Source organism: Marmota flaviventris, chromosome 9, assembly GCF_047511675.1.
Source record: "Marmota flaviventris isolate mMarFla1 chromosome 9, mMarFla1.hap1, whole genome shotgun sequence".
Lineage (NCBI taxonomy): Eukaryota > Metazoa > Chordata > Mammalia > Rodentia > Sciuridae > Marmota > Marmota flaviventris.
The window spans coordinates 21,325,778-21,466,462 of NC_092506.1; the positions used below are offsets into that span (position 1 = coordinate 21,325,778).

The window sequence follows — 140,685 nt, forward strand, 5'->3', positions numbered from 1 at the left end:
TAAGTCTGACCCAAATCTCAGAAACTCCACAGAATCCATATCAGTAAATCTGATGAAATTTAAAAGAATCTGCATGGAAATAAATGCTATCACCAGAGTCCAAAGACCAATGAAAGACCCAAGCACGCATTTGAAGTTCATTCACAGGCAAAGGCTAAATTCCTTAATATATAAAGAGCTCCCTCACATCAATAAGAAAAAAAAAAAAACAATAAGAAAGGAAGAAAAAGGTCAGGAATGGACAGTTTTTGGAAAGAAACAATTGGGTCTTATTTCTTTCCTGTAATGGGGGAAATGCAATTAAAATAGGTAGAGATACAATTTCTATCCATTAGATTGAGCAAGTTTAAAAAAAAAAAAGTGATAATAACCTGAGTTGAAACTGTGGAGGTCCAGGTCCTCTCCTACTGTCCTGTTACCGCCTGGGTGGAGGACAGTTTGACATTATCTGTTGAAATCATACCTACCCAAATCGTTGAGATCCAGTTGCTTATCATTTATCTTACGGGTAACATGGTGACTCACTGCAGCACTGCTTGTGACAGCTAGACAGGACACAATAGGAGGGCCCAGGAATGAGGAGCTGGCACCTAAGTGGTGTCCCAGGCAGTGGAATACTACGCAGCCAGCAAAGAGAAGGAAGCAGCTGTCCCTGTCCTCGGGGAGATGGCCAAGATGGGCTGCTGGGGGGTGGCCTGGGCAGAGACACGGTGCACTTTGACGGGCAGACGATCCCTGGATGAGAAAGGAATCACTGGAGTCTGGGACAACGGCAAATAGGTGGCTGGGAGAAGGGAGAGCGGGACTTGCGTTTCCCTGTATAGCCCTTTTAAGCCTTTTACGATTCCCCCGGATAAATCCGTCTCTTAGTCGTAGGAGTCAGGGCTGAAGGGTGGCTCAGGGGCAGAGCAGGTGCTGATTCCTAGCACCAGAGGGGGAAACAAAATGCAGTTTGCAGACCAACCCAGCCAGACACCAGACGAGGCCATGGTCAGAGGTCCAGGAGAAGGTAGGGCCGAGGTGGCCTCGAGGCCCAATGGTAGGAAGGGGCCCTGTCCAGCACGCCTCTGGATGGCTGTGAGGCTCAGCCCTTTGGGACCCTCCTGGGCGAGGTGTGTCCATGTGCATCTCATTTCATGCTTGGGCAGCTCTGAGAGGAAGGTGCTGGTCTCACTTTACAGAGGAGAAAACTGAGGCTCAGGAGCAGGACCCAGGTGTCCCATCGTCACCCCTAGTGTCCTAGGGCTGTGGTGGGTCGGAGTTCTGGGTGTGGCCTGTGGTGTCCACTGGGCAGTCCTGCTCATGGGCAGTGGAGCAGGGTCCCCGGGGACATCCTGTGGGCTGGCCTGACTGTCGGGGTGGACACACTTGTGAACTCTGAGAGGAACTGGATTCCGTCTGGAATGTGAAAGAACTCACCCTTCCTGACGCCCGGGGAGGGCTGAGCGAGTCCCTCTAGGGTTGTGGCAAAGCCAAAGGGTGACCTCAATCAGGACAAGGACAGCGACTTAACTGGAGGGGCCCCTGGGGGCTTGTAAGTCTCAGACATCTCCCAGGGGCCACCCCCAGGGACTTCAATCCTGAACCTGGTACACAGGAGCCTCCCTGGGGAGGCCCAGCCTCCTAAGGGGATTGGCAGCCTCCTTGCCTCAGGAGGGGAGGGATTAGCCCACAGGGAGCAGGTCTGCAGATGCACCTCACCCAGGGGTGGCCAGGGGGAGCCGCAGGGGGCCCAGGCCCCAGAGCTCGGCTTGTAGATGGAGCAGGAGGGACCCAGCCGGAGACCTGGTGTGGGCGGCTTGGCTCTGCCTGGTGGTCACACCTGGCCGGAGCCCGTGTCTCTGGTCTCCATTTTCCTTCATGTCCAGTCCTGCCATTTGGGGCAGATGGCCTCCGAAGACCCCTTAAGTCCTGTGAGTAGAGGTTATGGGTTTTGTCCTGGGCTGTGGGGTCTCTCAACATCCCACCAGACCCCGAGGGCCTCTTCTGTTTTCCCCACAAAAAACCGAGGCTTGGAGAGACCAAGAGACCTGCCCAACCAGGGGACACGGGCTCCACGTGGGACCAGTGACCCCAGCATTTTCTTTGCCTCCTGCCGCCGCCACCTCTTCCTCCTTTATGTTTTGGTGGAGACAGAGAGGGGCCATTGCCTCCCTAATGGGGACAGGTGGCTCCCTCCTTCAGACGGTCAACGGGGGATCTTGAGCTCTGTGACGTGTGCGAGCACACCGCTGCCCTCCGTCCCCCTTTAGTCGAGGGCTCCATCAGTCGCAGGAAGCACTCGACTCTTGGTTATGAAGGTGGCTTTGCCGAGGGCTGGTGGTACCCTGGGCACGTGTAGGACACCTGGGCCCAGCAGGGACGTTCAGCAGGAGACGGGCCTTGAGTGCGTTTGCAATGTACGATATTCTGACTGTCCATGGGTGCGGGGTGACCCCCCTGAGCTGGGGAGCTTCTGCACGTGCCCCCCACTGTACAGTTAGACTTGCGGGGCTTGGGGGGGCTGGCCCCTCCACCCCGGACCCCAGGCCCATCCTTCTCCCCCTGGAGATGTCGTGGAGGCCTCGGGTCAGGCCAGCTCTAGGGTTTTGGGTGAAAGGTTCTGGTTTCTGTCTGAGAAGTCCCTCCTCGGGTCACACCAGGCCCCTTTCACACTGTGACCTCAGCTGCCACCCTCTTCCCTTGCCGGCCACGTTCAGGACAACCAGCAGCTCCCAGCGGGCAGGGAGGGGAGGGTGAGGCGGGCAGATGGGGCAGGTCACCTGTCCTGGTCCCTGGCTGAGGAGCCACCTGCGTCGTCTGGGGCCTCACAGAGGGAGGTCAAGGTCGGGCCGGCAGAGTGACCTCAGGTAGGTCCCTTGACGTCTCTGAGCTTGTCCCTGATGGAGTCAGGGACTCGGAGCGGGCCTGCAGGAGAATAAGTGACCTGGTGAACACTAACGCTCCTGTGGTTAAGCGTGTGCGCTTCACGGGCCCAAATGGCGGGTTTGAATCCCAGCCCTCTCGGGTGACCTTGGCCAAGGGCCCTCTCTGTGCCCGGTGCTCTTCCTGGGCTGTGAGCACCCAGAGCTCACGGCCTGGTGGCCCAGACACGTGTGGCTCCTGAGGCAGCCGCTGCAGCGGGATCAGTGGGCTGCTGGGGTCTGGGCGAGGCCTGGTGACCTTGGCTGGGCTCCCTCGCGGCTTGCTTCTTTCTCATTGGCGGGAGTATGTCCCCAGGCTGAGCCCAAGCCACCGTGGGAGGGCTGCGTAAACAGATTGGGGACATTCAGGCAACCATCTGTCACAACCTCTCCGGGCCTCGGTTTCCTCATCTGTGAGCTGAGCATCGTCTCCTTGTTGGGGGTTGAAATGAAAGGAGCCGAGGTCGGGGAGATGCGCTGGGCTCAGGGCCAGGTAAGCAAGCGTCCCTCAGCCTGCGCTGCTGCGTCACTGCGGTCACCAGCGGGGGACAGAGGTGACTTAAAATCCAATCCCGTGCCACAGGCTCCGGGGTCATGAGCAGCTGTGCCCTGGGAGACGGTGCGCTCAGGGAAGTGGGTGGTGCCCGGGGGAGCGGGTCGGGCAGAGGAGCCCACGGTCTCCCCTGAGTCTCTGTGTCAGGGGAGGAGGCCTTTGTAGTCCCCGGTGGAGATCTGGGCGCTGCACTGGGGCCAGGTCCGCTGGGATGGCTGTCCCCCCACTTCCCTTTCTCTTCCTCTTGCTCTGTGGACATTTCTTGATCAGGGCATGTGCCCACCTGTGCAGTGTGGTCCTGGAGGGACCCTGAGCCCATCTCCCTACCAGGACTCACTTGGGTCATTAGGGAACCCCGCGCCAATAGGCCACATTTGCAGGGTGGCCTTCACACCCTGTGAGCCCAGTCCTGGGCACGCGATCTGGATGTCACCGTGCTGTCACCCACAGCCCACAGAGTCCCTGGACAGTGGCAATGACCCTGGACATAATTGAAGGGCTGCAAACTGTCCCTGGGGAGGGGACTTACTTCACTAGACTTTTTAAACTCTCGACGTCAGGCCTTTGTAGACCCCAGCCGGGTGACCTCGGGACTCCTTTGTAGACCCCAGCCGGGTGACCTCGGGACTGGCCTCCCCACCTCTTGTCCCCAGCCCCAGGGGTCCTTCCTGAGCTCCCCCTGAGCGTGGTGGGAAGGCGGGTGTCGTGTTGCCCTTCTCATCTGCATGCCTCCCTGGTCTGGCACCACCTGGCCCGTCTTGGACGGCAGGGCGCTGACATCAGGACGGTCCTGCCCTCGGGGATTTATGGTCCAAGGGAGACAGAGATTAATTGGTCATAAGAATACGTGTAGAACTACACGGCCGCTGGTTTTCTTTTTGAAATATTCACCTCCCTCCCTTCCTGGCGTGTCCTCTTCCTCTGTGTGGCAGTGGGACCTGGAACATCTGCTGCGCAGGGGTGGGGACTGTCCCTGGGGCGGGAGGCAGCTGTCTCCTCCGTCTCTGGGCCTCAGGACTGGAAGCTGGGCGTGTGGGGGGGGGGGATGGAAAGGTCTAGAGGCTCCAGGGTGCCCCGAGGCGGAACCAAATGAAGTTTGGGGGCCAGCAGGCGGGTGGAGGGCGGGTGTTGCCACCCTTCCCAGGAGCCCTCTCTGCTCCCCACCCCAGGTTTGAGGACCTGGGTCAGGTAGTGCCGGGGAGGGGGAAGGTCCGGCGTCCCTGGACCAGGGGCCTGTGGGCCACAGGGGAGCTTCCCGGGGAGCTGGAGTGCGGGGCCCGGGCTGGTTCTCCTCCCCGGCTGAGGACTGCGGGGACAGGGGTAGCCAGTCCCCCCAGTGCCTCCACTGCTGGGCCTGTCCCTGAACACCCCTGGGCGCGCCCTTGTGCTTTGGGGAGGAAGCTGTTTCTTTCTTTCTTTTTTTTTGGACACAGCTGATCAGTCCCTCTGGGTATTAGGTCAGCAGCCTCCGCCATGTTTCTCTGGTGACCTGATGTGGCATGGTGGCCGCTGCCCCTTCTCCTCCCTGGCCGTGCTCACCCTGTGAAGGAGGGCCCTTGGCAGGGGACCAGGGCATCATGTATGAGGAGAGGGAATGAGGAACTGTGAGCTCTACTCCCACCCATGGGGTCTCCCCTGTCCCCTGAGCCTCTGCAGGGCCGGGCCACCTTCTGGGGAACTGTCCTCCAGATGAGAGGGCAGCACAGCAGGAAAGGGGGGTGTGGATAAGCCTGGAAGGGCCCTGTGCCCCCAGACAAGGGCCGCGCTCTCTGCACCTGGCTCCTCATTGATAAAACAGGGACAAGAAGCTGAAGAATCCAGAGGACCAAGTCTGATTGGGCACTTACTGTGTTCCGAGCCAGCTGTGGGGACAAGAGGTGGCTCAGGAGATCTGGCTCACATGCCTGGGACAGGGCGTTACTGTTATCCCCGTGATACAGAAGAGGAGCCAGAGGCACAGGGAGCTCAAGAAGCTGCCGAAGGCCACGTGGCTAGTGTCCAGCAGAGCTGGGATTCCAAAGCAAGTGGCCCTAGAACACAGGACAACTGTTAAAAAGTGGCATTACAGAAAAGGTGTCTGTGGCATGGGAGCATGCTCCCAGGCTCAAGTTCAGAAGAAAGTCAGCTACACGTAGGGTGCACCGCCTGGTCTCCAGTTAGTCAGAAAGAAAAAAAAAGGTGCCTACACAGATCATGACTTATTTCGGCTCTGCTTGTCCTTCCTGGGCAGGCTCCAGGTCCCTAGACACAGGTGGCTCTTGTACCCAGCTCACTCCCACATTCTGCCTCCAGGCAGGAAAGGGGCACCTCAGCCAGGCCCCGGCTTCTGTCCCTGGGGGCTTCAGCAGCAGGACGGCGGCCTTCAGGGAGGCCGGGAGGTCACTCGAGCAGTAGGTGGAAGGAGGGTCGTGTCCACTGCCCCCAGGGGCTCTGACCCTCAGCCAGTCCAGGAATGTCTCCCAGATGGGGACAGAGCCCCTGTCCCCGCCTGCTCACCCGCTGTGCGCCAGGATAGAGCAGGAGGAGAACCACAGGGAAGGACCCTGGGGACTGGACCCTCAGGGCCCCTGCCAGGCGGGCCCACCTACCCACTCGTTCATCCATTCACCAAAGATCCACTGAGCACCTCCCGAGTGCCTGGCTCTGTCCTAGGGCTGAGAAGACAGCCATCCAGGGGAGAGCAGCAATGCTGTCCTTATGGAGCGGCCGTTCCCAAGACATCGGTAATGACCAACGGAATGAGTATACAGCCTGATGTCAAGTGGGTAGAAGGTAAAGCAGGAAACTGCAGCAGGCAAGGTGGCCGTCTGGAATGGGATCTTTAGGGAGGATCTCGCTGGGGAGGTACTGAGCCCCAAGAAGGTGCCAACCATGCAGATACCAAGGGAGGTCCAGGTTGAGAGAATGGCGAGTGCAAAGGCCCTGGGGCAGGACTGCGAGGGTTCTTGGAGGCCTAACAAGAAGAGGCAGTGAGACTGGGAAGATGTGGCGGAGGGTGAGATTGGAAGGGGGCTGGCCTCTGGGCGGGGACATTCCCCTGTGTGGGAAGAGCAGAGACTGCTTCTTCTGCAGAGTGGCGTGGGAGCCTCCTGTGGACTTTCAGCAGAGGAGTGACAAGCCCTGGCATGATCCCAGCTGGGGCTGGCTGGGCAGGGCAGGGAGAAGGCTGCCGCGTGGATCCAGGGGAACAATGGCCGGCCTCGAGGGTGGGTGGGGTGATCGGGTTCAGGGGGCCAGTGGCTCAGTGGTGGAGCGCTGCCTGCAGAGGGAGCCCTGGGTTCCACCCTCGGCACCACAGAAACAAACACACAAACACAATGAAGTATTTGTTTGGGGTTCTGGGTGCTTCCTGAGTTAGAGCTGAGCACCGTGGACTGTGCCCCTCCCCACGGCCTTGCCTTCTGGGCTCCCACCCTGAGGTGGCCTCTGTCTGTGTTTCCACGGGCAGGGAGGCCTTCGGTGACATCGGGACACCGCAGAGGGGCTGAGCAGGGGCCGGGGGACAGGGCTCCTGAGCCTGGTGCCTGCTACTCTTCCCCTTCAGCTGCCCCACAGCCTCCTCCCGGCGGGAGAAGGGGGCAGGAGGCAGGGCCAGGAGGCTGTGGGCTCACTGAGCGCTTATTACAACTCAGGGTCACCACGGACAAGCACACAGCCCCCGGCCCGGGGAGCGTCCATCTGCTGGGGAAGAGATGCTAAGAAGGGACGGGGGAGCCATGGCTGGTCAGTGGGTGTTGAGGGCCACGGGGAAGAACAGGGCTGGGAAGGGGAGACTGTGGGTCCCTGCCCGTAAACTGGATCCCTTTATCCTCCGCTTTCCTTGTCATGGCTACTGAAATGTTTGTGCACTCGCATCCTTCGGCTCTGAATTCTCAGATTATACTCACCGTGGCCTCTCCGCCCCCCTCCAGGGCCACCCCCCTCCAGGACTGCCCTCCTCCAGGACCGCCCCCCTCCAGGGCCGCCCCCCTCCAGGACCGCCCTCCTCCTGGCCCACCCTCCCTCCAGGACCCCCCCCCCCCTCCAGGCCCACCCTCCCTGCAAAGGCGTGGCCTTTTGTAAGTGCTGCCTGCTAGGTCATCCTGGAGCTTTTCTAGAACATAGTAGCTGCTCAGCGCGCAGCTCTTGAATGAGGACACATGGGGAAGAGGGGAGGGGGGGGGGCGCCTCCCGGCAGGGGGTCTCCTACCCCAACACCAGCAGCCCCAGTCGGTCAGGGGGCAAGGGAGGGTCTTTTCACCCTCCACCCAGTGACCCAGGTGGGGCTCTCGCCGTGCAGCCGACCAGGTGCGTCCCCAGCTGGAGTGTTGTGGTTGGGATCTGGATTGTCCCCAGGGTCCAGGCTTGGGGCATGTTCCCCGTAAGCAGTGCTCAGAGGTGGGCGTTGGGAGGTCACTCGATAGGGAGGGCCCCGACCTCCTTGGTGGATCGATAAGTGGGGGGCCTTCCTGGGAGGTGAAGCCTGGGGGCGGACCTGGCCGGAGGCAGTAGGTCGGGGGAGAGCATTCCGGTCCCTGCCCACCCACGGCTCCCCAGCTGCGTGACTGACCTTCCCGCTGCCTGGCTGGGGTCGGGAGGGAGGCCCTGCGGTTCATCTCGCTGCTCATCAGGTTGAAGCTCGGCCTGGGGCTCGTGCTGACAGGTCCACAGCGAGACCTGGCTGCTTCCCGGCCTCCCTCCTGAGCCTCCTCGAGCCTGTGGAGAGGCTGGGAACGGGGCCCCGCTGGGACACTGGAAGCGAGTGGGGCTGGCAGGGCTCTCTGGGTTGGGCGTCACCTGGAGGATCCGGTGGCTCAGGGGTCTGTGCCTGGGCTAAGGAGGGGTCAGTGGAAGTCGGCAGGTGGGCGGGGCCTGGTGCTGCTCGGGGCCTGGACTGGATCCCAGCCTCCAGGCCTGGACACTTCCTGTGACTGTGTCCCGGGGCCTTCCAAGGGTTTCCCCCAAACAGAAAGAGGTGTCCTGGGATGAACTGTAAAGTTAAAGCAACTCAAATCCTTACCTGCCGTGGGACTTCCCGGCCTCTGTACGGCACTCCCAGAAGAGCCAGGCCGTGTTTCCCAAGCGATCGTCGGTGGTACCACGCTTCCATGGAGGGTCTTAAAGGATTGGGGTTCCTTGGAACACCCTCTGGGAAATACTGCTCGGGGTCAGTGACTGCCCACGGGGCTCCCTTCCCCTCCTGCCCCCCATCTTCTTTCTCTGCTGGTCCAGCTCGGGTAATGGTGACACCCCAGGAACTCACAGACGGACACTGGACTTTCTGTCATGGACCTCGGGGATCACTGCAAAGTCCAGCCTCACCTGCCCTTGGGGCTCCAGCCAGTGAGGCTCCCGGCGCCAGGACTTCCCTGCCAGCCAGGCCCCATCACTGCAGCCGAGGGCTCGTCTGCCTCAGAACCTTGGCTTGGCTTGGCTTGGCTTGGGCCACCTCCTCCTGGTAGCCTTCCCTGATTATCCCAGCTTTGCTCCGAAGCTCTGGTAGTGTAGCCAAAAGGGACAGATGGCGGGGAGCCCGAGGTGTGATTTATAATGACCGTGGAACTTGGGTTGTCCTGGAGACTCCAACAGTGGGCACACGAGAGGACAACGTTCATCCAGAACTCGGGAAGAGTAGCCGCAAGGCCTCTGGTTTCCTCCAAAGAATCCCAGTCGCATCTGTATGGCCTGCACCCTCAGGACGCCCGGGTCAGGTCCGCCGTTGGCTGGTTCACGTCTTCCCTGTAATGTCTTATTGCAGAAAGTTTCAAACACACTCAAGAGCCGAGCAGACGTCACGAGGTGGCTCTCGGTCACACCGGCTTCATCAAGAGTCCACCTCGCCCCGTTTCTGTGTCCGCCCGCCCACTCCCAGCGACTTCTGGAGGCGAACCAAAGATGTCAAACATCTTAGACAGCTTTTTCATTGCTGTGAACAAAAGACCTGACAGAGGAACAACCAGAGGAGGGAAAGTTTATTTTGGATCAGGGTTTCGGAGGTTCCGGCCATGGCGGAGGCACAGCAGAGGACAGCTGCTCAGAACCCCACCACGGGAAGCAGAGAGCGAGCCCTGCCCACCAGGATCAAAACCCAATCCCCAAGGCACACCCCAGGGACCCACTTCCTCCAGCCACACCCCACCTGCCTAACGTCACCACCAGTTAATCCATCTCAGTGGATTAATTCACTGCAGGTGACACTGCTCATTATCCGATTGAGTCACCTCTAAATGTCCTTGCATTATCTCACACATGAGCTTCTGGGGGACCCCACACATCCAGACCCTAACACCACACATCCTATCCGTATTCGAGTCAGTACAGCTTTCCCCTGTGCCCTCACATGACCACCATATCATGGTCACCCTATAATGCACATCCGGGGACTGCAGCCATTTCCGCCTGCTTCACGCAGGTTTTATGCACTTTTCAGTCCACTCGAATCAAGAGCCAGGTGAGGGTGGCCGGTGGGTCTCGGTCTCGTCCAGTCTCTGCTCTCCATTTCTCTCTCTTAAGTGTCTTCTTAGCTGCAGACAGTGGTGCTTGGCTGTGTTCCCCACGGGGTGGGGATTTACGAATTGCCTGTCCTTGGAACTCTCCATCCACCGCTCCGTCCTCCGTGATTCTTGTAAGTTGACAATTCATTTCTGAGGCTCGATCAGATTCAATTTTGGCCTTTTTAGGAAGACAAGCTCCCGGGGCTGCGTGTTTCCATCAGGAGGCACGGATCGCCTGCCATCTCCGGGCTGGGGACGTTCTTTGTGGCTGTGCGGCACCTCCACCCACTGCCCACGGGGGCTGCCGAATGGCGCAGCTCTGATTTTATCTTCCCATCCTCGATCATCAGCAGGAATGCTTCTAAAGAGAGAAATGTCCCCTCGTCCACACTTGGAGTACCCAGTGGTACAGTTTGTGTAGGAAAGTCGGGATGAATGCTTGATTCTTCCCTTTTATTTACCAACTAATTACCTTTTAATTGAGTGGCACCAACAGTCTACACTTGCAGATCACTCAAAGATCACCCACATTTGATCAGCTCCATCTCATTTAATTATCACAGGAACCCTGAGCGGTAGACAGGACAGATGGTGTTATTGTTTCCTCTTTCATTTATTCTTTTGCAGATGAGAGAACTGAGACTCAGAGAAGGTAAGCGACTTGCCCAAGCTTAGAGAGCTACTAGAAAAATCGGTGCCAACTTTCAAGGAGTCCAAACTGGGTGCCAGACGCTGTTCTCTAAAAATGAATGAACTCACTTAAATGACTATAAGTGATAGGAGGGACAGTCATGGTCTTTCTGTCTTTTTAAATATTTTTAGTGTAGATGGCCACAATATCTCTATTTTGTTAGTTTTTTTATGTGGTGCTGGCAATTGAACCCGGTGCCTCATGCACACTAGGCAAGTGCTCTACCCCTGAACCCCAGCCCAGGGTTCCCATTTCACAGTCAGGGAATCCTGAGGCCCAGAGGGGTTTGCTAGCCTGTTTGAGGTCACGTGATGCTCATGACCACTTCAGGTTAAGTGTCCCTTATCTGAAATGCTTGTGAGAGGGAATATTATGGATTTCAGGGTTGGGAATATTTGCCTGTTATGTAATGAGATATCTCGGGGATGAGAACTTCGTCTAAACATGGAATTCATTTACGTTTTCTATACACCTTACACACGTAGCCAGAGGTAATTTTATACAATCTTTTAGATTATTTGGCACATGAAACTTGTTTCATGTCAGTGCTCAGAAAGTTTTGGATTTGGGAGCATTTTGGAATAGGGATTTTGGGATTAGGGATGTTCATCCTGTGTCTGTTGAGCACTAACTGCATGTGCCTTGCTGAGGGCTTAAAAGGATGCCACATAGCATCAGGCTGTTAGCTGTGTGGTGGGAACTTCCCGTACATCCGGCATATTGACTTGTCATACCAGACCCCTTGTTACAGATGAGGAAACTGAGGTTCAGAGTGTGGGTGGTGTTCCCAAGGTTGCCGGCTTATGTGGGACCTCACTGGATTCCAAACCAGTTCTGATTTGCATGTCACACTGTCTTTTTCCTGCCACTGGGCCAGGACTGGAGCCTTGCCGACCAGCCTGTGTCTGCAGCTGCCTCTCAATCCCATCCCCCACCTGCAGCCACCACAGCCTGTGACCTGGAAGAGAAACCTCTCCCCATGGCTGAGTAGCAGCTCCCCTGCCCATCTACTTGCTATTATCATCTCTGGCTGCTGCATTTGCTGTTAATTGACAAGGAGCGAGGGGGGTGACATATAAAGGGAAGAAATCTCATTATCTGGCAAAAGGATTAGTGGTTTTAGTGACTCCGCAGCATCTCAGTGGTAGCTGGCTCGGCCTCTAATTGCTGTTCCCCACCACTTTTCTTCCAGAACCGGAATATTAAGCTCATTCAGCTGCACAATGGATGGAAAGGATCTGGGACCTCTTGGCCTAGCAGGGAGGGGAGGGCGGGCCTCTGCAGGCTGGGAGCTGCACAGGGAGGGCCCTGCCTGCGCCCAGAGGTCCACCTTCGTCGGGGGCCACCCTCGGTGCCCATCAGACAGCACCACATGGCCCTAGATCATGATGACCTATAAAATGCTTGTGGTCCTGGGGGTGGGTGCCTTGGCCGCAGCTGATAGGGACACAGAGAGGGAGTCCAGGAAGGGAGGCTCCCCCTGATGAGATGTCGAGGCCAGCTCCTGCATAGAGAGAGGGACCTTTCAGAGAGACAGGCGAGAGAGACAGGGGAGAAGACGGGAGCAGGAAAACAAGAATCCAATTAAACCCTCAATTCGAGCAGAGTAAATGAATTTGACTTTAGGTGATCAAGAGGGAGAAAACTTCTAATTAGACACACGGCAGTCCTGGGGCTGAGCACGCTCGTGCCGCCCTCGTGCCCGCCCCCGTCACTCTTTAGATAAACGTGAAGGATTAGAAGGAGACGTGATTACAAGCCGTCAATCCCCGGCCGCCGGCGCTGACGGGGTTTGACGGCTCCCGCCCACCGCACAGGAGCCCCGCCCCTCCAGGCTTCTGGGCCCTGATTGGCTCTCGCCGCCAGCCCATCCCCTGGGAGCAGGAGGAGGCTCCGCCCCGGCCGGGTGCGCTCTTCTTCAAAGGCCAAGGGAGGGCGGGGGAGCGGGGCTTCTCTGACCTAGAAAAACTGGCCGGAGGTTGCAAACTGCAGGCTCCCGGGCAAAGCCTGTCTCCGGAGAAGATAAGACGTGTTTGAATGCATTTGTGCCGCTGCGGAGTCTGCATATTTCGCATACATAGTGGGATTTTCTGGTTTCATTTGAAAATCAAAGATCTGGCAGTGCGGGGTCTGGACTCCCGCACAGTGGCGCCTTCCTCGGGCCTTCCGTTTAGACAGGTGCAGGTCCCTTGGACTCCCTGCCCCGGCTTCTGAGCTGATGAGTCCCCCCACAGCCCCTCTCTGGCGGATGAGGAGAACACACTTGCTCCGATGGGCTGTGCGCTCCCCCAGAGCAGGTGTGATGGCCCTGACTCCCTCCAAGTGCCCAGCACAGGGAGCTGCCCAAGGACACACACAAACTGAAGGGAACCGAGCCCTGCTGGGGCAGAGCCGCCAGGGCGTACTGGGGTGAGTGACGGAGGCCTTCTGTACACTTCTTTTGTCCCATTCTCCACCTTTCCCAGGTCCCAGCTTCTCCTGCTGGACATAATCAGCTCGTCCATGGCCAGGGAATTCCCCCTGCAGCCGGTGGAGAGGCCAACACTTCCAACAGAGGGATGTGCTTGCGGTGGAATCTCAAGTGTGTGACAGCAGACGGGTCTGTGGGAAGATCGTTTTTTGGAAATGAGGTCTACCGAAGGACCCACACGCTATTCAGTGACTCAGACAGCCCATGATTTGTGCTAATGTCAATCTGCTTTCCTCATTTGGCTCTGACTGTCACTTGACCTATCTGAGCTTCATTGTCCTTGTATGAAAAATGGTGACAATGAGACCTTCTGCACATTTCTTATAAAATTAAACATACACTTTCCACACAACCCAGCTATTCCACCCCCAGACAGCTGTCCCAGGGAAATGAACACATCCACTCCCACAAAAACTCGCTCACGAATGTTCATGGACACATGACTCATCAGAGCTCCAAAGTGAAAGCAGCATGAATGCATATGAACCAGTTAATGCACAAACAATTATGGTATATCCATTCAGTGGAATACTATTCAGCCATTAACAAGAGACAACTATGGCTACATACTTGAACATGGATGGACCTGAAAACATGCTGCGTGGAAGAAGCTAGACACAGGAGACCACGGACTGCATGACAGTCCTTGGAATGTCCAGAAAGGTGAGTGTGTGCAGAAAGTAGAGAAGCAGCCCCTGGGTCAGGGAGGGGCAGGACAGGGACTGATGTGAAGGGCACCAAGGGAGGGCTCTTACGAGGCTGAGGAAAATGTCCTGAGCCTGGTGACAATGTCGGCTCCATGGGCGAGTTGACTAGGATCACTGCCTGGGGAACTTCAAGTGGTAGATTCTAGGAAATGTAAAACATTCCATCATAAAACTGTGTAAAGTCCCCTTCCGCCCAGGGCGAAGAGGAGACTGGAAAGAGGGGACACATGCATGGCCACCTCAGTGCGGGGGACCCCGGGCCTTCCTAGGTGTGGGTGCTGTGTTCTCACTCCTTCCCAGCCGTCTGTGGCTCAGCGGTTTCAATACCTGGAACACAGCAGCGTCACCTCTGGGTTCTGTCTGAGGACTCGGGCCTCCTGGCTCCAGCCGCCGCCTGGTCTGTCTGTCTGTCCTCCTGGAAGACCCGGCCCTGCCTCTCCCTGTCACCTCCTCTCCCCTGGCTCTCCCAGCATTTTCCAGACTCTGTGGACCTCCCCGCCCGGCCTCCTCTTTCCCTCGGGGATCTGCGTTCTCCTTGGGGACACAAACGCTCCCCGAGGGAAACCCCGAAGCCATCGGCCACAGGGTCCTAGGCAGCTCCCTGCCCTCTGTCCTTCGTTCCCTTCTGTGCCACCTTAAAAGCCCTGTCTGCTAGGTCCTGGGACCGTCCGTGTCCCCCCCTCTGCTTGGTGACGCCATCCGGGGAGCCAGACGGAGGCAGAGTCCTGGCCCTGTCCCTGCTCACCGGCCAGGGCAGCTGCCCACCCTGGCGTCCGCGGCCTCCTGTGTGGTGGGTAGGTAGGTAGCCACCGGAGCTGTCCAGTGTCTGTGGCTCGTGAGGGTGTGACGTCCCTGAGTGCAGGAGTCATGGACACCCCATCCTGTCCCTCCAGAGCAGAAGTCACCTTCTCGAGGCCTCAGGGGGAGCCCGGCACCAGGGCGCGTCCGAGGGCTGGTGGGTGACCGAGTGGAGAGGGCAGGACTGACCTGGCCTAGTGCCTGGGACCTGTTTGGGGAAGCCCCCCCTCGCCCCTGCCCGTTCCTGCCACAGGCCACTCCTGGCCGCCCCAGGTGTGAGATGTTGGGGGTGGGTCCTCGCGTGGGGACTGGCGGATGTCATTGGGATTTCCTGGGGTCCTACTGTGTGCAGGGCCATGTTCCGGTGCTGGGGTCACAGCAGAGAGCAGGTCCAACGTCCCAGCCGTCCGGGGGGTCTCCCAGCTTGGGAGAAGAACGACAGACAACAGCAGAAATAATAACTCTGTGAGGGACCCCCGGCTGCACCTGGCAGTGGTCAGGGTCGGAGAGAAAGCCCGGCAGGAGGAGGGCATGGGGCCTCCCGGGCTGGCCCCGAGGGGTGCTTGAAGGAGACATGCTGGGGACAGAGCTCCAGGCAGAGGGGACAGGAGCAGAGCGCCTCAGGAGGAGCCTTGCCTGGCATTCCCAAGTGGGGAGGGGTCAGGTGGGTGACAGAGACGAGGTCAGAGGTCGTGGTTGGGATTTAAGCCTGGGTCCTGGGTGAAGGACGGGCCAGGGGGGTGAGGGACTTGGACTTACAGGGAACAGCAGGAGACACGGTGGCACACTTGCCTGACAAGCCGGGTGCTTGTCCTGCTCTCCGCTGTGTCCCTGGCTCAGTCCATCTTCCCAACGCACGGTTTTAAAGGGGGATAGTAATAGACTCAGAAAAGCAGTCTGCCACGTTCCCACAGCCTGTAAGACAGGGAGCTGGGGTCTGAGCCCACAAGCCACCCAGCCCTGTCACCCACGTGCTAACCACCTGCTGGCCCTGCCTCATGGGTCGGGAAGGCAGGACTGTGTGTTCAGACAGACTTGAGTGCAAAGCTTTTCTCCATTGGATCGCTCTGTGGCCTCAGGGAGGTTACTTAACCTCTCTGTGTCCCAGTGGTCTCACCTTAGAGGTCATCAAGATGAGACGAGGTCATGCAGGTAAAATTAAAGGGAGGGTTCAGCACACGGCACTTCTCCCTGTGAGCTGTGGTCAGGCCACTCAGCTGCGCCCCCCTTCCTTCTACAGGGATGAGGTGAACTTCAGAGATGGTGTCTTCCCACGGACTTGGCCCCCTCTTCTCCTGGGCCTCAGTTGCCCTCTGGAGAGAGGATGAGCCATGTGGTGCTGGCCTGCTTGGCTTCCAGGCCTCCAGTGTGACGCTGCCTGGTGGCCTTCGCTGCCCCCCCACTCCCCACCCTCCAGCTCTCCCCGGGCCCGACCCGGAGAAGAACCAGGCAAGGGATAAGGACCCGCCCAGACCCCGCCCTCACCAGGGCCTGCAGCGGGGAAGGCCGACCGAGATGTTGAAACCCTGGGCACGTGGCGTCCCCGTGGTGAGAGCCACCTGCGCGGTCATCAGTCCTGCTGCCCGGGCCTGCCCGAGGCCTCAGGGTCACGAAGCAGATGGCTTCTTTCAGAGTCTAATTATCCGTCCGCCCAGAGCCCGGCAGGCGCCGGCCACAGTGAGCAGCAGGCCCGGAGGACGGTCAGGGAGGGGTCTCCCCCCAGGCAGAGCGCGGTGGGGACAGGCCGCCGCGCCCTCTGGACACTCCCGTTCCCTGAGTTCAGGCAAACCCGGCATCAAAGCCTTCCCCGTCCCATGTGGCCCCGAGGCCAGCCTAGGTGCCCGGCCGGAGCAAGCTTCTTGGCTCCCCAGAGGGTCCCAGCGCCCTCCGCTGTGCGCGCCTCTGCGTGGGGACGCGGGAGAGTGCCTGTCCCCTCTGTCTCACAAGAAAAGGAGCAAGTCCCTGCTCGGGGACAGCCTTTGTGTCCCAGCTGAAGCAGGGCATTTCCAGTCCCCCCAGGGCAGCGGCCAGTGCTTCCCCCGGTGGCTCCCGATGGCCCTGTGTTGGTCGACCGGTTTGATCCTCGACAGCCTCGGACGCCAAGGGCTCAGCCTGTGGCACAGAGGATACCGCGTCTTGGGCGCTGAGGGCCTGAGCCCGGGTCCCCGTGGCTGCGGCCAAGAATCACTTTCTGCCATTTACACACGCACCGTCCACGTCACCTACAAAGGATCTTCCCATCCCGCCTCCCGCCTCCCGGGGACCCTCACAAGACCCCAGAGGGCGGCTGTCACTATTCCTGACCTGCAGGTGTGGAGACCCCGGCTTGAAAGCCGAGCGGCACTTCCAAGGCTCCTGGGTTCCGTTAAGTGCAACAAGCATTTATTGAACACCTACTGTGTACAGGCCCCATGCTGGGACTCAGGGGACAACGGGGAACCGGAAGTGGCTCCCCCACTTGAGGAGCTCATTCTGAGCTACTGCAGAGCCGCCCTGAGGACGGGGTCCGAGGGCAGGGCCTGGGGATGGACGGTGGAGGGCTTCCTGGAAGAGGCCCTGAGCTGGGCCTTGAAGGATGCGTGGGCGTGACGGGACAGTGGAGGGGACACACGTGTGATGAGACAAGCCTGGGAGGGGCGCAGGGCACAGGCGAGGGCCGCCCATGGGGAGCGTGGTGACGGGTGGGCCCTGGAGGACAGGAAGCAGAGCTCGGGGTCTGGCCTCCTTTACTTTGACTATTGGACTCTGGAAACCACCCGAATGTCCCCATGTCTCAGGTTCCCATCTGCAAGCAGGGGCGACGTCCGTGCCCGTGGGCGGAGCCTGGCGCGCGGTGAGCGCTCCCCATGCTCAAGGGCCAACCATCCAGGTGTCACGTGACTGAGAAGCCTTAGACGGGGTCCCCCAGCACAGCCCAAGACGCGCTTGTGCGGGAGTCCGGGTGGGAAGTGGCCCCTGGACACTCCCAGTCAGGACAGGGGGCGTGAGATGGGGGAGGCGTGGGGGAGGGAGGTCCAGCCCAGAGACCCCCCATGGAGCTGGTCCCCGACGTCCTGACCAGGTGGAGCGTGTATCCCCGGCCCCAGCCCCGTGGATCCAGGGGTTCCCACTGGAACGAACTGCCTTGGACTTGCAGGTGACCATGAGCTCCAGCTCCCCCAGGCGTCTCTGGGAGGAGCACCGGGAGGTCTCGGGCAGAAGCAGGAAGCACCCGCTGCAGCCGGAGGAGAGCGTCGGGGGGGCATCAGCAGGAAGTGCTCAGAGCCTGCAGGGACCTGGCTGAGGGACCCGCGGCCAAGAGGACTTTAGTCATGCCCAGGAAGTGACCAGGACAGGGCAGGGGTGGAGCTCGTCTTGGGCTGTGCTTGGGGGAACCTAGTCTAAGGCCTCTCAGTCTCGTAACCTGGACAGTTGGCCCCTGGGCAGGAGGAAGACTGCGTGTATCCAGGTGGCATCTGAACGGCGGCAGGGGGTCAGCCCGGAGGGCCGAGGGCTGGACTTACCGTGCGGTTTGGTTCCTGAGTGGAGGAGAGGGACTTGTCTCCCTGGTCACTCAGGAGTCTCCCAGAGGGCGTGACAGTGCTCATTTGCTTCCGGAAGCTCTTGGAAATTAGCAGCTCCTCCATTATCAGGCTTGACCTGAGAATTCGCAGTTTATAGACATCAGCGATCAACTCCCGTTTCTCTGTTCCTTCCTGGTCTCTGAACTTGTAGAAAACCATCTACAATCTAGAGATTTCAATTTTCAGCAGAATTATAAAAAGGACCGTGGAATGGTGGCTAGGCAGGAGGTCGGGGGGCAGAAGGGAGGACATGCTCCCCCCTGGGGAGGAGGACGAGAGCCCGTACATTGGTGTCTGGCCAGGAGCTGGTCACCTGCAGTGGAGTGAGAGGGCACCTCTGCTCCCACTCAGAACAGGAGGTGGGCGCTGTGAGGGGCACTCAGAGAGGTCAGCAGAGTGGGAGGCGTGGGGCCGGGCCACGGTGCCTTCCTCCCTCATGCCGTGCCCACGGCTGGGCAAGGGCAGGCACAGAAAGGACAGCCCAGGGCCGCAAACCGCGGGAGAAGCGTCTTCAGGTCTGCGCGGTGATGGGTGGACCTCACAAATCCTTGCCGATCCACTCAGGGTCAGAACCGGGGGTCGGTGACTGTGAGCATATGGAAATAACCCAGGTTTGAGGCTCGCCTCAAGCATGTGCGAGCGCAAGACCCGTCACCCGGCCACTCCAAACCTTGGTGTCCTCATCTGCAAAGTAAGAACACCATCATAGGCACTTCACGGAGCTGTGGGAGGTTTGAGGGTGAATTTTATTTTAACTTGGCTAGGCCGTGGGACCCCGGAACTTGGCTAAATACAAATCTGGATGTTGCTGTGGAGGTGTATTAGTCAACTTCTCTTCACTACAACATAACGCCTGAGAGAATTAACTTATAAAGAGAAAAAGGTTCATTTTGACTCATAGCTTTGGAGGTTCCAGCCAGTAATTGACAGACCCCATTGTTTTGGGCCTGGGGTGAGGGAGCATGTCATGATAGGTATATGGACCCAATGACCTAAGGGCCTTGCATTAGGCTCCACCTCTTAAAGTGTCCTCCACCTCCAAATAGCACCAATTCAGGAGACCCAGCCTTTACACCTGGGCCTTTGGGAAGACATTGGAGGCCCAAACCACAGCAGAAGGTGAAGTTGACACTGTAAGCTTTGAATGAGGCTGATTTCCTCCAGTTGGTGGGTGAGCTGCATCTAATCACCTGAAGGTTTTAATAGAAAAAGTACCGATCTTCCTCAAGGAAGAGGGATTTGGCCAGCAGACCTGGCTGCAATGTCAATGCTGCCCGGGTCTCAGCCTGGGCGATAGATTTGGACTTGTGTGATTCCTTAAATCTCCCCGACACCACGTATGCACCTCCCACTGGTTCTGGAGAACCCTGATTAATACAGAATTAGATAATAAAATATATAACAGCAAATGACAGTCACAAAAGAGTTCATGAGCTCCTCCACTTACAAGGGGTAGGGTGACATCCAAAAACCCACAGGAAGTTGAAAGTATCATTGTCACACCCCAGCCCTGCAGAGCGTTGATTCTTTCCCTTCAGGGTCCTGTGGTCCACTGGGAGCCTCAGCTCACAGCTGATGCCCAACAGCGACAGAGAGCAGTGTCCTGCCTGTCATCCACCTGGGAAAAATAACCATTCAAGCTTCCAGGCACATTTTCTACTGAGGGGGGTATGGCTTTTATATCATAGCAGAGTAAAAAAAAAAAAAAAATCACCAGCTGACCCGTTGTAAGCCGGGGACGCCCTGACGCACTGTGCGATGCCATCGATGTGACTCTGGAACAGCGGGAACTGGAGCAGCCCAGCGTGGAGTTGGGAGGGTGGGTGCAAATGGGCTCCGGGAACCTCGGGACGACAGAATGAGATAGGGGTTGGTCGAGTGTGTGGATCCCAGTGTCCCCCTGGAAACGGGTGCCATCCATCCTGCCTGGGGGCGCCCCGTGCAGCTCCGGTGCTGTCAGTCAGGTTGATGGGTGGACCTGGGCGGGACTCTCTGGAAACTTCCTTGGGACCCCTCAATGAAAATGGAGAGCAGGAGGGCACGCTGTCCTTCTCCTGTCTGAGGGGACCCACTCTGTCCCTTGAGAGTGGCCCCTGGTCCCCTCTCCTGTCCTTTCTAAGAAGCTCCTGCCCGTTACTCCGAGGGACAGGCGTTAGGTGGTGGGGCGCGGAGGATGGCCTTGGGCCTCTTCCTCACAGCGGCACAGAATCGCACTCAGACGCTGTGGTTTTCGCAGCTGCAGCTGCAAGACTCTTGGGGGAACGAGAGGAGCGGATCTTCCTGACCCTGGGGCCGGCGAGGCCTTGGTAGGTACCAAACCAAGAGCACAAATGGCAGACGCAAAAATAGACCCGTTGGAGTCATTAAAACCCAACTTCAAAGGACACCATCAAAGCAAGGCGGGGACAGCCCCCAGGAGGAGAAAAGCATCTGCGCGTCCGTGTCCTCTGATAAGTGGCTTGTCCCTGGCACATCTGAAGAGCATCACGATTCAAATGAAAAGACACATTAAAAAACGGGCCAAGATCTCAGACGTTTTTCCAAATCAGATACAGAAATGGCCGATGAGCCCGTGAGGGACGCTCGGCCTCCTCTTCCGTGGAGGAGACACCAGTCAGAGCCATAACGGGTCCCACCGCACCCCACGGGAAGGAGAGTGACCACAAAGACTGATGGTGACGAGTGTCGGGGACCTTCAGGGTAGCCGCAGCCCTCGGTGTGGTGGGAGTGGGAGGTGGTGCAGGGCTTGGACCCAGCCTGGCCGTCCCCAGAGGGTCACTTGGAGTCATCAGGTGACCAGGCAGCTCCACCCCTAGGCACCCCACCCCGGAGACCCTATTCCCCAGAGGCCGATCACGGACCAGCTCCGAGGACGAAGAGCCCAGTAACCAGGACAGAGCCACAAAAGAGACAAAGTGCTGCTGCTGCTGCATGGTGACCTGGTGACGATGCTGAACCAGAGAAGCCAGACAGAAAGGTCCCATGTTGGGAGATTCAGAGCAGCCAGATCTGTGGAGGCAGAGGCTGGGGGTGTGGCTTGGAGGACCTGGGGGAGTGACAGAGAGGGAGGGTGGGAGGGAGAGAGAAAGAGGAGGAGGAGGAGGAGGAGGAGGGGAGAGGAGGAAGAGGGGCCTTCTAAAAGACTTCCTAAACTTTGAGGCATCAAAAAAAAAGAGACTCCAGGAAAGGGAGGAGGAGACTGTGGGGGGTGCAGGGTAGAGGCCGGTGGAGGCCAGGTGGAGGCCGAGGCGGGTGCAGACCCGGGTGCGGATCTGGCTTGGCCTTTTACTAGCTGCCGGACCTCGAATCATTCTGGTCGCAGTTCAGAGATGCAAATCATAAAAATAGGCGAATCACAGGTTTCTGTGTTTTGTTGGTGAGAATAAAAATGTCCCGTGTGTGGTTCCTCGAACGGCGCCTGCCGTCTGTCCACACTGGATGCCCCTTGACTGTTATTTCCCTCTGGACAGGCTGCCTGCCACTTGCAAGCAGGGGCTGAGCCCTACTCCACTCTGGGTCCTGGCACCTGGCACAGAGGCTGGCCTCCGTCCCAGATCCACCGAGGGCAAGTCCTCCCAGCAGGGCCAGGCGGAGGGTGCGTGGGGCCGCGGGGTGTGCGGCTGTGCCGGGCCCTGTGTGTAGACGGACTCCCGTGTCCCTCTCCTGCCTGTGACCAGGCCTCCGCTGGTCCCCAGATGTGCTCTAAAGAACCTCTGTCCTTCCTTCCGCTTGTCTCCTGGGCTGCAGGCTGGTCGCCATGGCAACCAGTGGTTTCAACAGGACGGAGCACAGGGAGGCTCCATGGACAGGAACTGGCCATCACACTGTGCGCATGAGATAGAGTGTCCGGGAGGCGGGGGGCATCGAGGCTTCGCTTCCACTTATTAGGGGAAAAAATAACGAACCCTCCATAAAGCCCAGTTAGAAAGGGGGTTTGATAGGATATTCCCATAATTCTCCCTTTTTTCCTTCCTTCCTTCCTTCCTTCCCCCTCTCTCTCTCTCTCTCTCTCTCTCTTTCTAATGGCCTTTCTCCCTCTCCCCCGGGAGGTGCCGCTCAGGTCTGCAGCCTGCTGTTGAAGGTCTTTCCTGAACGTCCCTCATTCCAGCACCGTCCTGCTCCGTCCCTGGGGAATCGCCGGGCACCCCGGGGTCGCGTGTCCAGCCAGCCCTGCTCTGCTTCCCCATGTCAGGCCCTGATGGTGCTGGGGGGCAGCGGGCAGTGATCCCTCCTCTTCCCCGGGAGCCGTGGACCTGTGTTGATGACCGGACTCTTGGATTAATTTGGTTTTTTATTGACGATTTCTAGGATGGTGGGGATTTGCTGTCCAGCCAACAGTGAGTAAGAGCCCAGAATGACTCTCAGGCTCAAAGAACAAAAATAACATTTAAAAATTGACAAAACAGATGAAACACCTTAATTCAAATGCTGGACAACAGGCCCTGCAGGGCGACCTTGGGGGAGAGGGAACGGAGTGAGGGGGGACTGTCCTGGTAGACACCTGTGGGCACCTCCAGCCAGCAGGCAGGACAGGAAACTGCCAGCCCACAGTCCACGGGCCCCAGGGGACAGAGACGGGGCTGGTGGAAGGCAGCTGGAGCAGGCAGGACCCAGGCACAGAGAAAGATGGAAGGACGGATAGATAGATGGACACACGGACTGATCAATCAGCCTGCTGCAGAAGTGTGCTCACCAGCGTTTGGCTGAATACTTGTTTAAAAATGTGTGGGTGGCCAGGAACCGGGCAGCACGTGCCTGTCTCCCAGCAGCTTGGGAGGCTGAGGCAGGAGGATGGCAGGTTCAAAGCCAGCCTCAGCAACTTAGCCAGACGCCATCTCAAAGTAAAAATCATAAAAAAATGGGCTGGGAATGACGTGGATCAGTGAACACCCTGTGTTCAGTCCTTGGTATGAAAGAGAAAGTATGGGGTGAACCTCAGGAGGCTGAACTAAGTACCCACCACCAGGGACCAGGAGGTTGAGCAAGTCCTGGAGGGCCATCCAGAGGATAGACCTCAAAAAACACGGGGCAGCAGCTAGGGTCCTTGGAAGTCCTTGTAATGGAACTAATCTAGCCTTAGTCTAAAGACTGCGTTGGGTCCAGCCCAACAAAATTGAAAACACAGATTCAGAGTCAAACTGATCTCAACCTTAGGCCTGAACAATGAATATAAAGTTGAGTTTTCAACATCCAACATGATCCATGGCCCAAGAGAAAAATCAATCAATTGAAACAAACCCCAGAATACCCACATGAAACTTTCAAAGATGAAAAAATACAGTACATGAAAGAATGTTCTGTGACCTGCGGAACAATGTCAAGTGGTCCGACTTTTGTGTTATTAGAAGGATGGAAAAATCAAAAGCAAAGAGCAAGTTGGTGGACTTTGCTCCAAACATATTGTAATTACATTAAATGTAAATGAACTAAATATACCAATTGAGGGAAGAGATGGTTATTTGGCTAAAAGGTCACGACTCAGGCATATGCGATCTAAGAAACTCACTTTTAACATAAAGACTTATATTAAAATTTAAGTAATGGAAAAATATACTAAAAAAAAACCCCACTTATCAAGAGAAAGCTGCAGTGGATTTATGAATATTGGACAAAGCTGACTTCAGGACAAGGAACAGTTACAGACAGTTCATCAAGGGGCCTGTGTGTGCATGTGATAAGAACGTCTCCAAATATACGAAGCAACACCGTATAGAATTGAAAGGAGAAACAATAAAATCTACACGGGTAATTGCCAATGCTCCTTCCTCAGTAATCAATTGATAGAACAAATAAACAGAAAATAAGCAAGTAAACAGAATGTAGAAGAGCAGGACAACACCCTTGACCAACCTGGAATCCTCTCCCCAGAAACACCAGAGCACTCTCCCTTCCGGTGGCACCTGGAAGGTTCCCCAGGACTGGCCACGTCCTGGTGCATAAAACAGGTTTCAGTGAAATTGAAGAGTAATTGAGTCACACAAAGCTTTCTCCCTGACTATGGCTGCAGCCGATTTTAATTAGCAATCAACAACAGAAAGAAAGAAGAAAATTCCCCCGGTATCTAGAAATGTAAAAGGCAGGCGTCTAGACACTTCGTGGATCCAAGAAGCCATCACGAGCAAAGTTTAGAAGTGTTGAAAACTAAGTCGATCTTTGTTGAATTCAGCTACAGCGGGGCTTAGAGTAGAACTTATCACCATCAATGCTTCTACTTCAAGACAAGAAGGGTCTTGATTTTAAAAATCTTTGCTTCTGCGGCTGAGGGTATAGCCCCTGACAGAGTGCATATTTACTATGCGAGAGGCTCCTGAAAAATGAATCCAAGCTTCCGATGGAAAAAGTCAGAGAAAGAAAGCTAAAGTCAAGTAGAAAAATGCTAGGAAATGATGAGAAGAAGAGCATAACTCAATAAAATTCACGAAAACCAGAGAGGAAGTCATTGAAACTGGAAGATCACTAAAACTGATACCAGGTCAATTTTTAAAAAATGACTGAATATACCAGTGTCAGGAATGAAAACAGGGGCATTCCTACAGATCACACAGGCATTTAAAGAGGTATTTTAACAGGATATTTTTACTGATTTATTTTTTTAATTTGTTCTAGTTAGTTGAACGTGACAGTAGACTGCACTTTGACCCATCACACATAAATGCAGTCTACTTTCTCATTCTTCTGGTTGCACATGTCGTAGATTCACACCGGTTGTGTAATCATATATGCACTTAGGGTGATAACATCCGATTCATTCTACCGTCCCTCCTACCCACAGCCCCTCCCCTCCCTTCACCCCCCAATGTCTAATCCAGTGGACTCTATTCTGCCCTGGCCCTCCACCACCTCTTTTGTGAATCAGCGTCTGCATATCAGAGAAAACATTTGGCCTTTGCTTCTTTGGGGTTGGCTGACTTCATTTAGCCCGATATTCTCTAGCTCCATCCATTTACTGGCAAATGCCATGATCACAGTACTCCATTGTGTGTAGGGACCAGGAGGCAAGACTTCCCACAGATTCCATGAAACCAATCTTACCCTGATACCAAAACCAGATGCCAACATCACAAAAAAGAAAACAACAGACTGACAACATCTCTCAAAATCAGATGCAAAAATAGTTCTATCATACTGAAGCCAGCGCTCTATTAAAAAGTTAACACGGCGTGCTCGAGTGTGATTACCCCAGGAAACCACCCAAGGATCCTTCAGCGGGCAAATGGTCAAGCAAACTGTGATCCGTCTCTACCATGGGATACTATGCAGCCATAAAAAGGGATAAACCATTGATATATGCGGCAATCTAGGTGTGAAAAAAGAAAATATTGACCATACCTGGTGTTGGTGAGGATGTGGAAGAATGAAAACAGTCACCCACTGCTGTAGCAGAGTGGCCCAGCCACCTTAGAACAGCCTGGCATTAAAATAAAGAAAGAAAGAAAGAAAGTGCCTCAGGATGACCCAGGTCTCCCTCCAAGGTGCTCAAGGGGAATGAGGACGCATGTTACCTAGAAACAGCTGTATGCAGATGTGAGCAGCAGCTTTACTTATATCACCCTTGAACCGGGAATGACCCAAATCTGTCAATAGGAGAATGGATAAAAGAAATAGTTGTGTGTGCATAAAGTGGGAAGTCACTCAGTGTAAAAAGGGTGCAGCGGCTCACGCCTGTCCTCCCTGCTACTGAGGAGGCTGAGGCAGGAGGATCGCAGGTTCAAGTTCAAGGCCAGCCGCAGCAGCTTGCAAGACCCTGTCTCAAAAAAAAAAAAAAAAAAGAAAAAGGAGGGAGGGAGGGGCGGATCTCCAGAGTGCATAGCTGTGTGCTTCCATTTATGTGATACTCAGAAAAGCAGGATCAGAGGGACGATGGGCAGGGGGCAGGGGTCGGAGTGCAGACAGGGCGTGGGCTGGCAAGGGGCTGGGCGGGACATTGGAGGTGAGGGGGACTTCTGGGTCTAACAGTGACAGTCATAGATAGGGGACTGTCACCATCCTGAAGACCCACTGATTGGCATTTAAAATGGGGAGGGTCTCTTGCTCCCTGTCCCCGGGTGGGCCAGGCTGACCCTGAGTCTCAGAGGAGGTGAAAGTGGCTGGGGGGGATGGGGTCAGGGACGCCCAGGTGCCAGCGGGTGGGAAGGGTGACACCTGAGCCTGTTGGTGAGCTGGGGGTAGGGCTGGGGACAGGCAGGTGCCGCGGTGGGGTCCAGAGCACCCGCTGCTTAGCACTTGTGGTCAGTCATGACGACTAGACAAAGGCCCTCCCCTGGGCTGACCCATTATGGTGACAGCAGAGGGGCCAGAATGCACGGTAACCTCCCTGCCAAATGTCCCCAGGCAGTGACGCTCTGAGGCAGGCTGGGGCCTGGAGCCTTCCCTGGCAGGCGTCACTCAGGGGTGACAGAGTCTCCCAGTGGTCCCTCCCTGTCTGTGTCCACCTGCCCACTGCTGTCCACCCCGGGGTGTGGCTGGCCGAGCCCCGTATTTGCTCGCTGTCACCCCCGTCCCCAGGGTCCCCCTGGCGTGCACAGGGCACAGGAGACGATCTCTGCAGATGGCATCGTGTGAACTCACAGGGTCCTTGCCTCTTGTAGGCTCAGTGTCCCCAGCTCGCTCCGTCCTGGCCACGCAGACCTGCGCCTTCCCCGGTGGACAGCCGAACGTCCTCTGATTGCGTCCACCACAGCCCTGTCCGCCGTGTCCCCACCGTCCCCACCGTCGCACAGACCTGCGGCTTCTCTTCAAGGTCCCCTCAGGGCAGACGCTGGGTTTTGGAAACTCGGGGTGTAGAGCCCCCAGTTCCCTTCCAAGAGAGGCTATTTATTCTTGGAAGAAGTGCCCGGGGCCTGGGCTTGTCATCACATGACAATGTCCCAGTGTCCCTTTCTCCCCTTCTTCAGACCCACCCACGATGACACTGGCCCTGCTCCTGGAGCTGGGTCCTGGGGCTTCGCTGTGGCCCTGCCACCTGCTCCACGTCCCGGGGTTTGGGAGGGATGGAAAGCCCGTCTCTCGGGTCCCCACTCTGCTGGAGGTAGCGGGGAGGGGGTCACCGGCCCTCGGGCCCCAGGCAGATGCTCACGGGAGCCCTGTCAACTGGCTTCTCAGAATCAGGCGACAGACAGCCCCTTGCTCCATGTGACAGTACCTAGGGAGAGGGCACTCTCCTCGAGGGCAGCCGGGCCAGATCTTGGTGGTGATCTGGAGACCAGGTCCAGGTGCATGGTCTCCAGGAGTGGGGTCCCCCAGGGCTGTCCCCTGGGAACTCGCCCACCAGCTCAACAGGGGCTGGCAGAGGGCAGGTCGTGGCCGGGCAGTGTCCGAGAGGTCGGGGGACAGGACAGAGGAAATCCCCGTGGGCTTGGAGCCTCCGAGGCAGCAGAGAGAAGCTCTGACAGCACCTGCCCGTGGGCAGTAAGAGCCACAGGAAAAACAGACCCGTTAGCAGGTGGTCAGAGCCGTCTCCAGCTGACGGCGGAGCAGGCTCCGAATTCACGGAGGAATGAACCAGGCCCGTGTCTGAGGGACAGTGCTGGGGTATGTGACGAGTGTCAGGAAGGCCCGGGTGGCCTGGATGGAGGGGCTACCTGCTGCCCGATCCGTCGCCAGTTCCTCTTGCAGTGAACTTTCAGTCTCTCCTGAGAGAGTAGACACAGTACGTCCTTGTCCTGTCCACCAGGGACCTGGCCACGGGCCTTGCTTTGGTCAAGCGGATGCCCATGGACACCGTGCAACAGTGCTGTAAATGAACGTGTGAAGTCCGGCGTGGCCTTTTGGGTATCTGTCATCTTCCACGAGGACCCTGCCTTGGCCATCGGTGGTGCCAGAAGGAGAAACATGAAGAAGGTCTAAGACCAGCCGTTGGTGTGACCCATTGCCACCCCAGCCAACTGCCCCTGACAAGAGACAGCCACTGAGGTTCGGGGTTGTTTGTTATTGCAGCAAAAAGGAACTCATACACTGGCTGTTGAGTTTAAAATAAAATCCAAACTCCGTCACATGGATTGTGAGACCCTCTCTGGTGTGGCTTTGTCCTGCCCGCCTGTCCTCCTTGATTTCATCTGGGCCACTCTGAGTCCCTTGCTCAACACATTTCAGTGATCATGTTATTGATTAGTGGACGCTAAACCTACCTCACATTCCTGCAATAAACCTGAACTCAGAGCAGAGTCAGATCTAAGGTCCTGCAGGTCCCCTGCCACTTCTGACCTCAGCTCCTGCCACTTGCCCCCTGCCCCTGCTCACTGCTCCAGCCACCTGGCCTCCTGCTGTCCCCAAGCTCCCTGCCTCTGAGCCACCGCACATGCCCTTCCCTGCCTGGATCACCTTTCCCCCACGCCCTCGGTGCCAGCTCCCTCAGTTCCTTTGCTCTGAAGCCACCTTCCTGGTGCCGCTTTCCCGCCAACCCTGGCTAGAATTCCCAGCCCCCCGACTCCTGGTCATTTCTGGCTCTCTCTCCTGCTTCTTCTTCAAACTTAAGCCACCATCTAACTACTGCACACTCTATTATCTGCAGAAACCCCAGGAGGGCAGGATCTGGACTGATTTTGGCTGCAGGGTCTCCGTTTTCTACAACAGTGCCTGGCTCACAGGCCACATTTTTTTTGGATAGTGGGGATTGAACCCAGGGGCACCTAACAACTCAACGACATCCTCAGCCCTTTTTATTTTTTTATTTAGAGACAGGGCCTCACTAAGTTGCTGAGGCTGGCCTTGAAGTTGCAATCCTCCCCTCTCGGCCTCCTGAGCTGCGGGGATTTCAGAAGTGCGCCACCCCGCCCAGCTGAAAGACACTCTCCACAAACACCAGCAGAAAGATGAACGCTTCCCGCCCTCCACAGCAAGAGCTCCGTCTGGTAAGCCGGTGCTGAGGAGCCACTGTGCTCCTAGGGTGCTGGGATCACGTGAATGAGCCAGGCCCTGCCTCTGCCTTCCAGCACATCGGGGGAGAATCAGGCACAGAAGCAGGTTGAGTCAGGGGGTCAGATAGGGTTTCTTTTCATTATTTGGGACCCTCATATTCCATAAAATCACAGAGGACCATCGTCACTCCCTGGGAAAACACAGGTCAGGCTCCCACATCTAGGGTCACAGTATTTTTGTCAACCAATCGATTCATAATCTTGTTCCATGTGTGTGCCCCTTGAAAGATATCTATGTATTCAAAGACATAGACAGACAGACAGATCTGTTTTGAATCACTATCATTGACCTCAAAGCCAGTTGCACTATATTATCCTTCATGTTACATGAAGCCTACCTACCGGACACTTATTTTCTCCATAGGGTGCCTCGCAGCCTTTTCGTGCTTAGAGACACCAGCACTGTAACTGAAAGCTTTGGAAAACCTGCCCCCCCAAAATGCACAAAGAGTGACAATCATGGCACCAAATAGACCACAGAAGGACACTGGTTTGTGGTCTGAGGACCCCAATTGTAAGGCAGAGCGTCTCCTGGTTGGTCCTGGACAGAGAACATTCTAGCAAGGTGACTCAAGGTTTTGTGCACGTCCGTGAACAAGCAGACTATGGACTTGGGGTTGGAAATATTTTTTTAGTGAAGAGCTGCGTTTGCAAATACGGAACCTGCAATACTGAGGGCCGGCTCACTTACAGACCACCTCTGGCTACCCGGGTGCCCTCTCAGACCAGGGTGAGCGCTGGCAGAGGGGCAGCCCGGGTGGCGCAGGGCTGCTGTGGGGACTCTCATCCCAGAAGGAGCCAGGGTGGGACCCCCGGCCGCCAGGGAGCCCCGGCCGCCCCATCCCTGCCCCCGTCTTGGACCCACGGGCTGGCGGTCTGCTCACCGCGGCTGGTTGGGATGACTTGGGCGTGCTGATCCTGGTCTCCGAAAGCCCATTTTTATTCTGAATCTTCCACTCACCCCCCAGCCCCCTGCCGCCTGCGCCTACGGGGTGAGCGGCAGCCAGGGGAGATCCCGGGACAAACAAGAGGCCGACTCCGGGCCAAGCAGCTGGTGTCAGTGTCCTGACAGCTCCAGCTGCTTGTCCTGTCCGCTCTCGACAACAACAGCACGTCCCCGTCCCCGTCCCCGTCCTCAGACAGCGCGGGGCTTCGCAGAGTCCCAGGCTGAGTCTGCACCTGAAATCGCCTCTGCAGAGGAGCCCAGCGGTTTCCAGAGCCACCTGCCCGGGAAGGACCTGGGGGGGAGCTGGGGCGGGAACCTCAGCGGGACCCACCTGGGTGACAGCCCTGCGTCATCGGGAACCAGGGGAAGACAGACGGGAGGAGGGAGGCTGCGTGGCAAGGTTGGATGCTTTCGCCCTTCCGTCTGCAGAACGACCTGCCACTTGTGATGCTCAGAGGGCACAGAGTTCCGTCCTCCCTCTTCCTCATTCCCGGGGCCTGTATGATTGACACATCCTGCATCCAGGCTGCCAGTCAAGCGACACTCACTGAGCATCTCCTATGTGCCTAGCCCTACCGGACCGTCACTCAGGCAGGAAGCTTGCTCAGGGTTGCATGGTGAGTTGGGAGGAAGACTGGCATTGGATCCGGGGACCCTGCCCTGTGCAGCTCTGTCTCTCTAGTTCCCATCAGGCCTGCTGGTGATGTACTTGACTTCACCCAATCGCCAGCTCTGGAAGCTGTGACGTGGGTGCAAAGGTCCTGGGGAATGTTCTTTGGGGCCAGGCCAGAGGGGAGAAGCCCCTGTGCTTGGGCACATCATGGCCACCCTGTTTCCCAGGCCGAGGACAACATGTGGGGCAGCCCCGGGGTGGGGCCCAGCCTGCCCAGCCTCCTCCTTCAGCGACGAGAGTGGACGGCCCTGGTCGGAGGTCCTGGCTGAGTAGCCCTGATGGGCTTGTGCGTCCCGGCACTGAAGGGACTCTTGACAAAGGACAGTCCCAGTGTGGAGCCGAGGAGCCCTAGAGGTTCTGCTAGAGCCGGAACCTCCCCTTCTTGTTCTGTCGAGGAGGAGCCTGAGGTCTAGGTGCCACTAGGTTCTGCCACTGACCTGGGACTCCGAGGCTCTCTGTCCTCACCTCTCAGTCCACCCCACCATATTGCAAAGGAGGGTGAAAATGGGGTCCCCAGCACCCCTCCCTGTGCCCTTGGCTGTCGGGCCTGCATCTTACCTACCTTTTCATCCGTCCCCAGCTCCCGGCTCAGGCCCTCACTTCACAAGCCCCGGAGGGAGGTGTGTTTGATGATCGACTCAGAGAACTCTCCGCAGTTCCAGGAGACACCCGTCAGAGGCCACAGGCCCCAGAGACGCACCAGACCTTCTCCTAAACGAGAAGCAACAGGCGGGAGCAGGAGGTGGGGGAGGGACACTCAGGACGCAGGGTCGTCAGCGGCTCTGATGTTCCACATGTGTTTTCCGGCCAGCAGGGGCGCCCGGCAAACCCTGGACACCAGCTCTCTCTAAATGAGTCTTTAATAATTCAGTTTTACAAATCGAGTCTAATTAAATTGAACCCGTTGAAAACGCGGCGCTGTTGGGCTGAGCCATGAAACTGGGATCAAGAGCCGCGCCAAGAGGCGCTCAGGTGGTCTTCCACTGTGCAAGGAGGCGGGTGGGACCTCCAAACTGCCGCTGCGCTGGTCCCCGCTGTGCGGAGGCTCTGTAGGGGGTTCTATTGTCCCTGCATTTCAATGGAAGGAGCAGAGGGCCCAGTGACTAGCTCCATGTGACAGCCAGAAGTGACCATGACCTCAGGTCTCTGCTCTTGACCCCTCCCCAGGGCTGGGAAGACCTGCCCCCCAGTCCCTCCTCCGCCTCGGCCTCCTGTCCTCCTCGGCCTCCTGTCCTCCCTGGCCTCCCGGCCTCCTCCCTGCCTCCTGCTGCTCGGCTGTCTACGAGGCCCTTGAGAACCTGGACGGGCCGCTGTCTGTGTCTGGGCCCGTTCCCTGGGTGTCCAGGGGCAGCAGGCTGGGGTGACCTCAGGGAGGATCCAGGCTGCCGCAGGGAGACACCGTCCTGAACACGGGTCCCACACCAGTGGGCTCTGATGGGCTCTGAACCTGGGTGAGCCGGGCCACCTGAACAGTGATTTTTTTTTTTTTTTATAGCTTTGAGCCGACATTTAAAAGTCAGATGATTTCTTATGGAAAAGAAAATTGGATTCTGAGCTTCTTTAAAACGCCAGAAGAATTAGCTGCTCAACACGCACGCGCGGGTGCACACACTCACACACACACACACACACACACACACGCTCGTGAACACGGACACTGTCCCTCGTCACAGCCCCCCTTGGACAAGACCAGTTTGCCGAGGATCCCTGACCCCCGCCTGGTCCCGGTGTCCCCATGGCCCTGATCTGCGCCTCCTGCTTGTTCTCCAGCCCCCTGACCTCCACCCACACCTGGGCCTCCACCCGTACCTGGGCCTCCGCCCACACCTGGGCCTCCACCCGCACCTGGGCCTCCACCCCTCAGGCTGTGTCCGTGCCCAGCGGCTGCAGTGCCTTAAGCCCCGGTGGCCTCTGCCTCGTGGTGTCCACTGGGCCCTGTGCGTGAGGGTCCCAGACTGAGAGTCCTCGGAGGCGGAGGGGGAGAGACAGGGGCACAGCCTGGGCAGGGAGGGTTGAGTCGCTTGGCCTGGTGGCCAGAACAGGAGCCGGTGTGGACAGGACAAGGCCACCCTCTGCACAGGAGCAGGCTCTGGACACTGGTCACAGGGCGCCCGGGGCATGGCAGCCAGGTGGGCAGGCGCTTAGGGCCCCTTTCCCCGGGTCCTCAGAAGCTCAGCCCATGCCCACCTCCCTCGTCCCCCACTGTCCTCTAACGGGAGGCCCAGAAAGCAGCTGCTCCCCCAGCACCCCGACCAGACCCCTGAACCTCTGCGCACAGCGCTGGCCCCTGGCCTTTGCACGTGCTGTCCTTTGCCCCCGGGGAAGGCCTTCTGCACCCCCTTTCCTCTAGAACTCCGTGGGCTTTCAGGGGCACGGCAGGCCTTACTTCTTGGGGGACTGGGTTTCTCTGACCCCCAGCTGGCCGGGGGCTCCAGAGGGGGAGGAGCCTCTGCTCCGACCTCCCGCCCTGTGCTCGTCCTGCTGCCCTTGACCCTGGCCTGTGCGTGCGCACTGTGTGGGGTCAGAGCAGCCCTGGAAGGAGGAAGGAAGGAGGGGGCAGGAGGGAGGGAGGGTGATTTCACTTACCATCCGCTTGATCCACTGGCCTCTCCCACCCGCTGACCTCTGCCCAGGCTGCCCCCTGGCCTGCTGGCCTCAGCCCCCGGCCTCCCAGGGTTCCTCCTACCTGCCACACCCCGCCCTGCCCCAGGGCTGTTGCACTCCCTCCTCCTCTGCCTGCAGGGCCTCCCTCCACTCTCCTCCTTCTTGTCAATCAGGTCAAGGTCAGAGTCACAGCTCCAGGACCTCAGGGTGGGGACTCGTCCCCTTCACCCCCTCCTGGCAGCGAGAGCGGAGTCTCAGGTTCTTCTCTCCCCTGCGTTCCACCTCGGGGGACAGTGGCCTCCCCTGTCTTGCTTACAGCATCCCCAGCAGCCGGCACAGGCGCAGCACACAGTAGGTGCTCAATGGATATTTAAGTGAGAGTGAAGGTGGAGGGGCGAAGTGCCACCAGGAGGGACACTGCAGAAGGGACCAAGCTCCTGTCCCACCAGGATGCAGTGTGGAGGGGGGCCAAGGCCAGGAGAGGAAGGGACAGTCGTGGTTCACCCTGAGGGCACCAGCCGGGCTCGCCACTGGCCACTGCTCTCCAGCTAGAGCCTGAGTCTGGACCCGGGAACCAGGTGACCGCTGAGGACGGGCACCCCGCACGTCAGGTACAGGGGAAGGGCGGCCGCGGGAAGGAGCCCCTGACACGGGGGCAGCGAGGTCAGCGCGGGAGGAGGGGGATGGGTGACCTGGGGCGGGGCCGGAGCTGACCGAGGAGGGACTTGGGGTCCACAGCCGCAGGCCACGCCAGGAGCCTCCCGCCGCCTGATAAAGGTGCGACTGTGACCGGATCATAAGTGAGAGTCAGCGCAGGAGAGCAGCACGAGGATCAGTACCGTGCGATTCGAGGGGAAAATCATATAAATTCAATTTAAGGATTAAGCGTCTCACTTCCTGGAGAAGCCCCGCTCCTGGGGTTAGGGGGCGCCCTGCCCTGGGCAGGACGGTCCTCGGAGGGAGTGGCCATGCCTGCCTCCCCACCCCTGCCGCAGAGGGGCCACCCTCCAGGCACCCCCTGCTGCTGAGTCACCCAAACCCTGGGTTTCCGAGGCCCTTGGGGACTCAGCATGCCACCAGACAGCCCTCGGGGCAGGCGGGTTGTGTGCAGGCTGGAAGGGGACTTGGAAGGGACCTGGGAGATCCTCATGTGTACCTCCCCCCAGATGTGACATGATAGGACAGACCCAAGGCCACTCAGAGATGTCAGGGCTAGAACCAGACCCCATGATCTCTCGACACCTGGGGTTCAATCCGCAGTGACAGTGCCAATCCTTCAGGCCGAAGAGCCAAGTTGCAGCTGCCCAGGACTTGGGTGGGAACTTTCTGGAACGAGGTTGGCTCAGTTGGTAGAGTATCATCCAGAGCTCGTCTTATCACTACTCGGCAAAGACCTACCAGGGATCAAGCCAAAGCCAGGAAGTTAGGAGATGGAGGGAGACCAACTCCTTATGGTATCCTTTGAGCACCTGGATCCAACCATGCCTGAATGCAGTGAACACCGATGGTCGGTCAGATAAATCAAAACTTTTCAAGATCAAGACCATTTGAACTGGGTTTCTCTTGTTTGAAACTATGACAGACCTGACATGGTCCAAGCCTCTTAGAATGAGTTGCTGTGTTCTGCAGGGCGGCACAGCAGACGGGTGCTTCCCTCCCGGCTCTGGATGACACACGTCCACAGTTCAGCCAGTCGTGGGGCCCTGCCACCCTCCTCCACCCCCCATGCTTCCACGGATCCTTTGTCAGGAAGCATCTTCCTCTTTATCTGCCTAGAAATCGGGCTCCAGTGTCCTGCTGAAGTCACTTACTGCTTCCCTCAGACTTCTCCGGGCTGACGGCTCCCTCCTGGCGGCCTGTCCCACAGGGTGCCCTCCTCCTCCTGCGCCCCCCCAGGTTCACCGGGATTGTTATCTGTCTGTCGGCCCAGGGGGAGAGGAACCCCATCTCGGCTCTGGTCCCTAGGACAGGAACAGACGGAGCGGAGCATGGGACCGAGAAGCACAGACAGACGCGGCCGGCTGCTACCTCTCAAAGCCAGCGGTGGGTCCCCGCCGTCACCTGGCTCCAGTCACCTGCACAGCAGACGGGAGGAGCCTGTTTGGACGCCCTCTGACGTCCTCATCGGGCCGGCTGGAGAACCTCACCAGGTCCAAGCCTGGTTCTGCTGCCCGTGTCCCTGTGGGGAGGACCTCAGCCTCTCGGGACCCGTCTCGGTTTTTGGGTTGGACGTGATGACGCGGTGTCGGAAAGCCCCGGAGCCGTCCTGGCCCACGGTGGGCACCAGCCAGCGCCAGGGGGATCGTCCACGGCAGGAGGAGCCGGCCACGTCAGCGCCCACCTTGACGAGGGCCTCATTGTCCCTGGCTTCACATTAAAGGGACTTTATGTGCCACCGACCGCGTCACCCTGCTGAATGGACTCAGAAGCCCTCTCGAGCGCTCGCCGCCGTCCGGGCCCAGGGAGGCCAGGTAAAGGTGATGGACAGCGATGTCTGTGGTCATTTTAGAAACGCTGGGCGTCGGTCTTCGGTGAGGAACGTCATTAGATGGTCTCTACGGGAGACTTGGATCAGACTGAGATCATCTTGACTAATCAGTGCATTTATAAGCCCCCCCCCCGGGCTGGGTGAGAAAGTGGTCCAGAACTGGGGGGCACCTTGCAAAGCCCAGCGCCCGTGTCTTGCTCCCTTCCTAGCAGCTGGTCACCAGATATGAGGGAGGTGAGACGGGGGACAGTCACAGATGCCCCTGGTGCCAGGCGTGCATTTTAGGGCATTGTATTACTGAACCTCACAGCGTCTCCAGGAAGGTTCTGTTAGACTCATTTCACAGATGAGAAAAGAAGGCCCAGAGAGGGGAGCTGCCCCACTGGGGTCACACAGCACCGCCCCGTGGAGTAGAAGCCAGGACTGTCTGGCCTGTGCTCTGCCATATGACATCCACGGTGTCCGGGGGTACCTTGGCTCCTTTGTCTCTGACCCGGCCAAGGGCTGCCGGGCAGACTCCGCCTCTGTCCTGTGCTGCCACAGCCTTGGTGGGAAATCCCGGCAAAGGTGCTGTCTTGGGTGACCACATGCCCGTGTCCACTTCGTGAGGCTCTGAAGCTGCTGGGTGCTGGGTCTTTCCGGGGACAGCAAGTGAGCTGCAGCAGGAGAAGGGCCCAGCCCCGGGGAAGGACAACTGTAACCCCTGCTGGGATTTGCTGAAAGGTGCCCTGGAAGCTGGTTGTGTCCTGACCACTGAGACCGGCTGCCGACCTCTCCCTGCCTCTGGGCCCAGGACCCAATGACAACAGGAGACCAAGGATCCGCGTCACAGCTGACGGGGCCTCACAACCAGGGGTCTTCAGGGCCAGGTGCAGGCTTCTCTCCCTGCGTGGGACACCCTGGGACTAGGGACGTCTCTCGCCTTAGGCACGTTCATACTTTGCTGGCCACAGAGGCAGATCCTGCGTCACCACAGCCTCCGTCATAGGGCTCACGGGGACCAGGTGCAAACCATCATGGCCACCCATCAGCACCGGGAGGAGCTGGTCCCCCCAAACCTCCTGTGGCCCCTGGTGACGGAGCGACACTGTACCCAGCACATCTCCTGCCTGGACCTGGAGTTGGCACGTACGGGGCATCGGCAGACGGCTCCCCACACCGTCCCCCTCTGCCCCACAAGACCCTTGTATAATCATCGTCATCGTCATCATTGTTCTTAGTTGGACAGGAATTAAAACAGGCCCCGGCCGCGCTGTGCAGTGGCCGTAGGGGCTGGCCAGGTCCACCCAGGCAGCGGGAGCCCCGATAGCCCAGCACACAGAGCTCTGGGCTCCGTGCGTCACCCCACAGTCCCGTTGCTCCTCACCTGTGGCAACCTGCGCTTCCTGACACCTCCGTGGCATGATGGGGACCCACGACCCTCTGGGGTTAATCCCCTCCCTCTCCCCCTGGCCAGTCCTTCCCAGGCTGACCCCGGGTGGAACTCCCTGTCCCAGTGCCGTGGCGGTGTCCGTATCCCAGTGCTGAGAGCTCCTGCCGTGCCAGGTCCTGCTCTGAGCCTGGGGTCACAGCACCCAGAGGACATGACTAAGCATAATTATCTGTCACCTTCCAGTGAAATCTGCCCCGTGGGCCATCTGTCCTGCTCAGGATGTTTAAGTTAGAGGCCGGCCTCCGCATTTCAGGACTCAAACCCTCCTGAGGACCGGCCAAACTCCCGCCCTCAGGCTCCAAGATTGGACGGATTCCGACTGTCCCGAGAGGGTCCCCACAGGGGACACCTCTGCACCGGGGCATCCACAGGCCCTGATTCCCCTCCTGGGCTCCCGGTGCTTGGCCACTCCTGGGTGGGAGGGCCCCGGGGGGTCAACCCAGGAGACGGTGCTCTGCCTTCAGACCTCCGAGGGCTGTTGCTCAGCCACGTCCGTCCCCCACCAGGCCCCCCTCAGGTAGCCCAGCAGGACTGCGGCGTAAACAGGCCACCGGGCAGGGAGGGGCCACCGGGCAGGGAGGGGCCACCGGGCAGGGAGGGGCCCTGGCCCAGCCCCGTTGTGCTGAGTCATGGAAAATGCTGAGGTGGCCCAGCTCTGGGGGGCCTTGCTGAGCAGGAGGTGGACCCCGGCCTCTGTGGTTGGCTGAGCTGTGGCAGGTCACCTGTGTGGGTGGCACACACCGGCTCTCTTGCCCAGCACTGACCAGAGGCCATGGGACTTGCCCCAGGCCCTGAGCAAGCACTTTTCAAGCACCTACTGTGCGCCCAGACCTTCTCCCGAGTGGCCAGCTCCTTCAGGAGAGCCAGGCACTGGGGCCACCCGAGGGGAAGTGACGTCCCCGAGGTTCCTGGGCTGGTCGGTGCTGAGTTGCACCTAGGTCTGTCCCTGGTGTGAGCTCCCTGTGCTTCAGACCCCTCAGGACTGGACGGGTCATGGGATCAAGGCCTGCTGGCCCGGAATCCGGAGCACACTGCCCGTCCAGGGCACCCCGGGCCCCGTCCCTGGAGAGGGTCCGGGCAGTTGTGATGCCCAAGGCCTGTTCACAGGGCCCCTCCCTGAGCAAGGGCGTCGGGCCGGCTGGGCTCCCTGCTCCCAGGTCACAGGTCCGCTGACCGAGGAGAGAGGCTTGTCCTGCACCTGACCATGACCCCCGGCCCCAGGACCCCTCAGTGCCCAGCCGTGCACCTGCTGTGTGCCCAGGCCCTCTGCACCGTGTTCAGGGAGGGGTTAAGGGGCAGGTCCTCCGTCTCTCTCTCTGCACCTGGGTCTTCTGAAATGGCCACATCCAAGGCCAGACATCAGGGCAGGAAGAGCCCGCAGAGGTCCCCCGAGCACCTGGTGCCACAGACGAGGGGCAGAGGGCCAGCGGGCCAGGATCACAGCCAGCAGGGGAAGGGCAGGCAGTGGACACCACAGCGTCCTGGACACTGCTCCCCAAGGTCGCCCGGGCAGGGACAGAGGAGCTGGGCAGGAGAAGCAGGAGGAGACGGGCTCTGGCTTCCCCCCCACCCCCCGCCTTCCCCTCTCGGTCCTGCAGGACCCCTGCCATCCCAGGAGGGCCCCCGGGCAGCCAGCAGGCTCTGAAAACATCCAGGCCTCCCAACCCGAAGGGCAGATGGACGGGAAGATAAATTCCTGATCAGTGTTTTAATTTTAAGGGTCTTTAGAGAGGACTAAGGCTCGGGAGGCTGGAGAGGAGCGGCCCTTATTGAAACCATCAATCCTCCGCGGGCCGCCGGCAGGGCCTCCTGAGGGAGGAGGGTGGGGTGCAGGAGCGGACAGGCCAAGGGCGTCGACAGTCCCACCTCCTTCCCCAGGGTGGCCCCCTGGGCGTGACCACCTGGCAGTGTCCTGTTCCTGTTAGGTGGGGCCGCGGGATGGGACTCCTGCGCCTGGTAATGGGGGGCTGGGGAGGGGGTGGAGGCTGGGGGAGTCCGCCCTCTCTGCACACTGATCAGTGCAGTGCTTGGGTGGCGTGAATGCCCCTCAGCCTTGGTCAATGGGAGAGGCACAGGGGCCTGGAGGCTCAGCTCAGGGACCCTTGTCGCTGCCCCATGCCTCGGCTGCCCCCTCTGCTGAATGGAGAAAAGGCTGTCACCCACCAGGGGCAGCGGACGCCAGACGGGGTGCTGTGTGCGCAGTGCTCAGACGCGCCCACCCTCAGCAGGTGCCGCTGAAGCACTCTGTCCGACTGCTGCCCGGAGCACAGTGGTCCCCACCGCGGCTTCTGGAGTGTCACCCGCCCCTCCTCACAGCGTGGTCGATAGCACCAGACGGCCCCCGGCGACGTTCACAATCTGGATGTCATCCCGTGCCAGCGCCTCTGGGGCCATCGACAGGTCAGCGGGACACCCACACCCTCTCCACCAGCGGGTCCCGGTGCCCAAACGTCGTTCCTTTGTTTTGGTGACAAGAACAATCGAGGTGAGGTGCGTCCGTGTCACCATGCTTTCCGGGAGCAGCCGTCTGGGGACTTCGGCCGGGAGCCTGGAGGTGCGCCTCTGGCCTCTGCCCCGTGAAGCCCAGACTCTGCCCCCCCAGACCTGCCCGTCCCCCCGCTCCTGGGGACGCCACCTGCCTCCGCTTCTCCAGGTGGACTGTCCTGTCACTTGGCTGTGCCTGGCCTACTTCTCTGGGCACCGGGTCCTCCGGGGCTGTCCCTGCTGTCCACTCTGCGGGGTTTCCTCCTGTGGAGGACGGGTGCTGTCCGTCGTGACTTCTCACCACAGTTTCTGATCCGCTCCCCTGGGGGACATTCCGGGGACGTGGCGGGGTCGCGGGGATGGTGGGAACGCGACTGTCCCACGGAGCACGACTCTGGTCCCAGCAGTGAGACCCCGGCCGGACGGTGGTTCTGCCTGGACATTGTGAGAACCTCCACGCGGTCCCCGCGGTGGCCGCCACCCGCTTCACAGACGGACGTCCTGGGCCCAGAGGCCTGGAAGGGCTGGAGCCCAGCTCTGCAGCCGAGGCCCCTCCAATGTCCTTGGGCTGCCTCAGTGGCAGTGAGGCTTGTCACTCCAGGGCTGGGTCCAGCCAGCGGCCATGCCAGGTGGACGAGAGAGGGTGCTGGGACGGCTGGGTTCCACCGACTGGCCTCGGGCAGCGCAGCAGGCAGGAAGGGGGTCTTGGGGGGAGCCAGCGCCCCAGGCCAGGGGCAGTGAATGTGTCTGGGACACCTGGTGACATCTGCCTGGGTCCTCCTTCTCCTCCCTGGCTTCCTGCCCACTTCCTTCAGGAGACCCAGGGCTCCAACTCCCAGGAGCAGGCCGGGCCAGGACAGCCGGGTGGCCCTCGTGGTGGTGGGGGTGGCCCTCGTGGTAGTGAGGGGAGCCTGGGGACTTCCTGCACCCCGGGCCCACTGTGGAGGCCGTGGCTGCTCCTACTGATGAGGCCCCACAGCAGGGGCCTCGGTGACAGGTTCAAGGTGGAGGTGGCTGTGGGACATCTCAGGACAACGAGGCACCGGTGGTCTTGTGGGGTCAGGCCGAGCAGAGTCCCCACGTCCAGTGTGGCCACAGGAAGCCTGTAGTGCTGCCGCGTCCTGCAGGGCTGTTTGTTTAGGGCGATGAGAGAAGAGACAAACAGACTCAAATGTAGAGAAGAAGCCGGGGCCTGGTGACCTCTGGGGGAAGACGGACCCTGACCCTGGGCAGGCCTGGCAGCTGTCCTGTAGGTGTTAACATCAGAGGGACCCGTTGTGAGGTCACCTTAAAACAGAGGCAGGTCAAGGCCCGAGCAGCCCAGTCGGTTACCAGCCTGCACCCGTGACCCCCACCCCAGGGTGGCCCTGGACCCTGAGGTCCTGAACTGATGGATTCCGTGGTTGGAACTCCCCCGGGAACAGGGCGTCACCATAGCAACTGGGCCATCTCTGATCAGTGCCTTCGCCCGGCAACTTCCCAAGAGAGCACGGCCCCGTCTCCGGGGGCCCGAGGAGCAGGATTCATGTCACCAAGACCATCCCGGGGCCACAGGCACTGGACTCTGTCACCCAGAGTGGGTCACCCAGCCCTCCAGCTGCCCCCTAAAGCCAGTGTCATTGCCACATTTGCAAAATAGGAGACCAAGACTCAGCCCACGAGTGACCTGCCCGAGGTCACACAGCTCACAGAAGGCCCGGGGGAGGGGGCTGACCTGTGTCCACCTGCCAGTGGACAGGGCTCCACAGGGGGGGACGGCAGGGTGCAGGTGGTCACTGGGGACTCCCGCAGGAGCAGTGGAACAGAGCCAGGGTCAGGGAGAAGGAGCAAGGGGGCAGGCTCCGTGGACAGCGCCCTCCTCTCCACACCAACGGCAGCCTGAGGTGGCGGCAGAACCTTCTGGAATAACACAGGAGAAGCCTGGAGAGGAGACCCAGATGGATGATGAGTCGAGCATGAATTCTACCCCTGCCAGCTATTCTGGCCAGAAAGGTAGTCGTCCTGTGGGTGGCCCTGGGCCCACGAACTCCATGACCAGTGGCCAGTGTCACAGCAAGGAGGGGAGAGGATTGGCCAGTGGACAAGACGGACCTGGGTCTCCTCCCGAGTCCTTAGCTTGCTGTGTGAGCTCAGGTGCGCAGCTCAACCTCTCTGTGCCTGTTATGGCTTGGAGGAGAGTCCCCCAAACTCCTGGGTTAATGCAGGAATGTTCGGAGGTGAAGTGACGACACTGTCACAGCTGTCACCTCATCAGTCCATCCTGGTCTGAAGGGACCTGGGTGGGGACTGTAGGCAGGTGGGGTGTGGCTAGAGGGGTGGCTCCCTGGGGACATGCCCTGTGCCCCCGCCTGCCCTCTTTGCTTCCTGACCTGTCCCTCTGCCACCACCCGCCGCTCCCCTGTCCCCAAGCAGTGGACTTGCCCACGTGGACTGACCCTGGAGGCCGCGAGCCCAGGGGACTTTCCATCTCCGCCCACCTTCCCGGGTGAGGTGCTCACAGGGGCACGAGGTCAGCTGTCACCGCGCCTGTCTCCTCCTCTGTCAAGTGCGGGGACACTGCGGCCCGACAGAGTGCCGGCCGGGGGTCAGTCAGCGTGGCCTGGTGACGGGCCTGCAGGGGAACGTCCCCCCCGTGGCTGAGCTGACCCCCTGTGAGCCCGCCCTGCGCCTTTCCTGGGCTGGGGGAGGGGGAGGCGAGCCAGGCCCCGCGGCCGTGACGGGGACCTCAGATGGGGCCAGCCTCCCGGGAGGCACTCGGGGCCCACGCAGTCCCTGCTGCGTTCCTGGCCCGCGGCCACCCACCCACTCTCCTCCTGGCCCCGTGACAGCTCCCTGGGGCTCCGAGAGGGGGCGGTTGTTCCTCTTCTCCCCCAAATACTTTCAGTGGAGCTGAAAGAAGATCCCAGGGTCCTGGCTCCCAGGGAGCAGCCTGGGGGGGGGGGGGGGCATGGGCTCCGTTCCCTTTCCCCCTCTTTAATTTTAACTCTCCATTTCCCAAGGCCCACGACATGACAGAAACTGTGCCCGGCCACCACCACATGGTCTCATTTAGTCTCCGCAGCAGCTCTCGGGGGGGCTCCTCCCTCACTTCACAACTGAGGAAACAGAGAGGTCGAGCCCTTGCCCTAACCCACACAGCGGCTCAGAGACGGCGCCGGGACCCACGACGTTGCACTTCTCTTCCCACCGGCCGCGACGCTGCAGTGCGGTGCCCACAGCCAGCTCTGCCCCCTCTTTGAGCCTCAGTCTCCTCAACGGGAACCCGGGAATACGGTGTGGATTCACTCACTGCTGCACACCCCTGCTCGGGTGCGTTTCTGTGAGTGAAGGGGAGTTGCTTCCAGCCCCCGACTGGCACAGGCCACAGGGCCACACGGGTGACGGCATCAGGCCCCCTGTGTCTTCCCTGAGGACTCAGCCATGCCTCGGGGGTCTCTGGTGGAGGAGGAGGTGGCGTTTATGTGAAGAACAGGAATGAGGTTTTATGGGCTCCACGAAGCAAACAGTGTCTTATCAACTCCCACAGCAGCCAGAGCTAGAGCCGGGCTGGTCCCTGAGACAGACCCGGGCTGGTCCCTGAGATAGACCTGGACTGGTCCCTGAGACAGACCCGGGCTGGTCCCTGAGATAGATCTGGACTGGTCCCTGAGACAGAGACGGGCTGGTCCCTGAGATAGACCTGGGCTGGTCCCTGAGATAGACCTGGACTGGTCCCTGAGATAGACCTGGGCTGGTCCCTGAGATAGACCCGGACTGGTCCCTGAGATAGACCTGGGCTGGTCCCTGAGACAGAGACGGACTGGTCCCTGAGATAGACCCAGACTGGTCCCTGAGACAGAGACGGGCTGGTCCCTGAGATAGACCTGGACTGGTCCCTGAGATAGATAGACCCAGGCTGGTCCCTGAGATAGACCTGGACTGGTCCCTGAGACAGAGCCAGGCTGGTCCCTGAGATAGACCTGGACTGGTCCCTGAGATAGACCCGGGCTGGTCCCTGAGATAGACCTGGACTGTCCCTGAGATAGACCCGGGCTGGTCTCACCACCTCAGATTCACAGAGGAACAGAGAGGTTAAGAAACTTGCCCAGGATCAAACAGGATCGGACCCCGGCTGCCGGGCCCTGGTCGTGGACTTGGCCATCGATGAGCTTCACCCGGCCGCCTCTCGCTGCCGTCCCCCCTCCTGGTCATGAGAACTGAAAAAGGAGCCTCTTTCTTTATGGGCTTGAGGCCAGCGATCACCCCAACTACTCACCGTGTAATTAACGATCATCATCTTACCTCCCGGAACGAGCCGAGGTCCGGCCTTCTCCTGGGAGACGAGGCCACGCAGCGGAACCCACGGCACCGAGCTCCGCCGACCGTTAGGGGAGGGAGATGACCGGGGCTGGAACTCTGGCCCCGTTCCCTGGAGTCCCACACTACTCCTCCTTGTTTGTTTTATAAGCAGCTAAATCAGAGTCTCTGGAGACAGAGGACCAGTCTGCCCTGATCTGTGGTCACATCAACCCCAGCCAAGACCCTCCAGGGAGTGACCCTGTCCTGGGAGGAGCCTCACGTGTGACAGCCAAGAACTCCAGACTTACCCAAGGATCAGGGCCTCAAGGGTCATCTCGTGAGGTACCTCTCTCTTTAAAGAGGAAAGAATCCAGGCCCAGAGAAGGAAAGCAACTTATGAAAGGCCACACAGCAAATGGACGTGCTCCCCGGTCACTCCTTATGACCTTAAGGTTGACCAGACACCTCGCCTTTGGCCAGGCAGCCCCAGGACTGTAGACCCCCCAGGGCAGCTGTCTGTGTGTCTTCTCTGCTGATCCCTAGGCCCAGCCAGAGCCTGGAGGATAGTAGGTGCTCACTAAAGCTCTTTGGAGTGACAGAGGAAGAATGATCCGTTGGGCGGTGACAGGTGGACACACAGGCTCCTGAAGGTCCTTCCTGGGGGGGACACACTCTAGGCTTGAGCCTCGGGGACGCGTGTGCGGGGGGAGGCTGGGGCAGGGCAGGGAGGGTTCCAGGCCCTGGCAGGGCCCCCACCTGCCGCAGCTCCACCTGCCCTCCCCGGGGCCACTCGTGCCTGACCTCTCAGACCCAGGCCTGTGGGCCCCCCTGAGTGACAGCTCAGAGCCCTTGGGGCACAGGGTGAGGCCAGTCCTCTCTTCCGACTCCTCCCCTCCCAAGGAGGACCCTGGAAAGCCAGCAGTCCCCAGGGCAGACAGGACCTCGGCTCTGAGCAGCTGCCCAGGGTTTGGAGACCTGGAGCACTCAAAGCCACCCGTTGTCTGTCATGGCGGCAGCTGTCCTGAGGGGGAGCCGTCTCTGCCAAGGCCGTTGTTGTCTGTGGATCTCACTTAGACTCCCACAGCAGACAGGGGTGGTGAGGCCCGTGGCCCAGACGAGGGGACGGAGGCCCAGAGACATGCAGCACCCTGTCCAAGGCCACACAGCAAGGGGCAGAGTCGGGAGCTGACCATGGTTCCCTGACTCCTGAGCCTGTGCTCTGGTGGCCCAGGGGACACTGATGCCTGTGCTTCTCCACCTGTCGCCCTGGACCCTGACTGCCACTAGGGAGGTGTCAGACTTGTCCCCAAGACCCAGGATGGCCCAGCCACACCCAGCCAAACCCTTCCTCATCTGTATCCAGGTTGGCCCAGGGGCACTGTCCGGGTCCTGCAGATTCCCAGGGTGAGGCTCAGCTCCTCAGCAGGGTCCTTGGAGTGGGGACGCCCTGGGGCCTCCGCCACACCCGTCCTGCTCGCGTTCTGGTGCTCACGGGTCTTGCTGCTCTGCCATCGCCGCGGTGTGTCTCGCTGTGGCACCCTGGGGAGGCTCTTCGGGAGGCTCTGCAGCCTCCATGGAGGCGGCAAGCTTCCTCGCAGGGCTGCAGGGAGCACTGGTAGGTGTGGTTCCCGCCCCACCTCACGATCTCGTCATCACGAGTGACAGCGGGCAGAGCATCTTCTCCATCCACCTTCCCTCACGGGGCCCCGGGGGAGGAACACGGGCAGCCTGGTCTCCAAACCCGAGCTCCCGGCCTCTTCCCTGGCCCAGCTTCTGAGCCTGTGTAGCAGTCAGCTACTGTTGTGACAATGCCGCAAAACAAAGCAGCCCAAGACCCCGTGGCTTCCAGCACAAGCGCTCCTTCTCACGTCCCTGGGCCTGCCGTGGGCCGAGTTTCTGGTTGACAGTGGGCTCTGCTGGGCAGCTGCGGCTCAGGGAAGCCTCTCCCTGGTGATCGCCAGAGGGCAGGGGAGCGGGCTTCACCCTCTGCTCTGCCAGGTCCACAGCAGCCCTTCCCCCAAGTGATGCGCTCGGCCAGGCCCCGCGTCAATGGTGCAGGGGGCTGTGGCCGGTCCTCAGGGGAAGAGGCTTTGCTGAGCTGTTGACCCGTCACCCACCGTGGGGGACCCTGACTTGAATTTAAAACAGGGCGAGGCCCATTGGGGCGCTTATGGCCGGGACCCTCTCTGCCTCCCTGGGTAGAGCAGAGGGGGCCTGGGCTGGGGAAGGGTGACATCATGTGACCTCGGGCGAGCCTCTGTGCTTAGAAGGGCTGCTCAGGGCCAGGTCACCCGTGGAACATCTGCAGGTGACAGATCATGAAGGAAGCTCTGCCGGTTCAGGGGACCCACGCTGAGGTCACTCAGGCCGCAGGACGTGCCGTGGATGGTGGTGAAGGTCCCCTGTGGCGTCCCTGGGCCTTCCCGAGGTGGAGCGTCCTGCCCTGGGGTCGCATGGCCGGTCCTCAATGCCTGGGTCTCTATCCAGATGCCACCTTCTCAGAAGGATGTCCCCGGCCACTCCCTCTAGCAGAGTCCAGCCCCTGCCGTCCACCCAGACGCTCCCGTCTCTGGATTTTCTTTCCAGCACAGAATGTCCCAGAATGAAAGTCCTGCGTGTGCGAAATGCCCGCCGGTTCCTTGTCTGCCGCGCACCCTGAGGACAGGGCTCCTGTCCCTCCCATCCACTGCTGTGTCCCCGAGGGCTTTGCACTAGCTTGGTCTGGAGTGGACGCTCCTGCATCCAGCATTTGTCCAGAACGTCCCAGTGGCCAGGCCGGGGCTGGCCGCTGCCTTTGGGAGCTGGGGTCCATCTGGGGAGTGTGGAGGTGGGTCAAGCTCAGGCACCCCGGCTGTCCCTAGAGAGGGGACCCCCAGAACCAGCCCAGGAGCCCAGCAGCTGCCCGAGGAGGGGCTCTTCCACCCAGGGCTCAACCAGTCACAGGGCTGTGGCCCGAGAATGGTCCCCGTGGCTGGTCCGAGCAGGAGCAGGGCAGGAGGCTGGCGGGCGGTCAGTCCTCGAGGCTGGCCCTGCTGGACCCTGGTGGTGGGCACTCAGAGATGCAGGGCCTGCCGGGCGCAGGGGCCTGGGTAGTTTTCCTCGGAGCCAGAGTCCGCTTGGCTGCTGTCCTGTGTGTGGGACTCTGTGTGTCACCGGTCCCTGGCTGCCACTCATCAGCCCCGGCCCCCACCATCTTTGTCACCCCCAGCTCTGGGCTGAGTCACTCGAGGGGCTGCTGCTGTTCTGCTGTCCCCGAGGCTGAGTCACACCTGTCCGTGGACCTCAACTCCCACACTCCCAGCCCAGCACCCAAGCAGGGGACAATGGCCGGTGGAGTCCCCCTGCAGCCGTGGGAGGGTCGCTGTGCGGGGCCCAGGACCTTGGCTCCCTGGGGACCTGACGCGAGCCCCGTCTCCTGAGAGGCTGTGTGGGGCCGGGCGAGGAGCACGGGCGGGGTGGCCAGGCTGGAGGGCCCAGTCCACGTCCCCCGGGGCCTGGCCTGGGTCTCTGAGCAGAGAGGAGCCGCCCTGCCCCGGCCTGGGGGGACGGCAGGGCCCAGGAAGCCCGGCGCCCGAGGACGATGCCTGAGGCTGGAGGTGGCCCTGGGTGGGACTGAGCTGGCCTGGCCTCCTGCAGCCTGGCCCTGGAGGGAAGGGTCAGGGGCTCTCGGGCGGGGTCCCCTGTGGTGGGACACTGAGTGGTTTTCTGATTCATTCACCGTGTCCTCGTCCAACCAGAGCTTTGGGGGGCTCTGAGGGCCTGACGTGTCCCACGGCAGGGACCCAGGGAGTTTAGATCTCTGCAGAGGTGGCCAACGGGTGGACAAGGACATAAATAGAACGTCAGGGGTGGCCGACCCCGGGCAGCAAATGGAGGAGGCACAGGGGGTCGGGGTGCCGCGGGGAGGTGGGGTGCGGGTCAGGGAGGCCGCAGAAGCTTCTCCACGTGGTCAGCGGAGGCCTGAGCACACGGGGCTGGACCGTGGGGAGGCCGCTGGGGTCCCGTCCAGCTCTCCCGTCCCCTGGGCCCTGCGTCTGGCCGCCGGGCGCCGCTGTTTTCGAGGACTTTGCTCAGGCCCCTGGAGCGCCCTGGACCTGCAGCTGGGTTGCCGGGACTCAGCCTCCACCAGCGCCCACTCCTGCTGCCTCCTTCTGAGCCCCGAGGGAGCGAGCTCCGGTTCCCACTGCGGCGTCTCCCTTGGGGTCAATTCTTTGGGGGCTGCCTCACCTCCCCTCTTTCGCGTCCCGACCGCCTTCCTGGTGTCCCTGGAAGTCACCTCCCAAGGACGCTTCTGCCCTCGACTCCCCTCCTGCGACTGGAGCCTGGGGAAAGCGGAACAAGAGGCCCGGCCTCAGCGACTCGGCCTCCAAGGACTTCCTGTGGTGCCTCAGTTTCCTCCCCCATGAAATGGGCTCAAGCCATCGACTCCCTGTCAACGGTGGGTGGAGGGCCTCACCCACAGCCTGGACCGGCCTCAGCGCGTCTGCCAGGGCCTCGGGGACAGAGGAGGCAGAGGGAGGGAGAGTGGGGGGGGCGGGGACAGATGCAGGTGAATTGTCAGCGGAGCCGGGGACACGGCCAAGCTGAGACTGCAGAGGGTGTCGCTCGCGCAGCCAGGAGGAGGAGGGTGCCAGACAGAGGTGCCGTCACCCGGCAGGCAGCAGGGACAGCCGGTGCGCGCAGGGGCCAAGGTGGCAGCCGTGTCATGGGGAGCTGTGGAGGGAAGTGGGTCGGGGTGAAGGTGGCCGCGTGGACACTGGGGGGCAGGGCCCTCGGGGAGGAGGAGCCGGGGGACCCCAGAGAACCAGCGACGCGCCCCGCTCACCCTGACCAGCCGAGCTCCCCGGGCAGGAAGGGCCAGCGGTCCTGGAGCGTCCCCGGCCCCTCCCCTCCGTCCAGGGGGCCCAGGTGACCCTCGATCCTCACCTGGTTTGGCTCGGTTGGGGCCCAGGGGGACCTGGGCAGCCTGTGTCCCGAGAGCCCCGTGCCAGGCTGTGCCAGGGGCTCGGCTGGCAGGACGAGAAGAGGAGGGAGAGAAAGTGCCCCCAAGAAGCCTTCAGGCCAGGGCCCCTGCCAGAGGACGCTGCCCGGTCCTGGGAGGCAGAGTGTGTGTCGGCCTCTGCCTCCTGGCCACGCAGACCCCACCCTGTCAGACCTTGTGGGGGAGGCCGTCACCAGGCCCAGGGTCACCCCAGCCCTCCTGAAGGGACAGCCGGCCCTCCCTTGCAAGGCCAGGAAGATGTCCTGACTTGAGCTCAGCTGGTCCCACAGTCGGCAGAGGAGGCTGCTGGGAGCCACGGAAGACCCTGGGCTGGGCATAAGGAGCCCTGGATTCTCAGACCTGTTGCTCCTTGAAGCCACACTGATGGAGCACCTCTGAGCATCCGTGCTTGCTGTTCCCTCAGGCTAGAGTGCTTGTCCTCCAGTCATCTGCAGACTCACTTCTGCACACCTCGGTTCCCTGCTCAAGTGTCCCTTTGTCAGAGAGGCCGTCCTCGACCTGGACCACCCATCTAAAGTCAGCCTCCTCAGCTCTGCCCCATCGCCCGTGAGCTCCCCCTTGCTCCCATGACCACCTGCTGTTTGAGACACACGTGTTGAGCTTCTTTCTCTCTCTGCCGTCATAGAGTGCAAGCTCCCCGTGGACAGAGGGGTTCCGGGGTGGTGGGCGAGGGGCGAGGGCAGTCAGGGGCAGCCTGGTGGGGGACGGCTGGACCCTGGTCAGGAGACTGAGGTCTAAGGTGCCAGTGACTGGCCGAGTGGTCAGAGTCCGGGAAGGCCTGGCTCGGCAGACGCAGTGGTGTGGAGCCGCCTCCAGTTTCTGAGAACTGCCCAGCTGTGTGGCCACCTTGAGAGAGCCACACCACCTCTGTGGGACTCAGAGAGTTTGATTTGACGTTTCAAATGAAGGTTTTACCTAATTGAAGAAAATAAATGCCTGGAGTAGTGGGTAGGAAGGGCTCTGAGGTAGACCCGGGCTCCGCGGAACAGCCGTGATTGATTAGTGATGTCTGCCACGGGCGCTGGAGAGGAGCCGTCTCATCCCTGGGACACATTTCATGACTCAGTGACCCTGCAGAGCCCGGGTCAAGAGTGTGTGGTGTGTTGAGGGTTGAAGAGATAAAAAAAAAAAAAGTAGGTAAAGAAAACTTGGGCTGCAGCCGGGCACAGTGGCACACGCCTGTCATCCCAATGGCTCCGGAGGCTGAGGCAGGAGGATCACGAGTTCAAAGGCAGCCTCAGCAACAGTGGGGCGCTAAGCCACTCAGTGAGACTCTAAATAAACAAAACACAAAATAGGGCTGGGATGCGGCTCAGTGGTCGGGTGCCCCTGAGTTCAATCCCTGGAACCAAAACAAAAGTCCAAAATCCCTGGGTGGGGCCCGCGGGGAGCCTCAAGATGGCTGCGGCTCTGTGGCCGTGAAAAGCGCACTCTGGGGGAGCCGTTGGTTTCTGCACCCTGAGTGGCTCAGCATGGCGGGCTGTGAAGTGCATTTGGGTGGCTAGACCCACATTTTAGGAACCCACGGAGCGCAGCAGGATAGGACGGAGTGTTGGAGTCGGGGCACATGGCAGAGCCGAGCGCCGTGGCTCGGCTCCAGTGACGTCCGCATCGGGAGGAGGTTGGGGACGTGCAGACAGGGTTCAGAAGCCCTGCAGGAGCTGGGTGACCAGTGTGACCCTGTGGGACCGCCCAGGCCACTCCCCGGGAGTGACTCCATCCACCTCCTTTCACTCTCTGGCTGATCCTAAAGTCTGTCCCAGGTGGGGCCTGTTCCCCTGCCCTTGGGTGTGGCTGGCACGTAGTGGCTTCTGATGAATAGAATGTGGCAGAAGCCACAGCATGTCCCTCCTGGGACAGCCTCCTTCTGGCTCTCCTTGGTCACTCACACTGGAAGGAGGCCTGAGCGGGAGATGCGGAGGCCACGTCAGCCATCTTGGGAACAGCTCCTCCTGCTCCTGGCCGACTTTCAGAGGACGGCTGTCCCCGTGAGCATCTCACATGCACCTTCACGAGACCCCGTCCAGAACTTCCCGAGGAGCCACCCCCAGCTCCTCACCCACAGAAGCTGTGAGATAGGAAAGACTGATTTTTTAAGCCACTAAATTTGGGGGCGATTTGTTACACAGCAATCGGTAGCTGATACACTCTCAGAATGTCCCTTCCCATGGAAATATCTGATGGTTCCTTCACACAGAAGGGACTTCCGAGATCCTGTGGGTTTCCAAGGATCCTGGGGAATGAGGGAATTTCAGGGGACTGCAGAGGGGTGGAACTACCTTTGTTTTCCTCACAGGAGGGTGAGGGTGAAGAGGGGGTGCAGAATGATCTAGAATAACCCCATCTGGAGAGTGAAGGTGGGGCCCCAGCTCACCCAGGCCAGGCTCCCTGTAACTGACCCCTCCCCTGACAGACTGGCTGGGTCCGCAGGTCTGAGGTGCAGGGCAGGCTCGTGGCCGTTCGAATGTCCTGCCCCCGGGGACCCGTGTGGGAGGCGGTGGATCAGAAGAGGGACTTCCAGCGAGAACCTTTGCCCAGCCCCAGCCCCAGCCCCAGCCCCAGCCTGTCCAGTGGCCTCAACTGGAGACTTGGATGGAGACACTGAAGCCGTGTCCTCAGCCCCGAAAGCACAGTTCCTTGTTCCAGACCCTTCCCAGTGGAATCACTGGGCCACTATCAGCCCAGGAGGACTCCCCGGTGACCGATGTCCAGTCAGGCGCTGTCCAATAGGGAAACCAACGACTCCAGCAGCAAGCCCGGTGCCGAGGTGGCATGGCAGGGTCCCTCCCGAAATGACCCGGTCGTTTTACTTGACCTCTGAGGCCAACGTTAGCCCGAGCAGCGGGACGTGAGGTGGCTGCTGAAACAGGGACCCGGCGTGGGCTCCCCCTCAACAGAGGCCGCGGTGGTGGGGGGCTGTTCCCGGGCTGTGACCCTGGTGGGTCGTTTTCTAGTTGGCATTAGGGCATTGCAGAACGCGTCCTGCCTGTCATTGAGGGGTACAGAGCAGGATGCCACACTGTCTCATCGGGGTCCCAGGGCCTGAGTTCCACCGTCCAGGCTTCCCCTGGGTGTCGTGGTCATTGCGATGGTTCAGAAATCCCATTTACCATGAAGCATCCTTGGGAACATGATATCCTAAAAATAAGACCCTCCTTATGGTGTGACAGTCATCAGCCCCCTCACTCCAAACCCCAAGGGATGGGCCTGGTCCAGCCAGGGCAGGAGGAGCCCCCACGCCGGGTCCGGAGGACTGGGAGGGAGGCGGCCCTGCGAGGAAGGAGCGCCCGGTCCCTCTTCCAGGCCAGGGGCTGAGGCGGAGCAAGGCTAACAGAGGGACACCTGGGCACGCACCCACCAGGGCTTGCACAGAGCCCTCCAGACCCACTGGGCCAGCCTCGGGGACAAGCCCACCTCTGGCCTCTGGCCTTCCAACAAGAGAGAAGAAATAAAGTGCATGGAGGAGGGGGGAGGGGAGGAGGGAGGAGGGGGAGGGGGAGAGAGGAGGGAGGAGGAGGAGGGAGGAGGGAGAAGGGGAGAGAGGAGGGAGGAGGAAGGAGGGGGAAGGGAGAGAGGAGGGAGGAGGGTGAGGAGGAGAGAGGAGGGAGGGGGGAGAAAGGAGGGAGGAGGGGGAGGAGGAGAGAGGAGGTAGGGGGAGGAGGGGGAGGGAGGAGGGGGAAGGGGAGAGAGGAGGGGGAGGAGGGAGGAGGGGAGGGAGGAGGTGGGAGGAGGAGGAGGAGGGAGGAGAGTCCTCCCCAGGCCTGGCAGCTCCGAGCACCTTCTGCAGATGACAGATGCTGATGGTTTTAGACAATGAAACAGATCCTCAGAGCTGCAGAGGCCTGGAGGCCCCTGTCCGTGTTTGCACAGGAGATCACGTCAGGTAAGAGGGCTGCAAACCTCCCCTCCATTCCTTAGCAAACAGAGCTTATTGCCTCCCACCCCCAAAAAGAAAAAAAAAAGCCAATATCCCAATTTTGAAAATGAAACCGCTCTTAATCAGAGCTGGGCCAGCCCTGGTGGAAGGAGGTCTGTACATAGAGGGTGCTGTGGGGGAGCACACCTGTCACCTCTGCTGTGAGTCACAGGGTGGTGGCACTAACGGAGCTAATCCCACTCAGCAGGACAGCGGCTCGCTCCTAGTGCGGCTCAGATCTCCCACCACACAGAAGGCAAGTGGCTGGAAGTGGACAGAGGCCCCGATGGCTGGGTCATCAGCAGCACTTGGGGGAGTTGCTCAAATATGGATTCCAAGCTCCTCCTAGTGGGAAAAGAGCCTCCAAAGAAAAGGGCAGGGGAATCAGGATCTTTAAGGTCCCCAGGCAGGTGTGGGAAACGGGTGCTTGATATGAAGGAGGCGCAGGAGGAGTCAGAAGCTATCTGGTTCTGGGAGGCGGTGGAGGAGCGGAAGGGATAAGGCTGCAGAACCCGTAAATGAGCAAATAACCTTGAGATAGGAAGGGAGAGTAGACAGTGGAAAGCCAGATCTTGACACAGGGAGAAACGCATCGACCCATTAAAAGAGGCAGCGACTCCGCCTGCTGGGTGGCACTTGTCTGTAATCCCAGCAGTTTGGGAGGCTGAGGCAGGAGGATGGCGATTTTCAAAGTCAGCCTCAGCAATGAAGCGAGGCCCCAAGCAACTGAGCAAGACCCTATCTCAAAAAAGGGGGGGCAAGGGAGGGGGCTGGGGATGTGGCTCTGTGGTTAAGCACCCCTGGGTTCAATCACCAGTACCTCCAAAAACCAGAGAATGAGAATAGCTGGGCCACGTGAATGGAGACGCTTAGAAGGAAAGCAAATGTAAAAACAAAAGCAAAGAAAGAAGCAGGCAGGCAAGGAGGTGGCCGGTGCTGTTGGTATACAGTGAGATGGAAAACTAAAATCACCCAACAGGACAAAGGGGAATTGGGTGCTGGGGTAGGACATATTTTACAGAGAAGATAAACTCAAAACATGTATGCAACAAACAACATCGCAACTAAATACGAGGGGCAAAATGTTTTAAAGATGAAGGAGGATTGTCAAAAAACACAAGGTGAGTAGCAGATTTTAACACGAGCTTTTCAGAATATCTAGCTAGGGGACCACAAAGAAGCTAAGACCGTGCCGTCCGCGGGCCACAGGTGGCTATTGAATGTGTGAAAAGAATCAAGTCGAACTGTGATGCGCTACAAAAGTAACATAGAAATGTCTGATTCCAAAGAGTGCACAAGATGTAGAAGGCAAAATACCTCGCTATTAATTTTATATTGATTATTTGCTGAAATGGTAATATTCTAGATATAGTGGGCTAAATAAAATAAAACAGATCAAACTGATTTCACACTTTTTTGTTTTTACTTTTTCTTTGATTTTAAACTCTGGGACTTGTACCCAGGGCCTCATACATTATGTAGGCCACTGCTGAGCTCATGGTACTTTTCTAATATGATCAACAGAATATGTCAAAGCGGACGTGTGATGGGCGTTTTCCTGTTGTGCTGGTGCAGCGGAACCCGATGACATCAGCGGGAAGCTATTCTTGGAGGTCCCATTATTTCCTAGGCCCTGTTCTTAAGTCACCAAATCTCTTCCTTGTTCCACCTGCGTCCTTACTACGGTCACCCCTCACTAGAGCTTGACAAGTGGGAATTCCCATGCGTCACACCAAGGAGCAGTTATGGACCGCAACCCACTTTGTGACCACGCGCTGGAGGAATCTGTGCCTTAGATTCGTTATTTATAAAATAATGAAACTCCAGAGGCTGAGGCAGGAGGATCTCAAGTTCTGGGCCAACCTCGGCAACTTAGTGAGACCCTATTTCCAAAGAAAAGAATAGAAAGGACTGGGGGGTAGCTCAGTAGTACAGCCCCTCTCGAGTCACTCTCCAGGACTGTAAAATAAATACACTTAAAAAATAGAATAAAAATAGTCCTACAGGAGTCAATGAGATGGCACACACATGTTCTAAAAGGTCAACCCAGGCTTTATGGACCTGCCCCTGGTAGGAGAGTCACATGGGACCCACCTTCTTACCCACAATCCCTAGGGCAGCAGTCACGTGAGGACCTCAGTCCCCACCTTCTGTGGTGGGGTGGGATGGCAGGGGACTGAGATCCAGAGGCGGGCGTTGAGAAGGGTCAATCCCGTCTCTTGAAAGGCCCCGTATCGCCATGAGGACAGTCCCCTCCCTCAAAATAATGCAGATAATGTCTGCCTGAGACTCCACAGGTTTCTGATCCCCATCTCTCCATCATTCTCTTTTCTTTTGGGGGGTCATAAACAGCACTTTGTGGGGCTACTCCTCCTCTGCCAGTCCCCAGGTCTAGCCCTGGGTCGCCCATTGGGAGACTCACCCCAGGCCTGTGCCAGAGGAGGCACCTGGGTCTGGTGCCTGGCAACCAGGGGCAGCCCCTCTGGACCTGGGGACCAGGTCCTGGCGCAGGCCACGCAGGGGCCGTGGGCGTTGGCCCAGGAGGGGACCATGACCCTTTCTGTGTGACTGGGGGCTGCTGGTGGGGGGACACCCAGGCTCCTGCTCTGCAGGAGCAGGACGCCACCGCACCCAGGGGAGGCCCGGGTGGCCAACGCCCGAGGCACCCAGGCTTCCCGCCGCCGTTTCCTGCCCGTCCTGCTCCGCCCTCCCAGCAACAGGTCCCTCTCCTGGGCGCTCGGCTGGTTGCCAGGTGTTTCTTTTCTTGGACTCTGGAGCTGGGTGGCCTGGTCCAAGCCCAGCTTGTCCACCTCCCAACAAGCCACTCAGCTGCCCTGAGCCTCAGGATTCCCCTGCTGAACTAGGACAGTGGCGCTCATTCTGGGGGTGGCCGCGAGGGTCAAAGGTACATTATGAGAACGCGGCCACCGCGCGGCAGGAGCCCGCACGTAGGGACACCCGAGTCCTCGAAATAACAGACAGAAGTGTCTGGCGTGTGTTCAGGGCCCAGTGGGTGTCCTTTGAGAGAGGCTCCATTCCCCAGAGGCCCTGTCCCCAATGGGAGGATTCTGCATGAACAGAAATCAAAGTCTGTCACACAGAAGCAGCAAACAGCGGTGGCCAGCCCGGCAGCCGGCGCTCTCTGGGGCGCGATGCCCCAGTTTATTTTGGCAGAGCCTTCTGCCAACGGTGACGGAAGGGGACAGGAGAGAGGCAGCTCAAGCCAAGGTGGGAAGGCTGTCTGATTCCAGCTTCCAGAGGAGACCCCAGCTGTCCCCGTGATGGAGGCGCCACCAGCCCCCAGATTCTGGCCCAGCGCTGGCAAGCCTGGCCTCCACCCGAGGACGTTTCCAGAATCCCTGCAGCAGGAGGAGGGCAGACCACTGCCCAGGTCCCATCCAGAGATGCGCCCCAAGGGGCAACTGCTTCATAACCATTGTGACAGGCCCTCCCACAACCTAGGGACTTAAAGTGGCAGCCTCTATGTACTTATCCCCGATTCTGCCAGCTGGGCCCGGTGCCCTGGGGTGGCTTGTTTCTGCTTCTCGGGAGGCATCTTGTGGGCTGCGCCCAGCGGGCAGTTGGGCGGGGACTGGAAGACCCAAGGTTGACTCAGGTCCGCATCAGGACGCCTCGGCTGAGCCGGGGACAGACGGCATCTCCTCAAGGAGGGACAGTCATTCACACGGTCAAGGGCTTGACCCAGGGCAGTGATTCACCAAGGGCGGTGAGGACGGCAGCCCAGCGGGCAGCCTGGGCATCCTCTCGGCTCCACATTCACGGCCTTGGTTCCTGGCTCCAATATCCTCCCGCCCCCAGAACGCCCTTCTGCACTCCCGCTTCTCCTCGGAACACTCAGACCTGTGTGTCCTCTGGGTCTTAGGTGGGGTCTCCCCTGGCAGGGTTCAGTGTGGACAAGAGCCAGACCCTGTGGCCCTCTCTCCCAGCTGTGTGACCTTGGGCGGGTCTCTCAGCGCATCTGAGCCTCATTTCCTCTTCTGTTGATGTGGCTGCCGTAACCACCGGCCCGGGATGGCAGCTGGGAAGGGGCAGAGAGCTGGAGCCCAAAGTGCCCGCTGCAGAACCTGCCCTCTCCATCCTGTGATGCCCCCCCGCCCGGGTCTCTAAAATCTCCCCCCACCCTCCCCCCAACTGATCACTCCCTCCTTTGGCCTCCCACGGCCTTGGCCGTGCCTCGGTTGTGCCTGGGTCACTCTGACGTGGGCTTTTCACGGGCACGTCTGTCTGCACACGCGGGGTTCTGCATCGCGAGCTGGGTCCCACGCCCCCTTTACCTTTGGTGCCCAGCGCGCCCCGGGGATGGGCGCAAGGTGTGCGCATGCGCGGACGGGGGCGCAGGAGTTGGGCTTTCCCAACTCGGGGGCACCTTCACCTCCATCTTCCACCGCCTTCCCTCTGCACCTGGTGAGGACAGGAAGGGAAACAGGCTTCTGTCCCGGTGCGGTGGCCAGGGCCACAGAGGCTGGCTGCCTGGGGTCACACGCCCCGCAGCGCTGCAGCCTGGCGACCCCGGGTCTGGGGTCTGCGGGGGCTGAGGGGAGGCGCCCCCTTGCTCCAGGCTGCGAAATGCTCCTGGCGGCGGGCCCGGGGCACCGCGTGGGCTCCGGTGTCGATGTCCCCCGCAGCTCGCTGGCCCTGCCAACCCGGGCCAGTCCCCTTGCCTCGGAGACTCCGTGTGGGTCAACTCCTTGTCACTGTGACCAGAACACCCGGCAGACACAACTGAAGAGGGGGAAGTTTACTTGTCTCAGGGTTTCAGAGGTTTCAGTCTGTGGTTGGTTGTCTCCATCATCCCTAGGCCCGTGGGAGGCAGAGTGTCCTGGAGGGGACAGGTGAGGGACAGAGCTGTCACCTCACCAACTCCAGGAAGCAGAGAGAGAGGAAGGGCTAGGAGGAAAGAGACCCTTGAGGTTGCATCCCCAAGGACCACACCGTCCAGCGGGGCCCACCCTGAAGTCCCCGTCACATCCCCACAGTGCCAGCATCAGGCCTTGATGAGGCAGAGTCCCCAGGACCCAGTCACATCCCAAAGCCCCGCCTCAGGATATTGCTGCATTGGGGACGAGGCCTTCAACACATCAGACCTCAGGGACACTGACGCTTTGAAAGGCCATTGCAAGGGTTAAATGAGATGACACAGGTGGCTGTGACAGGCATGTGTCCCAGGTCCTTCCCTGTCCCAGGTCTGGGCCATTTCTCTGGAAGTTATTCCATAAAGTGTCCAGTGCTGACTGAACTGGTCAAGCTCTGCTCCAGACCTTTTGGGAAGTGTATCGTGGCTTGGTGAGTAAAGAAGTGTGAGAACAGGGCGTCTGCAGGGTCACTCACGGGGCCTTGGACACTGAGCCCAGTACCGGAGCCGAGAGGTGAGCGCGTCATACAAGCCGGGGACCGTTCTAAGCCTTTTTGTCTTCAGGACCACGCTGGGCAATGGAGACTATTATGTTTTCTCAGTTTTACAGAGATAGGAAGTGAGGCCAGAGAGGTGAGCGACGTTCAGGAGCCCGTCCAGCTGGTGGGGGCAGAGCTATTTGAACTCAGGAGGTCCCGCTCCAGGCCTGAGCTCCGAACCCAGGGAAATGCGGGAGGCCCCGCAGCCTAGGAGCCCGGCTCTTTCAGTGGTGGGATGAACGGCATTTGCACCGCAGATGTCTGAGTACAGGACACCCAGTGCCCAGTGCCCTAGAGCCCGGGCCGGGGCACTCGCCTCTCTTTGAACTGTTGCAAAGGTCTTTTGGGGTTTTTTTTCTTATTTATTTTTATGTGGTGCCGAGGATGGAACCCAGGGTCTCGCAGGTGCGAGGCGAGCGCTCTACCCCTGAGCCACAACCCCAGCCCCGTGTTGCCAAGGTCTTATGAGAGCAGGACCGTTGTTATTTCCATAGAAGGAAAGGGCCCTTTTAAGGTGACACAGAGCACAACCAAGGGTGGACCTGAGATTGGAACATGGGCGGAACCCGCCCTTAGCCACCACCATCCTGTCTGTGCCATGTCAAGGGCGGGTACGAGGCTCAGATATTTGAAACTGACCATGCTGAGCGCCACGTGTCCATCACCCCAGCCGGCCCCTGGGGGCTCCACGGCACCCTCCAGTGTGGCTGCTCTGACCCCGAAGCCTCTTCCAGAAGCCACTCAAGGGCTGGGGTCCTGCTCAAACCCCTGCAGCGCCTCCTGCTCTCAGCACCAAACCCTGGGGTCTCCCTGGGCAGGGACTTCGCCTGGGTGCAGGGCTCCAGCAGGCCCTCGGCACTGAGTTCAAGGGCTGGAAGGGAGACAGCGCATCACCGTGTCACTGCTCTTATCTGAATTGAGCCTTCCTTTGCTTTTGTTGCTTGTCACCAGTAGAAACAACGGATAAATGCCACCTCATTAGGTAGCCGCAGACACCTTGGAATACCACGGTCACACCACTTCAGATTACAGTGCTTCTTAGACCGCCTGCTCATCCTTATTATTTAACGCTTTAATAAGGAAGCACACATATTGCTAAATTATAAATCTGTTTTTAATATTTTGATACTATTTTAATATAATTAGTACACTCTGCAATCCCATGCATTTTTATTGTATGCATTAAAAAACTGTATTCCCAGAAGGGATCTGGGAGCAGGGAAAGACTGCCAAAGGATCCTTCGCTCATGAAATATTCACAGCAATATTTTGAGATAGGAGGCTGAGATCGTCTATTACAATTTCTATCTGATGGAAGAAAAATTCTGGTACAGAAAGGTCAAGGAAACTGCCCAAGGTCACACAGCGAATAAGAAAGAACAAGGATCTGCACCCGAGAATCCAGAAGCAGGCTGTCCCCTTGGCCAGGGAACTGGGCCGGGCCTCCCGGGCCCCCCCAAGGATTCCAGCCGGTCCTTTCCTCCTCTTGGAACGTGATTGCTGCTTCAGCTCTCGGCCTCCCCCAGTGCCTGGAGCCCCAGGACTGGCTTTTATTTATCTCTGACTCCCTCCAGCCCAGAAAAGTTTCCAAATAAAAGTTTTGAATGAACGTGTCTGTGATCCGCAAACACCTCTCACACTGTGAGTGCCAACCCCTTTCCTTTCTGGAATTTCACTGCCTTAAAGAAAAAAAAGCCTCGAGCCAAATAATTCGTCCCCGTTTTATAACGGCGTCAATATGGGGCCTGCAGTTTTACAGCACCTTGGGGGTTGTCGGGAACTTTTACGTCCCTTTGACTCAAACTTTAAGCGTGAATTTGTCGGGGTGGGTAGGGGCTCTGTTTCCGTTGCTTAGAGAAGTGAAGGGCCACCGCAGACCCTAGGGTCCAGGCTGCAGAGCCCAGCAGGAAAGGGCACAGGCTCTGGGGACCAGCCGTGGCCCAGGGACCTCGTCTGTGAAATGGGGACAATAACAGCTGCTTGACGGAATTGCTACTGGGAAGGAATGAATGACGCGGAGTCTAGAACTGGCCACGGATCTCCCCAGGTCCCCCAGTAGCAGAGCAGGGTGTCACCGGGTGGGCCTCACAGGTACGTGGGGTGTCACAGTGGAGACGGCCTCTGCGGTGGCCTTGAATTCAGGTTCCAACTCAGCCACGGGCCTGGGACATCCCCCGCCTGTCTTGAGATCCTAGGTTTTGTTGTGGTGTGAACTGATTCGTGGAGTCAATAGGAGTGTACGCTGCAGGTCACAGAGGAGTGGACACTGTAGATTTAGCTCTGAGGTTTTGACGTGCGATAAGACAGTTATAAAGCGAGGACTGTCGTAGACGGGCCTCAGACTCCCTGTTGCTGCCGTCTATAAAAACCTGTTCCAAGAGCTGTTTCTGAGAAACTGAAATAAAAGCTGTTTTGGGGTCAAAATTCTCCTTCTGGACTTTGCGCCCCACAACTGAACCCCACTCGGGATGCAGCGGGGTCACGGTGAGCTGCATCCTGGGTTTGAGAGCCCTCGTGGGTCTGCACGACTTTGAAGTGGATTCTCGCTGCCCAAGTTCAGATGCGACGTCTGGCTCCTGGTTGACCTGGACGGTGGTCAGCTGAGCGCAGCGCTGCCTGCCCTGCTCTACGTCCGGATCTGCCTGCTAACTGGAAGCCCCAGTCCTGCCCCAGGCTTGCAGGCTCCGCTTGCTATTGTTTTAATTTCTGTGCTGGGCGACCTTGCATGACGGCAAGCAAGCCACGGAGTGGTGGTTTTCCTCTATGAAATCTCAAAAAATGGACCAGGAAGCTGCTGTCCTCCCCCAGAGCTGCAGTCTTGACGGGTGGGTGGGTGACAGCCCCTGGCCAGGTAAATACAGCTCCCATTGACTTGATTTCGGCTCCCTGCCACAGCTTCCTGATCTGGGAAAATAAGGTGGATCCGCACACGCAGGCTCGGGGTCCCTTTTTTGCATGAAAGTTTGGGCAGAATTGACCTGAGATACCCGTGGGAAGGGCCGGAGAAGCCGGAGCCGGGCCCGGAGGGCGAGGGCCCTGCAGACAGACCCAGGCAGCGGGCGGCCTGAAGCCCCCTCTCCTGCCCCCTGGCTCCCACTCCCAGCCCAGAGGCCCTCTGCCCACCTCTCCCGGCCCCAGACCCCTCCTTTCTCTTGGGTTGTTGAGTCTCTGGTGGTCACTGGTTTTCTAGATCCCAAGGTCATGGTCGACCTGGTGCCCGCGCTGCCCCGGGGCCTGGGCCTCCTCCTGCCAACGGCTCACCTGGGCCGAGCGGAGCTCAGGGCTGCCGGGAAGCCCCCCCCTCCCCGCAGACACCTCCGAGGGCCCCACAAAAATGGCCTCGTGCCCACCCTGTGCCACCCGGACAGGGGCCAGGGGGACTGGGGGGCGGTCAGCCAGCCCATCACCAGGGCAGGGCACCTCGCCGCAGACCTTCTCCCCAGTGACCTCCTTCTTGTAAAATGGCCTCCTATTATTGCTGGAAAAGGGTTTTTAAAGTGGTTAACACGGGATTTAATGAATACAGGGTAATAATGTCCCTTGTATCAAATTAACGTTCCAGGGCTGAACATGAAACGAGCGTTATGAGTATCCAGCGATATGGGTTACTGTTATGGGGCTGCCGGTCGCCGCATGCACTAGGGAATGAAAGGAACAGCTCTGCATCTGAGTCCGCAAACGTCACTTCCAGAATGAGGGTCTGGAGCACCCGAGCACCCTCTGACTGAGGAAGACCCTTCGACACTGAGACATCTCCTCCGGATGAGGCCGGGGTCATAACACAGACATCTGTGTTTTGTGGGAGCAGCAGGAAGATAGGAAGTGTATGCATCTGGGTTCCAGTGGCTCTGCCCGTGGGCTGTGTGACCTCAGGGAAGTCACTTCACCTCTCTGAGCTCTAATCCTCCACACTGTTAGTGGGGATAGAGGACAGTTGTGATGATAAATTGAAATGACGGGTGCGAAAGCACTTTTTAGACTCTAATGGGCTGTTGAGTCCTGAGGGTTGAAGACAAGTAAAAGGTCATTTTGCTGATTTCTTAGGCACTGACGGAGAGCCTGGTGTTGTCTCACTAGTCCTACCTTCACTCCATGCTGTGAGAATGATTAACTCCGTCTCACAGACTAGGAAACTGAGGCTTTAGATGGCACCTTTTTCATACTGGGGATTGAATCCAGGGCACTTAACCACTGAGCTACATCCCAGCCCTATTTTATTAGAGACAGGGTCTCACTGAGTTGCTTAAGATCTCTCTAAATTGCTGAGGCTGGCTTTGAACTCTCGATCCTCCTGCCTCAGCCTCCAGAGCCGCTGAGATCACAGGCCTGCACCACTGCGCCGGGTGGTACATAGTTTCTTAAGGCCACAGGATCACGAGGTGGCAGGGACCTACCCCCAGCCCTTCCTGGTGGAAGACCTTTTTATTCTTATGCCGTATTTGCTTCTAAAATATGCCTGACGCGGCGCTTCCAAACTGTGCCTGAGCACCCCCAGGGACAGGGGGCTCATTACCACCCCGTCCTTCTCCCCACCGCGAGTGCCCTCCCCGGACACATAAAGCATCATGATGGTGATATTATCATCGGCAAAATGGAGTAATTGGAGTGGATAATCTCTTAAGGTCTATTCCAGAAACATCTCTGTAAGAGTGAGAGCATTTGCAGCCCCACGCAGCCTGGCTGCAGAAGAGGAGTTTACAGTCTCCAGCAGGAGATGCGAGCGTGGGGAAGGGGCAGTCCACCCGCTTTGGCTGATCCTTGCAAAAAAAGAAACCTTTTTTTTTTTTTCCCCTGGAGAGGAGGCATCTATTCCTGCAGACCCAAGCTGTGGTCTTGAAATATCTCCCAGAGGAAAGATGACGGAGGAATCACAAGCCTAAGGTGCAGGCCACAGAAAGGGGCTTCCATAAAGAGCCTTCTGAGCCACGGACAGGCTCCGGGGGTTGGCGGGGGCCGCGGGGACACCGCCAATTAGAGCTCCGTGGGAAACCCGATCAAAATCAGAGCCCGAGATCGGCCATTAACCTGTCTTCTAGCAGAAATCGCGGCCCTTAATGCTCGATGTGATTTAATATTTTAAAATTATGGTTGCAGCGCGCAAGGCCCCTGTGGGACCATATAACACGGCAGTAAAGAGCTCCCGGGGCTCTGGCCGGCGTGCATGAGAGGGACCAGGTGACACGTAGGTGACACGGAGCCACTGAAAGCTGGGCTGGCAGACACACAGTAGGGCTGTTTTCCAGGGGCCCCTCCTCGGGTGGCAGGAATCCTGTCATCTGTGCTTGGCGGGCTCTGGTGGGACACCACTGAGAGCCCAGGTTCCCTCATTGCCCGCTGACGGTGGTGGCCCTGGGTGCATGCGAGGCCCTGGGGGTGGCCAGCCTCCCCGGGGAGGGACGGAGCTGAGGTGTCCCCCGGAGCTCTCCAGGACCTTGGGGCTCGCCACTGAGCGCCCCCTCGAGCCCCACCACTCGGCCCCCCCTGCTGGGGGACAGGGGGACAGCGGACACAGGGACATCCCTCATTTGTTCTGCCGCTGGCTGGGGCTCTACCCTCCCGTTTCCTCTCTGCATCGCCTTCTAGAATTCCTATCTGAATCCCCCACGGCACTGATTTTCCCCCTGGCCATTTACCTCCTTGAGTTCTGGGCCTTTCTCGGCAGTGACCGTGACAGACCCACACTGTCATTGCCACCCCATTCAGAGTGCCCTGAGCGTGATACCTGGGACTTTTCATCATCCAGAGGACAGTGGGAGGCCCCAGAAAGAGCTTAGCGTAGTCCCCTTATCATCCCCACCTTAAAGAGGAACGTGAGGTACACCGAGGTCAACTCCACTGCTCAAGGTCAAATAGTCCTTGTCAGAGGCGGCACCTGAGGCCAGAAGCCGGCTCAGAGTCTGGGCCTTAAGCACTAATACCTTTTCTGTTGCTATAACAGAATGACTGAGACTGGGAAGTTTATAAAGAATAGAAGTTGATTTGACTCTTGGTTCTGCAGGCCGGGAAGCCCAAGAGCGTGGAGGGAACGAGTGCGCTGGCTCTTCTCAGAAGGCCATTGCTGCCATCACGGGGACCCACCCTCACGACCTCATCTAATCTTTTTTTTTTTTTCTTTTGTGGTGCTGGGGAGGGAACCCAGGGCCTTGTGCAGGCGAGGCAGGTGCTGGGCCCACTGAGCGATGTCCCCGCCCGTGACCCGTCTCATCTCCATCAGCCCCTAAGGGTCCGCCTTTCAATACAGCTAACAGGAATCTGAGGCTTGAGCTTCTAATACGTGAACCTTGGGTCCCACTCACATTGCAGAGTGGTGCTGGGAGCCCCCTGTAGAGTGGGAGCCCCCTGCAGAGGGGAGCAAACAGGAGGGGGGCACAGGAGCAAGGAGACCGAGAGACCGAGTCCCCAGGAGTCCCAGCAGCAGAGGGGACCCTGTCACCAGATTCACGGCCTCAAGGGAGCCCAAGAGCACTGGGCCTCCCTCCCCGGAGTCCACGTGGGCCACCGGGACTGTCCCGCCTCCCCCAGTGCCCCCCATGGGCGATCCCCACATCCGGCAGTTTGTCTCGGGCCATGGCGACCTCCAGCCAGGCAGGAGCCTGGACACGGAGGGTGACGAAGGTGGTGTCGTCCGGGGGAGCCCCGCCACCCCACCAAGGCCAGCTCTGGGGGCAACAGCTGGAGGCCCCCGGGCAGCCAGCACCGTGGACCTAAGTGTGTCACGCGTGGCCGGCATGTGGCCCCCAGGCCGGCCTCCCTCTGGCCACCCCGGTGTGTCCTCCTGGTTCCTGGGCAGTGCAGTACCCAGCCAGCCCAGCAGGACGCCCCTTCCTATGTCCCCTCACTGAGATGGCCACACAGGTGGCCTCCCGAGGTACAGCGACCCCTCTGCAGGCCACCTCTGCACACCGAGGGCCCTTTGCCCCTTCACTGCCATCTGTCCCAGGAAGCCTGGGGCCGTGGGAGCCCCTGGGGGAGTGGCCCTGGGGAGCAGCACCTGTGACTCCCGCTCTGAGCCCAGCAGCCCCGCCCGACGGGGCTCCAAGCCACGGCTCCGGGGGCCAGAGCTGTCTCTGCAGAAATCAGCTTCACAAACAAAACCAGAGCAGAGCGGTCTGAAAAGTCCCAGAACCAAGTGTTCAGAACAGCGGAGCAGGGGCCGGCCACCGGCTGGGAGCGAGGGGACGCTTGTTTTTCTTGTTTCCAGGCAAAACAGAAGCCATTGGATTCCCTGGGCTCAGCCTCCGAGCAGTGAGAAGAGGGTCTGCCTCTGCCACCTGTCACCTTAGGGGTCCAAAGGACACAGCCTGCAACCGGGTGCTGCTCTGCCACCCCAGGGACAGTCCTTGGGAGCTGGCTTCACATTCTCGATCTCCTTCTGCTTCATGACACGGAGGATCACAGGACTTTTCCTCTCCTTCCTAAGGGATGACTCAATGGAGCTCAGGGAGGTGGGGTCTTGATCCTGTTCACCCAGTTAGCGAGTGCTGGGCTGGGGTTTGAACGCACGCCTCACCACCAACTAGCAACTTCCCAGTTGTGTCCTGGGGTTCCTGGAGGTGCCGTGGGGTGGAGTCACGGAAGAAGAGTCAGTGGGTCACAGATGCCCTCTGCTTTCTCTCCTCTTGCTGGCCACAGTGACGGTGCACCCAGGGCACAACTGCCTGCTCTCTAAAAGCCTCTTTAGAAAGCGGGGAGCCCGGGATGGCGGAGTGGGAGGTTTTTACACATGGGCTAATTTTTGTTCCCGTTACACATTAGAGATAATCGTCCTTTTTAGCTATGACTTAGGCTGCCACGTAAGATCTCATTTGAAGAAAGGAATAAACAGCTTAAAAATAATTGGAAACCAAGCGCTGAGCCCAGTCCAGGCCGAGGCTCTGCCTCCTGGCTGGGACGAGGTGGGTCTGCTCTGCCCTGGTGCACTGTCTGCGAGGGGCTACGGTGAGACGGTGCCAGGCGTCTGCGGATGGGGCACGGCGCCCCCCCTGCTGAATTCAAACTCGAAAGCTGTTGGTATTCACAAAGAATGAGCCATAGTCCCTCTGTCATTGGCAGGACTCAAGAGGTGGCCACCTGCCAGGAGAGAGCTGAGGGAGGACTTTTGGGTCCTTGTGAAGTTTGGTGCCGGTCTCAGGGGTGGGACCTTACAGGCAGGTCAGCTCTTGACCCCGGGCCAGTGAGTCCGACCTCCGGGATGGGCTGGGGGGCAGGACTGGCCCAGCCAGGCCCTCGCCTTTGAGCCCTGACCGGCAGGCACCGGGCCCAGGAGGATCAGGTGGGGCTCCCTGGGCATCTTGGGTCAGCCTGGCTGGGCAGCTTCAGGAAGAGGCAGGAGTTGGGGCAGGCTCTGAGGTCACCCAGACATCTGCAGAAACCAAAACAGCAATTTCCTCTCGGTGGCTGCACATGGTGTTCTCGGAGGAACACGCGGTCCCCAGGTGCGTGTGGGCGGCCCCCGTTGGGCCCAGTCCTTTCTTCGGCTGCCCGGTCTGCTCAGAGTCAGAGAGAACCTGCCCAAGAGCGGGCAGTTCACCCAGCAGTGGGTGGGGCCAGGGCCACAGAGACCTGGAAGATGCCCTCAGTGCCCCGGAGGAGCCAGAGTACCGGGGGCTCTGGGAGCAGAACGTTTGCAACTCCCTGGGTTGACCAGGCGCCGAGCCCTCTGCACACGTTACTTGGCGGAATCATCATTACGGTCCACTGTAAAGTGAATCTCGAGCCCAGCTCCGTGGAGCAGAAGACGAGACTGAAGTTCAGAGAGGTTAAGCCAAGCAGTAAATAGCAGAAGAGTCTCGAACCCAATGGCATGGCCAGGCCTTCAACTCTGACCAGGCCCCACGGTCCAGACCCAGCAGGTTGGAGTCAGCGGAGCCCCGGCCCAGCAAGCCACCGTCCCGCCTCAGCTTCCCCATACCTCACACTCTTGGGGGACAATATCATATCTCAAGAAGCAATGATGAGTTATTTGTGGGGTAGCAAAAAAATAAAATAAAAATCTACTCTTTCTATAGATGCATACAGATGGCGGTACATAATGGATACGTGGTAGATCTGTGGCGCTGCTCTGATGGGGATCAAGTTAGAACGTGCGGGCTGCGCCTTGGGTCCCTGGCCATGACCCTTCTCCCCTCTGTTGCCTGCTAGAGCCAGTTGGTCCCACGGGGAGGTCTGGCCACCAGCCCGTCTGCCTGCCCCAGCTCCGCCCCAGGCCCCAGTGACTCCCACGTCTGTCCCCACAGATGCCCAAGCGCATCCCCCGTGCCTCCTGGAGGCTGGCGCCCGCCGTTGCCCCCTGGGACCTGTTAGGGTTACACAGGTGCAGGCTCCGCTGGGCTCCAGTGAAACACTTCAGGTGGCTGTCGCCGGTTCTCCCAGCACAGGGAAAAGGTGATTGTCAATTAACGCGCCCGGCCGCTGAGGCGGGAGGGAAATCCATGCCGTGGAGCAAGACGGAGCCTTCTCCTGCCAGTCGGGGCCCAGAGCCGGAGCCTGGACGTGGAGTAATTGGCTTTTCCCTGGTGACCCGTCCCGCGGACTCTGCGACTCTCCAATGAACCTGGGACGGGCACACAGTTCTCTGGGTCCCCCGCGCCCGGGCAGCGTTTGTTCAAGCAGAACTGTGGACGCGGGGAAGCGCAGGAATGCCCGGTGCCCGGGGTCTTTAGGGAACCCTGGACTTGACCTGCGCCCTCACGGAGCTGCTCTGAGTCCAGTTCAGATGCCTGTCAACGTCCCTGTGTGGCCAGCCCTGGACTGGACCTGTCCCCTTCCCTGCGGGGGGACTCAGAGGGAGCTGCCTGTGGCTTCTGGGGCTAACCTGAACAGGCCAGCAGAGCGGGGACCCCTCTTTCTCTGTCCCCCTCAGGCTGGGGAAGAGCGGGCCGGAGCCTCGCTGGGAGCTCTGCTGTCTGGGACGTGGCCTCGGCAGCCCCAGGTCCCCAGGATTCCTCCTGGGCGTCCCCTGACGATGTTGAGCGCCCTCCCTCTGCGCTCACCCACAGCACCCTGGTCTCTTCCTCCTGAGCACCTTCACCCTGGGCTACGCCCCGTGGGTCATTTCAAAGGGCGGGCGTTGGACGTCATGCTCAGGCAAGGGTCATCGGCAGCGTCACTGGAGTGGGAGGTGCTGGGGACATGGTGGTGGGTGAACTATGGGAGGCAGAGCAACAAGGGGGGTCAGCGGGGGTGATGGTGGGTGGCCGGTGGGGTGGTCAGGATGGGGTGTGGGGGTGGGGCCAGCAGGAGGGTGGTGACAGGGTGGTGGGGGGCAGGGAGGGATTTGGAAGCCACCGGGCGGGTGCAGTGGCTGGGGTGGGCTGTGGGGGCAGACGTCTTGGGTGGATCCTGCCCACGTATTCCCTCTGGACCTCGGTTTTTCTCTAAATAGAAATGGTGATGGAACTTTCTCCTTATGCTTATCACGAGGACGAGTTATGAGACACTTCAAGCAGTGACTCAGGTATTCAGCCCAGAGAACTGAGTAAACCTCGTCACGACTACTGCGACTTTCAATGGATGGAGAGTGAAGGGAGGGGTGAAGGAGGGATGGGTGTGGGGGGTTAGGTGGATGGACAGATGGATGGACAGCAGGACGGGTCAGAAGGTGAGCCAGCGCACACCTAGGCGGCTGGCTGGTGTGGGGGGGGTGCAGAGGGAAGGTGGGGGACAGACGGACCTTCTGCGCCCAGTGTGGTGGGTAAAGAGCTCACCCCGCCCGGCCTCCCCCCGCCCACACACGGAGGCTTCACGGTTCCCAGGGGCAGGTCCTATCAGACCCCCACAAACGCTCAGACCTGCAGCTGGCCTGTTCACAAATCCAAGCCGTCAGTCCCTCTGTGAGGGTCCTCCTGGAACCAGCTGGTCACTGAGACCTGCTCGCCTCCAGAGCCGAGGCGGGGCCTCCTTTTGAGGCCTGTGGCCTTCCCAGCCTCATCTGAGACTTCTGGGAGGTCAGGTCTGGACTTGGGCTTTCAGTATTCTGTGAGAGGGGGAGGGGGAGGGGGAGGGGAGGGGGGAGGGAGAGGGGGAGGAGGGAGAGAGGAAGGAGGAGGGGGGAAGGGAGAGGGGGAGGAGGGAGAGAGGGGGAGGAGAGAGAGGGGAAGGGGGAGGGGAGGGGGAGGGGGAAGGGGGAGGGGAGGGGGAGTGGGAGGGAAGAGGGAGGGAGCAGGCCTCCGTTTTTCTCTATGGCTGCCTGTTGCTCTGGGCTCTGTCTGCCTGGTCCTCTCAGAACTGGGGGGGAGGGGGGACAAGCACCTACTATGAGCCAGACGCTGGCCCCAGCTATCATATTCAATCCTCACTGCCACCCCAGAAGGCAGAGACGGCCACCCCTGGTCCACACAGGAGGGAGTGGCCAGCCAGCCCGAGAGCAGGTGGAGGGCAGCTCTGGACCCTGGTCTCCTGCCCTGTGGCAATCCCAGCCTTCCTGGGGCCTCAGAAGAAGGTCCCTTCCAGTTCCAGGGTGCAGCCACCCTGCTGCTGGGAGACAGAAGCCACAACCGTATCACAGCTCAGACGGGAGAGGTCCTCTGGGGATGAATTCTAGTTCTTATTGATCTTATGTTACAGCAGCTTGGCTGGAACCATGCTCTGTTTACGTTTTGAAGAGGCCAAGCCACCCCTCCAGCCCTAGCCACTGTGGGGGACGACCATGGACAGGGCCCCCCTCCGTTGCTCACGATGCTGCAGCCCCTGTGCTCCTGGCCAGCGGGAGCTGTCCTGCACCCTGCCGCTGGTCACAGGGGCAATGAGCCCTCCTCTGCCCTCCTCACAGGTCCTTGGCTAATGCTGAAGTCACTTCTGGTTGACACTCATTCTTGGGTTTGGGGGGTTTTCTTTGGGGGGTGGATCTTACGTGGGATTTCTGAGGACCAAAAACCTACCAGAATCACAGATGAACCCTGAGCTGAGGAATGCCAGGCCCCGTGCCAGCCAGGCATCTCTGATGTCCCTCGCAGGTGTCTAATGTCCCTCTTCGTCAGACGGAGTCTCCTCCTTGAGCCAGAGTAGAGGATTCTTCAGGTGCAGCTGCCCCCCAATATCCAGGGGGAATGGTCCCAGGCCCCCTGCTGATATCGAACTCCACAGATGCTCAAGCCCCTTATACAAGATGTCGTGGCATTTGCATGCAACCTAAGAGCTTCCTCCCAATGCTTTAAATCATCTCTGCATCACTTACCTACCTAGTGCTCTGGGAAAGCTGTGGAAATGGTTGTTACGCGGTGTCGCTGCTTAGGGAGTAATGAGAAGAAAAAGATGTACACGTTCACGCAGACATTATTTTTTTTCAAATATTTCCAGTCCACAGTTGGTTGAATCTGCGGGTGCAAAACCCCTGGATGTGAGGAGGAGCCGTAACGAACAGGTTTCTCAAAGTCGCAGAGTGGAATCTGATGTTCAGAGCCCACCTCACTGGACCTTAAAAATAGACACAATACAAGCTACGGGCATTACAAAACCATCTCACTTAGGAAGTTGAACAGGAAAATCCTAAGTAAATATTAGCTAATGGAACTCAGAAATACCTTCTTAAAAAGACATCTCCATCAGGTAGTGTTTATCCAGGAATTCAGGGTTAGTTCAATATCAGAAAAAATGTATTAACTCATTGTAATAAAGAAAGAAAGGAGAAGGAGTCAGAGGGTTGGGTGGTCTCAGAAGACGCCGAAAACACACTTAACAGGATTCAAAGTGTCTTTGTGATTCATATGAACAGAATCTCTTTGCAAAGGAGGAAACAGGAGAACTTTCCTAATGTGATGAAACATCTATCGCTAAAATCAAAGCCGACATCATATTCAATGAAGGAGCTTTAGACATAGTTCCCATGACATCGGCGACAAGATCAAGCTGACTTCTGTCACTGATTTTGCTCAGCATCGAACTTGAGATCCCAATCAACAAGAAAAAGGGAGGGAAAATAAGTAAATGCCTCAAGAATTGGAAAGAAACAAATTGGTTTTCATTTGCATTTTTATATAGAAAACCCAAGATTCTAGTCTCCTGGAGAGAATGGGTTCTCCCCAGGTTGCCCAGGACAGGGTCCAGCTGGAAACACGGGCTATGTTCCTGTCCCTAGCCATGGCTGATCCAGAACCGCGAGTCAGGATGCTGTTCAAGGCAGCAAGACAGCCCGAGGGGTGCCAGGAACCAGCCTCGCAAGGGATGAGCCTGATGTTCACGGAGAAGTCGACCCAGCACCACGGAAGGAAATAACAGGAGGCACTGGCCAGTCCCGGGGGCTGTGGGAGAGGAGCGGGAGGCGAGCGGCAGGGAGGGGGTTCCCTAAGGCCCCGCCCGGTGGGCTTTGCTCGGGTCCCATCACAGTCCACGCCAAAAGCAGAAAATGACTTGGATCCTGGATTCTGAGCACTTAGGGGAAATTCCCGTCTGCTATCAGGCTGTGCTTTTATGGCCACGTATGACACGTGTAGCGTGGAGGCACGTGCTGTTGTGTCCCCAACCTTTCTCCCACCTAAGGACGGAGCAGGCTGTTGTCCATATCATTAGATGGTGTTTGATTTAAAAAAAAAAAATCGTAAGGAACAGTTCTCCGACAGACAGGTCTGGGCAGACCCCCTGGTTTGGAGACGAGGGGGACACTGTGGGGGAGGAGTGCCAACCAGGGCCTTCTCAAGGCCACCCTGGGTACAGACACCGCCCCTTCCCACTTACAAATGAGGGAGTGGGGGAGGGGGACGTGGACAGTGGGGGTGGGCGTCTTCCCCGGGCTCCCCAGGGTGTGCGGCATGGTGCTCCGTGGGAGGACACTGTGTCAGTTGCTCACGGCCTTGAGCTGATGCCCGCTCTGCCTGGCACCGTGGGGGCACTTGGCATGTGGCTGTGGATGACAACAGGCCCTGTCTTAATCTCCAAGGGATGATCCAATTAGTTACCACAGATTTGGCAGCTTCAGATATGGGAATGCATTGCCCTGCGGACCTGGAGGCCAGCAGTCTGGAATCAAGGTGTCCACTGGACCGGCTCCCTCCCCGAGGGGCAGCGCCTGCCTCTCCTCTTCCTGCTCCTGGCTCCGGCCGGCCTTGGCAGCAGCAGCCTACTGCCCACCTCTGGGACCCCTTCAGTGCCCTCCTCCCTGAGTTTCTGTCTCAGTCCTTCTCCTCTCTCCCGGAAGGTTCTAGGTGTTGGAATGGGGACCCTCCTCAGGATCGACCCACTGGACACTCTGACCAAGTACCCTGTGAAGGCCGTGTTTCCAAGTTAGGCCAACCCAGGTCCCGGGGACTGGGGTCTGGGGGGTCTGGGGACAGGTGCGACCCACGCCCAGCCCCCATTCTGGTGGGAGAAGATGAACAACTGTTTAGCGTGGGGACCATGGTGACCAGGGCCAGGCGACAGGAGCCGGCGGGGCAAGGAGAGGGGACCTCGGTGGGCTTGGGGCTCTCCATGCGAAGCTCAGGGACAGCTGCCCTGGGAAGGTCACCGTCCAGAAAGACGGGAAGTGTCCCGGCCTCAGGGCTCACAGGGCAGAGGTCTGAGGGGGAGCGTGGGGGGGGAGCTGGAGTGTGGGCAAGAGGGGGGGCCTCGTGGGCCCGCGGCTGGACATGACGGAGCCAGGGATGTTCTGAGCAGAGGAGTGGACAGGATCGGAATGTCAGCTGTCCCCTGGAGACCAGCAGGAGGAGAAGGAACCGTCCAGGGGGAGGCACCCTCCAGGGCTGGGGGCAGCCGTGGAAAGGGGGGCGTTTCGCAGAAGTTCAAGGTGGGGTCACCGGGATTTCCTGATGGATGTGGACGCCTGGAGAAGAGAGGAGCCCTCGGAACAGCACGTCCTCTTGGTCTCAGCAGCTGAAGGGTGGAGTCGCCATTAACTGAGCTGCACCAGGCCGGGTGGGGCGGGGCGGGGCGATGGGGAAGGTCAGGAGTGGAGTTGGGGCGTGGGGGATTGGAGACGTGGGTGGAGGGGCGAGGACGTGGGTGGAGGGGAGAGGACGTGGGTGGAGGGGGAGGACGGGGGTGGAGGGGAGAGGACGGGGGTGGAGGGGGAGGACGGGGGTGGAGGGGAGAGGACGGGGGTGGAGGGGCGAGGACGTGGGTGGAGGGGCGAGGACGTGGGTGGAGGGGCGAGGACGTGGGTGGAGGGGCGAGGACGTGGGTGGAGGGGAGAGGACGTGGGTGGAGGGGCGAGGACGTGGGTGGAGGGGCGAGGACGTGGGTGGAGGGGCGAGGACGTGGGTGGAGGGGAGAGGACGGGGGTGGAGGGGCGAGGACGTGGGTGGAGGGGCGAGGACGTGGGTGGAGGGGAGAGGACGTGGGTGGAGGGGAGAGGACGGGGGTGGAGGGGCGAGGACGTGGGTGGAGGGGCGAGGACGGGGGTGGAGGGGCGAGGACGGGGGTGGAGGGGCGAGGACGTGGGTGGAGGGGCGAGGACGGGGGTGGAGGGGCGAGGACGGGGGTGGAGGGGGAGGACGGGGGTGGAGGGGAGAGGACGGGGGTGGAGGGGCGAGGACGTGGGTGGAGGGGCGAGGACGGGGGTGGAGGGGAGAGGACGGGGGTGGAGGGGGAGGACGGGGGTGGAGGGGAGAGGACGGGGGTGGAGGGGCGAGGACGTGGGTGGCTGCACATTCGAGTCTGTCGTGGGGGTGAGGTTGAGAGCTGTCAGCATAGAGAGGATATTTCGGAGCCCAGAGCGGGGTGAGTGTAGACAGAGGCCCAAGGACTGGGAGATCAGAGAGGGCTGAGAGATCACAGGAGGCTGGAGAGCGCCCAGCGAGGGGGAGAACACCCGGAGGGGCGCCATCTCGGAACCAAAGGAAGAGGGTGGGGTGATGGTATGCCAAGGCTGCCGCTGGTCCAGCACGCGGAGCCCTAGGGACTGAGCCTGGGTGTCCTAGAGGCCTTTGGTTCAGGTCAGCTTCAATGGGCTGGGGACGGAAGCTGGTCAGAGCTGGGAGGTGTCCCCAGAGTCAGCCCCAGGACTCCCCTTGGAGGTGAGTTCAGAGGAAGGGGGGAGTCCTGGGGTTGGCAGTGGAGTCAGCTTTCCAGAAAGGGGGAAAGAGCGGCATGTTTGCGTGCTGACGGGCACGTGGCTACGGAGAGGGGGGAACTGGCCGTACGGGGTCAAGCAGGTCTCCAGACACGGTGCTCAGGGAGCTGGCACCGATGGGACCAGGGCTCCGAGGAAGGCCAGGACGTGGGAACAGGGCAGGGCTCGGGGTCACGGGAGTCAGCAGCTTGCGGATATCTCTGCCAATTGCCAAAGGAAGGCCCTTGGCTGGGGGAGGCGGAGGAAGAAGAGCTGGAGGTCTAAGGTGCAGGAGAGAGGTCGGGTGAATGTGCAGGGCCCAGGAGAGCTGTCCAGGGCCCAGTGGATGAGCTGAGGCTGGAGGTCCAGGGGGCTCGGAGCTTTCTCTGTTCCTCTCACTGTGCTGTCCAGCCCCCAGCACAGAGCCCGGCGTTGGATTCACTGTTGTTGACGTCGGAGCTCACGAATGAGCATGTGCCCAGCAGCGGCAGGGCTGGTGCCTCGGTCCGAGGTGGTTCCCTTTGGGCCTCCTCCTGACAGACCAGGGGACCCAGGCAGCGGTGAGGACTCCGGGGTGTTCCCCCCTCTGTTCTCTGCTCTGGAAAGCAAGCCTGGGCGCCTGGCGTCCTCAGTCAGCTCTTGTCCGCTGGGCTCCCCACCCCACCAGGAGAAGGCTGGTGCTGTGGTCACCCACGGGATGTGGGCAAGCACGGGGCCCAGCCTCCAGCAACCTTCCTGCCATTGCCCCTGGGCACATCTTGGGTGGATCCAGCCCACGTATTCCCTGGCTGGACCATGGGCAAGGCCATCCCCTCTGGACTTCAGTTTTTCTCTAAATAGAAATAGTAATGGAACTGTGCTGGGCGTGCCCAGGGGCAATGGCAAGATGGGCCACAAGCCCTCCCCACCCAGTCTGGCTGACCATGGTGTTGAGGATGAGGCCCTGCCCTGGACCCCCATCCTTCCCACTCCTCTAGCCCTCTGCCCATCCCTGAAAAATCCCATCCCCTGGCCTCTGAGTCGGCCAGTCCCACCTGGGACCCTGCTTCCTTCGAGTCTGTTCAGTGGTCCCCATTGTGTCCACTCAGGGAGACCAGGACTCCAGGAGGGGTCTGGGAGTGGGGCTGTGGCCTCTGTTGTTTATAGAGTTCCTTGGCATTTTAAAAATGTAGCAAGGCTGAGAATCATTTTGTTCTCCATGAGACACGCGGATCCCTCCTTTCTCACAAGGAGGAACAAGACAAACTGAGAAGTATCATTTATTGAGCAGCTACTATGCCCTAGGGCCCCGAGTCCCCCTGACCTGCACGGCAGTCCCTGGAGTCGGTGTCCTATTCCCATTTCACAGATGGGGAGGCCAGCGGGAGCAGTGGGGTACCTCTGCCCACTCCCTAGGGAGAGGCTAGGGAGGAGCTTGACACGGGGGGGGGGGGGGGGGCTTCCTCCAGGGGCTGTTCCATTTCTCTTCCATGGAGTACAGAGCGATGCTAATCCGCAGCAGGAAGTGCCACGGACCTCATCCCAGGAGGTCAAAGAAAAGGTGCAGCCAGTCCATCCCCCCTGGAAGGTGGTAGTGGGGAGGGGGCATTGAAATGGCAATTTAGGAGCCGCCCATCCAAAGGCCTCTGAGGAGCAAGTCATGTGATCAGATCAGGAAGAATCAAATCCACACCAGAGAAGGGAGACGAGGAGGCGGGGAGAACCCCTGGGGGGCCTGCACCAGACCCAGGAGGGAGGACGGGCTCCCGGGCAGGACACAGCCGTGGACAGGCCAGTCACAGGCATTCCATGCCACCCTGCACCAGCCACCTGTCGGCAGGGGAGCCGGCCCTTCCCTGGGCAGCTGGAAGCCCTCCTGGGACATCTCGGGGGACATCTCCTTCCCCCTCCATCGCATCACAGTCGAGTCCCTCTCGGGCTTCCCAGAGGCTGCGTGTGCTGACAGAGGAGAGAGGACAGGCCAGAGCCTTCTCTTCTAATCTGAGCCAGACGAGGAGACGCAGCGAACCTGGCAGAAGCCGCGGAGCCCGCTAATAGCCTCTGCGAGAAGAGGAGGACGATAGGAAGAGACAGGACCAGGGGGACAGAAAGAGGCCCCCGACCGCCAGCCCCGGCGGGTGGCTCAGAGGACGGATCCGTGTCAGCAGAGGCAGCCCCGGGGACAGGCTGACGCTGCTCATCTGTCTAGAAGCTTCTCAGCCTGGAGCCAGGAGAGATGAGACCAGGGGACTGAGACCCGGCCCCAGCGTCCCTGGGCCGGTCTCCAGGATGGCTTCGCTGTGGAGCCCCAGGGACCCAGAGAGGAATCCCTGGCGTTTCCTGCACGGGAGCTCCAGGCACGGGGGTGGAAGTGACCTAGAAACACTGGGGGGGGGGGGGGACAGGGGACAACCCACGCAGGCCGGCCGCTCCCCCTGGAGGCCTGGAGTGACCCTGCGCGGTTCAGATCTGATTCCTGCAGTTCCAGGGCCCTGGGGCCCTTGGCTTATGGCGGGGGCGGGGTGGGGATCTTTTATGAGATCAGACTATTTTCCTTTTTCCTTTAATCAAAACCAGCGCTGGGCTCTGACTGCAGCTCAGGACAGCCTTCCTGGTTCCCGAGGCCGGGGTGGCAGCGGAGGCCGGAGCTGGGCTCCCAGGGGAAATCGAAGCCAGAGACAGAGGGGCGGGGCGGGGAGGGGAGGGGAGGGGAGCCAGGAATAAATGTGCAGTCGGTGCGCGCCAGGCCTCCTCAGGGGGAGCCCCTGCCAGGCAGCCGGCCCTGGGCCCAGGGTCTCGCTCCCCTGTCAACCCACCCCTCCCCACCATGAGGCTGCGCCCCGCTTTCCTGAGAAGCCTCCTCCGCCTCCTCGGAGGCCCCTGAATCTTAAGCAGATGCCCTGTCATGCTGAGCGAGAGGCTGTCACCTCCCCAGGGAGGGCGCCATCGCTCAGAGCCCATCTGGTGGCTCTAGGTGGCTGATCAGCAGGGGCCAGGGAGGCAGGAGCCTCGGTGGGGAGGGAGGCCCGGGGGAGGCCCATCTCCCCGTCTCCAGCTCATTTTCCCTCCCTGCACGCAAGTTCTTTGTCCCCCTTGTCCCTCTTTCTCTGTTGGGATCTCTTTTTACCTCTTAAGAAAAACAGCCAAACTCGTTAAGCCAGAGATCAGACCCCCCAGGCCGCTCCACACCTGGCCTCTTGCTCAGACACGTGGTCCCCACGGAGAAGAAGGGCAGGGAGGAGGCCGCGTGGGTGACGCAGTCGATGGCACTGTCATTCCTGGGCCCAGGTGACGGCATTGGTGGGTGATGAGGACAGGAGGGGGCCCTGAGGACGGCCAGACACTCCCTGCAGCGAAGCCACACCCCATGGAGGCCGGGAGCCCGACAGCCCAGCCCACCTCCCCGGGCTTTGCAAGCAGTGAGGTGAAGGGTGGTGGGGCAGAGGACAAGGACCGCTGAACGGGGCCTCAGGAACGTCACTTCATTCGTCCTCCTAAGAGCCCTGCCAGGGCGCGGTGGGTCCACGGGGAGGAGCGGCCTCCCTGGCCTTCCCGCGGCTCAGGGGCTGGGCCTGCAGGGGTCCGGGGGAGGGGGTGGCACCTGTGCTGTCCCTCAGAGGCGGGCTGGGAAGTAGCCGCTGCCGCAGGTCCATTTTGAGAGGGAGGAAAGGGAAGGGGAGGAGGGTGAGGGGACAGAGACACGGAGTGAGAGGACAAGGGACAAGAACAGTGGCACCCACTCCCTCCTGCCTCCTCCCGGAAAGCTGGTCGCGGGCAGTGGGGAAGGACGGGGGAACATGGACGTTCACGGAGCCCGCTGTGAGCGGTGCTGGGCGTGCTCATGGATGAGCCCCTGTCCACCAGGACCACAGCCCTGTGCCCGTTTTACAGACCAGTAAACCGAGGCCGGATGCACAGCAGGGGCTCAGGCCCTCAGAGGGGGTGAGCGGCCGCCAGGGCTCTCGCACAGCTCCCTCGTCGGGTATTCTCCACGGACCCCAGTCCTGGCTCTCTGTCCTCTGTCTGTCTGTCAGTCTCTCCCACAAGCATGGGAGGGGCCCCCTGGTCCCACCGACAGCCCCAAGGCTGGTTGGGAGACTGGAGGCTGAATGTGGCCCTCTGGGCAGAGCCATGGTGGGGGTCCTGGCTGCCCACGCCACCTTCTTTCCGGCACCCTACGCAGCCCGACAGCGGACCCCTCCTCTGTGTGCCCCCTGCCTTGGGCCCCTGTTCTGGGAAGCAGGGGAGGGCTGTGGGGGACAGGCCCCGGAGTCCACCCAAGAGTCCCCGGAGGCCTCTCCACCCTGTGCTAGGAGGGCTTTGGGGCCATACTTGTGGGGCTTCTGCTGAGTCACTGGTCAGACCCTGAGAGGGAAAGGGGGTCCCTGGGAGGGGGGAGCAAGGTGCCAGGAGGAGGGGCGCCCCGTCCATCACCAGGACCCGAGAAGCGACACCCACAAAGGACTCTGAGAGGCCACATGTCACTCACAGCAGCCCTGCCTCGTGGCCCCACTAGGAGGGACACGTGCACCCAGCCCTGCAGAGGTCACGAGAATGGGACGTGGGTCAGGGCTCCTGACCTGACCCGAGTGCTTCCAACCCGTGACTCAAGTGCCACTGCCACCATTCCTCCCCTCTACAGAGGCTTTGAAGTGACTGATGAGCTGCATGTCACCAGCACCTCCAGCCGTGCCTTCCTGGGGCGGTGGGGATGCCGACCTCACACAAAGGTCAAACCAAGGTGCCACCAGGCAGGCCAGCAGCCTGGGTTTATTTACCCGTGACACTGGTGGAACTTCCTTTGATGCATCTTTCAAAATCGGACATTTTGGTGCCAACCAGAAGGTCCGAGTGTCCTGGTGCCCGTTCCCACCAGGCTACCTGGGCTGGGGGTGCACGGGCACCTTCCAGACTGGGCAGGGCTCTCCCAGCTGCCCATTAACTCTGCCCTGCCCACTTCTCTCCCTCCCACTGCCCACCTGGCCCTGCCACGCTGGGGGTTCGGGCCTGGTCTGGAACCTGCCGGTGGCCCTGTGTCAGGCTCTCTCTGGGTCTTAACAAGTCCCCGGAAACTTCCCAGGTCTGAAGAGGACAGAGCAAGCCTGCGACAAGCGACAAGCCTGGCCGCGCACCAGGCTCTGTGATCCTTGCCCGCCTGCCGATGACAGGTGACGTCCTTCTCCAGGGACTCAGGTTGGACATGCAGAGTGGTCAGGGTGGCAGCCTCGGGGAGGCTCTGGGCCTGTCCATCATGCTCAGCGAGTCAGGCCAGGCCACTGTGGGCGCAGGGGCCACCTTTGGCAGTGGTTGCCGTGGGAACCAGAGCAGGGATGCGGCGAGGGGGGCGGAGCCTCCTTTCCCAGAGGTTCTAGACTGTGGGAACCTGGGTGAGCCAGGACCCGCGAGGGAGACAGGGAGATGAGGGGCAGGATGGATCCCTCACTGCCCAAACCCGATGCTTGGGGCGGGGAGATAGGAAGCCCCGAGTGCCCCCCGTCCTGGCTGGCTCTCCATTCAGGGTCGGGGAGAGCCCAGTCGAATGCCGAGGGCCGGGGACGCCAGCTCAGATGGGACCAGGAAGGCTGCACGGGGGTGGGAGTGGGGGGGGGTGGGAGTGGGGGCTTTTGAGTCGGGCTTAAAAGGCTTCCCAGGGAGGCATGGCCAGAGGGGGTGGCCTGTCCACAGGCACGGGCTGGGGGAGGGAAGCAGGCCTGGGGTCCATCTGGCTACAGGAGCATTTTCAAAGTGGCCACCTTGCAGGACAGTCACCAGGGCCCCTATTTTCTTCTGTGGTCACACAAGCACGGGAAAGACTGGGGTGAATAAGGGTTGAGAGGTTTCCCCGCAGGGGGCCGAGCCTTGGCTAACACTAATGTGAATTCCAAGCAGAGTTTCCCACCTTTACTTACCCACGGGCCCTTCCTGTGCTGGGTTTGATCTGCAGCTGGGGGGGGGGCTTTGGCCTGGGGGAGGGGACAGCGCAGGTAGTGGACCAAGCCTGGGGAGGAGGCGAGGCCGGGTGGGGCAGGACTCCAGAGGCAGTGGCAGCGGCGGTACTTTGCAGGTGGCGGGAACTTGGAGGGCTTCTAGGCAGAAGGTGACGTGGTCAGGTTTGCCTTCTGGAAAGATCGGGGGCTGTGGGGGGGGGGGCTGGAGGGAAGAGCCTGAGGGTGGGACGGGGAGGAAGGTGGGGCCAGGAGGAGGAAGTGGCCAGGTGTGGGGAGCTGGGCGGGGAGAAGGGGGACAGCAGGGCCCTGCTGGCCTTCCCCATGGAGCACGGCGGTCAGTGATGGGGGGCTTCTGGGTCTGAAGAGGCTTCCCAGCCATGAAGGAGCCTGTCCCTCGGGGACAGTGACAGCCCTGTTCTCTGCAGGAGCAGAAGGCCAGCAAGGTGGCTGCCTAGTTCTGTGCACCTGACCCCTTAGACCGTGTCCAGTGGGGATGGAGATGAGCTGGGAGGGACCAGAAGCCGAGGCCTGGCCTAGGGGACCCAGTGAAGGTCACGTCCTGACACTCAGGCTGGCACTTTCCTGAGGAGCGAGGGTTCTGGAGCTACGCAGAGCGGGGCAAAGCCTGGCCTTGTGTCTAGCTGTGTGGCCTGGGTCACGTCCTCAGGTCCCTTTCTAACACGGGGACGATAACGGAATCCTGCTCTGGGAGAGGTAGATAAGGGCGGTCACCCGTGAGTCCGCTGCGTAGTGCTCGACGCAGCAAGTGCTCAATAAATATTAGCTATCGTTAATTTTAATATTAATGAAATTTTATAGTATGTGCAATAAAAGTCTAGTAAAAGTTGGATTTAGAGTATGGATTCTTTGCATGCGGTTTTATTAATTTTAGGTACATAGAGTGACCCCTATTGGGCGACTCTAATATTGGCAGTTGTCTTGGGGAGGCCTGTGATGATCCCTGGGTGACGGGGCTGTGTCATTAGTGGCTCGTCTCCGTGTCTCCACAGGAGCTTCTTGAGTGCCCTAAAAGAGCCTCCCCTGCTCCCGAGTTCTCGTGAGACACTCGAATGTGGACCTCGATCTTCATTCGCTGACCAGGGCTCTTTATTGAGATGCAGGGCCAGGGTCCAGGTCTGGATCAAATTGTCACCATCTAGGAACAAAGGACAGGAGAGGGCTGGGGGGAGGCGGGACCACCAAGAGCACGGGTCGGAGAAAGGGAGACTGATGTTCGGGGGAGCCCAAGATCCTCTCCCTCATAGCTGGTCACAAGGAACAGAGCTCGTGGCTCAGGCCCCGGGAGATGTGAGTCTGGGGGGGCCTGGAGTCAGCCCCTGCCCGGCATCCCCCCACCCTGTGCTTCCTGACGGTCACTGGGCAGCTGTGCCTTGCTAGACGGCATTTCCCAGCCTCCTGTGCATCAGGTCAGGCTCGGGAAAATGGGATGTGCACAGTGGTGGGGTGTGCCCCACCGAGCCAGAGGCTGGGGAGGACCGCTGCTTCTCCTGCAGCCTAAAGCTAGGATGTGGCTGAGACCCAGCTGGACCATGGGGACCCTGACACCCCACTAGAGGGTGGTGAAGGAACCCAAGTCTCCAAACGACTGTGGAAAGAGCTACCCACCGAAAGCTATTATTAAGAGAGAGAGAGAATTTTTTATTTAAGACACTGGGTTTGGGGAAGAGGGTCTTTTGTTATAGCAGCTGAACCTGCCCTGACTAACGCAAAGGATTTCCACTACATGTGACCGGAGACATTGAAGAGGAGGAAGGGGAGTCACTTGGAATCTGGGGTGTCGGCTTCCCCTTCGTGAAATGAGGTAACACAGAGAGTTATCGGTTTGCCCCTGTCTTTCCATTGAACTTCCGCCACATGCTCAGTACCAGGAGAAAGGCAGGGATGTAAACAGAAGATGACGAGAATGCTCACCCGGCCTACCCGTCATGGCGGGCTTCCCGTGTCCCGTGTCACAGGTCTCCGTGTCCCTGGCCCACCGTGACTGAAGCTCAAGTGTCTGGACCTGGCCTGGAGGCCTCCCCTTCTCCCCTGGGGAAGAGGCCCTCGTTCTCCTGGACTTTCTCAGAGGCAGAGCTCATCCTTCCTCCTGGGCCCCGTTACCAGGAGCAGGAAGGAGCCGACGTCTTTGTTTCTGTTGGACACTCAGTGGATCCTGGGAAACTGCCCAGCACTGACCACAAGGCCCCACAACCAACAGGGACTCCAAAATGCTGACTCGTTCATTAAACAGCAGTCGGGCCCATTAGAAGGACAAGCGACAAAGGAGCAGGAAGTCGCGCATTGTTGCCCTCGGGCAGATGACCGTCCAGTGGGTAAAGTGGACATCGAGCAAACCCGCGAGGAAATGTAGGATCCTACAGAGTGATGAGGGATGCGAAGGAACAGATTGGGCAGGGTCACGGAGCGCCACGCTCCGACCGCTTTAAGAGGGGAGGCCGGGGCGGGCCTCTCTGGGGAAGGCCAGGGCTTCCGGGGGAGCCCTGGGGCGGGGCAGGCCCCGGGGCAGCGGCCCAGTGTGTGCCAGCACTTGGTGACAGGAGGACCCTGGTGGATGGTTAGGGTGTCAGGGGGACGGAGTGACGGAGCTGGGCTGGGCCGTGGGGAGGACTTGGGGTCTCGTCTCTGAGCAGCAGGCAGCCGTGGAAGGCTTTCGAAGGAGTCGTGATCTGTCTGTTTCCATCCCAGGACAGGAGGCTGCTGCAGCGGGCCCAGCGAGGGTGGAGACTTAGGCCCAGGAGGAGGCCGTGGGAGGAGAGAGGGTCCCAGCCACGTGATGTGGAAACAGAAGGGACATAGTGGATGTGGGAGCCAAGAGAGGAGGAAGAGTCAAAATGGACTCCTGGAGGTTTCTGGAAGAGGGGAGGAAGGAGGAGGAGGGAAGGAGGAGGAGAGAAGGAGGCCAAAAGTCCCTCAGGAAACCACTGGGACTGCATCAGGAGGGCTGCATGCTGGGCTGGGGTTGCCCGTCGATGACAAGTGCCCTCAGCAGCAGGCAGAGGGGGAGGGGATCTGCTGCACACTGTGCCTGTGAAGAAGGGAAGCAACCTACGTGCCCATCAGTAGGGGATGGAGGAACGAATGGGGGCCTCGGTCACAGACCAGCAGCTTCTGGACAGAAGGACAAAGGCGGTCTCTACGGATGAGTAAGAAACCGTCTCTAGGAGAAAAGTCGAGGCGTGGAGGGGCCGTCCTGTGCACGCGGACAGAGATGACAAATCCAGCCTCTGAGTATTTCTTTCTGGAATATAAATAGACTCTCCGGAGGAACATGCAAGAAATGGGTGGCTGGCTGCCTTCGAGAGGGAGGAGCTGGCTGGGGGCGTCTCACTCTGTTGACTTGGCATCTTTTGGATTTTCAACCCGAGGACGCAGCCACCATTACACCACAAATGGTCACCATCAACTATGAATTTAAGATAAAGGATACGCGGCAGCCTAAAGGACAGAATATGCACAGAACTGAAGAACAGTCGTGGGGTGGCTTCCTCCTGCCCCATGTGCCCCACCCCCAGCCCCGGTCCTGGGGACCTCCAGCCCTTTCCCTCCCGTTCCTAGGCCCAGGTGCAAAGCCGGGCTCCACTGCCAGGCGTAGGTCTCCGGTCTGGGTTGTTGCTATTAAAATCACTTTTTAAAAAAATCTCCTAAGATACAGAACAGACCTGGTCAGTTCCACAGAAGGGAACAGCCTCCATCAGCCGACACCCAGGTCGGAGTCCCAGGCCAGAAGAGTTTCCACGCCCAAGAGTAGCACCTGTCACTCATCATGGCCTGGTGCTCTTGGGGCGGAGCCTGGGGAGGACTCAGTCTCTGGGCGGGAGAGGGAGAGCCAGGAGGAAGTTCTGCACATGGGAGGCCCAGGGTGTGGCCCAGCCTCGGTGAGACGTAAGGTGGCAGAGAGAGACCCGCAGAGACTGCACCTCCCTCAAGGAGCTGGATCCCTAGAGAGAACATTCCAGCAGGACAGAGGGCAGCTTATGGAGGAACAGGGATTTGAACCACTGATAGCCCACCTTTCTTGTCATAGTGACAGCTGACACTGAGTGCTCGCTCCCAGCGGGCCCTGGTCTCAGCATGATTCATAAATTCATTGAATGCACGTTTGTCTGACAAGTACTGTTGCTATCCCCATTTTATAGATAAGGAAATAAGCACAGAGAAGTTCAGTAACTTTCTCAAAGTCACACAGCCCGTGAGTGGCAGAATCAAGGTTCAAACCCAGGAAGTCTGATCCCCAAAACCCACTTTCCCTCTTCATTTTCCTGGGAACGCTGGGTAGCTCCCCACAGAAGGTGAAGCCTGTAAGGTGTGCTCAGAGGGCCCAGATCAACCCAGGAAGCTAGAGTGCACAGATCAAACATGGGGTGGAGGGTGAAGGACCAGCAGGGCTTTATGTGGCCGGTTTCCAGACCTGCCAGGGGCTTTCTGCATCACCACCACAGGTCGCCCTGCGATGGCCCCTCTGTGAACCCCTGGGCGGGTCCCCGTTACTCCTGCTACCTGTGTTATGCTCGAATTCGGGACCCCCAAAAGACGACCAGAGACCCAAGATCGATGTAAGCAGCAAAGAGGTGTTTATTGTGAGCTAGCTCGGTCCTCCACGTGCACACACAGCAACGGGTGATGCTGAGAGGCCCTGAGCCAGGGTTTGCAGCAGTTTTATACACTCTTTGGGGAAGGCAGGGACTTCACATATGTCACAGCATCTCTTAGCAAATCATCACACACCGCGGGAAAATCAAATAACAACTCTAAAACCTGATTAGCACATTCACTGGCGGGAACAAGTTGGGGAGGGGTGATTGGTCAGTACAAAAGGGGTATTCATTTGAACTGATTGGTTTAAGCCAAGAGGGGTGTACGTGCTGAACTACATGGTTTCCCAACACGTTATCAACCACCATGAACTCCTGGGAGGGTCATCTGGCATCCCAGCTATTTCCCTGTCTCATGCTGATTGACAGGGGGCTGCTATGGGTCCCCACCTAGCCTGACTGAGTCAGGGACACCTGGCGCAGCAGATCTCTCCTGTTATTTGTAGATAAACCACTTAGCAGGGTGGGAATGTGCCTAGGGGTGCTCTGTGGGTCTTTCTGAGGACAAAGGTCATGTCCCTTCCTTGGACAGGCTTTGCTCTGAGGTAGAGGCTGGTTTTTCACCTGCATCCTCAAGTGTCCTCAGGCACATGGGACATCAGCTCAGGGTGGACAAAAGTTCTGGTGGCAGCCGGGAGGTAGGGCAGGTAACGGGCTTTCTGTGCCTGTGGCTAATGACAAAAGGGAGTGCTTACGGGACGGGCGGCCCCGTGAGAATCAGGGACCCGGAAAGTCTGGCTCCTCCCTGGTCCCGCGGGCACCTGTGCTGGTTGTAGCAGGTCGCGTCATTTCCTGTTGTGGCAGGTACCAGAGGGTGGCCCCTCAAGGCTCTGCACACAGGTGGATGTGAAGAGATGTGGATCATAAACCAGAAAACCGACGGCTCCCCTCTCCTCTGGAGAGGGGGAGATGGGCCGCTCTGGAGAGGGTCCTAGGCTACAACCGTCCGACTTACTGACCACCAGGGCTTGTCCCAGGCACATGGTGCCATCCCCAGGCACTTCTCCTGGCCAAGGTCCTTCCCGGGCCTCCACCTCCTTCAGAGGTCGATGCTCGGAGGCCTTGATCCTTAGGTCAGCAGAGAAGATGGATTTCCTCTCGCTCAGGACTCGGTGACTGAGACCAACCTGGCCGGGAGCAGCCACAGGCCCACGCGGGTCGCCCCTGGGCTGCTGGGACAGAGCGGGGGATCTGCACCTGGAGTCTCCTGGCGCTGAGCACAGAGCTCTGACAACCCCCGTCACTTCCTGGGCAGAACGCGGCTAGAGGCGTCTCACACCGTAGGTCTCTGACCCCAGCCTGGACACCGAGCTCCTGATCTAGGATTACCTGGGGGATAGGAGCCATTGGTTCTAAGGAGGGAACTCTGGGCTCCGGGGTGGGGACTGGTCACCCAAAGGACTCAGCCGGGGTCAGAAGCCAGAACCTTCCGTCTGCATTCTCCAGGCGTGGGAGGGGCTGGGCATGGCTGGGTGGTCCATCAGGCCCAGGGGAGGGGGCTTCCACTCAGGTCCCGGCCTGCAGGTGGAGAACTTCCCGACTGTGGCACAGGGACCAGCGCCTGGGGACAGGCAAAGGCCCTGGAAGCCGCCTGCCCCCTCCCGCCTCGCCCTGGGCACGGCCTCCGTCTCTGCACCTTCCCACCTTTGCTCTGTAGTCAGTGAACCTAGGTGAAGGGCTCCCCTGAGCTCCCGAGAGGAACTGAGCCCAGGGGACCCCCAGGGTACAGCCGGGCAGACGCCGAGGTCACACCCTGGGGCTTAGCACTGTCCTCGCAGTCGGGGGTCTGCGGGGTCCGCCCCCGTCTCTAGGTAGATGGTGGCAGAAGTGAACCAAATTCAGGACACACAGTTGGCGCCCACAGAACGCGACACTGGAGAGGAGAAAGCCCACGCGTTTTGGAGCCCAGAGGCGCAGTGCGCCATGCTGAGTGCGTTTGGTTTCTCATGACTCTGACTGTGAAGGGGCCACAAGGCCCCGAGTGGCACGCTGCAGAGACGTGAGGTGCCAATGAAGTGCGAATCCCTCCAGGTGCTGTCCACGGTGAAGCCAGGGGTGTGGAAGGAAACCGCGGCACAGCCCAAGGACGGTGGCGGGACCCTCGGTGTCTGGACGGCAGCGGGGACCAGGGTGGACAGGGCACCTGCCCCGTCTCAGCCGGCAGCCCCCTCAGCAGACCCTGGAGAGTCCCAAGTTCTGAAAGCAGATGGACATCTTGACTCTGAACGTGACGTTCTCCATTGCGGGTCGGAGCTGTTGGAATCCCGGTGAGCTCAGCCGAGGGGGGCTCCTGTCGCTGGCGTCCTGCGTCAGAACCCCCCATGCACATGCAATCGGACGTCCACGGAGGCTCTGGGCCCGTCCTGGGTCCCGACGCCTTCAAACTCGGGTGAACACAAGCCCCAGGGAAAGGCCTGGGGGCCTGGGTGAGAGGACACGTGCAGCTCTCAGAACTGCCAACGATTTTGAGAATACGTTTTTAAAAAATCAATAAATTTTTTAAAAACACAAATCCGCAGAAAAGCGGGTGATTCTACAGAAAAGCCTCCCCAGTGGCCAGTGAGCACGGAAGGGCCCAGTTTGCTCATTGGGGAACGCAGGGAAACCTCATGATACCAACCCACCCACACCCAGGCTGGCGGGCACCGACGCAGGCAGCGGTGCCCACCCTGCTGAGGGGTTGCACAGGACCCCGGCCTCCAAGCACAGCTCGTGGGAATGAAAGTTCTGGAAAGTGGCTTGATGGCTATCGGCAGTCTGGCTGTTTAAACCTTGGGGGAGTCATGATCCGGCTGCGGTGTGCTGACGTTTATTGGTTCAGTTTGCTGGTAAACCAAGTGGGCACACATCCCATGACCTGGTGTCCCCACCCCCAGGCGGCTTCCCGGAGAATCCTTGCTCGTGTCTAAGGGGACGTCCATAGGACATCAGAAGGACACCTGGAAACAGCCCATGCGCCCAGCCAGAGCTGAGTCACGTAGCGGAAGAGTCTACAGTCCAGAAAAGGGAAGAGCCCCTAGGTTGTCATGGCAACAGGGATGGATCTGCAAAACAATAATAGAATGTGGCCCCTGAGAAGCAATGTTCCTAGAACAGAGCCACTGAGGGTTCGAAGACAGGCACAGCTAACAATGTATTGGTCTGGCATAGGTCAGAGGCGGGGAAGCTAAAGACAACAACCAGTTTTAATAAAAATCAGGATGACATTACCGGTGGGGAGGGGCGAGGAGGGAGACACGGTGGGGGAGGCCCAGGGGAGGCTTCTAACATCGAGGACGTTCCGCTTCTCCGTCCAGGTGGGGCGTGCACGGGCGTTGGTTACCGTGCCCTCTACAGAGTCCGCAGACACTGCCGCCGCCTCTTTATAGATATTTCACAATAAAATAAATAATAAAAAGATCGCTCTTCCTTCCTTTCATCATTAAAAAAAATTCTATGGACTCTCCATCTAGAACAGATAAAAACGCAGAGGGCTTAGAGCTCCTCCAGGGAGAGCGTGGGCCACGTCACCAGAGGAGTCCTCGACGCGTCTCTGTGGAAATGGGCCCAGCTGGCCCGGTGGCTGAGCCCCGAGGAGGGCGCTGGGACAGTCGGGATCTGAGACACCCCCCGGCCCCCGTGCGAAGAGGTGGTCTGAGGCAGGTGAGGGGTCACGAGGGCTCCGACCTCCCTGATGGAGAATCCGCGGCTGGAGTCGCGGCTTAGCGGGCAGGTGGGGGGGGGGGGCCGGTGGGGACTTCAGGAGGTGGGGCCCATCACGCTTAGACATTAGAGGTCCCCAGAGCTCGTGTGGGGGACAGTGCAAGAACATTCAGAGGGGAAGTGAGAGGCTTGACCCACACAGTGAATTAATCCCCGTGGGATTAACTGGGGGTCACTGAGGCCGCTGGGGTGCGGCTGGAGGGGGTGGGCACTGGGGACGTCCCTTTGGGGCACAGCCTTTGTCTTTGTGGAGCAGAACCCTCTCTCTGAAGCCCGATGGCGTCCTGAGCTGCTGCCCCCCCCACGCCTCGGCCACCCTGTCCTGCCTCCCTCCAGCCCTGAGGATGGACCCGGCTGTCCACGGACTGAGACCTCGGAAACCCTGAGCGGAAACAGCCTCCTCCCCTTGGGTGGATATCCTCAGGCATTTTGTCACAGAGACAGAAAACTGAGTGACAGTGGCCACCTTTACCCCACCAGAGCAGCGCTGGGGCCCAGAAAGCAATATGGAGCCGGGTGGTCAGTTCCTGAGGATGCAGGGTACGACGGTCCCCTACCAGGAGGGGTCCACAGTGGCACGAACCCCGCGGCCGACCTCAGCACCCCTGCCCCCCCCAGGCGAGAGCTTGGCCGGCTCCTCCTGCGGCCAGGCCCTCTGATCCTTCAGGAAGAGGGACCACGGGGACTCAGAAGGGAGGTGACTGCCGTGTCACAACAGCAATCCGGCTTCTAAGCCTTGGGCGACCGTGACCTGGCCCTGGTGCAGTAACTCTGGTGGTTTAAGGATGCCCCGGGAGCCCCCGTCCCTTCTGCACGGCCACCAGGGTGACTGGGGCTCCCGACACCCGAACAGCAATGTTGCTCCCTGCGGCCCAAGTCCCCAGAGGTTAAGTCAAGGGACAGCAAATGGAAGGGAATCCAGAAAGAAAAGAGACGAGGAGACCTCAGTGTCCCCCTCGGCCATCAGCGCCCCCCTCGGCCATCAGCGCCCCCCTCGGCCATCAGCGCCACCCTCGGCCATCAGCGCCACCCTCGGCCATCAGCGCCACCCTCGGCCATCAGCGCCCCCCTCGGCCATCAGCGCTCCCCTCGGCCATCAGCGCCACCCTCGGCCATCAGTGCCCCCCTCGGCCATCAGTGCCACCGTAGCAAGCCGCGGGGCAGGGGCACGTTTTCCAGAGGAAAATGGCCACTGGCTACAGTAAGGGTCCGAGTTTTACAGGGTTCGAGGGGCTGAGTCCCGGCAGGAACTGTGCTGGTCACAGCCGCTGGGCATCGGGGGACGGCCGTGGATAAGGGAAATTGCTTCGAGTCAGAGCCCAGCAGTCCCCTCTCTCCCCGGGGGGTGTGGTCTTCCATGTCCTGCAAAGGGAGTGGGCAGAGATCATGGGGGCCACTCTGGGCACGGCCAGCTCGGCTAGAGGTGGGGCAGGCACGAGTCCCTTCTGGGCTCTCCCCACTTCCCCTCCCTGCCTTCGCTCCGGCCGAGGCCTGGGCTTCTATTTTATTCCTCTGAAATGACGGGACTTACCACAGACACCTCCCCACACGGGGCAGGAGGGCGAGGAGGGAAGCCCCCTGGGGCCCACAGCCTTCACCGGGAAGCGAGGTGGTTCTGACGGGAGAGTGGCCTCTCGAGGCGCTGGCTGCTGGGGGAGGTCAGAAGAGCCGGGCGCCGTGGCCCACGCCTGTAATCCCAGGGCTCGGGAGGGAGGCTGAGGCAGGAGGATCGTGGGCTCAAAGCCAGCCTCAGTGACAGGGAGGCCCTAAGGCGCTCAGTGAGGCCCTGTCTCTCAATAAAATACACAATAGGGCTGGGGTGTGGCTCAGGTCGAGGGCCCCTGAGTTCAGTCCCCAGTACCAATAAAATAAAAGAAGGAGGACAGGGAGGAAGGACAGAGAGCAGAGAGGAGGAGGGAAAGAAGACGGGGGGGGGCGAGGGGAGGAAGACGGGGACAGAGAGACGGGCTTACCCAGGGGACGGGGCGTCAGGCCCCGCAGGTCCTGGTGCTCTACAGACCTGGACCAGCTGGGGTCTCACCCAGAGCTGTGGCCTCTCCTCCGTCGGGTCGGGTCCAGGAGCCGGCCATCAGCCACCTGAGGCCTCTGACCCGCGCCAGCTGCCTGGGGGCTGGGCTGCCTCTCCTGCCTCACACTCGAGGCCCCTTCAGGTGGCCCTGCCCACACAGGCCTCAAGGGTGCTGGGACAGCGGTCACCGGCTCTGGGGCACCGAGATTCCCCGCATCCCGCCCAGACCTGGGGGAACATGGACACTCCTCGGCACCTGATGGATCTCCCCGCTGCTTCGGTTTCTTAAAAGAGAGACACTGGGGTCCGGCAGTGGTGGGCAGGCCCTCCGGGAAGCGGCTGCCCACTGCGACCTGGTTCTCCCTAAGCTGAGCTCAGAGCCAGGGGCAGCCATTGTCCCCACATCCACAGCCAAACCCTGTGGGTCCCTTCCCTGGAGTGTGGGATCCAGCCCCTTCCCCGCAGTCCCCAGCGCCCTTTCTGCCTCCTGCCCTCTCCGACTCTGTGCTGGGAGGGAACTTTCTGGAACACCTGTCTTCCACCCCAAGCTCCCTGAGCCTGTGGGGTGAAGTGCGAGATCCTTGGCCTCGGACCTTCCCGCCGGCCTCTGCTGGCCTCCCTGAGCCCCCCAGTGCTCCCTCCTCCCCGCCTCTCGGCCCCTTCACTCGGTCGTCCCCGTCCCCCCGCCGGCCCCAGCCCCACACCCCAGCTCTTTTTGCTGCCTCACACCCTTCAGAGAATGGACCTTGGTGATAAATCAGAAATAACTCACGGTTCTCCTTACCTGGTGGCATGATCATGCTGTGCCTTCCCCCGTCCATCCCCTGAGTGTCTGAAGGGCAGGGCTGGATCCCCAGGTCTAGGACAACTGTCAACATACCCTCCATGAGGATGCACCATCTCCAGCCACATGAACGATGAGCTTTGAACTCGGGGCTGCTGTGTGGCCTTGACAAGTGCCTGAGCCTCTCTGTGCTCATCTCCCTGCCTTACGCCTGGGCAGTAAGACCTACCACCTGCTCCTAAACATTTAGCTCTCCCTGTCCGCCCCTTGCTCCGAGCCCGGTTCCTCTCCCAGTGCCCAAGCACTTTATGTGTTACGTGTGTCCAGAGTCCCCGTGGGTCTCCCTGAGCCCTCTGCAGTTGATTTACGTACACGGAGTGCGGAGCCAGTCGGATCAGGCTGCAGAGCCTGGGAGACCCCGGTGCTGGGCCCTGGCAGTCCCCTCATCCACCAGGCATGCCAGCTCCCGAGCAAGCTGTGCTGGCGTGGACTCCGGGTCCTGGGACATCCTGGCCAGGGACCCTGTGCCCTCTGGAAGCCCAGCTGGGGGTCCTGGCTGGCCCCCACCCCTTCACATACACACCTGCCTGTCCCTGATGCCGCCCACCTGCCTCATCTCCCCACCAACGGCCGCCCCGGGGCGGAAGTCTTCAGCAGGGAGGCTCTGGGAAGCTTCCAGAAGCCCTGGCCTCCCTGTCCACTCCTATAGCCAGCTTCCCCCCTGCCGCCCCCTGGGCAGATCCAGGGAGCCCGGAGCCTGCCCCTGACAGTGACTGACTCAGGACTTATGGTGATGATCTCTCCTTCCTCTCCCTCCCTCCCTCTCTCTCTCCCCTGACTTCACAGGGGACATGCTATCCAGAGGAGCCGCGGCAAGGAAACGTAATAGCAGGAAACAAGACGCTGCTGATGGCTCTGGAGTCCGGGAGCCTCAGCCACCAGCCTCGGGATGCGGCCTCTCAGGAGCTGGCGCAGCCCAGGGAGGTGACCCGAAGCTGGGCCTCCCTTTAAGACCCTCCGTGTCTCCTGGAGAAGGCCCTTGGGCTGAAAGGCAGATTTGGGCCCTCCTGCCTCCCACCTCTGGCCCTGCCTGGCTCACACCCTCAGTGACATTGGCCGCAGCCCTGCCAGGCCCCTGGGCCTTGGGCACCTGGCGGCAGCAGCCCGAGCCTCCAGGCCTGTCTCTTCCCTCCTGGCACTGGATGGACGACCCGCTGCCAGGAGCTGCGCCCACTTTGACTCGGGGGGGGGGGGCTGGGGTGACGGCAGCCCGAGGGGCGGAGCAGGCCCCTGGGCGCAGGGTTTGCTGGGGGACCCTGGGGGAGCCCTGCCCCTGCAGACTTCTCCTCCAAGTCAGGGAGTCGCTGGGGCTTGTCAGCCAGCAGGTCAAACGGCATCTCAGCCGCGTCCTCTTCTCAGAAGGAAAGCAGGCTTCTGTGGGGCCTGTCACCTAGATGTCACTCAGAAAGGTTTTTTTAAGTGAATGAATTCTACAAAGCAACACCCTTGACCTAAGGCTCAGGGGCAGAAGGAGCTCAGGGCGACACTGAGACCCCAGCTCCGGTGAGCCTGTCCAGGGCCCCTCTGTCCCCAGGTCATCCCCCAACACAGTGGGCTCTTCCTCTCTCCTGGCACGTTCCTGGGCTGACTGCGGAGACCTCAGGTCACCCCACGGGGGTAAGAGGCCCGATTCCTCAGTCCCTCGCCCCAGGAGAAAGGCCTGGCCCTCGGGCCTGGGTCCCAGGCCAGGGCTGCTGTGTGACGTGCTCAGTTCTCAGACTCTGGCTGCTCCGAACCCCGTCTAGATGGGCCTCCCCAAGCTCTGGCCACCGCGGGAAGCAGAAAAGCAAACAGGCTGATTCCCCAAACCAAATATTTTGCCTTTGATGGGGGGCAGGTCAGGATGGATAAACAGACGAGCGTCTGCGGCCAAGGAGGCCGCCGGGGGAGGGCTGGGTTTGCACTGGACAGTATTCAGCCCACTCCCTAGCCCAGCGCGCCAAGAGGAGAGCCTGGCACCCAACCCGGCCCCAGCCCCCTGTCTTCCCCGCCCCACCCCCACCACACTGAGGTCCCTTCCCACCTCCCTCCCAAGCCCCAGGCCTGGCCCCCTGGCTCCCTGCACCGTGTTGGGAATCAGTCTCAATCTCTCCACCGAAACCCGCCTCTCTCTGGGCTCAGGATTAGGCCTTTGGGGCCACCCCAGGCTCCCCCACCCTCATCCCCTGGCCTGTGGGTTCCGTCTCTTGCCCCCCATCCCCCTCCCTCACCCCATCCCGGCCTCTCCCAGCCTGCAGGATCCCTCTCCTGGGAACTTCCTGTCCTGGATCCCCGGGGTCACCTCCCTCCCTGGCTCTCTCCACCATGAGGGTGAAGGTCACCTTCTGAGGCTTCCCTACTCTGGGAGAACGAGGGTGAGGAGGCTGCTGGACGGTACCCAGAGGAGAGGCCGAGGCCAGAAGAGGGGCTTGATCTCCACCCAGGGTGGGGTGGGGACAGATGGAAGCCACAGGCAAACACTCAGGGGCTGCCCGGCCCGTGCCCACCCAGCCCCAGGCGCTCGGGGGATTCAGGGCCAGCTCCCCCACCCAGAGCCCAACAGCTCTGCCTCCGCATCTGTTTGTTCCCAGGAAGAGGAGAGTGGTCTGAAATCTGGGGGCATTTGTAGAGGCCAGGCCAGGGAGGACGGGGAGGTTCAGAGAGGAGGCCAAACTCGAAGCCTCAAACCCTAGGTGGCAGAGCAGGGCTTGGGCCCCTGTCTCTCTCTCTCCTCCATGTCACCATGTGGGAGGCACCGACCTAACTGCCGCCTTGGCTTCTCCGGCTCCCAAGTCAGGGACCTTCTCAAGGCAGCTGTGGGATCCAAGGAGAGGGTGGGTGTGTCGTCAAGGTCAAGAGCACAAAAGCAAGATGGTCAGTGAGGGCCTGGGACCTTCACCCCGTCTGTGGTCACAGAACCCTTCCCTGACGCTGCGCTGCCTGCTCCCAGCCCCTGGTCATGGCTGTCCCCGTCCCTGCCATAGGAGGAACACGGGAGAGTCCTAGGAATTGAGATTCCTGCCTCAGAGCCTTGATGGTCCAGGAAAGAGACAGTTCAGAGGTGGAGACCAAAACCCCGGCTTTAAAGTGAAGGCGGTTCCGGGGCCATCAGCGCGGGTGGGCAGGGTGACGCAGGCCCTGGCAGCGACAGCACCTCGGGCTCAGCCCTGGGTCTCCCTGTCTGAGGTACATTCTCGGGACAAAAGCAGAGGATCCGTGGGGCGTGGACGTGCCGGTGCCAGCCGTCTGCCCAGGTGTGCGGCTGGTCCAGGGTGGGAGGTAGAGTCGGACCCAGGGTGGGAGGTCCCACGGCCAAGGGCATGGGGAGGTGCGGAGACGCGGGCCCGTCATCACCGTCCAGTGGCCGTGGCTCCGTCTAACACCGCTATGTCCGCTGGTTCTAGGATGGGGGGGAACCCGTCTGGCCACATTTGTTCCACAAACACGTCATCAGTGCCACTGGGGCACCCAAACAGCGCAGTGAGCCACAGGATGGCTGAGGGCCACAGGAGGCCAGGGAGCCCAGGGAGCCCAAGACCCCAGGGGGTCTGCTGGGGAGCCGGAGTGCCCTGTGGAGAACCCCTTGGGCAGCCCTGAGCCATTCCAAGGCCCCGCCCATTCCCTCTGCCAAGTAATTCCCCCCACACCCGGGGAGGGGGACAGCACAAGGGGCATTTCCTCCCTTGGACACATTAGGACCCTGAGGCCCAGAGAGACCCACCAACTTGCCTGAGGTCGCACAGCAAGTGCACAGCAGAGCCCCACAGAATCTCACTAAACCTGGGTCTGCCGAACCCACGTGGCTCTTTCCAGAACAGCAGCCTCCTGAGGAGCCTCATTCCTAACACCCTCCTGAGCCCCTCAGCCGCCCCACTCTCCTGCCTCCCGCCACCTCCCTGACCTTGCCCCAGGCCGCTCCAGCTCCCCCTCAGGAGCCAGCCAGCGAGGGGGCCTCCCCTGAAATGGTTAAAGCTCCCAGAGTCCCTTATAAATACTTCATGTGACGGGTCTGCCCAGATAACCCCAGACGGACAATGCTGACCTTATTGCACCTGCAGGTTTAACTGGTCCGAGCAGCCGGGCCTGTACTTGGTGCCAGGAAGTCGGTGTGACCCTGTCACATGGGGGACACCACCCACCCACACTTGCCGCGTGCCCAGAGGCCAGCCTGGCCCGAGTGCTGTGCTGGGCCCGGTGTGATGGAGGCCACCTCCCTGACGGGCTCTGCACCTGCCCACAGACCGACTGCTGCTTATGAGCCCAGACTGAGCGCCGGCCGAGGTCTGGACGTCCTCTGCACCATGACCCCCAGCTGGCTTGGCTTGGTGGTGACGGTGGATGCTCTCAGATCAGTGACTTCACATGCATCAAACATGCACTGCTGCAAAGCAAGCCAGGCAATTTAAAAAAAAAAAAAAAATCAGCTACAAACTTCAAATCAGGCGGTTGCAGTTGAGGTCCTTCTTTATTAATGCATTAAATTACAGGATCTGACATCCGGGCTCATGACCACTGCGATCTCAAAGTAGCTATAAGCAGAAAGGCTACTCTAAGGTCTCCGCCACAACTGTGGTGTGACATGAAGATGCCCCTGACTTCCACTGCGACCACGTCACAGGGGCTGCTGATCTAACTGGTTCGTGGCTCACATTCACTTGAAGGAAGTGCTGAATTTCAGTGAGAGATGAGTGGACGCAAAGTTGTCTTTGTCTCCCACCAAGTTTGTCACAGATGCCCCTGGTTGGGGCCCAGCCTAACAGCCCTGGGGCTACTGAGTGGCCTCGACCTCTTTTGGCCTCAGATTCTTTATCTGCAAAAATGGGTTTGGGGCTTAAAAACCTGTGTGTGGCTGGAGTGCGCCCTTGGAAAGTGCCACTTCCTGGCCTCGGTTGGTTCATGGGCTGGAGACTGGGGCGCCTTCCTCGCAGGCTGTTGGGATGAGACGGCGGGAGAAATGGCCGGCAGAGGAGCCAAGCAGGGGCGCTCCAGGTGCCCTGGCCCTCTGCACCCCCAGGGACCACCTGGAGGCCCGCATCCACCAGGGACCGCCCCACGTGGCAGGCCGATGTGACCCCGTCTCCTCTTGCCAGCCAGGCCCAACACCTGTCACCCTGTGTCCCTCGCCTGTGCTCTGTGGCCTCCCACCGCTCCTGCACTCTGGGGTGCGTCCAGCTCCAGACCCGGGACTGAGACCTTTTCCAATCAGCATCGCGTTTGGGAGTGGCACCTGGAGGACTGCAGGTCAATTTCCCCCGAGGTCACACAGGGCGTGCAGCGGTCCCTCCCCTCCCCCACACTCCCGTGTCCTACGAGGGGCCTCCAGGGGGCCTCCGGGGAGCTCAGAGGTCCCCACCCACCCAGCGCTGCGGGGTTGGGGGAGGGGCTCAGGCTGTCCTCAGAGGTGCCAGCCTCGGTAGGGGGCAGGAGCGGGCAGAGGCTGGCCGTGGCCCTGCTGGTCCTCTCGGGGCCCATCAGGCACAGGCGTCTGTCGCTCTGGAGCCGCAGGACAGGTTGCGGGGCCACCTTTCCCTGGCCTCCCCCGCCCAGGCCCACCTTGTCGCCAGTGGCAGCTGCAGGAGGAGTCCCAGCTGGTGGCCACCGCTCTGCCTGCCCCTGCTCACGGGTGTCCCCTGGAGGCAGCGACTCTCACCTCAACCCTCAGAGGGACCTACTTCTCTGGCCCTTGCTGGGAGCCCGGGAATCAGCACCCTGTTTTGGAGGCTGCGGAGCCCATGAGGAGCCAGAGGGAGCCGAGAGGGAGCCGGGTGTGGGGAGGAGGGAGAGGAGGAGTCAGTGTCCCCTGGATGCCCACTGGGCCCTGCTGGTGGGACAGAGCCTCATACTTGTCACTGTGACTCTCGGAAGTGGGAGCATGGGTACTGTTTGAGCCTCATTCTACCAGCAGGAAACTGAGGCTCAGAGAAGTTAAGCCCTTTGCTTAAAGCAACGGAGCCAGGAAGTGGCAGCAACCAGAATTGAAATCCAGGTCTCCTAACCTCGAGGCCTTCCTGAGCCACAGAATTCCCCGTGGACCAGATCCTCGAAAACCTGTGCACCAGTGCCTGAGACTTGTCTTTGTGCCAGGCACATTGCCAGACCCCTCAGCACCCTATTTCCTTATGCCCCTGCTTGCTGTATAGAGGTGGAAACTGAGGCTCAGAGAGGTTGCCTCTAGGTCCAGTGTCACACAGCTCATCCTTCTTCAAAGACAATGATCTCAGTGCAACTCAACAAATACTAATTGGGCAGGTGCTGGGTGCTCTGGGGCTGTCACTGTGAACAGGACCAACAAGACGCCCACACAGAGCAGGCTTTCCAGGTGGGGAAACAAGACAAAGCAATGGATGAAACGTCATCACCCAGCACAGCAAAAGGTGGCGATCACCAGGGAAAGGCCAGCAGGGCTGAGCCGGCGGGAGGGGGCGCAGGGTGGACAGGGCAGGCCTCGGGGTTCAGGCGACATTTAGCCAGGATTCAGAGGAGGCGCGAGCGGGAGCCAGGTGGAGAGCCGTACCCGGCACATGGTGTCGTCTCCCATGGTGCACGAGCCGGTGACAGGACCCACCTGGAAGGTGGCAAGGGATACTGTCCAGGAGCCACAGGGACCGTTCGGTGTCTGCCATCAAATGTGCAGGGCTCCTAGGAACCTTGCTTCTGTTCCTTGGAGAACGTCGGGTACTGGGTGACTGTGGCCTTGAATTCAGGGCCTCCGGCGAGCCTGGTGCGGGGCCTGGTATGGGCACTCGCCGTCCACTCCTGCCCCAAGAGGCTCACGTCTCCTCCCCGAGACCTCCAGTTTTTCCATAAACAGGAAGCTGCCGACCACAGAGATGGCCGGCCAGACAGTGTGGGGGTTGTGGCTTTGTGGTTGGGAGCTCATGGAGGGGCTGGGCCTCTGGTTCCCAAAGGAAAACCGGGGACTCTGCTGCCGTCCAGCCTGTTCCGGGCATTTCAGCACAGGCTGGACGCTGCCGCTGGGCGCCGGATCCTTGAGGTTGCTGTCGGGTGAGCCGGGGGCGGCAGCGGGACAGGCTCTGCGGCCTCGGATGGATGCCCAGGAAATCCCGACGGTGCTGCAGAAGTGGACTCTCTCCTATAACTAGACCCATCTTTATTTTAAAAGGTTCTGATTTCCCGCTGGTCTGCACAGAGTTTGTTGTTATTATTATTATTATTTCCTTACGTGCAGCTCCAGCAGGACAAACCCACGTTGGGACATGAAGGGGATGTGGTGGTGGCGGCGGGTGGCCGTCCTTCCACACCCACCAAATGCAGGAGCGAGACGGGTGGCCCTGGGGTCTGGCCGTGCTCGAGGTCGGGGAGGGACGGGGAGGAGAGGAGGGCTTCCGAGCGCTGGTCACGGGGAGCGTGGGGCGCTCTGCCGCTGCCTTCCTCCTCGCTGGGCTCACACCCGCTGCCCTCCGTGGCTGCGCGTCAGAATGTTGCCGTCAGCCTGTGGTGGAAAGGCCACCTCTTCCAAGAGGCCACAGGGAGTCCCCTGCTGGTGACAGCCCATGCCCCCACCTCTAGGCTGTCACGAGTGACCCCCGGCACTGCAGGCCCAATGGTCCTCCAGAAAGACAGGTTGACGCCCTGACCCACACCTGGGGAGGGGCGCTTGCTTGGAAGTTGGTCCTTGATTAGGAGGGGTCCTGACCCCGCGAGACAGGGACGGGAGGAGGCCACGGGACGCCAGAGGCAGAGACCGACGGGCAGCTGTAAGCTGGGCAAGGCCAGGATGGCAGCCTCACCGGGGCCGAGGGCATGGACGGTTCTGCTCCGGTCCCCAGGAGACAATGTCCGTACTCACATCCCAGCTCACGGAGCAGCCCCAGGGAACTGGCTCTGGCTCCAGGCCTCCCTCCCTCCGGAAGGAGGCTCATAGCTGACGGCTCGGCACAGAGTAGGTGCTCAGTGAACTTCCTTGCCGAGCGAGTGGTTGGAGGAGGGTCCAGGCCTGCCCAGGAGGATCAGCCGCTGGTCTCTGCCTCCCCAGATGGCCTGTGGGGGCCGAGGCCCCGTGCTCGAGCCTCTCCATGTGGCCTCCAACCTGCCTCTGCCCCGGCCTCCCTGCCTCCACTCTTGGCTCCTGGCCACTCCTCCCTGAGTCCTAGGTCCTTCCAAACCAGTGGGTCTGTGGGCTCATTGTGCCTGCGGTGCCTTGGCCAGCACTGCCCCACCCCTCGTCCCCAGGCCGACCCCACCGTCCTCCAAGCCCGAGCGCCAGTGCTCCCTTCCCAGTCGCTCCCTGGAGGCCACCCACCTGTCACTCCAGGGTCATTTCCCCTGCTCTGACGCCCCTGGAACTTTCTGTGTGGACACCCCAGCACCCTGTCCACCTGTCCCACAGCCCTCCTGGCCATCAGCTCTGCAGCGAAAGGCCCTCAGTTGTCTTCTGTGTGTCCTGGTGCCTGTGGACGGAGGGGGACCTGTGCATAGAGGAGGGACCTGTGGACGGAGGGGGACCTGTGGACGGGGGGGGGACCTGTGGATGGAGGGGGACCTGTGGGTGTCTGAGGGGGGTGAGTGGTGAGTGGCTGCTGGTGATGCTGGGCTGTGTGGCTTGGGGCAGGGGAGTGCCCGCCTTGGCCTAGGGAGCTGTGAGATGCTTTCCACGGGCCGAGCCCTGTCCAGGGCCTGCAGGCCCACTGACCCGGAGGCTTACGGGAAGTCCAGGCAGGAAGAGCTGAAGGGACATTGAGGGAAGGGCTGGTCGGCCCTTCTCAGATCAGAGACAGGGGACACATGATTCGAGAAAGGTGGAGGCCGGTCCCACCACACGACCCTCACGGGGCACCTCCCAAAGCCCCAGGGTTTGGCCAGTGCCCGGGCGGCTTCTCAACCCAGTTCTTCAGCATTAGGGGCTCGGCTTGGGGGACCTGGTGGAGGAGGAGGGAGGAGAGTCCCAAGCTGCTCAGCAGGGCTGGAGGCCAGGCCTCGGGGCTCCTGCAGGCCCAGGGCTGGTGTAAGTCTCCGCAGGGGCCCTGGGAGGTGGCTGTATTTGCAGACGAGGAATGGAGGCTCCGTGGCCCCAAGCCCCACAGTGGCGCTGGGATCCGAACCCAAGTCCGCCTTGCCCAAGGCTGTGGGCTTCCCGCGGCCTCACGGTTGCTCCTCCCGGTAAAAGCCCTGGATTCCAGGTCAGGGGTCAGCCTCAGAGGTGGCCAGTTCAAAGAGCAGCAAACCCTGGCCTCTCGGGTGCCTGGAGAAGACCCCATAGTTTGTGGGGTAGAAAGCTCTGGAGGCCCCAGGCCCTTGAAGAAGCCCCTCCTCCACATGGAGAAGTTAAAGCCGAGAGAGGGGACAAAGATCCAAGCCAGGAGCTCCAAGGTAGGGTGCAGGGTTTGCATCCATAGTGGGATGAGGTTAACACAGGAGGCAGCCTCCTTTGGTCACATTAATAGGGGTGGAATGTCCAGAAAGAGGGAGGTGATTCCTCTCCTAGGGCTTGCAGAGGCCAAGCAAAAGTCTGAGCTGGGTCCACTGCTGGGCTCTCACACTACAGAGACATGGCCCCGTGAGGGAGCTGGGGATTTTCAGCCCAGAGAAGACATAGCAGGAAATGAAACGGTCATCTGTCCCTTGGGGGCTCTCCAGTGAATGACAATTAGACAGAGTCCTTCTGGTTTAAGAGCTGGAACAAGGACCAGCAGCCAGAAGGCAGTAAGGCTGGCCTTGCACCCTCGGAGACACTAGGGGCTGCCTCGGAGGGAAGGTCCCCTGACCCGGGGCCTGGGGGCCTGCATTTAAGATGGCTCTGTGGCAGTCAGGCTTGAAAGTCACTGTCCACAAGCCCAGTGGACAGCGCCACCCTCAGCCCTCAAGCCTCAGCCCCAGGCCCCGCCCTGCACTGCACAGGCCAAGAGGCCTGGGCTGGTTGAGGTGGACATTATGTCTGGGGCTGGTCCCTCTCCATCCTGACCCCCCGAGGGAGTGAGAGGAAGCTCTTGATCCTGGGAGGCCCCGGAGCCACGCCCTGAGGCAAGGGTGTTCAGCCCTGTGTTTCCAGTGACACTACGATGGCCCGTGTTGTGGTCAGCTTGGCCAGCCGTGGGGTCCAGACACGCAGCCAGACATGGCCCTGGACATTCCTTGATGGTGTTTTCACGTGAGATTAACATTCGAATCCGCAAACGCGGCGGCGTGCTCCTTCCAATGTGCTGACGGCCTCCAGAGGACACAAGTGCACCCCCACCCCCCACCAGGAGGGAGCTCTGCAGACTTGGACTTGGACTTGAACTTGGGTTCTTCCCGGGCCTTGTGTGCCAGCCCACCCTGCACGTGTTGGACTTGCCAGTCTTCGTGATTGTGTGAGTCAATTCCTTAAAATAAATTCTGGCCAGATACACCCCATCGGCTCCGTCCCCCGAGAGCCAGGACCAGCCATCGGGGAGGGAGACCAAGAAAGATCCGACTCTCACGGAGGCCGCTCTGCGCACCCAGGACAGCCGCAGCCGAGGTCCCACCACGGGAAGCCCGTCCTGCCAACACCCGCTCCTCCTGCTGAGAAGGCTCCCTGGACCCCGGCGCCCAGGCCCGGGGCTCCGCTGGCTGGAGGATCTGCAAAGGGGATCACAGGAGGAGAGAGGGGGGAGGAGGCGGGAAAGAGAGGAGGGAGGGAGGCTTCTGGTGACCAGGTCAGCCAGGGCCTTGCCAGCTCCGGGGGCCTCCACATGTCCTACTGAACGTGGCCCAGGACGGAAGTGGGTACTGTGACCAGCTCCGCTTTGCAAACGGGGACCAAGGTGCAGGTCATGTGACCTGTCCAGGTAGAAAGTGGCAGCACTGAAACCCACACCCGACCTACCCGGCTGCCCACTCCCGGCTGTCCCCGGACCCACCTCAGGGATCCTCCTTTACCAGGGGCTCCCTGATGGCCCTCCCGGGAGGCACAGCGCGTCCACCCGGCTCAGACGTGCCCAGTACGGGGCCCGCAGCTGGAGACTCTTTCCAAGTGCCTCTGGCACTTGGTGGTGAGGGCAGGGCAGGGGAGAAGGGTGGGCCTAAGTTACGTGGGTGTGGGCTTGGGGACAGGCCCGAGGAAGGTCCCTGGGAAGGGCTGGCCTGGCGAGCCACGAGGTGCCAGGAGTGTCCCCCCGGTGTCCCCAGGCCCTCACGCCAGCGTTCCCTAAACCAAACCTGCTGACTTCCCACCTGGGACCTGATGGGACACGGCTGCCCGTGACACTCGGTTCTGAGAGTCACCCTCTCCTCCCTGTCCCCAGCCGTCCCCTCACAGCCAAGCCCTGCCAGCTCTGCCTCCTAACAGACCTCGGGTCCTCTGCTGCTTGTCCCTGCACTGCCGGCCCCTGGCCCCGGCCGCGGCCCCCACCTGGGCCAAGCTGCCCTCTCCCCTGCCTGCTTCCCTCTGCCTCTCAGCCTTGGGGCGCCACCGGGTCCTGCCTCCCTCCCCAGAACCTTGCTGTGGTCCCCGTTGCCCGTGGACGCAGCCCAGCGCACAGCAGCTCTCGCTGGGGCCCCACCTCCCGACAGCTCCCTGCGACCCCCTCTGCCCCGTCCTCAGGCTCCTGGGCTTCCGCAGGCCACTCCCCTCGCCTCCCTGGCTCTGTGCCGCTGTCCTGCCATCCTGAACGGCCCCCCCATGCCCTCCGGTGACACTTCCGTCCTTGAGAAGCAAGCCAGGCCTCAACACCCTGGGAAGTCCCCTGGCTCTGCGCCCGCCCCGCCTGCGGTCAGGTGCCTGGTCTCTCCGACGTCCCTCCCTCCTCGGAGTCTCTGTGCGCTGCCTCGTCTGATTCTGCCACACTGTGAGCCCTGTGCGTAGGGCAGGGACGAGTCTGTCCTCTCCATGACCATCTGTGGGCCTGCTGCATACGAGGGTAGAGAGCGAGATGGAGTGAAGGTGGCCTCCGTCCAGGAAGGAGGTGCTGAGAAGGAGGGGGGAGGTGTCCCAGTCTGTGGGCAGTGGGGGTCTGAGAGGCGCCCTGCAGGACAGCTCGGGCTTCAGTAAGCAGGGACAGAGGACCAGAGTCACCAGGCACTCGCCGAGTGTTTGTGTGAGAGCAACGTGGGCACCGGCCTCACAGGCCGGGGCTCGGCGGGACCAGCCCTGGCACCCAGTCCACAGGGCCTCTGCCCTGCCCCTCCAGCCGGAAGAGCGTCCAGACTCCAGGGTGAGGGCCTCACCTCCAGGCCCTGGAAGAACACCCATCCGCATTCCCCACGGCCCGGCTCCCTCCCCCACCCTACAGTGGCCCTCCCCACAGTGGCCCTCCCCACTGCCCTCCCCACAGTGGCCCTCCCCACAGTGGCCCTCCCCACTGCCCTCCCTGACTTTACCCTCCGCTGACCCGAGGCCTACACCTGTCAGGAAGGGAACCAGAGTCCCTGGGTGCAGGGGCTCAGGGAGGCCCAGGGCCAGCCTCTCCTGCGGGTCCCGAGACCCTGTGCGCTGTGGGGCCAGGCGGAGACGGGAGAAGACCAGTTTCTGTGCTAAGAAAAGTCTGTGGCTGTGTTGCCGGTCTCTATAGTAACCAGGAGCTCCAACGACTGTCTCCAGAAACCCACAAACAAGAAGGCAGATTTTCTCCCAAATTGGTCAGTCTGTGCAGGAAGCCGCCCGTGGGCTGCAGGTTCTGCCACGCACGTGTGCGATTAGAAGCCAGGCAGTGTGTCCTTCCCTGGCTGGGCCAGGAGCTGGGCTGAGTGCGAAGGCTCCCCAGAGCCCGTGAGTGCCCCCGGGCCTGTGAGCTGCGGGGAGGCAGTTCAGTCTGGCTCTGGGTTAAGGAAGAAGGAAAAAAAATTACAAAACAGAAGAAAGTGACTCGAGGCAGGACTTTGAGCTGGATACACTTTGGGGATCAGAAAGGACACCAGGCCACTTCTAGAAGCCACTTGTGGGGAGAGTAAGGGGAGATAAAGAGGGAAGGGGAAAGAGAGGGAGGGAGGTTTGGGCATCTGTCTGCTAAACACCGAGTTTTGCTGAAATTGAGAGGCCAAAGGGCACTGTGGTTTAGGCTGCAGATCACCTGCTAGCCGACCCCGGCTGGCCAGGGCCAGTCACTGAGCTCAGAGTCCAGCACCATCCCCTTCGGTGCTGGTGTTGGGTCTTGCTGAGCCTCTGGGTCTCTGTGAGATGGAGTGAGGAGATTAAATGAACGGATACCTGTGAAGAGCTCAGGACCCAACCTTGCCCGTGGCCAGTGGTAAACACTGCGTATTCTCTCCCAGTCACCTTGAGGTGTGTGCATCCTCCTCCTTCAATTTTAGGTAAGGAAACAGGAAAAAGGAGAGTGGAGTCCCTGGCCCAGGTCACATGGCTGGTAAGAGGCAGGACGGGACTCAATTCCTTGTGGGGCAGGTCCCCCCTCCCTTGACATCTGGGGGAACCGCCTGCTGTGCCCCTGCCGAGGGGAGGTGGCAGGACCCCTCCCAACTCCTGGGGTCTCAGTCCTCTAGTGGATGCCCCCCCACCAACACACATCCCTGCATGGCAGGGTTCACGCAGCAGAGACCTCCCTCTCTCCTTCTCATAGATGTAGGAGTCCCAGGAGTCCCAGACCTGGGGACCATGACCCCATCCTGAGGTCCTTCCTCCATGGCTCCTTCTCATGTGGTCAGCGGAGGGCTGGGAGGGAGCAGAGGTGGGTTCTGGCCCCAGCTCTGCCACTCACCAGCTGAGCAGCCTGGCACAGTGACTCTGCCGCCCTCGACAGTGAGGGGGTGGAGCCCGGCAGCCCGAGTTCACACCACGAGGACCCTATTAAGGATCCCTATTAAGATGGCAAGGCAAGCATCTCCTCCTGTGGCCGCAGTGAGAGTGACGCCCCACCTTCCCGGTGCCCAGTGGATGCACATCGTTAGGACGTGCATCAAGTCGAGGTGCCACTTCCGCCTGGGGGGGTGAAAGATGACCCCAGGTGGTTCCCAAGCCACTCCCCCGTGTCCCCTTCCTGGACAGCCCTGTTCCATCCGGTTCCTTCTCTGCAAGCAATCTATCAGCCATCCAAGGACCAAACAGCTCCATGTGCGGCCTCCCCCTCTGCAGCTGGAGGAACCAAAGCCCCTTCCCCTCCCCCAGGAAGCTCAGCACCCACTGCCTTCCGGGCAGAGGTGGCGGAAGCGTGGGTTTGGAGTCCGGCCGCCTGGGCCCCCAGCTTGGCGCTCTGCTCCTTATTGGTCATGGACCTGGCTTCCTCTCTCTGGCCTTCAACTTTACATTTACAAAATGGGGATGTCATTTCCTCTAAGAATTCCATAAGGATTCAGTGAGCAGAGCTTTCCGACCCACTTTCCTGGGTGCCCCGAAGGGCTGCAGGGAGGGGCAGACTCCGAGATGGGGAGGGCCCTAGTCACCCCAAGAGCGATATCCCTGGTGCCTGTTTTATGTGGCCACGTGCAGCCTGTGACTGTGGGTGTGGGAGGGGGTCTCACGGCTGGACCTACACAACTCGCTGCTCCCTGGTTCTTCATTAAGTGGCTCAGCTAAAAAACCAAACCCCTAGGAAGGGGGAGAGGCCGCAGGAAGGGTGTCTGCCAAATTCCAGGTGAGTCACTTCAGGTGTGCAGGCCACAGAGTGGGGGTCACCGAGGCTGTGACCCAAATATACCTCGAAGGCTCCAGCTGAGACTGGCCTGCCATGAGCAAAGGAAAGGGAAGCTCCAAGGACCAAAGCAGCCCGCCCAGGTCCATTCCCGGCAGGCCATGCTCCCCAGGACCCTCGTCCCAGAGGGAAGGCCCAGCAGGAAACAGCCTTGAAAATGGGCGGAGGGGCACAAGAGGCTGGGAGGCTTGGAGGTTGGCCTGGCTGCTTCTTGCAGATCACACAAGGTCTGCTGGACTGAGAGGGCCAAGAAGGACTGGAACCGGCCACCTCCCTGCCCAGTTTCCACAAAGACTTGCAGGGAGCCTCTCGGCGGTTGGAGCCACAGCGCCACCTGCAGGCCTGCTTCTGCATTGCAGGCTGCCCCCAAGGCCACTTCAGAACTGCAGGTCCTGGGCCAGTGGTGGGCGCTCCAAGCAAATGTGCCCCATCTGTGAAGGCCACCCTGCTGATGTGCTGTGGCAGAGCAGCGTGGGTGGAGAGAAAGGTCACTGCTACACGTGTGCTCAGTCAGGGCTGGGCGCCAGTGGAACCCTGGACGAGCCCAAAGCCAACCCCCAGTTCTGAAATGGGGGAGCCAAAGCTCGAGGCCTGCCCACAGGGTTGGGGTCAGAGCTGGGACCCGAATTCAAACTTCAGCAACGCTCCATGCCTCTTGGTGGGTGCTCACCTGTTAATCCCACCACCTCGCGTTAGCCTGTCCCTTGACAAAACACCCGTGGGGAAGGCCCGGGGGGGAGGGGATTTATTCTGGCTCATGGTTCCAGGGGGTCCAGTCCATGGTGGCCAGCTCCGTTGCTTTGGGCCTGAAGTAAGGAAGAACACCACAGTAACGGGCATGGTGGGCGAAAGCTGCTCCCCTCATGGCCACTGGGAAGGGGAGAGAGAGAGAGAGGGAGAGGGAGGGAGGGAGGGGGCAAGGTGTTCCTTTCCGGGGCATGCCTCAGAGACCCACCTCCTCCAACTAGGCCCCCAAAAGGCCATCAAATTATAGACACGTCAACGTCACCCATGAGGTCAGAGCCCTCGTGGTCCAGTCGTTTCTCCAAAGCCCACCTCTGAACATGGCCACGCTGGGGACCTTGTCCTATGGAGCTTTTGGAGGACATTCCAGATGCCCACCATAGCCACAACTTTGTCATGTAGGAGACAGCCCCCGTCCGTCTGCAGGGCGCACACTCGAGAGAGCTCCCTCTTCATTCAGAGATGTCACGAGGCGGGGTGGAGTTTAGAGGCGACTGTCACAGATGAGCCTGGGAATGTGGCTTCCCTGGGGCCCGAGGAGAGGCCTTGCTGTCCCTGTGGATGCAGAGGGACTTCGTTCACAGGACTCACCTACATTCCAATACGCCCTCAAGCCCTCTCCATCTGGAAAATCCTCACTCACCCTTCACAGCCCCCTCACAAATGCTCATCCCTGGAGGTCTCCTGGGAGTCCTTCTCCAGGCCAGTGTGCACAGGCATCCCCGTACTGTGATGGTCAGTGTGTCTGTCTGTCTCAATGGACAGTTCTGGGCAGGACCCAGACCTTATTCTTCTTCATGTCTCCAAAACCTGGCCCAGAGCAGAGAAGTGCTCAGAAAACAGTGGGTGGATGGATGGATGGATGGATGGATGGATGGATGATGGATGGATGATGGATGGATGATGGATGGATGGATGATGGATGGATGATGGATGATGGATGGATGATGGATGATGGATGGATGGATGGATGGATGATGGATGGATGGATGGATGATGGATGGATGATGGATGGATGATGGATGGATGGATGGACAGCCGGAGATGATACAGGGATAAAGGGTTGGTGGATGGGTAGGTGATTCAATGGGTGATGGATGGGTGGTTGGGTGGATCGATGAGGGATGGTAATGGATGGAAGGATGGCTGGGTGGACGGCAAATGAGGTGGGAGTGAGTGACGGGAAGTCACCCTTTGACCCTAGAACGGGGACGTGTCTGCTCTGAAGACACCTGTATCCAAGAGCGTGTGCTTCTGATCCAGGGACAGAATGCTTCACTGAGCACCGTGTGGGCCTCCGGCTCCTCCCCACCTGCCCTGGTTTCTAGGAGAACCCGGTGGAAACCAGACGGCGTCTCTCCGAGGAGCCCCGGCCGCTGCCTGCGCAGGGATGCTCTGCAGAGCTGGTCCAGCGCAGGATCGGCCCTTCCCGTCCTGATTCAGTCTGAGAGGGGCTTGGGAGCCTGAGTTATGAGCTGCACACCACCCAGGTGATGTGTAGGTGAGGAACAGCCCGTGGGGACGTGCTGCCAGAAACAGCCTCTGCTGACTGGCTATTATGGTCTAGATCTGAAATGTCCCCCACAACTCAGGTGTTGAAGGCTTGGATCCCGAGGCGGCAGGGCTCACAGATGATGGCCTTTGGGAGGTGACGGGGTCAGGAGGGCTCTGGCCTCACCCAGGGCGAGTCCAGCGATGACAGCACAGCCAACGGGCTACTGGGAGGGGGAGTGGGCCACTGTGGCGTGGCTTCCAAGGCTCTGGTATTTCCCTGTACTTGCTTCTGTCCCCCTCTCCCTCTCCCAGGTCACCACAGAGTGAGCCGCTCTGGGCCACACGCGCAGTGCTGCCCGCCACCCTGCTCGGCCTCCCAGAGGCTCAGAGGCAACAGAGCCAGGGACCACGGACGGAGACCTCAGACGCATGAGCCAAAGAAGTCCTCTGTCCCTTAAGTTGATCTCCTCGTCACGGTGATGGGAGCTAACACAGGGGACCATCCAGAGAGGTCGGGGAATTGTCCAAAGTCCCGAAGATAAGAAATGGCGGCAAGGACCTGAAGGGTCCTCAGACATCTAGGAGCCAGAGGGAGAGCTGGGCTCGGGCCCCCACGCCCCACCTGCACCCTGGTCCCAGCCCGAGAGGGCCACCCGCTCCCTGGGAAACAACAGCAACGACAAATCCAAACGACAACCCGGCCTTTCCCTGCAGCGAGAGGAGAGGCCTTCCCCAGGGGCAGCGTCCACTCCTGCTTACCAGGCAGAGAAGCCAGCTCTGCTCTGTGTCCCTTTCCCTAGACACAGCGCTGGTTCCCAAGCACAGGCTTGGCCGCAAGAGCCACGAGACCTGGAACACCGGCCCTGTGTTCAGGGTGGAGAGCTCAAGGACGGGGGTTCTGGCCAGGGAAAGGCAAAGGTCCTGGCAGCCACGTGGCCAAGCTCTCCTCCTGGGCCAGCTGGTGAGCCCCGGGGAGGGAAGCGCATTGGAAGGCCAAAGGAGGAAGTGCGACTGTTGCCCAGACCCCTGCGCGCCCTGTGGTCCCGTACCCTGAGCTCCCGCCACACTGCATCTTTTGCTGAGCACCTACTATGTGCCAGTTCCTATATTTGGTCCCTTACTTGTGGGAGGCCATCCTCGCACGTGATTTGAGTTAGCTCCCTGGCTGGGTGAGAGGCGCTTAGTCACACTGTGTCAGAGCCTTCCCCACTCTGTCCCAGGTGCGAGGGCTTGTCCGTGTCGGGGTGTGCCTGACCACTGACCCGAAGACCAATCACTGACCCTGACCTTGGAATGCTGCCCCCCTTGACCTTCATTGGATGGAATTTTCCCTTGAATTTTTTGTTCCCCAATGAAGGCTCACCCCCTGGCGTGCTCCCTCTCTCTCGCTGGCCTCCCGTGTTAACCTCGCCACCGCATTAGGTGGCTGGAGGCAGGAGCTAGGAGGAGCCGTCTCTGAGCTGGGCAAATCAGGTAACGAGAATGATGTCTCTTTAATTTTAAAACTCACTAGTTAACTTTTATGCTTCGAACCTCTGTTATGAAGCTAGCGTGCTGGTTACTGCTTTGGCTAACGCTCACAAACACCTTTTAAGTTTAACCATCCTAATAACCCTGGGAGACTGTAATGTCACATGTCTGTTTCAAAGTGACTTGCCCCGAGTCCTGAGCCGGTCAGAACTTGAATCCAGGCCTCTCTGCTCTCCCAGGCTCCCTCAGTGCCAGGATGCTGCTCCTCACACGCCCCAGCCTCCTCCCCTGCTTCCTCCATCCTGAATGCCCTGCCCCCACTGCTACGAACATAGGCCCCGCGGTTCCTCAGACCAAAGTCACAGGCCACTTCTTCCCAAAGCCCTGCTGGGTCCCATCTCCCATTTCAATCGGGCTCATCGCTGTGTTCCTGGAGCCGACTGCCTGACGCCTCGCAGCTGCTGGTCTCCAGGACGGCCCCCCACATCTCATAGTGGCACCCCTCCTCCACAGGAAATCTGAACTAAGCTTCTCTCCTGAAGTCTTCACCATAACTGAGTTTAGGCTATCAGCAAAGAGACTCCACAAAAGAGCTCAGGGACTTCCTATTTTCCTGTTGCTCTATTACTTGGCCTCTGGCCGGGAAGAAATCATCACTCCAGGTGCTGGACGCCCCTTGACTAGTTTTCACAAACATTTATCCAGCACAGTAGTTTGTAGAAGTGTGTTTTCAAATGCAAACTGTGATTTAAAAAAAGAAAAAAGACCGATCCTTTAACTAGGCCTCTGGCTACGAGCTGGGCTTCACAGAGGTGTCTGATTTTCTAAGAGAAGTCACCAGTTGGGCTCCCTGGTCCCAGCTGGCAGGGGAGGAAGGAGAGGGGAGAAGCAGCTCCCCCTTCTCAGGTGCTGTCCTTGAAGGGTTAACCTGCCCAGAACAGTGAAGGAAAAAGCTGCTTTATGTGAACTTCTGCAGCCTGGGAACTTGTGAGCCCCTCCTGACATGCTGGGTTCTGAAGCTGCCTGATCTCGGGGTTCAGGGGATTGACTTATTACAGTGAAAGGTGTGCCCTCCAAACCCAGCTGCAGCCAATAACACCGCGTCCTGCCGTCTCTGGTGCCCTGCCTCGTCTGTCCCTACAACCATCTCAGTCTCCATCCTCGACCTGCCCTGGCCCAGCACCCAGCACCCACCTGCACACCCCTGCCCCCGTGCCTGGCTCTGTCTTTTCCGGCAGTGGACCTTCAAGCTGTCCTTTGGCGAACTTCCCGGGGCCAGGGCCACAGGTGGACACTGAATGGCTCCTCCCAGCCGGCGGCCCAGCCCTTCCCGAGGGCGGCGGGGAGAGCCCTGGTCCTACGCTGGGGCTGGCTTGAGTGGAGCTGGAGCTGGTTCACCCAGGGCTGTGGCCGAGTGGCAGGGCCTCTCTGAACCTCCGGTTCCTGTGTGGAGAGGGTGGCGGCTGGAACAGATGACCTCCACGCTCCCTGGCTGCTGAGCACTTGCTGTGCCTGGAGGGGACATCACGTCCTTATCAAAGGTCTGACCAAGGGCTGGTGGAACTGCTGGGCCTCCTGGGAGCCACGCTGAGGGTGACAGGCCAGGGGACAGGCTTGAGGAGAGATGCCTACCTAGGGGACAGGGACGCCGTGTGGCCTTCATGGCTAAGGAGTGTGACGAGCACACGGAAGGCCTCACAAACACTTGTCACCACAGCCCTGTGCTCCTGCCCGTCCGCCACCCACTGCTCCCATTGAGGGACCCCCGGCCTTGTGCAGGGCGCTGTGATCATGGTTCGTCACCCTCAAGGCCTGCTCTCTTCCTTCCAGAAGGCTGCTCAAGCCCCTGTATGTGGGGAACGGTCACAGCGAAGAACGGAAATAAGGCAACCCTCCTGGGATCTCCCGGGATCTCACAGCTGCTCAGGACGGTCCCCTCCAAGGAGCCTTCACAAGCACCCAACAGGCCTGGTGGGCGGAGCCTGGCTCCGGCCTCCACTGAGGCCAGCCACACAGAGAGGCTGTCATCTGCTCCACTGTGGACACAGGTGGCTGGGGCTGGGGGACGGCAAGGAGCACTCCTGGCTGGCCCCTGAGAGCCGGGAACTGGAGGGGACGTCCCCCTGGGACCACGTTCCCCAGGAGCCCCCAGCGGCAGCCTCTGCCCCGCTTCCCGGGTGCCATTCCCCAGCTCCAGCCGCGGCCAGGAGCCACCGAGCAGTTAATTACAGACATAATCCCTCTCCCTCTCCCTCTCCACTAGGAGCTGATGTTCTGGGGCTGCCAGAAGATAAGATTCACGCCTCTCAGTCCCTTTCTTCTCTCATCACCATAGATTCATATTTCAGTCTCCTGCTTTGGAAACAAAAAGGGACCTTGCGCGGGGCGCTGCTGCCCGCCAGAGATAAATCAGGCGCACAGAGGCCGACCGCAGACTCGTCCCCCAGACTCCGTCCCCCTTCCTCTCAGGTTTGTGATTATAGACAGAGTCAAGGGCAGTGGAAATACATCCCCTGTCCACCGTCCGCTGCGGCCAACTCAAACAGAGCAGCCCGGCCAGCCCCAGCCTGGCCCGATGGAGAGACCTTCGTCCCCAGCGGCTCTCGGGTCACCGTGGCTTCCACAGGCTCCAGGGGAGGCTGGGCAGCACGCCACAGCTTTGGATTTGGCGGGTCGTGTGGCCACCCGAGCCAGGGCCCCGGGCCAGTTTCAGAAGAGTGGACAGAGGTTGCCAGCAGATCAGACCCCAGCACCAGGAGGCAGGTTCCAGGCCCAGTGGAGGGGAAAGCGAGGGTGGGGGGGAGGGTCAACTGTGGCACAGGAGGGACCAGAGAGCATGGAAATGCGTCACCTCGCCCAAGGAGTAGAGCAAGTCTGTGGCCAAACAGGGAATGACAGGGTCCTGATCGTAACAGGGGATGTGACACTGGCTGTAAGGTGTCAGACAGAGTGCCACGCATCTCCTAGCTCATCTGCGTAACAGCATCAGGCACCTCCCCTCACAGAGGAAGTGCGGCCACACAGGGTCAGACGCCACCTGCCATAGGGGCACCTCAGTGGCCAGCCCACAGCCCCCGGTCCCCTGCCATGCGATGCCACCTCCCCAGGCGCTCCTCTCTGGTGTCCTGAATTTTCTTGGAGGCTGTTTTGCAACTTTTAATTGGGGGAAGGGAAATCTAATATTTGAAGAATAATGAAGAAAGGGAAGAGAAGAAGCTGGAGCGAGGGCCAAGCTGGCCCCGTGACAACATGTCACCAAGAGATGGACGGCACGGTCTCTGATAGGCTCTGAGACTCAATCATCCCTTTAGGTTTGCAGCAGACGCATCGTCATCTAAATCAGCCGGCCGCCCTGAACACACCCTAACTCGCAAATAGAATGTAAAGCAAATCGTGTTTGAAACTCTAGCTGAGCCTGCCCTCGACAAAGACCGGGGAAGGTCAGCGAAAGCCTTGTTCAAGGTCTGGGCCCATCTCACGGGTGGCCAAGGGGTGCCCTCTGAGTCTGAGGTCCCACCCATCTCTCCCATTCTGGGGCTTTTTATTGTTTCGTTTTGTTACCGAGGATTGGTACTTAACCACTGGGCCACATCCTCAGCCCTTTTTCATATTTGATTCAGAGACAGGGTCTCCCTGAGCTGCTTAGGGCCTCACTAAGTTGCTGAGGCTGGCCTCAGCGGTCCTCCTGCCTCAGCCTCCCAAGCTGCACCTGGCTCCATTCTGGGGCTTTTAAAGTATGTTCCTCTTTCCCTCCTGGCCCCCTCTCTCATCCCATCAGAGGAAGGATGGCTCCTCCTGACTCTCTGGATCATTCCATGTATCCACCCACCAAAAGATTTTCTGAGTATGAAACCTCAGGTGAAGGCCAACGCATTAGACTTTTCTGACAGTCACCAGGGGAAGGACACGCCCAGCTGGCCACGTTCTCCTGGGTGGATGGGCCTTCCTATGGCGCGTGGCCCAGTCTGGTCAAGAGGGAAAGCACCGCCCTGCCTGGGGCCTGAGGACCACCTCCTGCCCGTCGCCCTTCGCACCCTCTCAGGGCTGGTTTCTCACTCTCCTGTGTTCACTGCAACGCGTTCCTCAGCAGACCCCCACCAAGGCAGAGGTTCCTCCTCCCCCAGCCCCCACGCTCCTCCCAGACCCGGGGCCGACAGCCTGGTTCCTTGGAGGGTCAAGGTTCCCTTGAACAGGGTTTTTGCCCTTTTACACAGATGGGGTTAAATCACAGTCTCGCTGTGGCCTGCTATTCAGAATTAACAAAATACCACAGACATGACTTCAGGTCACGCAGAGAGGGCTGACACTCCTTTGAATACGGTCCCATGCTCCGTCTTATGCCATCGGGATTCATGACCTTCCAAACCATCCCGTCCCGTCGCCTCTGGCCCTCCCAGACACCCTGGCAGACCTGGCCCCTCCTGTCCACAACTGTCATCGCTTCCTGCCATTATAAACTGCCATCTTTGGCAAGGCCCTTCCCAGGCCAGCCTGGCCCTGTGTGGACACCTCACCCACACGTGCTCTCAGGAGAGGTCCCTGCTGGGGTGATCCTGGACATTCAGGCAAGACCCAGAGAGACTTGTGGAAGTGGGCTTCGCTGCCATGAAAAACCATGGAGCCCAGCTAACCCTGAAGCCATCGTCAGAGGCAAACCAGGGCCTCACGTAATTCTGGGCTTAAACCCAGTATCTGCTGGAGAGACTTAAAAACAATCCTCGAGAAACAAAAAGCCGCTGTTTACCAGAGGAACTTTTTACAACATTGTGTGGCTGCATTTTATTAGAGGAGGAGGCCCGAAGAGGAGGCCAAGCCACGCAAACTCCTGTGCTCATTTAGGCTGATGCTAAAACGCTCTGGTCTGAAACGTCCTCAAGACTACAAGTAGATTCTTCGAGGCAATCTGCCTTTCTGGAGTTCTTCTATAAAAGGCGCATGTGAACAGTTTTAGAAATCAAAATGAAACCTCACGAAACTTAGGAAGAGCCCGTTTCCTTTAGAACTTGCTTTTCCGTTTCTGGAACTCTCTCCTGAAGAATCGGTCGGCTATGGCAACAGAGATGCCACGTAAGGATCTTCAAAAATAGAAAACAAGCTAGATGCTCTGCCACCGGGAGGTGTGAGCCTGTGCAGCTATTAAAATAGGTGTTCCCAGAGGTCTGCCTATCGAGAGTGCGGGCTTATGTGACAATGAAGTAATAACGAGATGGAAAAGTGTGCGGTAAGACGACGTAAAGATACCGTGGAAAACACTAGAGGGAAACATGCCGGCTGGGCAGCAGTGGTGGTCTCTGGGTGGTAGAAACATGTGGTCCTGTGTAGGATTGTTTTTTTTCTTTCTTTTTTAAATATTTTTTTAATATTTATTTTTCAGTTTTCGGCGGACACAACATCATTGTTTGTATGTGGTGCTGAGGATCGAACCTGGGCCTCACGCATGCCAGGCGAGCGCGCTACCACTTGAGCCACATCCCCAGCCCTGTTTTTTTTTCCTCTTTCACTTTTCTGTATTTAAGAATTTTCTAGATGATCCTGCGTTACTTTTATAGGGATGAATCAAAACATATACAAAAGAAAGCACTGGTTCTAGGGACCCTTTGGGATCAAGGGTGGAATGCAGGGAGGGATGCATGGGAACAGCAGGGGTTTCTGGGCCGGGAGGCGGGCGGAGGAAGCCTGGGCGTCTCTCGGGGTGCGGGCCAGGTAACGGGACCCCTTCTTCGGGTCCGTGAGAGCAGGCAGGATCCAGCAGAGGATGCCGTCCCCTCACTGGGAGCCTAGTGTGCGTGTGTGGCAGGCGAGAGGGGCGGCCCTGGCTGCCCGTTCACTCCAGGCAGGATGGTGTTCTGTCCCTGGTCGCTGTGACCGCAGCACGCTGCTGCCTCAGTCTCCCCTCCGAGTTCTCGGAAGACCAGCCAGAGGATAAGAGTGAGGTGAGGCCCACAGACATGCAGCAGGACACACGGAGGCCGCTCCAGGAGTGTCGGCCTCCTCGGCCCAGGGGCTGCCTCCTCACTGGCTCTGCGCGGGGCACAGGTGCAGCCCAGCAGTCAGAAGCCAAGGCCTGCCATTCCTGCCCTCTCTCCTGAAAGGTCTTGACTGGCAGGTGTCCTCGGCAGGAGCAGCGAACAGTTATTAATCCATTCACTCAATAAACACTTAACCTCGGGCCACCCTCTTATAGGGGCAGGGGGACGCACAGGCTCCAAGTCCTGGCACTCGTGGTGCTTAAACTCCAGGGCAGGGACCAGGCCATGAACAGATAAAAGTACAAACTAATGTCGTTCATGATCACTGCTGTGGAAAAAATAATGGACTGAGGGAAGAGAGAGACCGAAGGCTCTTTTCTAGACCAAGTATTAAGAAGATACCTCCCTAAGGAGGTGGAATTTGAGCAGAGAACTAAAGAAAGGGATGGACATGAATATCTGGAGTCATGTGCTGTGTTGGAAGAACAGGTGCAAAGGCCCTGGGGCAGGAGCACAGCAAGGAAACCAGTCTGGCTGCAGCACAGGGAGCAAAGCAGCCAGTTGGTGAAGTCAGAGATGTAGCCAGGAGCAGGCCATGCCGGGCCTCTTGGTGCATAGCAAGGACTTAGATTTTATCCTAAGAGTGACGAGAGGCCACTGCATGGCTGTCAGCTGGGGAGTAAAGTGATTTTGTTTTTACAACAAAATTAGCTACCATTGGGCAGGAAAGAATTTGGGCGAGGAAGCCACTGCAGAACTCCACCAACGACCACTCTGAGGACGGTGAGGGACACGAGGGGCGTTGGCACGTGTGAAGACAGCTCATAGGGCTGGGGGATGGGCTGAGTGTGAGGCAGGTGAAAATTTTTTAAGAAGCCTCAAGGAACATCGCAAGGTCCTCGGCCTGAGAAACAGAGATGGTGGCACTACTTGGCCATCGGGGGAGCCCTGAGGGAGCAGTGGGAGCCTCAGCACAGCAGTGCCCAGCTGCCAGCATCTCTACCCGAGCGCGTTCTCCCCTGTGATGGGGACACTCTGCCCTGTGCCCAGCCCAGCTGTGGGAGCCTCTGTCAGACACTGGTACCTGGAAGCTGGTGTCTGTGCACCCCAACCCTCATGGGTGGGAGTGGGGAGGCGCTGGGTAACTCTGCCCGTGTGCCCTGCGTCACCACCTACTCGGCCCTTCCCAGCCTAGTGTCCCCAACTCCCCACCAACGGTTTCCTGAACCACACCCCCAAACTACTGCACCAGAATCCTGGCTCTGGATCGGGTCTGGGACCATCTAAAGTAAGATGGGGACACCAGAACCCCTCGGATCCCTTAGGCCCTGCTCTTCCCGTCTGTGGCTGACTCCCCCTTTGGCCACGTGTTCTCCCTGCCTCCCGCAGAGCAGCAGGAGCAAGGCCCAGACCATTCAGCCTGCCCTGGTTGACCCGGAGGAACCAGATGGAGTCCCATTAATCAACAAGATGGCCACTCAGGGCCGTTTTACCCGTGGCCTGCTAATAATCAATTGCCTTTTCTTTCCCGCCAGTCAGGGGGCCGCCCGTCCTGCTGCCTCGTCTTCAAAACCAACAGAGAACTGGAGGGACAGGATCTGGGAGGCTCCGGGGACCTGTGAAGGGCCTGGTCTCTCCCCGCCTTCTCCAGGCAGTTGAGCAAATGCCCTGAGACAGAAAGGCACACACTCCTAAGAGTGTCGACTCCACTTATGAAGCTCGGAGTCTACGAGAAACTAACCTGTCGTCAGAAGCCGGGGGGCAGGGAGACCTGACCGCCACGAGCCCGTCTCAGGAGGACGGTGCGTTTGCACAGTGACGTTCATGTGTCACAGATGATTCCGAGTTGCCACTTTTCGTCTTCCTTCTGTTGATGTGGACTCACTGTGAGGAGAGTCGTTAGGAAAAAGGAAAAAAATAAAAATAAAAAAACAAAAAGCAAAGCTGTAGAGAGACCCTTTGGTTTAAGCAAAGAATGCTTGGTACAGAAGGTGGCCCTGTCCCTGTCCTGGCCGCTGAAGCAGGGTGCCCCCTCTGCAGACAGAAAGAGCTCAGGTGCCCAGTGACGTCACAGCAGGAATGCTGGGAGCTGCCCCTGGCCTTGGTCTGCAGAGGGGCCCGGCCTAGACCCAGGCCCTGGTGGCCCTCTACCAGCTGAGACCCGGCGTGTTGTGGAGCCTCTCGGAGCTTGGTTTTCTCAGGAGCAGAGTGGGGACGACACCCCCGCTCACGGGGCGGCTGGGTGAGCAGCAGCTGGGCCCCAGCTGACCGGGCCTTCCGTCAACACCGCCCCCACTCCTCCAGGGGCTGCAGCTGAAGGCCACCTGGCAAATCCCCCGGACCCCTCAAAGGCCCCAGCAAAACCAGCTCAGTGGGCTAAGGGATTGCTGCTGGGAATGAAGGGTGACACCGTGGGGCGGGCTCTGGCCAGCCCTCTGCACCTCCTCCAGAGGCCCCTGCGCTACATCTGCCTCCCCGCCTCAGCATCCGGCACAGCCTGGCGCTCCGTGGGGTGCCGCAGTCCGGCTGCAGCAAAATAACCGGGGGGTGACGAATAACTTGTGTACGTTGATACAGCAGGAGAGGGAGCCGTTTATTGCAGGACAGGAGCAGTATTTATACATTCCACACAGCTTATCTAATTAGCATAAACTAGATACATCAGTCAACCAATAAGGAATCTCCACACTTAATGGCTCGCTTTTGTTACTTCTCAAACCACTCCCTCTGGCATTTTGCCAGGCACCATCCAGACTTGTTTACAGACTCTAACATTCCCCTGGCAAAATGCCAGGTGTTATTTTGACTTGTTTGCAGACTCTAACAGTGGGGGGACAGGCTGGGGCCAACCCCGCATCTGCCCCTTTTCCTTTGAGTAACCTGCTTCCCTGAGCCTCAGTATCCAGATCTGCAAAGCAGCTAATCCCCACTCTAAGGTGTTGTGAACCTGAGCTGATGCAAGAGACCTCTCGAGAGGCGGCCCGTGCCCGGCCCACTGCAGACACTCAGTACCGCCACCGTTATTATCTGCAGAATGAATTCACAGAAAAAAGAACTCCATCTGATTGACACGCACACATGACAACGGAGGCATGCCTCACCGTGGCGTGTGTCAAGATGTGGCCCAGCCATTTCCTAGAGTGGCAAACACTCCGTCCAGCCCTGACTCTGTGCGAGCATTGTTCTTGATGGGTCTTGGTCTGTACTTGGGATGTGCAGGTGAACAGATCACCTGACTCACCTGCCGCCCTCCCAGCAGGCACAGAACAAGGAGAGTGTGGTCACAAATGACACCAAGGGAGTCTCACAGCATCTGCCCCTGAATATGTATATATATATCATATATATATGTATACCATGTATAAAATATGTATTATATATACACACATATGACATCTATATACATATATACACACACATATATATGTACATACACACATGTATATATTTTTCTCCACTTTCCCCTGGAAAGAACCAAGTGACCAGGTTACCATCGTCGGTGATAGGCCACGTTGACATTATGGACTTGGCCACAGCAGGGGTCTGCACGGGGAAGGGCCCGCTCAGTGGCATTCTTGCAGAAGCTTAGAAAGCCCAGTCTCATCACGAGACAGTAATGGAGAAACCCGAACTGAGGGACAGGCTACAGGTAAGTGACCGGCACGCCCAAGGGTCAGGATGGTGGACGACACAGGGAAACGAGGAAGTGTCACAGCCCGTGGGAGACGGGAAACCAAGTGCAGCGTGGGGCCCTGACGTGGAGCTGGATGAAGTTCACAGTTCAAATGTCAGGGAGCCTCGAGGGGACACAAACTGACAAGGTCCAGGCAGAGGGTTCCCGGAAGACAGAAGGCGCACCCAGGAGGCGAGTGGTAACTAGGCGAAGAGGCTTCATGGAAGGACTCAAACCTGAGCCGCGTGTTTCTTCTTCTTGCATTTTTAAAGCCTGGGACCCACGGTCTCCCTCTCCCCAATCCCTGTCCTCTCAGCTCTAACCCAGGGGGAAGGAATGAGCTGACGGCTTGGCGGGAGCCTGATTTGGACCTGACATTTTCATCCGCTATTAATATAAATATTAGATGACATAAAGTCAGATGGCTTTCAGACAAAATATGTCATTTAAGTGGAATTGCCAAACTGGGAGGCAGCCCTGGGCTCAGGATTTTCTAAAACATAGTCCTCTTGTTCCTTGGGAGGAGGGGACCTTGGGGTCCCGGACATCTCTACCAGCGAAAGCCTTCTCCAAGGGTCGGACACAAAGCCAGTGCTGAGAGACGCTTCCTCGCACTGGAATGTGTGTGTGCACGCGCTTGTACAAGATTTCCGATTTCTAGAACTTATCTGAGAGTTGTTCCACGTCATTCCCGTTTTCCTTCACTGTCCCTCGACCCTCCATCCCAAGTGCTTCTCTTCCTCTCTCCACTGTGTCCATGTCCACGTCGTGTGCGTCAGGGTCCACCCGACCCGGCTTCTCCTCCTGACTTTCCCAGCCTTCTGTTTCGGGGCGTCTGAGGTGAGATGGTAACAGCTTTGGGGCCGGTGGGATCCATTCCTTCATGGACTCATGCGTCCATTGGAGACTATTCCCGAGGAACACTGAGGCCCAAGACAAGCTCTCCTTTATGGAGCTGATATATTAGGGCTCGGGGAGAAGGTAGTTGGTGAACAAGGGAAGAAGACGCAGAGAATAGCGACATTGATGGAACTGAGTCAGATGATGTCACTGGACCTAGAGGCTACTTTAGTTGGGGGGTCAGGATGATATTTAAGTTCACACCTAAACAAGAGAGGTCAGCCCTGTGAATACGGGGGACAGGAGGAGAGGGTTTCAGGCAAATGGAACTTGAGCTAATGCAAGATGAAACTTGTCACCCCTTGAAAATGGTGTGTCTAGGTCCCTTGAGTGGGCCCAGCTTGAGCCCCGATCCTCAGGGCCTGGAAGGGCCCAGGGATCAACACAGGAACATACTGCATAGTCCTAAACACAGAAGAAATAGATCCTAAACTTATGTTTCAACAGATATTTTGGCTGCTGCTCTGTGGTGAAGGGACTGGGATGGTGGAAACAGATCCCAGGCTTAGAAGCAGGGAAACCAACCTCGGAGGGTGTTGCAGTGAACCTAGTCAAGATGGCGGCTCCTGGGCTAGGTGGTAAGGACGAAAGCAATGAATTTATTTGCTTTGGAAGAAAAGCTGATGAAAAACAGAAAGAATCAAGATTGCTCCTGGGTCTTTGCCAATGATGTGTGATGGTTCCAGTCATTGAAATAAGGACCCCAAGACAGGAAGAGAACGGGCAGGAAATGAAGAATTCCATTTAGACATGTTAAGTTTGGAAGGTTTATTAGTGAATTGACTGAAGCCCTCAGCTCATATTTTATATGTCTCACCAGACGAGGGAGTTTGAGGCCCCAGACTTTCCTTTCCTTTTCAATTTCTTGTTAAGCAGGAATAAAGAGAAGGATAACTGAATAAAATGGCCTTTGTAAAACCCTCTTATGTGCAGAGGTTTGGTGGCAGAACCACATCCTCCCAGGCAGGCAGAAGTAGCCAATCAATCACCATGTCACACCACACAATTGTTCAGGGAGCAAACTAATTAAAAATTTAATCCCATGATTTTTATCTTAATCTTTTTTCCCATTAGTTTTGATCAATGCCCACAAATACAATTTAGCAGAACTTTTCATGTAGATAGATGACTGAGTGGGGTACCTAATGAGTCTGTTTGTTATGAACCCATTGATAACTGAAATTTATATGCTAATTACTGAAAACCACTGATGAATTTTTAAAGCATTTTATTAAACAAGAAAGCTATGTTCCCATTATCAAATGAAATCCCTTGCCACCTTCTGCTCTCCAATTGTTCAAGCCTGTTACTCTTGACTTTCAGTGGTTTAGTTGCTGTGTAGTAAACTTGGGAAAAGTCTTCCAGTTTTACCCGGCACTGTAACTTGGGCAATAGTGAGAGTTGTACAGATTCCATGAATTCCTCAGCTACCTGGGGACTCTGATGCACTCTGTCCCCCTGTCCCCTACCCACCCCACAAAATTCAGGTTAGAAACAATATATAACAACTAAGCAGAGCAGGATGTGGCCACCTCTGAGGGAGAGCGAGCTTTGCAGCCTGGTCCAATGCCACGGTGAAGGAGGCTGTGGTCTTGCTCATTAGGTCTGCCCTCAGGAGGTACTCGTTTGGTGACCATCTTTCCTAAGGACTGTGGCAAAATCTCTCTTACTTTCAAGTCCCACAGTGTCTATTTGCACGTCAACATCGGTGGTAAGCTCCTTCAAGGGAGAGTCCATTTAAAAAATAAAGGTCAAAGGCTCTGGTCTCCTGTGACCTTCTCAGCCCCTTTAATAGGGCTATTTGCCTTGGCTTTTCACTGCCATCTCAATAAAAGGAGGTGAAGAATGGGGTCTGCCACCCATGAAAACTACCCAAATGAGGCTCTTCATCCTAGACGTGGCCTCAGAAGCCAGAAGGTTTACCAGAAGCACAGGGGTCAGTGGATGGTAAAAACAGTTTAATGGTTAAAACTAAAGGGACCGGTATGTGGTTAGGTACCAGGAATCCCAGAGACTGGGGAGGCCGAGGCAGGAGGATTGCAAGTTGGAGATCAGCGAGATTCTGTCTCAAAATGAAAGGAAAGGAAGAGGGCTGTGGATGTCGCCCAGGGGCCCGGTGTTGGCCGCAGTATGGCCAACAAAACCCGAAAGGGTTTCCGAGCGCCCCCCACCCCGTGCGCGCTCCACGCGCCCACGAAGCCCAGGGTACTGCGCACCGTCTGCCCACGCGCGCCCCGTCGGCCACCATCGAGCCCCACGACGGCGCGGGGTGGCTTTTCATCACGAGCCTAGTGGACGCGCCTCCGCCACCCCGGCTCCATCCCTCCTGACCTCGTGGGTCCCTCCACGCGGGACAAGCCGCGGGCCGCTGAGCCTCGGGGCCGAGGCGGCTGCCCTGGAGACCAGGCAAGAAGAGAGGAGACCGGCGAAGCCAGCCAGACCACCTCAAGTTCCCAGCCTCTGAGGGGCTCCAGAGCACCGGAGAGGAAGTGACGTATCCCGCACAGGAAACGGAAGTCGGGCGCGGGTTCGGGCCGCCGCCATGCTGTGTGTGGCAGGAGGGCATTCGGAACCCTCGGGCTCTGACCTTCCTCTGCTCCCCGCTTTCCTTAGCGCCATGCTTCCTCCTCCCGCTCATGAACCCAGCAGGTACTGTGGCCTCGCTGCCATAGCCCAGAAAACATGGTGCACCGCCGTTCAGGTTTCGCGGTGGTGGAGGCCGACGGACTCACCCCAGGAGGGGGCGGAAGGACTCGGCTGGAGGCCTGGGGACGGCGGGCACGTGGGCTCAGCCGTGGAGGCCTCCAGGGAGCTTGTTGGCCGCGGTCCCTTGAGCTAGGGCCACACTGGAGAGCAGGGGAGGAAGGGGAGGAGGGAGAGTTGCAGGTGTATGGTGACCCCCCCCCCCCCCAGGCATCTGCACCTGTAGCCAGGAGGGCGCTGGGGTGACATACCAAAGGGAAAGCAGGAGGCCGCTGTGGATGCAGTTTGGTTTTAGGCATGTTACGCCCGTGGAACTTTCTAGTGGAGAAGTTCAGCAGGCCAGCCCAGGTGCCTATTCGGACCTCCTAGTGGAGAGGCCCGAGCTGGAGGCCCGGACTGAAAGGAAAGTGACCGCAGCACTCGGAGGGACCAAGAGATCTTTATTGCAGCAGTGAGAAAGAGGAGAAGAGAGAGAGTGAGCAGGGAAAAAGAGAGAGAGAGCAAAGTGAGAGAGAAAGAAAGCCAGAGAAGAAAAAGCAAGAGAGCAAGAGGGGTCCCTGGCAGGAGAGAGTTTTTATAGCCAAGATCTAATGGGTCTGCAAGCTGCCTTGTTGGTGTGCAGTGATTGGATCACACAGCAGTTGCTAAGGGTGTCATCTTCTGCCTTCAGGCCCACCGGGCAGGGGTCAGATGTGGGTTTCCTTTGCACCAGACAGGTGGGGGTCGAGTGTTCAGCCTTGAGTGGGGTTGAGCGTTCAGACTTGACGCAAACAGGTGATAAAGGACCAGGCAGAGGGGGAATTTGAGTGCATGGGTTATCCTGCAGCTAACATTCGTTCAGCCTGCCCTGCACCTAACACAAACCTCCTAGTGGAGAGACCTGAGCCAGAGGCCCGTGCCTTCCTTCGTGCTCCTGGATGGAGCAGGAGCCTGGGAGAGATCGCCTGGGGCAGAGAATGGCTGTGGGAAAGGGCAGGACCGCCCAGGAGCTTGTCTGCTTCTAAGGAAGAGGAGGAGCAGGCAGCCTCCTGAGAAAAAACTGGAGAAAGTGACAGGCTGGGCGGGCTTCAAGGAGGGGCAGTCACCTGGGTCATTTTGTCTAGAAATCAGTCGAGAGACTGAGAAATACCACGACTAGACAGACGTTGCCGTTAACCAGAGCTGAGTGGAATGGGGAGAAGGCGGCATGAAATGAGGTGAGGAAATGGAGAGATGGACACAAAAAATCCTTCCAAGAAGTTGCCAGTGAAGAAATGAGATAGTGGGAGGAAGCGTGGATACTTTATTTATTTATTTTTAATTACAGTCATGTGCTGTTCGGTGACAATACATTGTGTCCTTAGGCAATTTCATCATTATGCAAACATCATAGCGAGCATTTACAAAATCCTGAGTGGCATTAAAGATGCGTTCTGGCAAATGAGTTTCCTCCACAATAAGCTTATGTCGAGTTTCCAGAAGTTCCTCAGCTTCTCCCCATCAGCACTTGCAGACTGCACGCTCACTTTCACATTGTGGAATGAATAATGAGTCCTCCATCACTGAACCACCCAGAGCCAACAGTGAACCCAACGTCAAAGTTAGGTCCCACTCTTTCTTTGAACATTGCAAACAAACTTTTTGTTTAGTCCGGATCGCCATGGAGCTCAGACGGTGTGTTTTTGTGGATGTCCTTGCATTCGGGTCATTGGGAGTTTCTCCAGATCTGACGCAGGCCCTTCTTGAATCGTTGCGAATTTCATTCCCTTTGAGATGGAGGATCCTTCAGCAGCTTCTGTCCGCCAGGCTGTAGCTGTGGTGGACGAGACCCGCCCGACTAGTGAGCAGTGACCATCCCTGGTTTTCCACCTTGGATTTTATACCTTCCTGTCCCAGGATGGCTCCCTGAGGTCAGCTTGTTCCAGTATCGATGAGGTGGAGCCAGGGGTTTGTAATGTTGATCATCCCAGGGCCAAATCGACCTCTGTCCAAGAGTAGCCTGTGGGGTTGGATTTTAAGAAGCCAGAGTGGGATAGGATGGAGGCAAAGCACAGGTGGAGGGGCTGACCTCAGGCAGTAACCCTGGGAAGGAAGGTAAGAGACCTGTGTGGTTGAGTAGGTTGTGCGTTTTACAAGTCCAGGAGGCACTGTTGAGTTCAGTGTCGCCCTGATTTTGAAGAGTAACCACAGCTAGTTCCTGGAAGATGGTAGTAAAGAGCCTGGAGGATAAGGCCCCTTTTTGAGTCACATAAAATGGCTGTAGCCGCTATGGGTGGAGTTTGGTGCTGGAGGCCGAGGTCCTTCCTGCCTTGTGGTGTGATCTACCTGGGAGAGGAGATCGCTGAGGGAGGAGGAGGACGACTGGGGCTTTGATAACTGTGGGAAAGACGTGCATGGCTGTTGGAGTTGGGGGAGAAGGCAGAGGAGAACGGATGTTAGCCACTGAGGTCCCTAGATCATGACTCCTCAGTGAGCTTAGGATGTCTTAAAACCAAGGTCCAAGAGAGAGCCTTGTTCACGGTAGGGGTCAGGAGGGAGCAGATAACTGCGCCCTGTGAATGACCAGGGAAGAGCCAGTGCTGCCCTTGGGTCTGGCACCCACGCGCCCTCTTGGTTTCCCAGGTTCTGTTGTCACCCTACTTGTCTCTTTTAAAATGCTTCCTCCCCTGGGAATCCAGTGAGTTCTGATCACGGAGTCCTCAGTCACTAGTTATGATTCCACAAATCTCAGTGAGTTCTGAGGGAGACCAAGGGGCTCAGCGTTTCCTGGGCTCACCTAAGACTGACACATGGAGGCCTGGAATCTCACCTGTGCCGCCTTCTCCAGGTGCTCCTGCTGCGCTGTTAACTCTGGGAATGGTCGGTGCAGACACCTGGGACACCATGAACTGAGACAGAAGTGTCTGTGGGCGGTGGGCGGAGTCACCAGTGTTCATGTCACCTCATTTTCTAGGAAACTGAGCTTTTTGCCTCTCGTACCTGGGCAGGCAGATCGGGATGGACTGAGCCTGTGGATCACCTTCTCTCCTCCTGCGGACTTTTCTACATTTCTTTTGAAGGGCATCGGGATGCCGATCCTGTTTCACGGGGAAATGTCTTTAATTGAAAGTGAAGCCAGGGGCCACCTTTTAAGAATGCCGGGGGGCGGGGTGGGGACGGGGAGTGAGTGGTGCTGAGCATGCACAAGGCCCTGGGTCCAACCCCAGCACCCCCTCCCCAGATATGCTTCCAGGAAGGTAGACTGGATTCACTGCACCCCCTTTTCCCCACAAAGTCTGACTGAGAGCCCTGGAGAGGATACATAAGACCAGCTGAAGACAGAGAAGTGCAGGGCAAGGAAGCCTACTTCTCTAGCTGAAGGACCAGGACAGGGGCAACTCTCAAAGCAGCTTGTCATCACCGACCCCCCGCCTCCAGCCAAAGGCCACACACAAAATGACAAAACCAGTGAGCCCCATCCCTGCTGATGGCTATCTCCACGTTTGTAGAAGAAATATTTAAGACGATTAGAAATGGAAGAAAGAAAAGGGACATAAAGGATAATGTGTCCTCACTCAGGCTAGTAAGATAATGACACTAGCATGTGATATCAGTGTGTGTGTGTGTGTGTGTGTGTGTGTGTGTAAAATACCTAGAGCATCACTAAGGAAGGTATACAGAGAGGCACTCAAAAGCACTGTAGGTAGGGAATTCTAAGGGGGAAAAAATGTTCAGGAATCTCACAGGCAAACGAGAACAAAACCAGGAGTGAGAAATCAGAAAATACAAACTGTCAGGATAAGCCCTCGAATATGGATGATTTCATTAAGTGTAAATGGCCTAAATACACAAACACAGATTGGCAGAGTTGGTGAGAAAACCTGACCCTACTACGTGCTGTCTACAAGAAACTTTAAACAGATCTATGTTGGCAACTAAAAGGGTGGGCAAAGACATTATGTAAACAATCAAAGGAGCCATATTCACATCAGATGAGTAAAGTTTAAGGCAAATAAAATTCCCAGAAGTGGAGAAGGACACTATGAAATGTTAAGAGTCAACCCAACAAGGAGACGGCGCTCCTAGATGTGTAGCCACCAACAACAGCTGCAGGATACAGGAAGCAGAGAACTGATAAACCAGAAGGAGAAATGGGCAAAACCCACTCTTAACAATTGACCGGTCGAGTAGACAGAATCAGCGAGGATGTCGAGGCACTCACAACGCCATCAGCCAACAGGATCCCATCAGCATTTATAGAACACACCACCTGCTGGCCCAGTGTGCACTCTTTTTAAGTGTCCTTGGGACAAGTACCGAAATAGACCATCCCACGGGGTTTAGCACAGACCTCCTCAAATTGGACATAGTTAAGATCATCCAGCGTGCTCTCTGACTACACTGAAATCCACCCAGGGGTCAGTAACAGGAAGACGGCTGCAAACTCTCTAAATACCTTGGAACCAAGCAACGTGAACAGTCCGCAGGCCAAAGAGGAAGTCTCCAGGGAAACAAGGCCACAGTGAACTTACTGAGAGAGAAAGGACGTCCCAGAGTCTGTGACACAGAGCTAGACAGCGTGAGGAAATGTAGAGCCTTGTGCATTAGGGAAAAAAAAGGGGGTGGCTTGGCCATAGCTCAGTGATGGGACACTTGCCTCGCATGAAAAGGCCCTGGGTTCAGTCCCCTGCGCTGCAAAAATCAGTAATGAATCAAGGAACTCTAAATAAAGTCCTAGGTTCTACCTCAAGAACCTAGAAAAAGATGCAAACAAACCCATCGCAAGCACAAGGAAAGAAATAATAAAGAACATCAATGAAATCAAGGATATGGACAACTGAGACAGGTGGTTCTTTAAAAAGTTCCGTTTTTTTATTTTTTGACAAATCTCTGCAAGACTGGCAAGAAAAAGAAACAGATTACCAATAGCAGAAATGAAACAGGATCTTGCTCCAGATGCTCCAAAGCCAAAGACATCCTCAGGTAACGCTGCAGACAGCTGTGCACAGTGTGAACTGATAATACAAATGGCCACGTGACTTCTATGAAAATGGAATTTGTAATTTAAAGTCTTCTAAAAAGGAGCTCTCTAAGCGACAGTTTCACAGGCGAATTCGAACAGACCTTGGAGAGTTATTTTCTATACAGTCTTTTGTAGAAAGGGGAGTAAAGACTTCTCGATTCGTCTAATGAACCTAATATGTCTCTACTACAAAGACCAAAATACACACAAAAAGAAAAAGACCAACGTGCCCCATGAATACAGGTTCACAAAACACCAACATGTTAGCCACATTTGAAAAGAATTATAGCCCGTGACCAAGGGGGGCTTATTGCAGGGCTGCAAGTCTGGTTCGATATCGTCAAAGTCAACACAGTCCAACACTTAACAGGCCAAGGAAGAAGAATCCCCTGATCCCATCCGTGGATGTTGGAAAATGACAAGGTTCTGCATCCTCCATGATAGAAAAAAAAGTAGAAATAGGACAACTGCAACCTTTAAAAAGAGCATCTCCAAACACCTGCAGCCAATAAAAACACCTGATGTTGAAAGAGGAGTCCTTTCTCCCTACGGTCAGAAAGTGGCCAGGCTCTGCTTAGGCGCCACTGTCATCCAACACGGCTCTGGGGCTTCTGGCCACGTGAGGAGGCAGGAGGGGAATGAGAGACACTCGTCAAGGGGAAAAAGAAATAAGATGGTCTCTGTTTTCAAATAATGTGATTTCTACACAGAGAACCCCAATGAACCTAAAAAGAAAAAAAACAGAACTAACGTGAGTTTGGAAAGATCAAAGGACACAAGATGAATAGATGAAAACCCACTGGATTTTTATTCCTAGCTACAGGCACATGAAGATTCAAGTAGAAAATACCACACCACATTTAACGGCTAAAAAATGTGAAGTGTTTAAGTAGAAATTTCACAAAATCTGGAGGATTTGTATGTAGAAAACTACAAAATGCTGATTAAAAATATCAAAATCTAAACAAAGAAGGGTGTAGCTCAGTGGGAGAGCACTTGCCTAACGTGCACAAGGTCACAGGTTCAGTCCCCAGTACTGCAAAGCAAACAGAAAACCAAAAAAAAAAAAAAAGCAAAAAAAAAAAACACCAACCAACAAATAGAGCAGCAGCATACGCTCATGAATTGAAAGATTCAGCATAGTAAAGATAGTTCTGCCCCAAATTGATTTGCATGCTTCGTGCAATTCTTATCAAAATCACAGACACATTTTTACATATAGGAATAGTTATTCTAAAAATTATATGACTAGACAAAGAAACCAGAATAGCTGATACAATGTCTGAAAAAGGAGGGGGAAAACTGTTACTTGATTTCAAGACATAGTATCAAGACTGTGGTGTTGGTGTTGGAGTTGGCCTGGTGGCGCGAGCCTATAAACCCCAGCAGCTCAGGAGGCTGAGGTAGGAGGATCACGGGTTCAAGGTCAGCCTTAGCAACTTAGTGAGGCCCCAAGCAACTTAGTTAGATTCTGTCTCTAAATAAAATATAAAAAAGATTTTAAAAGGCCTGGTGGTTTGGCTCAGTGGTTAAGCCTCCTTGGGTTCAATCCTCAGTAACAATAACAACAGAAAAGATGGGTGGCATTGGAAGAGGGGTGGACAGAGCCCCAGTGGAACAAGACAGAGAACCCAGAAGTAGATTCACACAATCATGCTCCACTGATTGGCAAAAAAAGATGCGAAAGCAAATCAGAGAAAGAAGACAGTCTTTCAGAAAGCAAGTCGTGCTGGAATAATCAGGACTACCACAGACTAAAAAAGAAAAGAACTGCGAGTGTTACAACTTAAAAAAAGGACTTCAGTCTTGCACACAGGAATGAGCTCAAAATAGGTCCTGAACTTAAGTGGAGACCATAGAACTGGTGGGGAGAAAAGAATAGAATCTTCAGGATCCGGGCTGGGGGCAGAGGGGACGGTCCTTGGACCTAGCGCCTCTCCAGGGAGAGGAGCCCTGGAGGGGAGGATCCTGGAGCAGCTGGTTCAGCTCTGAGTTTTATGTTAATGACAATCATCTCTCCTTTCTCTGATCCGAAGCTGCCTGGGAGCCTCCTGCGTGACGTGACTTACTGAGACTCTGCAAAAACAGATGCTGCCGAGAATAACTGTGGCGCCTAGACTTAGGGCGAGTGTGTATCAAAGGCCCCAGCAAAGCTTCGCAAACGTCCGATTTCAGTGATCTCGTCTAATGCTGCAGGAGCATGTTACAGACCCGTTTCCCCAAAGAAGATTGTTTCATGACTTCATGTGAAAGCAGCCCCCTTCCAGCCCCTTCAGCAAAGCTCCCCCCAGGGCCTCTGTGGCTCCCGGCCTCAAAGAACACCTTGCACTGTTTGAGGAGCCTGCGGTGACTGCTCTAAAAAGGTCAAGCGTTGTATTTTGTCACTTTTGAAGCTGGCCGTGTTGGCAGTTCTGCTCTCAGTCTCCCTACGGCTCAATTAACTGCCCACGGTTCCTTCCAGGGTGGCAGGAAGGCCCAAGGTCCCCTCCCTCTGCCTCATTATTTTATACATTTTGGAGCACTAACCTTTAATGCTGAATTTTACTGCGTTTCTGGAGGCAGGGAGGAGAGGAGAGGGGAAGCACGCTCACTTTTGGAAGAAGAGAAAAGGTTCCTCCAGCACGATTGTACCAGGTGATACCCACCCAGTGCACAGGGACACAGTGATCCACGCCTTTGTCACCATGCGGCATTTCCGTCATTTTCTCTCAGGGTTTCCGTTTGCCCTTCGCGCATTCGTTGGCCCAGTGGACGGCCTCTTTTCTAGATCTTTCACATTTAAAAAAATTTCTTATTCTGTGACCACTCCTTTTGGTTGACAGAATAAGAAATCACCGTGTGCATGTGTGGGGTGCAGCGTGACAGGAACCTCGTTCACACCGTGTAAGGATGACATCAGGTGACCAGCCTGCCCATCCCCTGGGACGCTCGCCGTTTCTGGCAGTGAGAGGACTCGGAAGCCTCTCCTGTGGCTTCTTCCTCCTCCTACCCGTGACCTTGCCTTGTTGACCCATCGTGCTTTTCTGATCTGTTCTGGTTAGTTGTCAGGACAGACACGTGCACCTGGACACGTCGTACGTAAACGGAGCAGAGCTTCTCATTCTCTGGTGGTACATGATGGAGCGTCCGTCAGCTGTGGAGCCCTACATACACACAGGGTGATAATGGCCAGCTCACTCTCGTCTCCTACCCTTACCCCCTCCCCTCCCCTTACTGCCCTCTACCCAATCTAAAGCAACTCTGTTCTTCCCTAGCCACCACCCCCCCCATTGTGAATTAGCATCAGAGAAAATATTCGGCAGTTGGTTTGGGGAACTGGCTTATTTCGCTTAGCATGATATTCTCCAGCTCCATCCATTTACTGGCAAATGCCATAATCTCATTCTTCTTTAAGGCTGAGTAATATTCCATTGTGTAAGTACACCACCATTTCTCTATCCATTCATCTGGTGAAGGACACCTGGATTGGTTTCATATGCTTTTCTATTGAGTTATTCACCTTATATAATTTGATGCAATTAAAAAATATATCCCAGATATAAGTCCTTTATTGGGTGAATGAATTGCAGTTATCTTTTCCAAATCTTCAGTTTGCCTTTGTACTCTCTTGGCAGTGTCCTTTGATGAACAAAAGCTCTCGTTTTCATGAAGGCCAACGCACATTTTTTTCCCTTTGTATGTGGGTGTTACTGGGTCACTGTTTGTTGTTTGGTTTATTTTTAAAGAATGTGGGCAGATTCACTGAAAGGAATACAAAGGACACAGGGCTGTCCCTCACTGGCACGTCCTGTGGAGGGCCAGGCCCAGGTGCCTCGGGGAAGGCATAGGCTCGGAGCAGCACTGTCCACCAGGAACGTGGTGACAGGTGCGCGCCTGTCACCCAGTTACCTGGGAGGCAGAGGCAGGAGGATTTCAAGTTGAAGGCCAACCTGGGCAACTCATCTCAAAATTCAGAAAAATAAAATAGCGGTGGGGAGTGGGTGGGTGGGGGATGTCGCTCAGTAGCAGAGCACCCCCAAGTTCAATCCCGTCTGAAAAGAAAAAATAATAACACATGATACTGGCTGGGTGTGATTTAAAATTCTTTCAAATGCAGCCACATTTGAGGGCGGGCACCGTGACACACACACCGTAGTCTCAGGGGTTCCGGAGGCTGGAGTAGGGCACCACCTTTGCCAACGGGCCCAGAGCGCATTCCCTTCACCTCTGCTGCTTCCAGCTGGGTGGAAAACTTACCTTCTCTACATCTCACTTTTGTCATTAGAAAACCAAGACCAACCAGGCACTGGGCGCACGCCTGGAATCCCAGCAGCTCTGGAGGCCGAGGCAGGAGGATCACGAGTTCAAAGCCACCCTCAGCAGGTTATCCAGGCCCTGAGCAACTCAGCAAGACCCTGTCTCTAAATCAAATATAAAAAGGGCTGGGGATGGGGCTCAGTGGTTGAGTGCCCCTGAGTTCAATCCCTGGTACCAAAAAAAAAGAGAAGTAAAGAGAACTAGGAGAGATAATAGTGCCTGCCTGGTAAGCATGTTGTGAGGACTGTTCTGATAATATACCGCCCCTGGCAAGGGGTAGGTGCCAGTAAAAGTCATTATCATCTGTTGATGTCTCCCATCCTAAAACACCTCAAGCAGAACCTACAGGGACATCAACATCAAAGAGAATGAAGGGCCAGGCTGAGGAAGGTGCGTCACACTGGACTGACCGACGGCCCTGTGACGGGCTCTCTGGGTCATTTCCGCATCTTCCATGTCAGCAGAAACGGCTGTTTCTAAGCGGCTCCTACCTCGTGGCCACCAGCCCCTGAACTCCGTGTCTTGGGAGGTCTTTACGCTCCCCGTGCAGGGGAGGTGCCACAGAGGGGACACTGAGGCTGCGAGAGAGTTGGAAGCTCAGCCACTTCCAAGGGACAACCTCAGGGACAGTTTCCCACGACCTGCCCCGTCCCCCACCCCTGGGCTGTTGGTTTTCTTTAATAACCTCCTCCAAAGCAGCCTGTGAGCAAATTGAAATCCACACGGAGTCCTCGAGGGGCGACAGCCACTTCGTCTTCCCGTCCCCGCTCATTTCCGCCTGCTGCTGGGCGCACGCGTTGGCGTCTCAGCGTTGAGATTGTCACATAATCTTCACATTTTTTTCCTCTGCAATTTTGTCGGGTAAATCCTAAAGAGGATTGTCTGTATATTGCGTGTGATTAAAATGGAACGTGGCTCATGAAAAGAAATGAATTGCTAATAACACACAGAACCGTGGTGTTCTTTGAAAATATTTATTATTCAATGAAAAGAGATTTCAGGATGTCAACACATCCCCCCCCCTTCCCCGTGTCCGCCCAGACATTTCAAACTGTATAATCCACAGATTGATTTTAAGGTATTTTTGGGTTGTGTTTATGAATGTCAGGCTTTATTGAAGAATTATTTTTGCGTGTCCTAATACATCTTTTCTCCTTCATTCTCCTCTCCTTGATGTCAGGGATGGATGAATCCAGTTTAATGTGACTTTCATTTGTAAGGCTTAGCACAGAAGCATGAAGATGAGCGCAACCTCCTTCTGTTTTTCCATGATTATCTTTTTCTGGCAGGATGAAGCAATCCCCCTCTAGTCGGGGGATTTGAAAGAAAGAAGTCTAAAAAAAAATAGTTCCACTCCAAGCCGGCGGTCAGCTGGGATTGTGTCTGAGGCTCTTGGCGGGTGTCTTGGTGGCACCCCAGGGCTGGTCCGCGGGCCACTGGCGGGCAGTGCGAGTCCCCGGTGAGAGTTCTCACACTAGATTGGAGGTCGAGGACCATAGCTCTTTTCTGCGTGGTCTGTTACCCCGAAGCCTGGACACATCCATGGCCACACCTTTGGCCGGAGCTGGTTTAAATAATTTAGATCCTGATTCGTGTTGGAATAGACACAGTCCTCACCCGACCATTAGCCCCTATATGTCAGGGAAAGTGCCAGGTAATGACCGGGGGTGTTATTAAATGGCACCGTCCCTGAGGTATCGCTCCTGTTGTGTTTCTGAACCCCCCACCTTCCTCTCATTTATATGAGCGAGGCTTTGTGTCTTGGAGCGCTAACAGAAGGCCGAGCTGCAGAGGGTGTGCTTGGGAGAGTCTGGATTTAGAATGCTCAAAATACAACCGCCTATTTATTAAGCTCCTCTTACATGTGAGGCTTTGTTCTAGACCCTGTGTTTAAAGATCAGCGTGGTCCTCTTAGATACCTGTCCCCGGGGCATAATTTATTATTCCTTTCCCTAAGGTTGGTTCCCAGTGTGTATTAGAGGCTTAAAAATGGATACATCTTTTCATCAGGTAATTCCACTTTTAGAAATGTAACACAGGTAAATAAATGAGGACAGGGGTGAATATTTATGCAAAAGGATGCTCATCATAGTTGTTTAGAATAATTAAAACTGCAAACAGCTAAATGCCCAATAGTAAGGAATTAATAAATCAAAGTATCTGTTTATCCATACAATGGAATATTAGACAACCATTAAAATGAGACTGGTGATGATTGATGTGGGAGATATTAATGGCATAGTGCCAAGCCAGGGAAAGGACAAGAGGTCAGAGTGGGTGTTGGCGTGTGAGTCAGTTTCCATAGTGAATATATATAAATGTCCAGTGAGGAGCCTGGTGGAAACAGCGAGTGTCCAGCGGCTCTCACTGTAGTAGGATCATAGGTATATTTTTATTTTCCTCTTTTTGCTCTCTGCAGAGATGAGGTCTTGCTTTTGAAATGAAAGCATTCTGTAAAAGTCATTTTTTAATGAAAAGTAACGTAGAGCGCCTGTCCCTGGGCCACTCCGGGCAACGGGCCGGGCATGTAGGATATGCCCACCTGCAGATGCCCTGCCTGGGCTTGCGGTGACCCTTGACCCTCGTGCTGGCCCTTCCTGCCTGCCCAGGGCTCTGTTTCCTGGCTTCAGAGAGCCACCCTTTCCCTCCTGCTCAGCGCCGCTCCCCTGCCATCGGGGGCCACAGGAGGCCTGGCACCTTGGTCTCGGGCTCTGGCCCCTGAACCTGGTGTGGAGTGAGATGCTCCCTATCACAGGGCAGCCCCCCACCCACTCCCTAAACTGCACAGGGCGGCACAATAGCCCTGCTGAGCCGCACCCCTATAAGTTCCCTTGTTCCCGTCACAAGTCGCTGCGTCCTTCTGTGCGACAGTCACCACTACAGGCACTTCACGCCGTCTCACATGACCCATGGCCATGATGCAGGAGGTGTGTTCCCACTGTTCCACTCCCAGGTGGGCCAGCCTGCCCAAGGTCACCCCAGCTGGAACAGGGCACAGCCAGACATGAGCCCCGATGGCCAGGCTCTGGGGGCTGCGCCCCAAGCCCAACTGCCCTGCCTGCGAGGCCCAGGCCCTCAGAGCTGCTGGGCAGTGCGGGAGGGACTGACCATGCCTTGCCCTCGGTGGGTGGTGTCCATCTGGATGGCCTTTCCCCCCCTCCCCACTGGACATCTGCGTCCCTCCAGCTCTTCTGGGAGCCGCCTGACCTGCCCCCTCCCCCCCCCCCCTGCCCCTCCTCGGTGCCCCTCCCCTCCTGCCCCTCCCCCTGCCCCTCCCCTCCTGCCTCTGTCCGTGTGTTCCCAGATCTGCTCCAAGCTGCCTCCGGGACACTTACTACCTTAGGAAAGGGAATAATTGGGAAAAGTCATCAAAATTAACACAGATCCACCGTCCGTCCACAACAGATAGAGACGTGAAAATAAGGCCATCATCTGGAGTCTTTCCCACGGCAGGGCACAGAGAAATGTCCTCACAGACGTGGGCCAGGGGGCACCTTCTGCTGTCACTTGGTCCCTTTTAGGACAGCAGTTCAATTTCTTCTCCTCCGTGAAGGGTCCCCGCAGGTGGAGGCCAGGGTCGTCCAGGTCATGTGGCTGGACATCAGGGTGCTGAGTGTGCGCCCCTCCCTCTCACACCAGCCGTGACGCCCCAGAACCCCCTGCGGCCCCCCGGAGCCTCAGCTCCTGTGTGGCTCAGGTGATCAGCCCAGGGTAGGATTATGGCCCACCGCGTTCCAAGGCTAGGTGGAGGCCGTGTGGAGGCCACACAGAGCGACGTCCACGCTTTTGACTCTGGGTTCAGCCTCAGGAGTGGCTTTGGTCCATGGTCATGACATGAGGGTGCTCACAGCATGCAAGGCCCTTGGGCTGTGCTTCAGCGTGGGCTTGTCCTTTTCTGCTGTAGTGATTGACACGTGGCCCAAGTGACCACTGCTGCTTTCTCCCGGGCACTGGGAGCAGCATGTGGGTCAGGCCAACCAAGTGGCCCTGGTCCAAGGAAGGTGAAAGACCTGGAGCAGGTCAGAGCTGACCTGCAGCCTGGACAGACGGGAGCCTGGCGCCCCCGGGTCAGCCAAGCCGCGGGTCACGGCTGGCCACGAGCGGCATGGTCATCTGCAGTACTGATGCCGAGACAGCTGGCCACCATCTCCCACCGTCTTTCTCTTCTCCAAATCCCTGAAGCCGTGACTACGTGCTAAATAAACCCTGTGCTAGGAGCCTGGGCTTCAAATTCAACTGCCATTAGCTGTCTCTGTGGCCCCGGGCAGGTGACAACCTCTCTGTGGCATTTCCTGACCTACAAACACATCTGACAACAATCAGGTTTCACGAAGGCTGCTGCAGACCGCAGATGAAGTTAAACCTGTGAACCGCCCCGCGCCCCCCAGGGCCTGGCCATGGTGTGGGCAAGGACGCGTGTTGACTGTCATCCCCACTGCGAGGAGCTGAGGCAGGAAATGTGGACTGAACTGGCGTCCACGCCTTTTCCTGGTTTCAGAACTCGTTTCTCTTCAGTGCTGACTAATATTCCATTGTCTGGATGTATCACAATTTATTTACCCCTTCACCTTGGAAGCCACTGATTGCTTCCAAGTTTGGGCCATCGTGAATAAAGCAGCTCTAAATCCTCTTGGGTGGGGCTTGGCTGGACGTAGTTTTCACTCCTTTGGACAAATGTCAAGGAGCAAGGCTGCTGGATCGTCTGGGAGGAACATGTTTCATTTCGGGAGAAACCACGGAAGCAGCCTCTGGAAGGTGTGGGCCACCTCCCACTCCACCAGCGTGTGTGAGCGTCCCGTGGCCCCACAGCCCCCCCCAGGTCCCGTGACCCCACAACCCCCCAGCTCCTGTGGCCCCACAGCCCCCCCAGCTCTCTGTGGCCAGCCTTTTGACTCTCAGCACGTCTGCTCCCTGGGTAGCGGTCTCTCACGGTCGTTTTAATCTGTACGTTGCGATGACACACGAGGGTGAACATCTTTTCCTGTGCTCTCCCGCCATCTGTGCGTCTTCTCTGGGGGGGTTTCTGTCCAGCTCTGTTGATCTGGTGGTTTGCATTCTGACTTCTTTGAAGCAGGACGCAGTGACACACGCCTGGACTCCCAGCTGCTCAGGAGGCTGAAGCAGGAGGATCAAGGGTTCAAAGCCAGCCTCAGCCACTCAGCAAGACCCTGTCTCAGAATTCAAAAAATATAACAGGCAGGGAATGTGACTCTGGTAGAGCACCCTGGGGTTCAATCCCTGCTACAGGGAAAAAAAAAAAAACAAAGAAGAAGAGGAGGAGGAGGAGGAGGAAGAGGAGGAGGAAGAGGAGGAGGAGGGCATCTGAAGGAAGGAAGGGAGGGAGGGAGGGAGGGAGGGAGGGAGGGAAGAAGGGAGGGAAAGAAAGAACGAGAAAGAAAGACAGGCCTTCTTTGTATATTTTGGATACCAAACAGTTATCAAATGTGTTTTGTGTTTTGCAGGTTCTTTTCCACCCCGTGGCTCTGTGGCTTTTCATTCTCTTGAGAGAGAAATCAAATTAAATTAATTTTCTTGTGCACAAATCAGCTTTGGGACAGGGACTGCTCAGTCGTTGGGACTGCTTCTGGCCGGCTGTGCCTTTATAAGCAGAACTCGAGAGCCCACGAGGTCGAGAGTGTTTACTAGCTGTCCCTTTACAGGTCCCCTGCTGACCCCTGATCAGGGGACCACCTCCGTCCCCCCCTTAACGAGCCTGTCATTCCCAGAAACCAATTCTCATGGCGACAGTTTCTCATCAGGACTCCCTCTGGGCTCCGAGTTGCGGTGGATTCTGGCCTCGGCAGCCACTTTTTTCTTTCTTGACGGTTTCTCCTTGGTGGCCACGTTCCAGCGGGCCCTGCTCAGCCCGGAGCCGTCCTGCTCCCGCGGCGCCCCCGCCCTCCGCCCCGTGGGTCCAGCCTCCTCCGCGCTTTCCCACGCCCCGCCCTGGAGCCGCTGCCTCCCGGCGCGGGATCGACCGCCCCCTGGAGGTGGATCCTCGTCATTACAGGGACCTCAACCCCAGAGGCCAGACCTTCCCTCCCAAGGGGTGTGGGGTCCCTCATTCCCCACCTCCCGGCCTTCCCCTCCCTTTGGGTTTTGGGATCGCATTTCCCTCTAAAGTTTGGATGATCGACTTCGCCCGGTGCTCCCTTCCCATTTCTCCTCCCAGCTGTAATCAGTTCTGTCCGGGGCTGTCAATCACTGAAACCAGCTCCGGGCATTTGCATTTCTCCATTTGTCGGGTTCCCTTCTTACAATATGTCTTGCCTTTTGATTTTTTTTTCCCCTTCAAGCCTTTAACATTTGGTCCTCTTCCCCCGCCCCTTCCAATAAGTGAAAAGAATGTAAATCTAGAAAAACGTAGGCAGATGTATACTCTTTTCCTTGCAAAGTATTCACTCTTTAGCTGTCACAGTGTGACAACAAGCGAAAGGAAACAGAGGCTTGCACGCTGCGTCTGATCTCTCCTCTCCTGCCAGTTATCTCTGAGACTTGGCATCCGACATAAATCCGCTTTTCCCCAATTACATCTTCTGCTTCCCCTAGGTGGTAGATGCTCAAGACGGACATGGCCTGCCCAGTTTCTGGGCATTTATGGAAATTATTATTATTATTATTTATTGAGCATTTACTATGTGCCAACCCTTTGCTCTGCACCTCCATATTTAAGGACATTGAAAGGAAGACAAGTGACACGCTCCTTACCATCTCTGGAGTGGGTGGAGGATGGGTTTAGGCTCTGAAATCAGATCTCAGGTTCAAATCCTGGCTGTGCTGCCCCCTAGCGGCAGGACTTGGGCCTGTCACTTTGCCTTTCTGACCCTCGGTTTCTCCTGCTGTAAGAGGATTCCTAACAGCCCTGGTCCTGCAGGGGCCCTTCTGAGGGTTATACTCCCAGCATCCAGGGAGTGTTTGGAAAGGTGCACGGCATGTGACCCCATGTGACTGCAGGGGTCATGAGTAGCTGCAAGGAGCAAGCCCGTGCCAGCTCGACCCGTGTGGAGGGCCGCCGTTGGACTGTTCTCGTGAGAAAGGCGAGAGGTCCCTCCGCTCACCTCACACGCGTGGCTCTCGTACCGGAGGTGCGTCAGGCCTGGTGCCTAAGCGTGGCCTCCTCCCTTACATGGCCCGGTTCCCCCAGGGGAGGCCACCTGCGACATCCCCCAGTCCTTCCCCTGGAACTCACCCACAGCTGTCCCACCCCGTCCTCATCTCTGTGCCCAGCCCACTCTGGGCACTCCGACGCTCCCCGTCTCGCTGTGCCCCCTCCCTTTGTCACCCTTTCCCTACAGCCTAGAGCCTCTCAAATGCCAGTCACTTCTCTGCTCAAACCGCCCAGGCCCAATGAACCACCCCTCGCTTCCTAAGGGCTTCCTCCAGGATCCCGCCCGGCCTGCTGCGTGCGGGCACTGACCACTCCGCCACCCACTGGGAGAGCCTTTGGGCCCCTCCCTCTCCTTGCCCGCGGTGTTAGGGTTTAGATATGAACTGTCCCCAAAGCTCCTGGGTGACACAATGCAAGACAGCTCAGAGGGGAAATGACCGCGGTTTGAGGCTCTTAACTGAATAGTGCGTCAGACCCCGATGGGGACTGGCTGGGTGGTGACTGCAGGCAGGTACAGGTGGCTGGAGGAGTGGGACCCCAAGGACATGCCTTTGGGTGTGGATTTTGTCCTGGGTGAGAGAAGAGGTCTCTGCTTCCTGGTGGCCATGCCTGAGCCACTTTCTGCCCCCACTCTTCCTCCCTGATGCTCTGCCCCTCCTCCAGCCCAGGGCGATGGAGGGGCCGTCTGTGGACCTCTGAAACCCCGAGACCCTAGTGAGCTTCTCCTCCTCTGAACTTGTTCTTCTCGGGTCTTTTGGTCACAGCGGCAGCAAAGCTGACTAAAGCGCGGGCCAGACCCACTCCCGCCCCTGGTCTCTCTCTCGCTTCCTCCTGCTCAGTCTTCCGGGGACTGAGTAGGCCCGGGGCAGCCGCTCATCCCGAGTCCTAGGCCCCATCCCCCCCGGCTGCCTGCCTGTGACCACGAAGAAATTCTTAAATACGTTTTGGAAAACCCAAGCCCTTTTCTCTTTAGAAAAGAAGTTTTTGAGCTACAAAACCTGGAGCCTGCCAGCCTCGGAGCATGGGTCTTATTCTGTGTCACCGAGGAGAGCGTTCGATGGAGAGAGAGCAGGAAGGAGACGAAAGTGTAGGGGGGGCAGGGCCAGAACCTAGATGCCGGTGGCTTGTGACAGGCCTGGGAGCAAAGAGCCCTGTGTCTCCCTGCCCAGGGAAAGCGGCGGCGGGTCCTGTGCCTCCTGAGGTCCCCTCTGATGGCGCTGCTGCAAGGAAGGCCCCAGGTGCATCCCCCCCCCTGCCCCAACTGCAGTGGCAGGGACCTCAAGCAGGGACACAAATGGCAGAGCACTGTTGAGGGGACATGGGGGGCCTGGCAATCAGGAAGAGGGGATGCAGGGGGACACATGGGGACCTGAGGAAGGCGCAGGGGCAGCAGGTGTG

General features: G+C 58.4%; 1 long non-coding RNA gene across 1 annotated transcript; it reads right to left on the reverse strand.

Moving 5' to 3' along the window:
- Positions 1-120,952: 120,952 nt before the first annotated feature.
- LOC139707104 (uncharacterized) lies at positions 120,953-122,621 on the reverse strand. The gene is made up of 2 exons (XR_011708664.1): positions 122,416-122,621; positions 120,953-122,261 (listed from the first exon to the last, which is right to left on the reverse strand). It is a non-coding gene; the product is annotated as an uncharacterized lncRNA (long non-coding RNA).
- Positions 122,622-140,685: the final 18,064 nt, after the last annotated feature.